General features: G+C 50.1%; 5 protein-coding genes across 7 annotated transcripts; 1 reads left to right on the top strand and 4 right to left on the bottom strand.

Annotated features, from left to right (window-relative positions):
- Positions 1-37,013: 37,013 nt before the first annotated feature.
- MYBL2 (MYB proto-oncogene like 2) lies at positions 37,014-50,504 on the bottom strand. 2 transcript variants are annotated; one of them, XM_053993306.1, is made up of 15 exons: positions 50,451-50,504; positions 49,821-49,914; positions 48,638-48,709; positions 48,163-48,255; positions 46,332-46,552; positions 46,017-46,173; positions 45,001-45,270; positions 43,416-43,802; positions 41,797-41,936; positions 41,402-41,501; positions 40,700-40,813; positions 40,073-40,189; positions 39,780-39,926; positions 39,387-39,429; positions 37,014-37,759 (listed from the first exon to the last, which is right to left on the bottom strand). In XM_053993306.1, the coding sequence occupies exons 1-15, from the start codon at positions 50,468-50,470 to the stop codon at positions 37,611-37,613; spliced, it is 2,124 nt and encodes a 707-aa protein (XP_053849281.1). In that variant the 5' UTR covers positions 50,471-50,504; the 3' UTR covers positions 37,014-37,610. The 2 variants fall into 2 exon arrangements, with proteins under 2 accessions (XP_053849281.1, XP_053849282.1); XM_053993307.1 differs by lacking the exon at positions 39,387-39,429.
- Positions 50,505-51,321: 817 nt separating this feature from the next.
- LOC128816051 (uncharacterized) lies at positions 51,322-54,157 on the top strand. Its single transcript, XM_053993308.1, has 2 exons — positions 51,322-53,776; positions 53,869-54,157. The coding sequence occupies exons 1-2, from the start codon at positions 53,140-53,142 to the stop codon at positions 53,985-53,987; spliced, it is 756 nt and encodes a 251-aa protein (XP_053849283.1). The 5' UTR covers positions 51,322-53,139; the 3' UTR covers positions 53,988-54,157.
- A 2,457-nt stretch (positions 54,158-56,614) lies between these two features.
- IFT52 (intraflagellar transport 52) lies at positions 56,615-65,517 on the bottom strand. Its single transcript, XM_053993309.1, has 13 exons — positions 65,258-65,517; positions 64,298-64,385; positions 63,902-64,031; positions 62,951-63,026; positions 62,792-62,863; positions 62,336-62,462; positions 61,669-61,755; positions 61,313-61,381; positions 60,446-60,600; positions 59,386-59,473; positions 58,135-58,243; positions 57,494-57,639; positions 56,615-56,919 (listed from the first exon to the last, which is right to left on the bottom strand). The coding sequence occupies exons 1-13, from the start codon at positions 65,374-65,376 to the stop codon at positions 56,872-56,874; spliced, it is 1,314 nt and encodes a 437-aa protein (XP_053849284.1). The 5' UTR covers positions 65,377-65,517; the 3' UTR covers positions 56,615-56,871.
- Positions 65,518-66,095: 578 nt separating this feature from the next.
- Positions 66,096-85,285, bottom strand: SGK2 (serum/glucocorticoid regulated kinase 2). Of its 2 annotated transcripts, none has more exons than XM_053993219.1 (15): positions 85,199-85,285; positions 81,377-81,528; positions 76,109-76,178; positions 74,861-74,918; positions 74,334-74,383; positions 73,694-73,751; positions 73,026-73,109; positions 72,586-72,717; positions 71,668-71,780; positions 70,572-70,608; positions 69,920-70,006; positions 68,553-68,648; positions 68,126-68,281; positions 67,675-67,764; positions 66,096-67,468 (listed from the first exon to the last, which is right to left on the bottom strand). In XM_053993219.1, the coding sequence occupies exons 2-15, from the start codon at positions 81,426-81,428 to the stop codon at positions 67,313-67,315; spliced, it is 1,239 nt and encodes a 412-aa protein (XP_053849194.1). In that variant the 5' UTR covers positions 81,429-81,528; positions 85,199-85,285; the 3' UTR covers positions 66,096-67,312. The 2 variants fall into 2 exon arrangements, with proteins under 2 accessions (XP_053849194.1, XP_053849195.1); XM_053993220.1 differs by lacking the exon at positions 85,199-85,285 and adding an exon at positions 83,986-84,008.
- A 4,029-nt stretch (positions 85,286-89,314) lies between these two features.
- Positions 89,315-93,030, bottom strand: SLC32A1 (solute carrier family 32 member 1). The gene is made up of 2 exons (XM_053992930.1): positions 92,265-93,030; positions 89,315-91,460 (listed from the first exon to the last, which is right to left on the bottom strand). The coding sequence occupies exons 1-2, from the start codon at positions 92,634-92,636 to the stop codon at positions 90,273-90,275; spliced, it is 1,560 nt and encodes a 519-aa protein (XP_053848905.1). The 5' UTR covers positions 92,637-93,030; the 3' UTR covers positions 89,315-90,272.
- Positions 93,031-123,022: the final 29,992 nt, after the last annotated feature.

Here is a 123,022-nt window from a genome sequence, read left to right on the forward strand (position 1 = left end):
CAGGGGCTGAGCGAATGCTGCTGCGGGCAGCGGTGTGAGCCTGTCCTCCTCTCCCTGCCACCCTCCCCGCTGGCCACCCGGGGTACCAGGCACCCAAAAAAACAATCAGTCACCTCAGCGATGCCAGAGGAGTCCTGTCCCAGCAGCGATGAGTTTTGCATCCCATTCCCAGTGAGGTTTTGTCCATCGTGTGGAGTGGCTCAGCTGGCACCGGCGCTTGGGCTCTGCTGGCACCAGTGACAGGAGGATTAATTGAATTTCTCACAAGCCTCCTCCAGCCCAGCGTGCTCCTGGCTGCCAGCCTGATGAACCCCGTGCTGACAGCGCTGCAGAGGCCAGCGTCACTCTGGGCATTTGTCCTGAGACATCTCAGGGCACTCTGAGACAAAAAGGGACAGAGCCACCAGCCCGGCTCGTGCAGGGACAGCAAGGGGAGGCTGGCGAGCTGGGGACAGGCTGCTCACCTGGCAGGAGGGTTGGGGAGCTCCAGGTGCCTCCAAGCACCGCCCTGGTCCCCAAAGGCAGGAGGAGGGTGGGTGGGAGGCAGCCCCGGTGCTGCCCTCACTCCTGCATCTGCCGGGAGATGCACTCCCTGTCCCGGGAATGGTAAGGCTGCCTTTGGTCAAAGCAGCCCTGTGCTCCAGCCAGCTTCTGCCCCCCAGAACGGCAGGTGCAGGAGGGAGGGGGGGGCACACAGCCATGGGAGAGAAACGCCATTGTGGGCGACACCCCTGGAAGTGACAGAGCTACAAGGCCCGTGATACTGCTCAAATTGCCTCCAACGACAGGGGAAAAACGAAATAAAAGGGGGAAAAAAGAAAGAGCAGCTTTAAGAAAAGGAAAGAGCAGCTTTATCCTGTAGTCTAAGCAGGGGAGTGGCTGCATCTGCAGGAGCAGGACCCCTCCTTAGCCAGCATCATCTCATGGAAGATGAGCTGGTGCCTACAGCACATGGAGAGTGTCACTTGTACACAGCTTTTCAATCCCTCCAGGGATGGCCACTCCACCACTTCCCTGGCAGCCTGTTCCTGACAGCCCTTTTGGTGAAGGGATTTGAACTAATCTCCAATCTAAATCACACCTGGAAAAACTGGAGGCTGTTTCCTCTTGTCCTACTGCTTGTTATCTGAGAGGAGACACTGACCCTGGCCCGGCTCCACCCTCCTGGCAGGGAGTTGGAGAGAGCAATGAGGTTCCCCCTGAGCCTCCTTTTCTCCAGGCTGAGGCCCCCCAGTTCCCTCAGTCACTCCTCATATGATGACAAGTCCTCTAGAACCTTCCCCAGTTCTGTTACTTTTCATTGAACAAAATTTTAGTTGTCTTTAACCTTTTTTTACCTTTTACCCAGCACATCCATGAAATAGGTGAAGCAGAGGAATGGTTTGAAAGTCTGAAAGAAATCATTGCTGCAGCATTTGAACCGAGTGGCACCAGGATGATCTCAGAGCACTTCATGCAGTGCTTTGGTAATTCCATCATGGGCAACTTATGAGCTGAGAAAACCACAACAAGCAGGTAACAAAAAGATAACCTGGGAGAGATACCTGCTACTTCTTCCTTGCAAATAAACGGGAGATGCCAGAAGTTCCCCCAGGCACTAGGGAGCAACAAAGGGATCAGGTCCCACGAGCCATCTCAGGGTACAGAGTTGTTGCTCTGGGGCTACCGTGGTCCCTCCAGGACTTCTGAGCGCCTCCAAAAGCAATGTCTGTAAAGAGAAAATTGCTATTGTGTGAAGCAAAAAAATGCTACATAAATTACCACCAATTTAGTATAATTTAAAGGACAGCCTTGTCCAAGGAGACAATTAAGCATTTCTCAGAACAAAAAGGGAGGTAAACAGGCTGAACAATAGATTTCTAAAGCCAGAGAGAGTGTGAAATCCCTCTTTTTATTAGTACTACCACAGCACTGCAATTAAAATTGTTGCCTGGAGGAAGGAAAGGGAAGATTTAACCCAGCCTGTTGGATGATCCCACGTCAGCGCTGGCAGGACATGGTTCCACTGCTAATACAGACCCTCAAAAAGCCATTGAGGGACACAAGTGGTGGTGATTTCCACAGTGATCACAGGCAACCGGGCCAGGGTGGGCACAGCAAACCCAGCCTGTGATGGCCAGAGGTACCTCAAGCCTTCAGGGCCTTTCATATCCAGGGACCATGGATATGAAACAGCATGAGCAAAGGGGTGCTCTGGATTCCTGAGCACCTGCTAGCTACAGCTGGTGAGAGAAGCTCATGTCCCACTCCTTTACCATTGCCTGGAGCCCTCCCATGTGAGATGATGAGCAAAAAGCTCGTTTAGATGATCAGGGCTTCTCCCTCCCTCTCCTGTCACCCTCCCAGGAAGCAAAACCTGCTTGCCATAATTGATGGACACAATTCTCTGCAATTAGTATTTCAGCAGCAGGTAGCTAACCCTCGAGGCAGAGCTGGATGTCTCTGTTTGGCTTGTTCTGCCTGGCCATGAATTCAGAGCAAGCTCTTCAGATTCCTGTTTGTTTGCTGACCCATCAGAGCAGGCAGCCCTCTGCTCCTCCATCCAAAAAAAAAGCTCACTGCTCAGGGCAGCAACGTGCTCCCTCAACTTCCCTTGGATGCAGAACCCATCCCAAAAAAAAAACCCTAGGCCATGACAGCTTCCTGCTCCAGTAACAAGGCTGAGGCCCTTTCCCTGCCAGAGTGAATGCAGACACTAATGCAAAACACCCTAATGACCCCAGAACCCAGGCTGGTATTTAGACAAAAAGAGATTTGTTTATCCTCTAAATTCCCAATAATCTGCATTTATTTTAATTGGCACTCATGGCAAGAGCATTTACAGGCAGCAGCTGAGAAGGTGTAATTATGTTACTGTCTCAGGCACATGCACAGCCTGAGGGGATTCTGCTCACAGAATAAAAATGCAAAAAACCCCAAAATCAAAGAAAAGGGACAGCCATGAAGCCATGGAACAGGTTGTCCAGAGAGGTGGTAGAGTCCTTATCCCTGGAAGTGTTCGAGGCCAGGCCCTGAGCAACTTGGTCTGGTGGAAGGTGTCCCTGCCCACAGCAAGGGGCTGGAATGAGATTGCTCTTTGGAATTTAAACCTTTTGAACCCAAAGCATTCCATAATTCTGTGACTTCTCATGATCTGGAGCAGACCCAGGCCAGCATGGAAGGTTTGAACATCCCCCAGACAGCGCAGGCAGTGCTGGCCAGAGGCTGATGTGTGCAGGGACTTCGAGGGCAGTACTGAGGGGCAGTGCCAGCCCCAGTGCTCTGCAAGGGAAATGTGGCACAGAACCTTGCAGGGTTATGAAATGCAAGAGTTTCCCTGGAAATATAAAATATCATATAATCATAAAATAGCATGGGTTGGAAGGGATCTTAAAGACCACTTTGTTTCAACCCCCTGCCATGGTCAGGATCACCTTCCACCATCCCAGGCTGCTCCCAGCCCTGTGCAGCCTGGCCTTGGACACTTGCAGGGATCCAGGGGCAGCCCCAGCTGCTCTGGGCACCCTGTGCCAGGGCCTCCCCACCCTCCCAGGGAAGAATTTCTTCTAACATCTCATCTAAGCCTATTCTCTGTCAAATCTTCAACCTTTCCAACTGGTATTTTCTAGACCGCCTGCACTGGGTGATGCCTGAAGGTGTGGAGACACATTTTGGCATTTCAGTGAGCCACTCCTCACAAGCTGAGTTCTCTTGCTCCGAACAAAAGGTGAAATGTGTTGACTTTACACTTAAAGGCAATTTAAGCCAAGACCTTGGGTTTGCAGCTGGGTTGATCCAGTAGCATGCACAAAGGCCATGGCAGCTCAACACCACCACTGGCAGCTCATGGAGATCTGTTCCCCAAACTACAGCTAACTGTGTTCATACCTCCCATATTCTAATTAAAGCTTGGCTTTCTTTTTCCTCCTCATAAAATAAATGGCCAATCTTTACTAGCTGAACCCCATCCTAGAAAACTTTTTGCTTGTGAATAGTAATTTCTTTTCAGATCATTTTTAACAATATCACAACATGCCTCAGCCTCTGTGTTAAATCCTCCCTGTCCTGGATATATTAACAAAACAGCTGACAGCCAGCCTGATCAAAATATTTAAAACTCATATGGAAAAAAACCCACCTAAGTTAACCACTAGTAAAATAACAAACAATATACTTACCCAAATAAACAAGGAAATGCCAGAACAAAAATGGGGAACTTTACCTGCACAAATTTCCTCAGCCCCAGCGTAACAGGGCCGAGGCATCCCTGAAGCTTGGGGCTGCATCAAATACTGGAGGGTCAGAGACAATGCCCCCAGTCCCAGCCTTTCCCCTTCCCCAGCACCTCTGTGTCACCATCACATTGCCAGCCAGACTCAGAGGAGCCAACTCCTCAAGTGTAATTTGTTATTCTGTTACGGTCATTTTCTATATTAATTTTATGCGGCATCAAAAGCCCTTTCATATGTTAAACTCTAATTCATATGCTAATACCCAATTTATAGCAAGTTAATTATTTTTTTGTCCAATTTATTACTTGGTGCTCGTGAGGAAGGGAGAGGTGGCCGAGGGTGGGCAGGGCTGAGCCAGGTCCGTCCCACTTCCCCTCTGTGATCCATAGGGCACATCCCTGGAGCCGCTCCGGGCTGACCCAGCCATCCCAGGGCCCTCCAGTTGTTTCCTTGCTGGTGGCTCCTCTGGCAGAGAGGCTGGGAAAGTCTGCTCCAAAGCTGTGAAGGGCACCTCTCAAACCGCCAGAGCTGCTCCTCTCAGCTCTTGGGTTTGTCCAAGTGCTCCAGAGCATGTGCCAGGAAAGCAGGGATAGGGGATTACTGGAAAAAAAAAAGGGATTTTCAAATGAGTAATGGAATGATCCAGGCAGAAATCAGAGAAAAATGGAACAGGCACCCACCTCTGCTCACAGCAGCCACATTCCATGGGTTTTGCCCCATCCTGCTCTGTACAGTGAATGTGGAGCAGTGGCTGCAGTTTCCCACAGGCTCTGGGCTGCTCAGGACAGGCAGGAGGGGATGGGGACAGTCAGGGCTGCCCCCGTCCCCGAGCTGAGTGCACAGCCCACCTGCAGCACATCATCCCACCCTCCCTCCATCCCAGGAAGGGTTTTGCACATCGGAAAGAGCATCCACCCCTCGGCCACGGGCGTGTGATCAGAGCTGGGATCAGTGGGACACTCAGGAGCTCAGAGCAGCCCCTTGGCCCCAAGTCCCCATTCCCCAGCCCGCCACCACCATGGCCTGCACGGGTGGCACTGATCATCCAGCACCACACCAGAGCCAGGCTGGGAACACAGAGGGGGAGCAGAGCAGGGATGGAGAGCATATGCTAAACATAAAAAACCCCCACCACAGCAGTTTAGCCTTCACCATTTTTTTTTTAACAGTCTATTTTCTGCTTGAGGAAGCAGGTGCATTTCCCATGCTCACAGCATCAGCAGCAGACAGGCTGTCAGAGGTGTGATGGCTCCAGGACAGTTGCGCTGCCTGGGATTTCACATTCCTGACACATCCGATAATTATGCCAAATGAGCTCACCTCATCTTCAGCCTTGTGAGCTGCACAGATTAAATTAAGTGAAAGCTGTTAGTGTCACAGACAGGAAGGCAGGAGGGAGAGGCACCAACACCCCACTGTGCAGTGCAATGGGGCTCAGGAGTGAGCAGAGGATCCACCTAGAAGAGTGAGGGGTCCCCCTCTGCCTCCTCCCAGCTCCCAACAACACCCTAGGACAGACAGACAGACAGACAGACAGCACCACTCTCCCCTTCCCCACAGCTCCTCCCATCTCCCCAACTCTCTTTTCAATTAACCCTTTTTCTCAAATCCCACGTGTAACAGCCCAGCCCATCCAGGGGATTTGGAGCATATATATTTTTGATTCTCCATCTTACACTTTTAGAATGGAAACCTCTATGATTTATTCCAACGATATGAAGGAGCTTCCACTAGGCAAAATGAAGCTGTAACTCCCTCAAGCTAAACCCCAAATTCATTTCATAATCCTTAGATAAAAGCTTAGAAGCCAGAATATTCATTACCAAGCCAGGCTCCACGAGCAGCCGGGATAGTAATGGAATGGAGCGGATTTGACACAAGGGATGTTACTACAGAAATTAGTCTGTCATAAGATTACAGGGACTAAGTGTTATTGGGCGATAAGGTGTGATGTGTTAATATTAAATTATCTCACCAGTTAAAAAAAAAAAAAAAAAGGCACTGTTGAAACTCACATTTATTAAAAGCCCTGAGTATGATATTAAAAGATCTAAGATAAACCAGTTTATTTTTGTGCTGGAGAAAAAATTGAAAGAATTCTCCAGGAGGGATTCCTTTGAATGGAGAATTACAACAATAAAACAACAAAAAAAGAGCCTTTAATATATGTTTGGACTAAAGAAGCCTTAAATATTCCAGACTAATCTCTCTTGGGAGAGTTCATTAACCCTTCATTCCCTTCCTTGTTGCATCAAAACAGGGATTAACTAGATAGTGTTTCCATAAAGCTCTGTACATCCCAAATTCTCTCCCTGTAGCAAGAGGAGAACAACAATCACATTGTGCTTTGTGTGACACAAGGCTAGGACAGGATGCTAACAAAAGATTCTGAAAAAAAAAAAACCAGTAATAAACCAAAGCACAAAGCTTAAGTGATTTGTCCAAGTCACCAGGACCAGCAAGATAACAACAGGCCCATTGAGTATGTGGAGTTTGCTTAAAAATTTGATTTGTTGCCACCAGACAGCAACAAATAACAGTGGGAACTGATGTGCATTTGTTCTGAACCCCGTGCTCATCCACTCACCAGTTTAAGTCACCATGGAGAAGCCCAGGGTGAATTCATGGCTGAATTTGTGGGGCACAGGGGCAGGAGGGATTTTTGAGGCAGGCACAGAGCAGCCAGGCCGCAGCAAAGGGATGGAGGCTCCAGGGAGCACATCAGCCCTATAGACCCACATAACCCCTACAGACCCTGGCAGTGAGAGCTGGGGGCTCTGTGGGGTGATCCTGCCCTGCAGATCATGCACAGAGCTCCCGTGGGTTCTGTGGGGCCCCAGCCTTGCATTGCCAGCGGGATTCACCTGGAGTTACACCTAGGTCAGAAATTAGAAGAGGTTCTTTAATCTCTTGGAGCACTAGAGCAAGAAATATAATTAGCTTTAAAAGGCTGGTGAGTTCATTAAAATAAAACACGAGCCACTTCCTTCAAGTAGGACCGACAGGATCCACCAGCCCACATTCCCCACAGGCATTTCCCTATCTCTCTCACCCACAACAAATTGCTGCTCCCAGGAGGATCTGAAGGATCTGTGGGAGGGGTCTATAAACGTGGTCTACAGTCCTAAGCCCCCTAGATCCCTAAAGGAACCTCTAGGAACAAAAACCACTTGTGGTGTTTTCTCAAATCCCAGCTGTTTCTCCTTTTCCCCACCCAGTGCTGTTTTCCTGCCGATGGCTGAGGAGGAAGATGATGGTGCCCAGCACAGTGAGCTCACCCTGTGAGGGGTGCAGGGAGCAGCACCTTGCCTGGGGAGGGCAGAGCTGGGCAGGCAGAGTGCAGCCCCTCTCTGCCCACCCCCAGCTGCTTTTCTGAGAGTCCAAATTACTGCACACCCTGCAGAGCCTGTGGTTTGTCCTGCTGCTCCACCACCTCTCTCTCCATCCCATCGTGTTTCCCTCTCCTTGTTTAATTCCTTGCTGTTGTACAAAGTCAAGGCACAGCCCCCTCTCTCCTGTAACATAAAACCACCTCTCTCCCTGCCCAGCTGGCAGTGGGCAGCTCCAGGAAAGCCCAGGACCCTGCCCACCCTCTGCCCTGGGATGAATGGCAGCTCTCAGGCTCCAGAGTTGCCACAAGAGGCACAATCTGCCCATGACCCAGCCGACTGAATAATTCAAATCTCTTCAAATCCGGCTGCATTGCCTCTCACTTCTCTTTGCTCTGGTGCACTTGGCACAGCTCTAGCTTCACATGAACCTGCACTACCCCCACACCAACTTCTGACCCACAGATTATTGCATCCCAGGCTGCCTGGGAGCTGCCCTGAAATCAAACTGTGAGGAAAAAGAAGACAAAATTTTCTCCCCAGTTACAGCAAATTCTACAGTGGTTGGATGCCTCTGTTCTCTCTGCACAAAGGATTACATTTTTAAAAATATTCTTTCTTTGAAATCTTTTGTGACCCTTGAGCAACATAAAAATGCAACCCGGGGACACCGAGCAAGGCTGGAGATCCACTGGGGGAACTGGGAAGCGAGCACAGTGTCGGCACTTAACCAATAATAAATAACCAGCATTAATTATTGATCACAGCCCCAGCTAATCAAGTTCCATCCCTGTGGTTACCACGCTCTCAAAGCCCCCTTTGATAGAGCCCATGAACGGCCTTGCAGCCTGTGCCCGCCCGGCGCGCGGCTCCCCGGGAGCCGGCGGATCTGAGCAGGATTTCGGGAAGATGACACCCCCACACACGCAGCCCGCCCGCCTCCAGGCTCCCCGAGGATGTCTGCACATCCAGAGCATGCCAAGCTTCCAGGGAAGCAGGGCTGGGAGAGCATCCCGGGGCGTGGGTGGGCTGGAATGGGGTGGCACAGTCTGGCATTACGGCGCAGCGAAGCGCAGAGCTGTGGCTTTGGCTGCACGGGGGTTTCAGTCGTGCAGCCTGGGAATGGGTCCAGGAGAATCCCCAGGAGAGCATCCCCGTGCAAGGATGCACAGCCCAGACCCAGTGAGGTTCTGCCTCTTGGCCAGACCCCTCCAGGCAGCCCCAGCCAAAAGCCAACATCTGAGTGTGGGTCAGGGCAATCCCCCACGGGGACTGGCCCCCCAAAGCCCACCACAGTCACCTCCTGCCCTCCACCCACCCATGGCAGTGGTTCCTGCTCTGGCCAGGAAGAGGGAAGAGATAACTCCTCTTTCTGCTACTGCCTGCCCCAATTTCACAAGTGATTTGTGGAAGTGTAATACAAGGGAACTCTGTCTCATGGTCCTGACAGGAGCTGCCTGCCTGCTCTCTTTACAGGGATGTTAAATCCTGTTATTAAATGCAAGCCATTATCAGGATGTCACTGTTGCCTCCTGATGAAGCTCTACACCTGTGAGACAGCCAGCCCCCATTAGTTTATTTACTATTCATTATGAATGCTCCACATTGGTTTGCCTCATCCTAATCTCTCTGTGGCTCGAGGATTTGTATTCTCTGTGTGAGTTCAGGGCACTGGACCTCACTTCCTCCTTCCCAGAGATGTGTAGGAATCCCCATTGCCATCCTGCCCCAAAACCTGCACAACCTGAGGGGAAGAAAAAAATAAAATATGAGGGTTTTGCTCATCATGTCTATGAGTTTTTCGTCAGGGAGGTGAAAAATCAGAGCTGGAAGTCGGGAGAGCAAACAGGATCTTACCAGGACCAGAAGAGGGACTTGAGTTCTATATTCCCTGCAACAGGAGATGCATCAGGCCCTCCCCTTCCCTCTGAGCTTCCCAAACAAGCCAACTACTTAGCAAATAAGAGTAAAAGCCAAAAATATTTGCTGAAGGAAGAGTTAAATACACACTGCAAGTCCTAAAAGCAACATTTCTGGAAGCTTTGCTAACTCTGCAAACAGAAGATTGTGCAAATGTTTTACCCACATTCATATTTCCCAGTAGATACACCCTTCCCCCAGACAATTTATGAGCCTTCATCTAAACCAAACATCCATCTTTCTTTCAAAGACATTATGACCCTTTCCAAAATCTCCTTGAAAATGTCAATTTCCGTGATTTCAGGTCTTCTCAAATTGCATGAGATGAGGTTAGAAATCAGGAGGTGTTCATGTAATCTGCACAGATCTTTCACATCAGGACACCATGGGACTGGCAGCAACCCATTCCCAAGGGAGGATTTATTTTCCAGGACAATTCTGGCTGAGAGATGGGAATGTGCTAGTCCCCAGCCTTCCCTCCTACAGGAAAGGGCAAAGGCATCTCACAAGCCATGTGTAGTTTTTAACTCTCCTCTACTGATATTTAAGCACCCACCTCTTCTTCTCACTCTGGGGAGTCCTCCAACCATGGGCATGGCCAAAAGTTTGAATTTGCTTTTTGCCAGGTGTGTTGGGAAAGCTGCTGCAGGCACCCACCCCAGCCAGGGCACAGTGACACAGAAATCTCTGAGAAACCAGGGCAGCAAGTGTGGCAGTCCCTGAGAGCAGGGCTGCCTCTGCCTTAGACAAGTTTCCTGATCACATTGTATTCCCTCCTGCTCAGGCAATATGCATTTGCTAATTTGTTCTGGAAAGGAGGGAATTCAGTATTCCCCTCCCTCGCTGCGTGGGGAATAGCCCAAATTTTCCAGAAATCTCCCCTGACTTGTCTTTTAAATAAAGCTTAAATAATGCCATACTGTCTTTTAGGCAGCTTATGTCAGATATATTAAGAAATACCAATATATATTAATATACAGAGAAATATATACACAATACCCTCTTTCAAGCTGCCCAGCAAGTACAGCAGGAAAACACACCAATTTTCAAATATCTACAGGTGAATATTGTGGGTCAGGCCATTAACCCTTCCTTATCCCCACAGGATCCCTGACAGACACTTTGGAGAGCAGCTCCACTGCAAGGCACTGGCCCTGAGCAGTGCCATCCCTGCTCTCCCTCTCTCATTATTACCCAAGGGGCCAGGCAAAGCACAGTGGAAAATGTTGTGATTATTTCCTGGGAGGGAGCAAAAGGAGCCTTTCAGCCTGAGTGATGCTGGGAGCTTTGTCTTCCATCAGATAAGGAATCAGCCCTGGCTGGAGCCATGGTCAGTCCCACAGGGAAGGGAGGCAGAGAGGGGCTGAGACCCTCCTGCTCCATGGACAGTCCCGACCGATGCCACCAGGCTCTGGTCATTGCAGCCATGACCCTCCTTTCTGGTAGCCACCACCTGCTAGAAGTCCCTGGAGCATCCCATAATCTGGGTCTCTTTTTAAAATCATCCCCAGTGTTCAACGCCGTGGTGGGTAATGCACATTCCCACCCCTGCAGGGGAGGAGGAGGGTGCTGGGGACACAGATGTCCCAGGAGGAGACAGGATGGGGCTGCTCAGGGACCAAATGCTGTTTGCACCCCATTCCCACCCAAGCTGGAGCTTTTCATCCTCCACAGCAAGCCAAACAGGGCTGGGAATTTTCCCTCTGCTCTTGTCATGCCTTTGGTCCACGGAGCATCCTAGAGCTCCACAGATCTCATGTTGCTCCAGGGTTTAAGGCAGATTCTCGCTGTCTGACTCAAGGGATGTGGAAATCAGCATAAAATGGGATTTAGAGAGCAAAGCTGTTAGCAGGGATAACCGCGGGCAGAACAGGGGATGTCTGCCGGAGCCGAGGACCCTGCCCGGCTGCACGCTGTGCTGCTGCCTTCCCACACCCGTGTGACGAGCGTTCAGGGAGGGAAGAGGCATCCAGGAAAGAAATTCTCCTTGCCCGTGGGGCCGAGCATCCCTCCTGCCCCGGTGCCCCTGCTCAGCTCTCCCCGGGGCCGCGGGGACCTGAGCCCCGGCTCCTGCCGGAGGCGAGCAGGGAAGGACCTGGCACGGACAGGCTCTTTTGTCTCAATGGCATCGATTATTTCTGTAATCAGCACCTCGTTGCCGAAACTGAACATCCATTATTACAGGATTCTAAAACAAAAATAACCCAAGGGAGGGAAAAAGATCTAAGTCAGACGCCGGTCTCGAACCGTGCGCGTTGGGTCAGTGCCATCTAGAGGCAGCAAACCGGTCCAAAACGCCCCAAAACAACCACATCCCAGAGTTCTCCCGGTGCTTGGAGACCTCGTGACCCCGGAATGTTGGCAAGGGAGCTCGGAGGGGATGCTCTGTCCCGTCCCGGTGGTACAGAGCCACAGGTCCTGCCTGCTGTCCCGCGGGCAGCGAGGCGTGAGCCACACGGCAGTCAGCAACCCTGGCGAGCCAGCAGCGCTGCATGGCACATCCCACAGCCCAGCGCGACATCCCACAGCCCAGCGCGACATCCCACACTCTAACGCGACATCCCACAGCCGGACTGGCGCCGGGGGCAGCCACACCGCCCGGGATGGAGGCACAGCCGAACGTGCTCGCCGCTCGCAGGCAGCCGCTATTAATATGCGTGGAGCTGTATTAATAGAGCTGCTAAACACCGCCGCGGGCCACAGGAACAGTTCAGCGCTTCGTTTTCATCCCAAATTAGACTGGAACAGCCAAACAGGCTTTTTTTATTATTTTTTTTTTTTTTTTTTTTTTTTTTTTTTTTTTTTTTCACTGATGGAAAGTTCAGGAAAAAAAATACCAAATGAGAAAATGAGGGATGAGCAAGTGCCACATCACTGCCGTCGGCGGGATCCAGGCTGGGGATGTAGCTGCCTGTGCTGCCCTGCCTCGTGCTCACACACACATTTTTAGGGCCCCTTACTGCAGTTTGACAAACCTGCCCACAGGACCCAGCTGGCCCCCCAGCCTGGCATCCCCAAAAATGCCTGCAGACACTCCCGGGGTTTATAGCTGGTCTGCAGATAAGGCCAGGATAAAGCTTGTACCAGCTCCCTAACTGGGGCTAAATCCTTGCCATCCTCCAGCCCAAAGAAGCCTTTGGCACAACGCAGGTGGTCCCTGCTCCCATCCCCCCAGGAGCAGCAAAGGTCTCCAAAAGCATCTCCCCTGTACAAACATTTAAATTCACTTCTGTTTACTTATTTTTCCCCCAAAAAAATAAAAATTTCTCCTCAACATATTTAAGAGCAAGGAGCCTGCACAATGAAAGATTAAAATTGCCTCCTGTGCCTGGAAACGCTGTCCTAATTTGCAATGATTAACTCCCTGTATTTGCATACTGCCCATTCCTGGCTAAAGACTCAGGGGGACAGCTCCCAAACACTTTTTAATCTCTCACGGAGCCTGCACGAAGTGTTGTCATTTCCTGACAACCCCCAGCGTGGCTGCATCTGGCAAGCTCCACTTTTGCTCCCTTTTATTGATATTATTTCTTATTTCCGCTGCTGGCTTGCCCACAGCCAGGGCCCTGCCATGCTGGGTGCTGCACTAATGAGAAGGATGATGCTTTCCTCACCATGGAACATTGCTGCATAAATCAAGTGGTGCTCACATGAGAAATGGGTTATTAAGACCCATCATGAGGGCATCATGGCTTTTGCTGAGTTTTCATTCCCTGCTCCCTGTTGGGGACTCAGGAATTGCAGTTCCTTTTCTCCCCTGAGCTTTGCAGTGAAGGTTTTCCAGGACAGAATCTCCCCAAATCACCTAAACATCCCGAGATGGTACCAATCTACTGGCACCTATTGATGAGAAGAAATGGGTCAGCCCATGCAACCCCAAATTATGAATTGTACACTCCAGGCTCTCAGGGGATGTGTAAGAACACCAGTGTCTTTGGGGCTGGGAAAGAAATTGGAAATCAAAAGGGTTGGGCACTCTCTAATCGCTATAGCAGGGTTTTATTAAGCAAATTATTACTGAGCAAGTAAATAAAGCAGCAGGAATCAAAGTGGCAATCAATAGGATGGTTTGGTCCAGGGCAGCCTGGACATGGCCTCGTGCAGACCCCACAGAGCTGCCAAGGCTGGTGCCACAGGCAGCACCGAGGGGGGACACCCCAGTGCACAGTGCTGGGAGCCAAGTGGGAATTAATAAAATAAACCCAAAAAAAGAGCTAGGCACAGGCTGGGATAGGAGTGTCTCAGGGGTCTCCACACCCTTTCACATCCCACTTGCACACTGGCCCCACTGCAGCCTTTCCCATGGGATATCCCCCATGGGGAGGCAGCAGCAGCACAGTGCATCACATGCCCCCTTTATTGCCCTTTTTCTGCTCCCTAAAGCACCAGCAGCCCCATTAGCTGTGGGCTGCTGCATCCCCCTTCAGCACAGCGCTGTCCCCTCCCGACAGAGAGGGAAAAAGCCTCACTGGGAGTCCCTGATCTCGCCTGAAAGCTCCCATGTTGCCCTTTCCCCTCTGTGCAGATGCAGGAGCCAGCACGGAGCACTTGGGAAGTGCACCCAGGGCAGAGCTCTCCATCTCCACACTGGGCCTGCCCTGCTTGCCATGCCAAACTGGAGTGCAGCAGCCTTTGTGGCCAGGCTGGGGTGGGGCACAGCCTCCCCGAGTGGCTGCCCCACCAGCACAGAGCATCCCACAGTCCCAGCACAACCCCAGCGGCCTCGGGGCTCACCCAAACCCCTCTGCTGTGCACCAGTGCAACTCCCCTTGGTGAGTATTTGTGGGACTGGAGATCAAACCCTGGATATTTGTCAATAGAGCACAGCAGAAGTGAGAGAGGGCTGGGTGCCCTGGCAGGGATAAATCCTGCCCCAGAGGCAGCAGTGATCTGTGTGCTGGGTGTGCTCAGGCTGCATCACTCACCAGGGCCAGCACAGCAGCACGGCCAGGACTGAGGACGTGGATTTACTGGCCTGGGAGTGTTGTTTGTGACTGACCATGCCCAGGGGAGCAGCCCTGGACGGGGATTTTGTCACAGCAGAGGAATGTGAGCTGGCTGTGGACGTGTTCACCCTCACAGCCACGTGCCCAGAGAGAGCAGAGCTTTTGTGCTTCCCACCTCCCTTTGTTCCTTCTTATCTCCTTTCTCCCCAGCCACCATCTCAGAGGGAAAGGGTCACTATTTGTCCCCCTCCATGCAAACAGGGAGTGGAGCCCTCCCTGCCCAACATGCATGGACAGCCCTGCACTGCTTGATGCTCCTGGGAAGTGTCAGTCCAATATGTCCCGAATTTCCTGCTGCACCAGCCCAGCTGTAATCAGCTTTGGATTACCATAGTCTCCTAAAGCACCAGATTCTGATAACATCCCTTCTGTTACTGACTCTCTAAATCTCCCCAGTCACGCAGATGGTTTCCCCCCAGCAACCAGCACCAATTACTAGGAAGGGAAAAGAACCCCAAAACAGAAAAAAAAAAAAAAGACGTTAATAATGAGGGGAAAGCCAGATGCTGTTGCAGTGAGCAACTGGGGGCTGTTTTTTTATTGCAGCACAAAGCCAAGAGGATATGAAGTGAAATCAGACAGCGGTGAATTTCAAACTGACCACTTCCCACAACATGTCATTAACCTCCAGAAGATCCTGCTGCAAATTATCTCTGAGGTCTCAGTGGTGCAGGGCTCAGGCTGATCCAAGGCTCAGATTGATGGTGAGGGGAGCCACGGCTACCTGAAGAACAAGAGAAAAAATGCCATGTGGGTCACAGGGGTTTATCCTTCAGGACAGAGTCCCAGGGTTGTCTGAGCACATAAAGAATTTCCCTTTTCTCAACCATCACAATTTTTTCCCATCCTTTTCTTGAAGCAGAAGCTGGTCCTGTCCCAGTGCTTTGAGCAGCCTGGTGGGTACTTCTCATCTCTGATTTTCCAGCAAGTCCCCAGGGGCTCCTTACCTGAGCTCCTCGTAGATCAGGATGCCCTTTGGTCTCCAGCTTCCCAGAAGGTGCCGTTTTCCAAGCAGGAACGTGCTCTGGTGAGGAGCTGCACCCACTCCAGCACAGCCCGTGCACTGCAGGGTCACAGCACACCAGGGCCAGCTCCTGTCCCATCATGGACTGGAAAGTGGAGATCCTGAAAATCAATGACTGCTGCTTCCCAACACTTCTCCTCATCCCACTTAATTCTGGGTTTGAACAAGCTTGCAGAGGGGTTTTTATCAATCTGGTTGCCTCAGTGGTAAAACTCAGGTGATGTAGGAAAGAGATGGGGCCCAAAAATAACCGCAGCAGCCAGAAAACAGATAGAGGTTAATTATCATTTTCTAAAAGTCTCTGTCCTTTGTGGTGCCTGGAGTACCCCCCACACCGCAGCTGTGAGGGGCAAACAGCCCTGGCATGGAGCAGCACAAAGAAAACTGTCTCCCACTGGCCTGGGACATGGAGAGTGACACTGGGTGCTGTCACTAGGGACCACATTTTGCAGCATTAATGTATTTAAAATCCCCGTGCAAAGAGCTGGGAGAGCAGGTGCTCATGGTGCAGGTACAGCACAGTCCCAGGGGGACACTGTGGTCCCCAGTGCTGCCCAAAAAGCCTCACCCCCCACATCACACAGCACCTGTGCAGCTCACAGTGAGCACCACAGCCCGTGGGGGGTCACACGAGGCAGGGCCACTGCTAACAGAGCGTGGCATGTCCCAGGAACCCTCCTGCAGTGACCCTGCACTGGCCACTTGTCACCCTGGCCGAGCAGCGAGGGGCAGCCAGGAACAGAGGGCTCACAGCCCAGCCAGGCACAAAGGACATAAGGGAGGGGAAAAGAGCTGACAGACAGCAGTGTGAGAAACTGTACAGGCTCTGGCTCTTATCCCTCTGCACAGCGAGGGGGGCAGGACAAAGGGAAAAGGCCAGCGCCTCTGCGGGGACACAGCGCTGCTCTCGCTGTGGCACACAGGCCTCAGCATTGCCATGCACAGCATTTTCCTCTGGGCAAGGCAGCTCTGGGGTTTAAATTCTTTAACATTTTCAAAAGACTGATAAGGTAAATCCTCCAAGCCCCAAGCAATGCTCCCCTTGGACCCCACAGGAGTTTTGCCTGAATACCGCAGGATTATTATAGCCAGAATATTTCTGTGGATTCAAATCTCAGGCTTTTCCTACACAGCCTGGAGCTGCAAGTTTTGTCAGTGAATAGTCCCGATAAAGCCTTCCTGATTTCCCCCCCATTTTAATATAATTGGTATTTTTCTCCCTGTAATCCAGGCAACTCCTTTTCTATGCCATTTCACACCAGCACTGAGGATTTACTTCTTCCCTCACAAAAGTGAAAAATCAGTTTCTCCACCCTCCAAAAGTTCCATTTCCACCTGAACAAGCCCCAGGTGGACCCTCTGAGAGTGCCACAGGAACGCCAAAGCTGAGTGGGAAGAGAACAGCAATCCGAGCCCTGTGGCATCACACCCAAGCCAGTGGGATGGGAAACACAGTCAGAAAAACAGGAGGGGCTTTTGTAGCCACCATCCACGTGTCTAACTGCTGCCCAGCAGAGTCTGACCTTGCTGATGGAGGCACAGGGCACCCCTGGATGGGTCTGTGAGGCTGGGTCACCCCTGGAGCTGTGGCACTGGGTGAAACTCCCAACCCCAAGGGGAGAGGGCAGGGCCAGCTCTGGGGACCTGCTGCAGGCAGTGGTCACACTCTGTCCCAGCTGCTGGGAGGTTTCCAGGCAGCAGAATTAAGTCTTTCCACTCAGCTTAGTGCCCTGAGCTGCTCAGCAGCTTTGCCAGCTCCTCCTGCAGGGCAAGGGGTGAGGACTGGAGGGAATGCTGCCTGGAAAGAGATGCTGAAACAGCTTCTGGAGGAAGGAATTTCTTCTTGGTGGTCTCTTTTGGGTCATCAGCATTCATGACACCTCCTCTTAGTGATGTCCTGAGACACGCCACCACCCAGCAAAGAGGTGAAGCTTGGAAGTTTCTTTAAAAATGCTGTGTCCCTGTACAACTCCAAGGTGATACTTCAGAGAGGTTTCAGAGGCTGTACCCTCTCTCCTATGGACCAGCACAGAGGAAAATTGAGCCTGAAAGGAGGAAAATAAATGTCCTTGCTGGGACAGTGCTGTGCTGCCCAGAGGTGCATAAAGGAGCTTTGTCCTGAGGGCCTGAGCTTCACCTGGAGGATCATCTGCAGCCACAGCCCAACTCCCCATTACAGGCAAGGAGGGATCAGCAGTGCCAACGTGTGCCAGCAGAGCCCTGGAGCAAATGGGAAGGAAGAGGAGCAAGGCTGCACAGCCCAGGTAATGTGTAAATCAATAGCACAGCAGCTCTACAGCGTTTCCCTACAAACCCAGGCAGCCACACCTACAAACACCTCCAGTTCATCAGCAGATTTCTCATCAGCTCAGCAAAGCACCACTCCTCAGGCACAGGTCTGCTCTGAATGGCCTCTGCCTTCCTGGGCTGGGGAGAAATAGCAGCTGCAGCCACAGAGGTGGAGTGTCAGGGCTCCCAGAAAATACCCCTAGAGCTAGGACAACCCTGATGCTCCTGCCCATCTGTGTTTCAGTGCTTGGCCCTCCCTTCTCCCACGTCACACAGGGACATCTAGAGACCACCTCCATCAGCTCTAGGAAAGAAAAAAATAGAGTATCCATAGAGGAATTAGCAGCTTTTCTAGCTGGGTGTGTCAGCCAGGCTGTGGCTCACCAGGCTGGGTTATCCCTGACCAGGAGGCTGCCCAGCAACCAGCCCCCAACTCAGTTTGGAGCTGGATGAAAGACCACTGAGTGGCACAGCACCCCAGGGAGGTGGATTAGCTCTGGGGCTGGCACACAAACCCCCTGTGTGGGTGACGAGGTGAGCTGGGGTCAGTCCTTGCTCCCAAAGATGGCTTTTCAACCCCCATCCCATCCCATCCCATCCCATCCCATCCCATCCCATCCCATCCCATCCCATCCCATCCCCCACTCTCCTTACCAGTTTTTCCCAGCTTGTTAAAACCAGATTAAGCTTCTGGGTTCAATTTATGTTCAGCCCCTCTGTGGCCAGTGGTATAAAGTAAAGTGCTGCCTTTCCACCTGTAAAAATCAGGCTCCAGCTATCCCTTGGATTCTTACATTCCTCTGTATTCCAGAAATGATGAAATGCATCACTGTGAGCCAGTCCCCACAGCTGTGGGTGCCACACCAGCATTCCTCTGCCCACAAGGAGTATTTTCCTCCACCCTACAGGGAGCCACAGCAATAAACAAAATCTCCCAGACACAGCACCACATTTCAGCCTTACACTTGCTACTCTCTGCTTTTACAGTAAAGAGATGCTATAGAAACAAAGTGCTGAGTGCTTCTGTCCTGCTCCTGTCCCCAGGTCCCATTTCCCTGGTCTTCTTCCATGTCCCACAGCACATCCCTACAGTGTCCTTTCCCCTGCTCTGCACCAGGATCCCAAAGAGAGATTGAGTAGTAGGGAAAAACCATTTGGAAGCTCAGAAATGACCAGCAGTAGGGGCTTCAAAGCACTCTGGAGGCTGTGCATGACCACAGAGTCCCTTTTCCACGGACAAGTTTTCAACTTAGAGAGTTGAGCACATAACATCTGGGAAAGCTGTTCACTGGATGTCAATTTACTCCACAGCTGTCAGAGTCCAGGACATCCCTCTGGCTGCCCTGGCTGTCTCGAGACCCTGGCAGGGCGCTCAGAGACTTTGGCATGAAGTCAAAAACACCTGTGGCTTCGATTTTAGCCTGTGGGAGAGGCTGCCAACTCTGTATGAGGAATCACATGTCACAAGGGTTTGAGTAGTGTGGTAGTTGAGTTAACACAGGGTGGAAAATTAGAATTTTGGGGTTTTTAGAATGTAATTCAGGGGGTACAAGATGGAGGATTTTGGGTGTGTCCTAGCCTTCTTCTCCTTCTTCTTGCCCTCCATGTCCTGCTGTGATGGTGACACTTTTCTGTTTGTTTAAGGTACAGACACACTGTCCAACACAGATGTTAGATATTGGCACGTTCTTGTAAACAGTCTGTACGTAACTTTTGATATGAAAGGTAAACACCGCCCTGAGGGCAGACAGAATGCCATGGCCTCCTTGCTAGGCAGAGCTCGGCAGGTCAGAGAAGGAATGTTATAGATAAGGAAAAATAAACAACCTTGAGAACACGATCTGAAGCATTCCAGACTCCTCCTTTGGCTGCGGCGGGCTGGGAAGCAAAGACTCTTTATGATCTCGGGGTCACCTCGACCTTCTGAACCCCGAGACATCGACACACAGCTTATACCAAGAATGCACACATACCTCTGATTTCCCTCAGCAGCATGGGAAAGCTGGCATAATGACACCCTGCAGCAAAAAGCCCTTCCACTGCTTCATCCAAAACCTGCCAGCTCATTCTCTCTGCTGAGGGATTGCACATGTGCCCACTGGAAGGGACCAACAGGAACAGCTGTGGAGCTGCAAAATGCTCTGGTTCCTTCCTGGCAGGTGGACAGATGCTGGTATTTGCTACACCTGCAAATGCAGCTCATGGCCACGAGATCAGGGACTCCACGGAGCCTGAGCAGCACAGCTCTGCTCTGAGGGCATCGTTGGCACATCATCAGCTGCCATCTCTGCTGAAGGGAATTCATTTTTTATTTTGTTTTATTAACCTTCACACATCTAGACCCGAGGCCTATGCTTTGCAGCTCACACAGAGGAAAAGATGAAATTGCCACATCTCCCTGTTTAAGATATTGGCAATCACAATGTGCCATCAGCCCCTTATTAAACAATGGTCCCAAACCCACTGACACAAGGGAAGCAATTTCCTAGAAGGGGGAAGAGCCCAGCTAACCCTCCACTCCTGCTCCCACCACACCACCCTAGGCTGCTCCCACGCCCTCCAGAGCTCACCCTGCTTCTCCCTCACCTGTCTGGGACAGGGTCTCATTCCTGGTACAGGAAGCCATCACATCTGATTTATTGCATTCAATCAGGAGAAGGAATTTAGAACAGAAGGTTTATCCAGAGGAATGTTTCTGCACCTCTACCTTTGTTCCCAAAAGACTGGAACTTGTTTGGAGTGGAAGAGGCAATTTGCAGCTGTCCCCGGGGCACAGCAGAAGCTGAGCTAAAGTGCACCTTAATGATGTGCCCTTGTGCATCTTCTCAAATACCTGCATCTTAATTACTTCAGAGGACAAATCTCTGATGCTGGAAATGCAGCTAACCCAGCTGGGGTGTCTTTCATGCCTTCCCATCTCATTTTGCCACTGTTTCCTTCAAAGCAAACCATTAAGCCAAAGCCACTTCCTTTAATGCAACTGATGGGGGTTTGATGTGAGTAGTGGGCTCTTTCATCTGCTGCTTCTTCAAAAAGGGATGGAGATAAAAGGATGAGAGGAGAAGGGATCCTCGTGCACGTACCTATTGCTCCCAGAGACTCACTGGCTCGGCACTCGCTCCATCAGCATGGCCCACCTGCTCCCACGTCACAGCTCCAGCTCCTGGTGGCCTTTGCTGTGGGACTGGGATGCTCTGTCACAGCCACCTTGTCTTGGTTTGAACAGACAGGTGTCTGCTAAAGGAAGGCAGGAGCCTCCCCTGAAATGGAAAATGCAAACCCCTTCCCTCTGAATTATTATAATTTTGAAATTAAAGGGCTCTCAGGCAAAGATATGGGAGTGGGAATAACAGTTATTTATTAGGGAAATTAAAAATACAAATGCAATAGTACAAAAAAAGAAACCAAACCACTGCCAGAGTGAGAGCAGGCCCTGGCAGGCTGTGGGTCAGGGAGGTGGCAGCAGTCCCATTCCCTGGGGGCTCAGCCCTCCTGCAGTGCCAGCTGTGCTTCTGCTGGAGCAGGATCCTGGACAAGGCTGGAGTTTTCCTCTGGAGCTCCAGGGCTGCTGGAGATGGGCCTGGGCTCCCTCTGGGAATGCAGTGGGGAAGAAAGCTGCTCCTCTGGGAATGCAGTGGGCAAAGGCTGCTGTGGGGTTCCAAGGTCAGATTGGATCCAGGTAGGAATGCTTGGCTCCTCCCCTGGGCACAGCATCTCCCCATGGGATGATGGAATTTTCTCAGCCATGCAGGGACACTCAGTGGCCATGGACAGCAGAGATCTCCTGGAGGGAGGATTGGTTGTGGGAGAGATAAAGAACAAAACTTCCCAGTGAACAGCAGAGAACTGCCCCAGCTCTGACAGATGGGGACAGAATAAACACCCAGTTAAACGTGAGACACACCTGGAACAGCGAAAGCACAGGAGGATGGGGACAGGGCCAGGCAGTTTGTCTTGCTGGGACCAGCTCCCAAGCACTTTTTGTTGTTTTGGCAGAGGGATCCAGGGGGTTTGGGGCACCACGATCCCACTCTAAGCCACATTTCTACAGCCCTTCAGCAGCTCAGCTCACCCACACAGGGCCAGCACAGCTGGCAGGGCAGGGACCCCAGACCCTCATTCCCTCAACCTTCCCCAGCAGCCTCTCAGGGATTGCCTCAGTTTTTCCCCACTGCTGTCCTGGAGGGCTGAAGGTTCACCTTTCCCAGCAGGAAGAGACCTGGGAGTTGAAAGGAGATTCTTCCACTCTTCTGCTGCTGCTGAGGGGCTGAGTGACCAGGGAAAAGCAGCATCAGGAGATGGGCCAGGCTGAGGCAGGGCAGCTTCTCTACACCAGTTTTGTCTCTTTTTTGCTGGTTGTGAAGGGCTCTGAGCTTCCCCTTGTCCCTCCCCGCACACCTGGGGACATCTCCCTCTCCTTGCCACCACGCACACCTCGGGCACCAGGCAGGATCCCAAGCATCCCTCCTTGCCACAGCTTGTGGACAAATCCCTGGGATGTGCCCGTGCCACCTGAGCCCAGCACGGGGCACAGGGACAGCAGCTGCTGGATTGGTCTGGCCTGGCCGAGCTGCAGGGTGGCCACTCCTCCCACTGGCCCTTGTGGGACCCCAGCTGTGCCACAAGAGCATCAGGCAGGGCCAGGAACACGGATCTCCTTCCTGGGAACCACAGGAGCAAAGGGGAGAGGAGAGATAAGGGCGAGACAAGGATGAGAGCTGACAGCACTGCCATCTATCACCTCAGGTCTCAGCCTCAGCACTCATTCCAGCCCTGAGTCTTCAAGTCATGAGATTAGAAGTGATAACAAAAAATCAAAACAGCCTCTAATGGAATGGTTTCTTGTAGAACAAAGAAACAGCACTTCTATTGAAAAGTGAAAAAAAAATCTGGTTTGACTTAAAAATCTTTTGCTATTGCAAGTGAAACAGAGAGATAAATACATTATAAATATATTTCATTTAAGTTTTATCACTGCAAGTCTGACATTTACATTGTATTAAAGTTTTAATATTAATACTGTGCTGCTACATAATATTTAATACTAAAATTAAATATATATATTTAAGTTAATACTTCATATGCCAAAGTCCAAATGGAAAAATCCTTTTTCTCCATCAAAGATAAAAGCACCCAGCACTAATTAAAAGTGATCTGATGCTACTGAGGCTCAGGACCAAGAGCAGCACCAAAAAAATCCCCTGGAAATAAATAGCAATGATGCCAGGAATGTTTGTAAGAGAGTCTCAGGGGCTCCTCACCCCTGCACTGATGTGGGGACCAGGAATAAAATGACCCCTGGTGCTCTCACACCTCTGCTCATCACACCTTGTGAAAGCAGAGCAGGAGCAGTGACCAACGTGTGGAGAGGTGGCACGAGGAGGGATGGCCACCGGTGTCCTGCAGGAAAACCATCAGCTGTGAGAACGAGTCAGGGCAGCCAAGGCTCAGCAGGACTGGGCTGGCACTGGTGGGGCAGGACCCCAGGGCAGGGAGCGCTGCCGTGGGGCAGTGGGTTGGGGCTGGATGTCATCTCTGTCCCCTCCACCTCACAGCTGAGATGTGCTCCTGAACCACTCCCGTTCATGAGGCAAGCACCCACGCAAGGAATCCAGAGGAACTGCGCAATCCCACGGGAAAAGCAGCACTGAGACCCCAGGCTGCTGCCATGGCCAGCAGGGCAGGGAGGCTCGTGCTGAGAGGGGGCTCCTCAAGCACCCAAAGCACAGACCCCAGCCATGCACAGCTCTTTTGGTGCTAGCAGACGGGTGAGTGCCCACGTTTCCATGCAGTCCGTGGCTCATTGAACACCCAGACCCTTTGGGGCTGTCCAGGGATTACCTCCCTGTGCCCCTAACACCACCTAGGGCACAGCCCTGCTCCCCTCCAGGCACAAAGAGTTCAGATGTTGCAGGCTGACACATCTCAAAATCAGAGAAGTCTGAGGGGAGCACAGGGTACCTTTTTATTCCCCTGATTTCTCAAGCTTCCAATCCAGCCAGCAATATTCCCTCAGCCCCCTGTTGTTCACCTCTGAAGCCTCAAGCCTCCATCTCCACCGGCCTGGAGACCACCCTCACTGCCTTCCTGCTGGAAAATGCATTTGGGATAATTCAGCATGGGCAGGAAGGACCAAGAGCACCCTGCCCAAGGCTGGCCAGAGGCTCCTTCCCACCAGGGAGGGACTGCAGGCACAGGGAGCAGCTCCACCTCAAGATCCCCCTCTCCCCTCAAGCTCCAGCTCCCCAACTGCCTCTGCTTAATTAGAGGCCAGCTTTGAACTGCCTGAGTACAACCAGACCTAATCTTCAAACTGAATATATTTAATGGGCTTGATCTCCATAATGGCTGTGTCTGAGGCCCTGGATTTCAAAGGAGCTCCACTTAACGGGACTTTGTCTGGAAGCTGCAGCCACATAATAGGGCCTGGTTTTAAACCAGGAGTGTTTAATAGGATCTGATGTTTAAAGTGCACATAACTAATTGGACCCTAATCTTCACAGTCCTCCTTTCCTCCCCCTCTCCTGATGTTTTTCCTCCTCCTTTGCTGCTCTCCCTGCCTCCAGCACAGAGATCCTCTGTCCTCATCACGGCAGATCCCCACCTCTTCTGAGAGCCCCACCAGGATCATGAGCTGATCTCACAAGGATCATACCAAAGTCCTGCAAAAATCTCCAGGGTTTCCCAGACAAGCTCTTAATTTCTGCTGCAGTTCCTCTGCTCTCACCAGCTCCTCCTCAGGAGTTCACCCAAGCCTGGCTTGTCCCAGGGACACAGGTACGAGCCCATCATTAAAGGCTTGTTTTAATAGGAAGGTGAAGAGTGGTCCAAAAAACCCCAAACCCCTGATCTGGGGAATGGAAAACACATGGGGAGTTTCTGTCCTTCTCTGCAACAATCACCAGCCTCAGACTGTTTTATTTCAGTATTGCCCGCTCTGGTAAAAGTTACACTCTTTGAAAGAATAGTCCTCTCCAGGAGCAGCCAAAATGTTCTGGTTTTGAGAACTGTGATTGTCTGAAACAACAAATTCCTTTGCTTCATCATTTATAAAACTGGAAAAAAAATATAAAAAGTTTTCCTACCGTCCCTGCTTCACAAATTTCAGCATCTCTTCCAAGCAAAGAAGCCACAGAATACACACACAACGTTTCTAGAGCAGTTCTGATCACTCCCCTGCCCATCTACACCTGAGTCTCAGATGAGCCCACATTGAAGGACAGCAAACCTGTGCCTCAGTTTCCCCTGCCCTCACTCCCTGCAGTGCTGTGAGAGAACAAGAACAGGAGGAATTTGTGCTTCATGGCCCATTACTGTAGGACCTGTCAGCAATGCTCCTCAGACCCAAGAGAAAAGTATTCTTGTATGGATATTCTCAGTTCAGTCAGAGAGAAAAGGAGAGAGATTCTACCAGGCTAAGCCTGGGAAAAAGTTTGAAAGGAATGTAAAGAGTTATGACCTTTCCTTCTGTTCATAGTGTTTTTAGATATGTTCTACCACCGTGTGCTATTCGTAGTGCACCATGGTGTGAGATGTTTTTACTCTAGGACCAATACAGCTGGTCCTCACGATGTTCTATAAAGAGTGATATACTTGTTAATAAATCAGTTCTTTCTTACCTTCTGATCTTAGAGTTCTTTCATTCCTGTCCTGCCTCAGCGGCGACATCCTTGACCCCAGCTGACCAAGAGAAATTAAAGCTGAGAGAAACCCGGGGTTGTTCTCAGCAGAGGAGCTGTGGCTGCCCCATCCCTACAAATGTTCAAGGTCAGGCTGGATGGGGCCCTGACCAACCTGGGCTAAGACCAATGTCCCCATATCAGTGGGACTGGAACAAGAGGATCTTTAGGGCCCCTTCCAGCCCAAACCATTCTATGGTTCAAAGGGCCAGGAAGGACGGAGTGTGCAGATCCTGAGAGTGAGGACATCTCCCATCTCCAGGCCATCAAGTGATTGATGAACCCTTTCCTGAGAACCCTCTCCTAGCTCCCTGTGCCAGCTCCAGCAGCTCCCCAGGCAGGGCAGCCCAGCTGGGGCCACGCCATGGGGTTCCACAGCCACATCTGCCCACATCTGCCCCGTGCTGCACCTCCACCATCGCTCACCACTGCCTGGAATCAATCCACCCTCTTCTGTTTGCCATTGAATCCAGCTCTGGCACTTCCCTGAGATTTATGCTCCACACAAGCAGTGACAGGCAGCAGGGTTGGGAGGTTAAGGAAGCAATATTTCCAGAATTTGCATAAAACAAGGGCATTTCATAATTTAGCTGATGCAGATTTGGATAAGATGAAATTGTTGGCCATTTTATAATTAGATGGCTAATCATAAAATAACCTTTGCGAGTCATCAAAAACCATTATTACACAAATGAATTCCTGCTTGGTACTAAACTTACTTTACCCTCGTCCTTGAGGACCAGAGACAGTAAAAGGCAACCTTTTTTTGGTAGAATTCATTCTGCACCCAGCCCCACGGTTTTACTGTGTTTTATGGATCACAAATGCTTAATCAATAATGCAGTGCTTTCGGGAATGATGTTCTTTCTCCTGTCTCCCTGTCTGGAATTGTTTGGCTGGCTGCTCACAAATCTTTTGAGTGGATTCATTGTTCTGGAGATACCCTTCCCTGCATCTCAGGGCAGATTCATCAGCTGAGCTGCAAGGAGCGGCAAGGTTTATTGGGGTAAAAAGAGACGTCATGGCAAGCAGGCAGAATCATTGCTCTGGGTTTGCTGGTCGACTTGTCAGGTTAATGAATGGCCCTAGAAAGCCATTAAGTATGCAGCTGCTGGAAGATCCCTTCCTCTGCAAATGAAAACAAAGCTGGAGCACCTCTTCCCACATGCCAGTGCTGCTCGTCTCAGAAGACAAGGATAAGAAAGGCAATTGCTGCCCCCTTCAAGCCCAGGAACCTTGTGCATCTCAGTGCCTGGGCGTGGAGATGTTTCCCAGAAAAGCAAGTTTGCCTCCCCAGGGGTTTCCCGCCTTAATTTCTGTCCAGCTATAGAGGGATGGATGTGTTGCTCCATTAGAGTTCAAGAGGGGGGTCCAGCATCCCCAGCACAGACCCCCACACTCATCTTCCCCCATATCACACTATTTCTCTGCCCTGTAGGGCTGCTTAGTTCAGAGAACTGAACTAAGCCTCACACAAAAGAGCCCTGCACCAGCACTGGGGACCAGCTCAGCTCTAGACCAGCCCTGACTCAAAACTCACACCGAGTTTCAGCAGCACCCTGGGCTCCTGTCACCACATCCATCCCAGCACCAACAACCTCTACAACTCAGACTTTGCTTCAGGATCAAAGCTTGAGGGGAAGAGGCGCTCAGAACAGGTGCAACTGTCTGGAGATGGGAAAAATTAGGAGAAAATGGCTGGATGTTTTTAAACCTGGAGTCAAAGCAACAGCCATGGTCTGCAGGGAAGCCCCTGCCCAGAAAAGGTGGAGAGAAGCTTCCCTAGGAATAGTCTCTGTTAAATAAAGCCACCTCATTCCTGTCCTCTCTGTTTAACTTTCCATGCCAATTTTAAGAGGAATTAACTGTTGTAGCTCAGCCCTAATTCGTGTGCAGTGTGTAGCAGGTACTGCCCGTGTTTGACTTGGCCACCTGAGTAAATGCTGGACCTGCTCAGATGCCGTGGACAGGCAGGAGGGAGGGCAGGCTCTGTCAGGGTCTGTCCCTTTACACAAATCCCCTGAGACTGCATTTCTCCTGATGAGCTCAAAGCACTTGGGCAAACAGCAATTACCCCAAAGCCCCCCACACCCCCACATGCAGGTGGGGTGAGCAAATCCTCAGCTCACAGCAGGGGCAGCAGGGAGGAGTCACCAAGGGCCACCAGGGGCTGCAGCTCCCTGGCCACCCCCTTGTCCCCACTAGGTCACACCTCATCACTGCTCCTCACAGCAGATGGACCATCCCACTCATCCCAGACATACCACAGACACCTTCAGACACCGTTTCAGTATAAACTAAACCAAGACCTCACCCCGAGCTCTGCTGCAGCCCCCAGGGAGAAGCAGGACACACAAGGGCCACCAGGTCAGGGAGCCTGCAGAAGTGGGGGGCCCTCAGGCTTCCATCCGTGCAGCACAGAGTAGCTGCAGGGCACTGAGTGTCTCATCAGCTGTGCAAACAGAGCGTTTCAAGGTCCATCACACAAGCCCCTTCTCACTGCAGTACACTTCTATTTTAATTAGCAGCTTATGGGCTGATTACCCTGTTGTTATCTGGCGTACTGTGTGCAGGGCTGGTGGGCTGCCAGCAGGAAGGGGGGCCCCAGGAGGGCAGGCAGGGAGCCCACACCACTGCCTGGCACTCCTCACAGGGTGCTGCTAAATGCACCCCTCATCACGCATTGCTCACTGCCCTGCGGCTGCTTCCTTGGGGATGGAGGAAAACCGAGGTGGGAGAAGCAGGAAAGGGCCTCTGCCAGTCTGTTGAGACATGAGATGTCCCCAGCTCCTCAGCTGTAATTCACCCCTGCAGCACATAAGGCAGGCAAGGCTTTGGGGGCTGGGCCATCTCACCCCAAAGCCCTCAGCTACCTGGTAACACTAAAGTCTTATTTTTATTCTAAATAAGAGGGATTGAATAAACTAGGGCAGGTGGTGAAGGAAGAGGATTAAGTCCATAAACTTTTTTTTTTTGTTAAGACAATAAAACTACTTTAATATGTGGGTCATACATCGTTTACTGCCACACACCTGCCTACATCTGCACACTGCAGCTCAGACATGCACATGATCCTCCTCTAAACCTGGTGCTAATCCTAAAATCCAAAAAACTGTTGACCCATCATTATTAATTAGCTTGCTTACCAAAGCACACAAGAAAGATGATGATGTTATTAATTCCTGTGCTACCTGCTGTGATGCCATCTTGGGCAAGGGGAGTCTGACAGAAAGGCTGTGGAAGGATTTCCCTCCCATACCCCCCAGCAGCACCCCAGGAACTGGCTGTGCCCCCAGAGCAGAATTCCAGTGCAGGATAGTGTGTCACCATAGCAAGCATGCAATAAACTTAATTATAGAAGAAACTTATGATTATTCAGAAGAGCGTGTGGGCAGCAGCAAGCAATACTTGATGCAAAAGCATTTCAGTAACTGCAGCAGAGCTTTCCAGATCTCCCAGATCCATATTTTATGAGGAGAGCAGACAGAGGCATCAGCAGAGGGTCTAACAGAGCTCCCTTTTTAACCTCAGTACTGCCACCAAAAGCTCAGCATAATCGGGGTTTGCTGACACCTCCTGCCATGGACGTGTCTGGGTGTCCCAGAGCTGATGGCACCCAGCTGTTTGCTCCCGGGTTTGTTCCAGAAATTTGCTTTCTCCTGAGAAAAGGATGCACTGGTGCCTTCCCCCTTCGCTTTGCCTCTCCCACCACCCAACAGAGACGCCCCAGTGGGGTGCAGGATGACCACTGGCAGCAGCAGATGGGAGCACACTCAGCTCATCTGGGAGGACACCAGGCTCTGTCACACAGCCCCAGCCCTGGCTGGGAGCCCACCTAGGCATGCTGGACCACTTTTTAGCCGTGGCCTGAGCTGCTTACAAGCCCAGGCAGGCTGGTGCTGTGCTGGATTCACATTATTTATGGTTGGGGCGATGGGAAGCGGTGCCAGACACACGCACAGCCCCACCAGGAGCCGACGTGAATGCCTGGGGCAGGTTTCCTACCAGAGCTATTATGGATTTAAATGATAGCATTTTCCAAGCACTTGCAGCAAGATGTTTTCAAGAGCCCCGTGTACTAAGCCTTAGCTGAATAGCTGACTGATCTCTTGCAGAGATGGGGACCCAGAAAGGAGGAATTTAGTTGATTCCTTATCAGCAATACCTAAAATGGCTTTTTTTTTTCCTTCCTAGGAGGAGGACTTATCCTTAGAAACAGCAGCTTTGCCTTCCTGTCCAATGGAGAGCTGAAGCCCTTTGTCCTTACTGCATCATCCCACTGTGCTCTCGCCACCTTCCCACCCTGACCTGGCTCCTTCTCCATCTCCCAAAGTCCATCTGATGTTCTGGAATCATCCCCAGCCCAGTGCTGTGGCCACAGGGGCAGGAGAGGAGAACAGCCAGGCCAGAGTCAGCTGGGCACCAGTAAAACCCCTCAAGTGGAATCTTAAAAAAAACATATGAGGGAGATGGGGAAGGTTTTGCATTTCAATGTGGCTTGTCCTGATAACAGAGGAAACTCAGCAGGTCTCCAGCCAGCCACAGAATGCTCAAAACACCCACGACAGACACAGCATGGCCTTTTATCAAACTGAAAAATGCTCACCTCCCTTCACTTTATCTTAAGAGACACCTCTCGAGGCCACTGACCCAGAGAAGGCAACAGGAGGAACTACACAAGTGTGTTATGCTTCAGAGTGGCTTTTCTGACATAAATACCACGTGTGAATCCCCTGCCTGACCCAAAACCAGCAAACTGCATGGGGACAGCTGACAGAGAGCACCCAGAGAGCATCTGCCAGGCATTTACAGCTCAAGAAGCCAACCTCCCTGGGGTCAGCCTCTGCCTGGGCTCAGGGAGCCAGCACAACACCAGATCAGGCCTTGGAATTTCACAGCTTGGGATGCACAAGTGTGGGGTCTGGCTGGGTTTGAGCTGGGAAATATCCACAGTGCCAGTCTGGAGGAAAGTGCTTCATAGGAATATTGTTGGTGTGATGGGAGGATGCAAGAGCCAGAAACACCAGCCTGGACAGAGGCTGAGGAGTGATCAGCCCCTGGTCTTTGGCCAGATCCTTTCCTTTTACACCAGCACCAAAAGCATCACAAGCTGTGCCTGCAGGCAGCGAGGGATTACAGCTCCTTCTCCTCCTTCTCCATTTTCCTTCCCCAGGAGCTGGAGTTCCCTGCCAGTGCCACAGCTCTGAAACCACGCCCAGCAGAGCTCACCTGTCCCTTTCCCCAGGGAGGAAGCAGCACAAACGTTTTTCACTGAGAGCTGACAGGTTTTCCAGCCTGCTGCTTCCCTGCCTTTGGACTGTGCTCCTATTTACCCTCTCCTGAGGGGGATACAGCAGCTCCTCCCTGTGCAGGTCATCCAGCATGGTGGGAAGAGCTCTTGATTTCACGGACAAGTATTTATAAGAAGCTCATGCTGGAGCCTGTGCTTCACCTCCCTGTTTTATTTTTAATCTCCATTTCATAGAGCTCAGACAATTCTTTCAAGGTTCCCATGAATGATCTTTATCCCTTCTGCAGCTCATTCCAATTCTGTGAATAAAATCCCTGGGTGGCCCTGAAAGATGAAGAGAAAAAGGATGACATTTGAAGTGAAGTAAGAAATTAAAAAGAGAACATATTTTTAAGGAAAACTCACAATTCTAACACCAGCAAGACATAAACAAGCGTGTTTGGCATCTGCAGATCCCAAAACCCTGTGCAGGGAGAGGTAAAAAAGAGAAGAAGGTGGGGTTATCTGCAGTTCATGGGCAGAGGGACTGGGGTTCTAAGGAGGGAAAGTCTGAACTGCACATACATTTTGTATCTCTCACAGGGCAGGGGAATGACCTTGAGGTCAGCTTGAGCACAGCAGTGATGACACAAGCATCAGAGCACAAGAAAGCTGCCAGAAGCAGAGATCCTGACCTGCCCTACCCCAGTGAGCCTCTAAGCCCCATTTTTAACTCTCTTCTCCAGGCAGGGAGGGACCCTTTCCACAGGCAGTTTTGGGGCATTTCTCTTCTTCTTCATCCACACCGTCCTGTAGCAGGAAAGTTCAGTTCAAGAGCTGAGGGTCCTTCCACCCTCCTGCATCCTCATCGTGCCCTCCCCACTCTTCAGCAGTTTCCTTCCTCCTGGACCAGCCAGTGCCTCAGCCCACGTCAAAGCCATGTGGCTACAAAGGATGATGTTTGATTATTGTCCAAGCTGGGGCTGAAATTGGCGCCACTCCCCACTTTGACACCGAGCAGGAAGGTGTTTGCCCTCCCCTCGGTGATGCTGTGGCCATCCCTGCTTCACTCCTGCCTTTCCCGCTGCTCCTGGAGGGAAAAGCAGCTGCGAGGAGGGGAAGGATGCGCTGCTTCGGCCTCATCCAGCTGTCCTCGGCGTGGCAACACTCCCCCTTAGCGGCAGGAGTGGAGAATAATCCTTCAAACCAGAAATAACTCTAAAGAAGTGACAAAACCATCTCCTGGCTCAACACGGCTCTCTGCCTGGGTGTTAATCCAGCTGCATTTCCACGGCGTGGGATTGGAAAAAAAGATGTCTGATATCCAGACAGGGGGGAACGATTTCCTTCCACAGAATTCACAGAATTCACAGAATCACTGGGTTGGAAGAGACCTCCAAGATCATCAAGTCCAGCCCAGTCCCAACACCTCAACTGAACCCTGGCACCCAGTGCCACATCCAGGCTTTGTTAAACACACCCAGGGATGGTGACTGCACCACCTCCCCAGGCAGCCATTCCAGGACTTTATCACTCTTTCTGTAAAACACTTTTTCCTAATATCCAACCTGAATTTCCCTTGGTGCAGTTTGAGGCTGTGTCCTCTGGTTCTGTCAGTGCTGCCTGGAGAAAGAGCCCAGCCCAGCTGAGCACAGCCACCTTTCAGGAGCTGTGAGAGTGCTGAGGTCAGCCCTGAGTCTCCTTTTCTCCAGGCTGAGCACCCCCAGCTCCCTCAGTGGTTCCTCACAGGGTTTGTGTTCCCAGCCCCTCTCCAGCCTCGTTGCCTCCTCTGGACGTGCTCGAGCGTCCCAAAGTCCTTCCCAAACTGAGGGGCCAGAACTGGACACAGCCCTCGAGGTGTGCCCTCACCAGTGCTGAGCACAGGGGCAGAATGACCTCCCTGCTCCTGCTGGTCACACAATTCCTGATCCAGGCCAGGAGCCATTGTCCTTCCTGGCCACCAGGGCACACTGCTGGCTCATGTTCAGCCGCCTGTTGACCAACAGCCCCAGGTCCCTTTCTGCCTGGGCACTGTCCAGCCACACCGTCCCCAGCCCATGGCATTGCAGGGGTTATCGTGGCCAAAATGCAGGACTGGGCACTTGGATTTATCAAACTTCACCTTGTTAGACTCTGCCCATCCATTCAACTGCTCCATGTCTCCCTGCAGAGCCCTCCTACCTTCCAACAGATGGACACACACTCCCAGCCCAGCGTCATCTGCAAACTTACTAATGAAAGACTCAATGCCCTCATCCGTTCCTTGCAGTGGAAGGGGGCTGGGTGCAGCCCTGAAGGCAGAGCACGGCAGGTTTTGCAGGAGGGGTCAGGCAGTGTCCCCATACATCCCCTTGGGATCATGGGCTGGGAGGGAGCCATGGGGCAGGACAGGAGCCATGGCAGGGAGGGCTCCAGAGAGCTGCAGCTGCAGGGATTATTAGGCAGAAATTAATCTGTAAAGAAAACTTAGCAACAGTTAGAGCAAATATTGATTTTGTGTTTGTCTGCTTGCACAGGGCCTGAGAAACGACAGATTTAGACATTAACTGGACTGTTTTGGCTTAATTCAAACCTCAATTTACACTGACCCTGGGAATAGACCACTACCTCAGCAGAATTGAATTTAAAGTTGGTTTTTTTTCTCCTCTTATCTGGTCCTTTTCTGCAGATCTGACAGCAATTTTGGCACCTGTTACCTCCTGTACAATTACAGATAACTCACTTTATTTTCACAGCCAGGCACTGGGCTCTCCCTTCCCCAGTGGACTGAATGGAGCACTTTCAGCAGCCCAGTGCCCTTGGCTGAACTCAGAACTGGGCACAGCACATTGGCACCAAAAACCCCAAAAAGAACCCTGAACCCCACCTTTAAAGACATCACTGTTGCACAAGGCATCCCATTCCCTGGGCTGGCTGCCTTGCTCAAAATCAAAGCTTTGAGTGAGCTTTCCCAAACTGAACAAATTCTGAAAAAATCTAAGGGAGATTAGGAATGCATCATCTATTTATTTTCCTACTGCATCTATTTAGTATTTTGGGAAAACAAAACCAAACATTAAGCATTTGCAAACAAAAACCTGCTATAAGGTACTAGATTTGCCTTTCACAAGCTATTCTGGCCACTGCCAGCCACACTTGTACAGGCCAAAGGCTGCCCATGGCCAGGGAAGATGACCTTGTGCTTGTCCCCTGCATAGTTTTGCTCAGTCTTTTCACAGCAGGGGTTATAACTCCCTGAAATTTCTAATTCCTAACATCTTCTCAGTGGAAACATTTATTTCCTCACCCTGGACCCTTTGGTTTCCACAGCAAAATGTTTTCCCCTGACCTAGTAGCATATTTTAATATTTGATTATTCTGCTCAGGCAGAGATGAAGAACTGCAGTTTTCTCACTCATGAAACAGGGGCAGGCAGGATTTTAAGTTTCCAAAGCACAGTTATTTTCCTGTCCAGCTGCAGCCAGCTCTTAGCACAAGTGGTCTCCATCTCTTGCAAGACCCAGGAGCTGCTCAGCTAATCCTCAGCATGTGCCTGCCCATCTAAAATCCGCCTTTTAATTTCCCAAACCTCTAAACCCACAGGTTAGAGCGTCAAAAATAGCACATGGGAAATTTTACAAGGTTATTGCTGAGCAACTACTCAATAAAAACCATAAGCAAAGGCAGGAGAGGAAGCACTTTGCTGCTGTCAGTAATCCCCAGGATCAAAGTATTTTTTGGTAAAGCAGAAGCCCTGGACTCCCCACCCCAACCTCAGCAGCCCCTTGCACTCATCACAGGGTGCTTTCCTGCGCTGAGCAGTGATAAAGCCCATGGAACATCACTGAGGTGTAACCAACTAATATTGAGCCATCAATGATCCTGTGATGGAGAATTTCCCCTGCTCTGTTACTAAGGAGCCATCAAAGGTCAGCAGGGCAAGGCTGGCTTGCAGCAGGACTTGCAGCCAGGTCAGCAGCATCTCCTGCCACAGCTGCCACCAGCTGGGGAACTCCCCATCCCAGGAACACAAACGTGGACCCCGTGCTCACAAAGCCCTTGCTTTGCCAGGGCTGGTCTTATACCCTACTCCCTATCTGAGCCTCATCATTTGTCTTTTTCTTGTATTTCCTTCAGATGCAAGAAATGCCCAAAATATGAGGAATTTCTCTGTTAACCACTTGCATTCCTCCACATCAGATGTCTCTCTCAATGGGTGTGGAATCAAGAGTCCCCTGTAAGCAACCTGCTGTTTGCACAGGCTTTAGCAGAATTCGCTGTGAAGATGAGATAAAAAAGCTGTGAAATTCCTCCAAGGAGCAGGAAGGAGCCCAGCAGCTGAGAGCCCTTGGAGGGACACACAGCAGCCCCCACACTGCTGACCATGGAGCTGTGTGAGCTCAGTGCTCCTCAGCCCCACCAGGCTCCAAACTAAGATTACCAATAAAAAAAACATGGATGTCCTTTTTTAATCACCTTACTCCATTATTTTTACTCTTCCCAACTTCTTTAATGCTTGTCCCAGCTGTAAACAATGTCCTGCTAGCAGCCAAGGCACTGCCACAACCCAGGAGCTCTAGCTATGATATTCCCTTCCCACTCCTGGTAAAAATCCTTTCAAAACCCTTTTAAAATCCTTTAAAAAAAACCTTTTTCCGTGTCTGGACTCAACCAGGGAGTCATCTGATCTGTTGTGGAATGCAAACTACCAAAAGACAAACTTTAAAGTCAAGCAGAACATGGGGTTTGTGCAAGAAGCTGGGCCATGGGAGGGGATTCCTCCCACACACAGCCAATGCTCCTGGAACACTTTCACCCTGGTTTTTCATTTAAAGCTAAATAAAACATCCAGATTTCCTTTGTGAATGAAGGTTGTGCTGCTCTGTGTCACTGCAGAGGCCTCAAGGGACATCAGCCACGGACATGGAGCCTCAGACTGAGAGAGGTCTCCAGCTCCAGTCCAGTAACTCCACAACCAGCATGAAGTTCAACTTCCGTGAGATTTTTACTGGAAAGAAAGCAGAGCATCCAAACTCAGAGGAAAACCCTTTTTTACTTCACCTGTAGAGCAATGTCCGTTCCTGGGCCCCAGGACAATCAAGCCACACTGGCAAACTCCACACTAGGAGAAGCTCCCTTTTCCAATTAAAAGCTAATTCTTTTTTACTCATCAACTATGCCAGACCTTGGTATTTTTCTGCCCCTTGAGCTTTCTCCATAGATGTTCTGCAATGCAGGACAGCCTGCACAGCCTGGATGTACAGCCTCAGAGAAGCAGTTTATTCTGTCTCATCCTCCTTTAATTTGGGGGCAGCTCTCAAACAGGGGGGCCAGGCTCACAGCCTGATTTATCCTCCAGCACACCCTGCCTGCTCAGCTCATGTCAGCTCCAGGAAGGAATTGCAATTCCAGGCTTGGGTTTCTACAGTCACCCAGTGCAGGAAGAGCCGAGCCTACCAAAGCCCAAGCAGAGAGGGATGGGTTTACAATGATTTTTCTTAAAATAACACCAGAAAGGGAGCAGCTAAAGCCAGGCTTTCAGACAAGTGGTCCCAGCTGTCTTTCCAAAGCAAACACTGCAACACCGAGAAACAGAAATAAAAATTACTTCATGGATTTGCTCTGGCCCTGAGCTTGTAAAAATGAAAAATGAGCACGGTTTCTAAACCTCCCTCATTTCCCAGGATCCAAGGTTTTACTAACAAGTTTGTCAGTAAGGATTTTTTTACTCTATTTCCAGCGTAAGGCACAACCTGACATGAGATTTGTACAGCCCAGCTCTGGTTTTCCAGAGTGGGTGGACACATCTTTGCTGTGTGCACAGCCCCAGCCAGAGGCAGAGCTGCCAGGCTGGCTTTGGCCAAGGAAAGCACATCACAGCTCACCCAAAAAGCTCTTCCTGTTCTGTCGAGCTGCTCTGCAGTTTTCCTAACACCTTTCCAATTGCAAAGTTAATGTGTTGCTAGGATCACCACATTCCATCCTTGGCTACTTCAAACCAGGCCAGTGCTACTGCTGGCACACTGGAATTGCTACATGGTGCAACTTTAGCCTCCAAAGGGCAACAGCAAGGCTCTGCTACATCACACCCTCCTGCTGCTCTTCTGCAGCCTCCATCACCCCCTGCACCTCTGCAGGGATCCCAGCCTCCCTGACTCAAACAGTGTGGCACCTGCCCACAGCCAAAACTCTGGAACAGCTGATGGAACTACTAAGAGTGTGTGTGGGGGGAACCTCCCTTCTCCCTGCTGAGAAGCCAACAGGAATTCAACAACTTGCCAGGAGAGCAAAGAGCCCACACAAAAACCAGCACTTTGCTGCCTTCCCCCAGCACTTGAGGCAGAGGCAGAGTCCAAGGGATGTGAGCACCATCATTTATTGGAAGAGGGAGCACAGTCGTGGGGAGAGGCCCCTGCTGGAGCCATGGCAGGACAAAGCAGCCCCACAGGGAGCAAGGGGCTCCAGACACAGGTCACCCCACAGCACCTCACCCTCCCCTCCTCCTTCTCCAGCCCAGGGAGACACTCCATCCCCTGGGGAAAGCCAGGAGCGAGACTCAAGGCATGCAGGAACCTTCACAAAGCCATTGCTGAGGTACCAGAGCAGCAGCAGGAATCCAGGGATGCTGTGAGGCTGGTCTCCAGCACCTGCTGCACGTGCTGCTCCAAGCTGGAACACAGCTGCTGCTTCCACTTTTCCAGAGCTCAGGTCTTGCAGAGAGAGGTCTTGCTGTCAGCTTTCCAAGCCTCCCTTGTTTGCCTTTCCATAATTATCCCAAAGCTTGCATTCCACACACTAGCCAGCAGTTAGCCCAATTTATTACAATGTAGATCTACCTGGGAACTGAAGGAAAAATAATCCACTCCCATATACTAAGGCCTGGCAGAAGATATTTTTTCCTGTGATTCCCCCTCCACTTATTAAAAAGTTTTAAAAAATAAGATTAGAAAGCAGAACAATCCTTCATGATAAGATTAAGGTCCTTGATGTGTGACTCTGTTTCAACGTGCCCAGAAACTGTCGAGCTTTCTCCTGCATGAAGAGTTGGTCCCGAGTTCCACCACAGGCCACTGCTTTCCAAGCCCTGGTCATCTGCAGAAGGAAGAGAAAGGACGTGTACCACACAGTCAAGGGCAAGGACAAACATCTTGTGACATCCTGTTCTAAAAGACTGCAAAAATAAACAAAACTAACAAGGCAAATAAAACTTCAGAACCCATCTCACAACCAGGAGGAACTTGCCCACCACCAGTTACTCCTCACAGCTGAGGTGGTAATTTCTGGGGTTTAGGGTCAGCAGTTTCCCAGGTGAGGGCTCCATTTCAAGACAGTCCCTTTCAGGGCTTTTCCATTACTTGCCTCAAGACAAAAACCCCAAAGCACAAACCTATTAAAACTCACTGGAAACTATTAAAACTCACACATTCTGAAAGATATTCCAGAATGATAGAAGGAATTCAAGCACAGCTTTGGAGTTTATTGCCAACCAGTTCAACTCCTACAGGAGCTGCTGGGGCCCAGGTCTGTTTTGATCAAATGCCATCCTTAACAGCAATCTGGTGCCTTCAGTTTCAGCAGGGTCCCACAGCACAAAGGAGGAGCCACAACCCAGGAGTGCTTCAGTCTCTGCATGCAGAAAGGGCACCCATGAGGTGTTTCTGCACTCCAGGAAAGCCCCTGAGGATCCTCTGGTAAATGCCAGGAGACAGGCAGTGCCCTGAACTGGAAATACCCACTGCAGGGAACCAGGGCTCCAGTGTTGGCCACAACAGGAACATCCCACACAGCCAAAAGCCACAGCATGGCTTTGGGCCCACTGAGGCTTAGCCCAGAGCTGGATGAGCTTCTTCAATGAAAAACTGCCTGCCAGCAGCACCAGAGCAGCACAATAAATCCCCAGAGGCCAGCAGCAGCACAGACTGCCCTGCTGGCTGTGAGCAATGGGATTTCACTGCACACCTGTACTCTGTCACCACACCAGTTGCCTCCCTGTCACCCCCAAAGTTTATTTATACAGAGCTATTAGCTCACAGAGCAACACAGCCCTGGCCAGGACAGGAGGAGAAATGGAAGTGTTTAAGAAGGGTTTAATTTGGGAAGGAGAAGGAATCACTCTGGCTGAGGGGTCTTTATTTGCCAGAAGAATCAGGTTTCACAAGCCAGCTCTAATGCAGGGACAGATCCCCCCTCAGTGCAGTTTCCTGAGGATAACCCTGCACCTTCCTGGGATGGGAAAACACTATCACAGGAGCCCCCAGTTGCAGTTTAACCCCCCAACAAGGACAGGTCATGTTTCCATCCCCACTGAAGCTATCAGAGACCTCAAGTGACTCAATCCAAGCAAATACCTACAAAATTATGGTCCAAATCCCCATGCCTAAGCTACACTTTGTCTAAGCCCAGCAAATAGGGATACCTCTTCAAGAATGCATCCTGCCTGAGAGTGGGGAAGATTGTAGAGAGATCTGTTTATGCCCCAGAGGGCATTTGTAGGCTGCTGTGACTCCAGCAGAACCCAGTTCCAACTGTGCAGAGCTGAGGAACAGAGCTACTGTAACAGCACCAACCTCAGCACAAGGTACAAGGTGCCACACTGCCAGCTGGAGCTCTGTGCCACAGGGCCAGGATAAAGCAGGATAAAGCCAGACTATGCTGCCTAAGGCACACAGCCTTCCCCACTACCCAGAAACACCCTAAAAAACACAGGGGTAGGAAATACCTTCCTGTTTAACCTTTATACAGCACTTCAGAGTTGCTCTGCCCTGAAAAGCAAAAAAAAGATGAGCTTGCTGCTGTCCACTCAAGAAGTCCCCACTGGAAAAAGGAAGGTTTACTTTACTGCCAGAATAGTCACCCAAATTCCTTTCTGGGTGAGAATTCCCATGAGGAAATCCAGGGCCAAACATGCTGAGCAGGCCACAGCTGTGGCTTTAAGGAACATAAAATGACACCTCTGGCTCAGCATCTCCCAGCCTTGGTGTAAAGACAGCCCTGACAGTGCAGGGATGCCTGTGCAGCAGTTCAGAGCTCCATCCCTCACTCCTCAAGGGACAAGGGCTGCACTGCCACATAAACTCCTCCCTGGGAGAGCAGTGGCTGCTGCAGGGCTTACCGGTGCTGGTGGCCTGAAATGGCTTGGCATTTTCCTACAGGACATTTTCTCTGGCTGTACTTGCACAAAGGCTCTGTTGAGCAGACCACTGTCATTCTTCCTGCTCGAGGAGGACAGGTTCAGGGACCTTGACAGGAAATTCACAGGCTGCACCAAGAGAAAAAGTATAAGGAAAGAAGAGATCCAGCCCTTCATGGACTGTTCAAAGGCAGCTCCAGGCTGCTACTGCTGCTTTGCAGAGTGTTTTCAGAGCAGAGCCAGCTCTGCCCCTGCTCTGAGCACACAACCCTCACCTGGGCTCTTTTGAAACACACAGTCTTTGGGAGGGCAGGCTGGTTTTGTGTCATGTCTTCATCCACAATATCCAGCGCCAGAGACTTCCGGACCTTCTTGATGGGACTCCTGCGCAGCTGGGGAATGTAGGGACACCAGTGTCACCATGAATCCACCCTGCAAAGTGCCACCCTGAGGGCCCAGGTGCACACCAGGGCCACAGCACCCCAGTTCTGCATGGCACCAGCACCTCAGGAAGATGTGTGCAGCCTTCCCCACCAAAGGGCACAGCAGCTTCCAGTGTCCCCCTCCTGGCACCTCGAGCCACCAGTTTAGAGGAGCTTTTAGTAGGAAGGGAAGGCCACCAGGAAACTGACTTTTCATGCCATCCCACAGCCTTCTGAGAGCCCAACTTGCCCCAGGTGCTCCAAGTGTGCCAACAAGCTCTGAGCTCAGCATAAACCAGGACACTCTTGGCAGTACTTTAAGCAGGCCTTAACCTCAGGCACTTCTTGATGATTAAAAGAGAGCAGCCACAGGGCTAAAAACATTTTGGCATCAATAGCAGGATGACTAAAACCATCCAAAATACTCCTTAAGAGCACAGGGCAGCTTGGCAGCTAGTACTGGATGCACAGCCAGCTCACCCCTTGTTTCCTCTTCTGTTTCTCAGGCTTCACATCATCCTCTATGATGAGTTCGATGCCAGCTTCACTTCGGAGCACCTCCTTCAAGTCTTCTTCCAGGTGAGGAGTCTGGGGCTGGGGTGGAAAGGCACAGAGAGCACAAGGCAGTCAAAATCTCCATGCTGGGCAGGCTTACAAGCATTTCCCTCTAGAGACAATGGGGTCAGGAGAGCCCACAGTGGGAGGACAAACACAAAAACCTATTTGCTTCCCAGCTGGAAAAGATATGACAAGTTTTCTGCTAGCCTGATGGATTTACAGGATCTCCAGGTGCAGGGACTTACCAGCTGAACACCAGTGTGCCATCAAGAGACTGGTGTGCATACAAGGCCTGGGAGATCCAGCTCCTCAGGGAGGCCTAGGCAGATCATTTCCCTGCTCCTCAAGGTCATTAGTAGCCAAGCACTGCAGCCTGATTCAAGGGCAGCTTTTTGGCATTTTTAGCTGGTTTACAGAGGATCTGAAATCCTGCAGCTCTTTACAATGAAATGATCACTGTGACAATGTCCCCTTCACCCCTCCCCTCTCAGCCTGGCACTACCAAACTGCCCTTTGTTCTAGCACAGATAAGAGTTTGCTCACACCCCTGCCCCAACCTCCCCCAGCCCCGTGTCTCATTTGCATTCATCAGCCCCACAAAGCACAGCCCTGCCCAATAAATACCAGAGGTCTAATTGGTCCATATTTCTCCAGGGCATTTTTGAAAGGCGTGGGAGTGTGAGGTGTGTTGTCCACCACATATGTCTGATCTGGTGTGACAAACCTGGAAGCAGAGTGGGGAAGACAAGGGATCAGACAGGCTGTAACCCACACAAGGCCACAAACCACCCAGCAGCTGAGCACAACAGAGGTCACTTGGCTGTGCCCCCAGTCAGCTTGGACACTCACTCCCTGCAGCTCAGAGAAGAGCTGGTTTTTTTGGGGGGCGGGTGGGAGGGGAAACAGTGATTTAAGGAAATGCCCAGCCTGCCTTGCCCCTCTCTCAGTAATACCATGACAAGTACTGAGAGCTATGTCTGAACTGGACCAGACTCCTGTGTGGAAAAGGGAGGACTTACGCTAAGTTCTTCTGGAGCAGAGGGGTCTTGTCCCTGTGCAGTGGGGTGGTGACAATCACCTTCTGGCTGCACACAGGCGTGGAGGTCAGGGAAGGGTTCTCCAGTTCTAGTGTATCCTGTTTGCTCCAAAAGTTCAAGAACTGCACAGCACAGGAAGGAAAAATTAAAGACACTCAGTCTCAAGCAGCCCAGCATTGCAACACAAGCCATTACTTTTCCCTAAATATGAGGGAAACCCTGAAGCTGAAACAACCCTCCCAAACTAGGGTGGGTTACAGACTCAGTTCTGTACACAGACACACACACAAAAGCTGCCAGGAGGTGCCTCACACCTATAAAGATTATTCACTTCCCATAAGGGATGAGCTGATACAACTATCAGAGCTACCAACTACAGAGTGGAAGAGAAGTCTCTCCTTGTACTGGTAATCTCAGCTCACCCAGTTTATTCCAACCTCAGGTTGGCAAACGTGAGGGAAGTCCATGTAACACAAAGTGTACAAGATAACAGGTCTTGCACTGAGCTGTCCTCAGCTTAAACTATGAGAAAACAACAAGCTGTGTTAGCTCTTCTAGGGTTTTACTTCAGAGCAGCCAGGAAGTGACAGCTCTGCTCCCATAAGGAACAGTGTACCCAAGAGCCCCTTGGAAGAGAAAAACTGTGTTTGTGACATTCACTGATGGCTGAAGCTCAGCTTGAGACAGGGCATGCACTTTTGTCTTTTCAGACTCACTCCAGACATTCCTGCCTTTTACACTCTGCAGAGCTGTACATTATGGGATATTATGGGTCCTGCTCTGATTTCTTCTTCGTGCTGAACTTTCATTCAAGTCCACCTAAACCTGCATTTTGGACTCTCCTGTGGTGCCTCTCCCACATTTTGTTCTGCAGAAACAGCAGAAATAAAGGCCTGGAAGGCACAGTTGGGGAGGGTCTGGACAACAGAGCTGCAGTGGGAACTGTGCTGGAGAATGCAGCAGCCTTTATTTTGATTTATAGACACAACTCCACCACTTCACATGAGACACTCGGGGGTCTGACCACCACAGTGCTTCAAGGTGACATGTGTCGGAGACCACATGTGAGGACACTGGGAGTCACAGCAAAGGCCGAAACATTCTGAGTCCCTTTTGCAAAAAAGACAAGGCCAGAACCATTTCCAAAGGCACAGCAGGACAGATCTGCACAAGGTGTTTGCTGCCCAGCCTGTCTGTGTGACTGAACTGCAAACAGACAGGGAAAGCAACTGGTGCCACTCTGCTGCCCACAGCTGGGGCAGCAATGCCCTGGGGACAGCAATGCCCTGGGGACAGCAGCATTCCAGTGTGCTCTCCATCACACCCTGGTATGCAGATGAGGCTCCTTCCTCACGATGTGGCCTGCCCTACACACAGGGTAGCTGGGCTTTCTTAAAACTGCACTCACTCCCAGATGGAGGCACTGGCTGCTGCTCCCACAGGAAGGGCAGTGCTGAAGAGAAGCAGGGCCAGACACCAACTCTGAGCCTTCTTTTAGTGCAGGAACATGCTCTGCACACTGGCACGGCCTCATTCAAGGCAGGAGGAGCACAGAGCTGGCAGAGCTGATGGGAATACGTGACATTAGGGCAAGAAGATACCTGAGATGGAGAGAAGGGCAGTGTCTTTACAGGAGTGCCCTTGGGGGTCATGCTGTTGCAGGAGTCCAGGAAGGACATGCTGGTGCTGGTGACGTTCTCCGTGACGGGCGAGAGGGATATCTTCCTCTTCTTCTGCCTCTTCAGCACCGAGGGCGGGGTGCCAAAGCTGCCCTCGGCGTGCGGGGAGATGGGGATGAGCTCTCCCTTGCTGCTCCTGCTCAGGTCAGAGATGGTGTGGCCGTCCAGGCGGTACTCGGTGACGCTGGGCAGCGCCGGGGCCGCCTCGCCGGGCGCTGGTCTGGCCGGGCTGGTGCTGCAGCTGCTGCTGCCAGCCAAGGGCTCCTCGGGCAGGTCAAACTGGGTCAGGTCACACCACCCATCTGGGTCCTGCACACAAGGGAAAGCGTCAGCAGCTGCCCAGGGTGGCAGCTGAGCAGACAGACTGGTGAACTGGGAGGTGAAATAAGTGGGGGTGTGAGGTGGCACCAAGCTTTGGAAGGAGCCTGGCCAGGGACAGCTCAAGTCCTGCTCTCCTCTGCCACAGGCACAGCTGGAGCCAGAGCAGGGCTGACCCAGCTGAGAGCTGTTGCTTGTGCATGGGGCAGGCTTTTCTATTTATGCAAGGCTGGTTTTCCTGTTTGGTTCACAGCACAGCTGCACAAACAGCTGCACCCCCTCAGAGAGGGGACAAAATAACCAGCTGGGCAGAGGGCTGGGGGCAAACACTGAAGGAAGCAACTATCACCCAAGAGCAGCCCACAGTCTTGGGCACACCTGTACAGCTGGGCATGGGGCTCTGGTGTAACCTGCACAGCTGAAAGCAGATTAAAACTAATCAGACCAGTTCAGAAATGAGCTGCTTCACAGCTCCACCCCAGCAACACCCAGCACCACAAAAGCAGGCCCCCAAGGGCCCACAGATGTGCTGCTCAGCCTCAGGCACACCATCTTGCTATACAGAGTGACTCCTTCATGCCTCAGGCAGGCTGGGGGCTGCAGAGGCAACTTCCCTCTGATGGCAGCAAAGTGCCCTGTTGATGTTAGCCAGCCTCCCACCCTGGCATGCCTCTGTCACCCAGGGGACCTCAGCACTGCTTGACTGGCTGAAAATAACTAATTTCAGTGAAGCTACCTCCACTGAAAGCAAATGGTGGCAATCATGCCAGCGTGAAGGGGTCTGTCCTGCATAGTACAATGGGCTTGGCTTATTTCCAGTCTGTCCTGTCCTATCCCACCCCATGACAGGACAGAAAGGACAGCCAGTGAGCATGGGCCTGAACCATTTAAAAAAGGAGAGCCAGGGACACTCTGGCTGACAAAGAAGGGCTTGAAATCAATTTGCCAGCACTTACAGCCTCCCACACAGGCAGAGCCCATGCACAAGGACATCCAGCTAGGAAAAGCTACAAGCCCACAGCAATACTGGCAGAGCTGGAAAGGTCTAATCCAGCCCTGGAAGAGAGACAGGGGGAGGCTGCAAGGCAATGACAGACCCAGTCCTCCTCAGGCTGATGATCAAGGGGATCCAGTAAGTTCACTCAAAAAGAGTGAGGATAACACAGTAGCTGGGGGGTCTGTTACTTACAGATTCAATCATGTCCAGAGCTTCACTGAGGGCTGGGGCACAAGCTGGGTACAAATAGTTGGCAGCTTCAACAACCCATTTGTATGGTGATTCGACCAACGAAGCACCATCCTCGGGCACTGCATCATCTGGGGTCCCCTCCACGTTCTGCTCTGCCACTCCTGCAGCTGGCAGCTCCAAGGGCAGCTCCTGCACACCCGTCACTTCCTCATCACTGACATCTTCTTCCTTTATTTCAGAGATATCCACTGGCCAGTTTGGCAGGACATTCTTGGCACATGCAATAAAGAAAGGCCAGGTATCAGCAGAGAGCAAGGGGACAGTGCCAGGTGCTGGGGACAAAGAGCACCTGGACACGTTCAGCTTTGCCCACTCTCCTACCTGCCACTGGGTTTGTCTCACATGCCCATTCTCCCTCGCTGCTCTGTCCCATACACTACCTAAGAAGGAGTGCATGCAACATAACAAGCACAGGACTCTTTAATTCAAGATTTCACTGAACAGTGTCCCAGGAGAAAGTTGTACTTAGGCTGAGCACGTAGCACTTGTTCTATGTGTCCTATTTACCAGGAGCCTGCCTTCAAAAACTACATGCTTTCTTCATGAAAACAATCACTGGGTGGACTTTCCTGCTTCCTTTTTTAGAGGAAAGTAACACAGTATCTCTTCACCCTGCTCCCACACACACACTGTCTGGAGCAGCCTCCTTCTCCCACCAGCAACAGCACAATGAAGCCAAAAGAATAGTCAGTGTCCAAGACAGACTTGGTGTTGGAATTGGCAAGGTAACAGCTCTAGCAGACTGCTGTCCTCTGCCTGGATAACACACTCAGGTTCCCACAACACCTCTAGCTCCTGGAGGGAGAGATCTGGGAGGCTGGGGAAGGCACAGGCTGTCTAAGCAGACATCAGGCTGTGGAAAAGGCAGCAGGAGGCAGCAGAAGGGTGGATGAAGAGCTCCAGAATGCATTAGTACAGCAGGGGACTGACCCAGCTGCCTGCTGCAAGTGCAGTACCTGGCTCTCAGCTGTCGTCTGACTTTGCCTCTCCTTGTTATCCAGCTCCACGAGGAAGTACAGAGACTTGGACTCCTTGGTTTCATTAAGGAAACCTCCCGTGTCCACTTTCCTCTTAATGGTGGAATTCCAGTGATTCTTCACAGCATTGTCAGTCCTGCAGAGGGAGCAGAAGGGAACAAACCATCACTTACAGCAGCTTTAAAGCACAGCTAGTTGCTCCAACATGCTCCCCAGCCCCATCCCAAGAGCTTAACACACGGATTTCCACGGGCCACGCAGCAGGGAAGGCAGCAGTGAGCAAAGGGGTCCTACCTCCCAGGCAGCAGCTTGGCAATCTCTGCCCAACGGTTCCCCAGGACCTTGTGGGCCTCAAATATGATGCGATCCTCCTCCTCTGTCCACGAGGACTTCTTCACCTCAGGGTTCAGGTGGTTGTGCCAGCGTTCCCGGCACTGCTTCCCTAACCGCCCTTTCAGGTGCTTGGCTATCAGGGTCCACTGTTTGGTGCCATATTTTTTAACCAGTTCAATTACCTTTGGAGAGAGTGGGAGGGAAATAAGGAAATGGAAAAAAGGAGGGGAGGGTCAGTGCAGTCATCTTCAGGCTTTGCTCTTCGCCCCTCCTGGGACCAGGTAAGTGCAAACAAAGGAAGGCCCCTTCGGAGGACAAGCTGGAGGGAGCCAGCAGGGCTATCAGGTGTTCCAACCCTCACAAGAGCAATGATTCTGCCAAATTTCTGTAAGAGGCTGTTTCCATGCAGACATTTTGCCACAGGGCACCTGTGAATGCAGATGACCCCTGACAGAAGATGGGGTGGAGACTGGCAGGTGCCCAGATGCAGAAACACATTTTCATTTCTGAGCAAGGGCCGAGTCCCACCTACTCCAAGGCTCCTCTGCCCTCCCTACTTCCAAGGACCTGGCTTTGTGACAACTGTCCCCATAAGCTCTGCACTGGCCTGCTGCTCCCTTTAACAGTTTGGTACACCCAGGACAGACAGGGCTACAGCTCCATGCCCTGACAGCACCAGGATACAGAGGGAGAGATCCAAATTCACTTCAGAACCATCCACTTTGCCTCTTACCCTCCACCCAGGGCTTTGTCACTTCTGCCAGAGCCCCAACACAAATTCTTCTGGGCACTGAATCCGTTCTGGGCTCCTAAAATATCCAGGGCACAGTCAGGATGAAAAAATCTGCAATGTTCAGCCACCAAAATCCTGGCTGAAGTGTTCTCAAAGAACATTTCTACCCTGGCCAGCTGTGCTGAGCTGAAAGGTGCAGGTAAAAGTGATGCTCGTGTAACAAATGTGCTTGCTGCAGACTCTTGCCTTTCAAGCACAGAAAAATGGACCAAAGATGCCAAACTGAGGCCAAGGAGCTGGGCCAAAGCAATGAGGAGAGAGCTGGAGCCTAGCCTGGCCAGGATGGGTAGGCTGGCAGAGTCAAGATGATGCAAAGGGAAGGGGAAAGCAGGCAACAACTGCTCTGCTGTAAGAACAGGGAAGAACATCAGGAGAAGCTTCCTTAGGGTTTGACAAAATGTAATAAGACCAAAAGGGAAAGAGTCAGGGAGCAGGAGTGTTACAGAGAATCTGCCGAATTAGGATGTTCTGTACTAGAAAACCTTGGTAAAATCTGGATTTCACTCCAACTTTTCTTAAGTACATCAAGATGATAACTCTGTCTGAGCCAGCCCCTCTTGGCTGACTCTGGAATCAGCAGAGAAACAGGCTCACAGAAGTCATGATTCACCCAGCCAACCTCAGACATGCACTCCAGCCTGCCTGCTGTGGCACAGGAAATGCCAGTTTTATTTTCTCTTAGATCCAACCTGGCCAGGCCAGGTGGAGACCTGCCAGCAGGCAGATGAATTAATTCCCTTTTCAGCTCTCTCCCTTGGCAGCCTACTGTAGCAGCACTGTGTGAAAGGGGGAAGGTGTTTACCTGGAGAGGCCTAGATCACATCCCAACCATCACTGCCTGGGCTGCTCAGGGCAGAGCAGACAGAGCTGCTCTCACAGGTACCCACCAGGGAGAACAATTACACCTGAGTTCACAACACCTGAGGATGGGTCTGACATCTCCACCCTCTCTGCAGACAGAGGCAGTCCAACACTCTGATCCTCTCAGCCCTGACTTACCTTTTGATCCTCCTCTTTGGTCCACGGGCCCTTAACCAGGTCTGGATTCAACACTCTCAGCCAGCGGTACTGACACTGCTGGTCACTGCGGTTCTGGGAACAGCAATGGGAACAGCCTTGTGTTAGGCCAGAGGCTCCTGAGGCCCAAAACCCCCCAAAACTGACAGCAGCCCCCATACACACAGTCTGTCCCACAGTACACCTGCAGAAGCACATAGAGAACACATATGGAGGTCCTGGGCCCAGGGCACTGGACAAAGAGGCAGGAACCTCAATTCCTCACCCCAACTCCAACAGACTCACCATGGAAAGCCCTCTGTGCAAGAAGGTCTCCCTGCCTTGAAGCAGTCCCATTTCACAGCTTGGAGCTATGAAGTCAGAGCAGAGTCCCACTGCACAGCCACAGGGAACCAGCACAAGGAGAAGCAGCAACATGCAAACACTGGGATTCCCAGCTGGGCATGGGGTCACTTACAGGAAAGTGGCTGGCCAGGAACTTCCAGTCGTTCTGCCCATAATGGCTCACTAACATCTTCAGCTGCTCATCCTGCAGAGGACAAAACATCCACTTTCAGATACACTGAGGCAACACACACCACAGGACTGATGATAGTAAAAGAACAAGTTAGATGTTTTGAACTGTCAAGGTTTTGTTGGCATTGTGTGCTCAGGGGAGGAAGGCAGCTCACACCAGTGTTCAGCAGCCCTCCAGTACATGGAGCCCAACTGGAGCAGACTGGTTCTGAGCTCTGCACTAAGCTCATACATTAAGTATAAAACAAGAGTTCAGCTCTGTTCCTCTACAGTCTGGTTCAAACCCTATGGCCAAGGGCCTGTTTACCCAGCCCCAGAACACTCCTGACCAGACAGTCCATCTCCCAGCCCAGCCACTGGTTTTGTCTGGCCAGGAAAGCTGACAGATTGAAGTGTATCACCACCTGCCCAGTGCTCTTCTGTCTTTCGGTGCTACAGGGCTTGTACAGCATCTCTTTTGTGATCCCTGCTGTAGCCTGGGTATGCAAACTCCTACAGCTCACAGAAAGCCTGTTGGAGACATCCTTGTCTGTGAGCTCCAGAGAGCTCAATAGCGAAATTATTCCCTGCCCAACATGAGCCCGAGGCTTTGATCCCTCCACAAAGACCACCTTACTTGATGTTCTGACCCCAGCTGTAGTTTTCACACAGCACAAAACTGATAGTGAAACTGGAAGAAAGGAGGAGACAATCCCAGTTAACTTCAGGCTCTTAGCCAGGATGACTAAGCCATGATCCCAAGTGTCAATGCTCCCTGCTTTTGCTCCAGATAAAGGAGTACATTTCCACTGCACATTTCAGCTCATTGGAGGCCTCAGCCATCATCTGAACCCCTCTGTGCTCACAGGAGTGCTGCAGGCAGTGGTGTTTCACCCCGTACTCACAGGCTTAAGTTAAAAATGTTTGAGCTCTTGCTCTTCAGGTTAGACTTCAAACTCCCCTGAACCTCATTCAGGCCTGAGCTCAGTGGAAATGACACAAGGTCCTCTCCAGCAGCAAGACAGGAGGAGGTGAGATCAGGGCCAGCAGGTGAGGACTGGGGTGGAGTCACCCAAGCCCAGGGTGCCATGTCGGAGGCACCACGCCAAAGCACCTCTCTCAGCAGATGTCAGGCTCTCACTCACCTCTTCTGGTGTCCACTTGACTTTGCACCTGCCATCCCGCTGCTCCGGCACATCCAAGTCGGTATCCTGGTAATGCGGCTCATCCTGGTCCTCACTGCGGGTGAGTAAAGGAAGATTATCCTTTCTACCCGATAAAAACGCAGGAGAGGGACCAACCTCCACCATACAGAGCAGAGCTCCAGATCTCCCCCTTCCAGCACCGAGCCCCAACCGCACCGACACCCACCCACACACCCCAGGCTGAAAGGAGATCCTCAACTTTAGGCGCCAGCTGGCAAGTTTAATTCTGCCCAGAGCAGCGGAAAGAGCGTTTCTTTCCATTCCCTTCCACTTCTGTCCCTCGGGGTGGACTTTGCATCTGGGCATCCAGGCACAGCTCAGCAGCTCCCGGATCGCTGGCGCGAAGGGGCGCGGGGAGCGGTGCGGGGAGCGGCCGCAGGGCTCCCGCTCGCCCGCCGCTCCCGAGCGGGCAGAGCCGGGGGAATGTCCCAGCGCGGGTACCGCGGGGCCGCCGCCCTGCATCCCGCATCGCGCTGTCCGGCCGGCGAGCGGGAACGGGGCCGCCGGGAGGAGTCTCCCGCGGCTGGGAGCGAGCACGGGGAGCCCCGGCACGGCGGGGCCGGCACTCACCCGCGGGCGCGGCGAGCCATGTCGGGCCGGGGCTGCGGGCCGGGGCTGCGGGCCGGGGCTGAGGGCCGGGGCTGAGGGCCGGGGCTGAGGGCCGGGGCTGAGGGCCGGGCGCGGGTCCGGAGCGGCGGCGCTGGCGGCGCTTTCCTATCTCGCGCCAACGGCGCCCCCCCGCGCGGGGCCGGGCCGCGCATGCGCGCCGCGCCTCCCGCCCGCACAAAGAGGCGCGCGCGGGAGGGCGCCCGCCCGCCCCGCCCCCGGCACCCTCAGGGAGCCCGCAGCGACCCGGGACACACCGCATCCACCCCTACACCGACCTGGGACACACCGCATCCACCCCTACAGCGACCCGGGACACACCGCATCCACCCCTACACCGACCTGGGACACACCGCATCCACCCCTACAGCGACCTGAGACACCGCATCCACCCCTACACCGACCCGGGACACACCGCATCCACCCCTACACCGACCTGGGACACACCGCATCCACCCCTACAGCGACCCGGGACACACCGCATCCACCCCTACACCGACCTGGGACACACCGCATCCACCCCTACAGCGACCTGAGACACCGCATCCACCCCTACAGCGACCCGGGACACACCGCATCCACCCCTACACCGACCTGGGACACACCGCATCCACCCCTACACCGACCCGGGACACACCGCATCCACCCCTACACCGAGCCGGGACACCGCATCCACCCCTACACCGACCTGAGACACCGCATCCACCCCTACACCGAGCCGGGACACACCGCATCCACCCTTACACCGACCTGAGACACCGCATCCACCCCTACAGCGACCCGGGACACACCGCATCCACCCCTACATCCAATCCGTCCCCACACCGGGCCGAGACACACCGCATCCACCCGGGACACCCGCATCCAGACTCCCATATACCTCGGCACATCCTGTGGGATTCCCGCATCCAGCCCCAGGAGCCCCACACCGAACTGGGACTGCCGGGACTTCCCACATCCAACACAGCACCCGATCCAGGACCCCCACCATCCACCCCTCCACCGACCCCCCGCTGATCCGAGACCCACCACATCCAGCCCCGCACCGATGCGAGCCCCCGCCAGGAACCTCCTCATCCACCCCCACACCGACCTGGGCCCCCCGCGAGCCTCCCCATCCAGCCCAGCACCGACCCCAGGATCCCTCTGCATGCACCCCTGTACCAACCCCAAACCACGGGGATCCCCCACACTGACCCAGGACACTCCCTCACCCCACCCTGCACTGACCCAGGACTACTCGTTTCTATCCTCGGCCCCTCTGCATCCACGTCCCCATGGATCCCCTCATCCATCTGAAACCACTGGGACCACCCCCCACACCAGCCCAGGATGCTCTCCATTCACACCCCCCAACCTGGGACCCCCCATTTCTACCCTCGGGCCCCCTCACACTGACCTGAGCCCCCCCAGCTGCAGTAGGCACAGGGCAGGAACATCACACATGTTACAGAATCAGAGAATATTCCAGGCTGGAAGGGACCCCCCCAAAGATCATCAAAGTCCAACTCACAGCCCTGCTCAGGACAGCCACAACAGTCCAACCCTGTGCCTGAGAGCATTGCCCAAATATTCTAACATATATTGTCTATATCATCAATGAAAGGTCTGTACATATGGATATTCCTAATCACCAGCTCACAAAACACAAGGCAAGACTTAAAAGAAAGTAAAATCTTACTAAGGTTTATTGACAGGACAAACAAAACCCAACCCTCGAAGACCTCAGAGTACCTCCATCAATCAGCCATGGCCCACCTTCACTGCCCCTGTGCTTAAAAAGAGGCAAACAGAAGCCCCTCCCTCTCCCAAACTAGTTTAATTAGGAAATCAGCCTGTTAATTGATTACCAGAACTATAAAACTGCTGTAAGAAACACTGGTAGAAAAGAGTCAGGAACATCAAAGGGTCTTCACAGGAGCTGAAGGTACTATTTATTGTTCTTGTTCCTTCCTTTATTTCTTATATGCTAAGAGAAGATTGTTTTAGTCTCTTAAAGAAGACTTTCCTTCTAGACTGACTATACAGCCCCTTTACAGTAAATTCAGATGCTATTTACCACTGTTTAACATGCATTCAGGGTAAAGCTGGGTTTGGAGTATAGCTATCCCCTTCCCTGGCCTGCCCTAGTCCCTCAGGAAGGAGCTGGAAGTCAGCTCCTGTCTCAGCTGGAAGTGAGGGTTATTGTGTATAGGACTAAAAGTAAGATGAGAGCTGCCCCTCAACCTCTCCTGTCCTACCCAGAGCCTGCTTTTAGTGTCTTCTTCTCAGAGGGACTCAATTCTAGCTGAAGTGAGTGGGCCTCTGACTGCACAAGTGAGCATAAAATGCCTCTATCCCCTGTAAAAGCTAAGACTAGTGATATACAGGCAAATAAATACAGCTTCAGGGTGATTCCACTATGACCTCTGAGCAACTAAGAGGCTGAGGTGGAGCTGTTTTACTCTAAAAGAGAGTGGCAGGCTGTATGCTCTCCTGCCTGTCCTGGAACCTGCTCAAGATCCTGCAACAATGAGACAGGATTTTACCAAGAGTGGTTCTGCTGCTGTAAATCTGTAATCCATTGGTGAATGTGATGAACAGTAACAGATTTATCCTGACAGGCTCATCCTGATCTCTCTCTGTAAGCCAGACAGCTGCTGGATTCTGCACCATGCTGTCCACCCAGAGGCACAGTACCAGCATTGTGACCAGAAAGGAAATCCTGGAAAATGGGTTCTTGGTCAGCTCCTCCAGCCATAGCTATTCTCCTGTTGTGAGCTATTACATGGACTCTAGCAGTGCTCCCAAACATGAAACCTGGGAGCTTCCCGTGGACTTGGACAACACAGCAAGCGGCAGTTCTCTGTGTGTTGTCAAGCAGGCGGAGTCTCTGAGCAGCTGTGTGAAGCCTGAGCTGCCCAGCCTGACCCAGGGCATCTCTGACCTCAGTCTTGTCTGCTTCTGCAAGGCCCACCATGGCCAGGCTGCCTCTGAGCTGTCTGGTTTGCCCTGTGAGCACCCCAGCAGAGATGGCTGCCTGATGAATGTGGCTTCGCAGAACACCTCGACACCTTGCAAGCATTCCAAACCGCTGGAGAGCCTGCTCTTCAAGAGCTCTGAGCTTGTTGGTGACATCTCAGCTCTTGGGAAAGTGCCAGCACCCAGGTGGGACATCTCAGCAATAAAATCCTTTATGGATACCAGCATGTCCCTCGATGTCAGCACTGAGGAGTTACGCTTACTGGGATGCTCCAAACCAGACACATCGTCCCTGGAGACCCCTGTGGTGATTCCTCTGGCTTGGCCAGGTGCCTTCAAGAAGCACCCCACGCTGACCCACAGGTCTGCCACCCAGGAGACCCAGCTGAGTGACCCTGACGCTGTCCCTGTGTTTCTGCAGCAGGCTCTGTGATGCTGCTGCCCTGGCTCCAGCTGGAGCTGCTGGATCCCTGCCCCTCCTGCGAAGAGCAAGGATCCCCGCTGCAGCACAGAAGACGGAGCCAGTGGCTTGAGTGGTGATGTCAGCAGCTGGTGACAAGCTAAATCTGCCCACCTGGGGTGGCCGAGTCGGCACTGGTGCTGGGGGATGTTTGGGCTGGTGATGGCACCCCTGAGAGCCGCAGCCTTGCTGGCTCCTCCTCCTCCCCGATCGCTCTCTTTTGTATTAGCACAATAAAGATATAAATGTGTCTCTGCTGGTGGTCTCTGACTCTCGCTGCCCTCCCGGCTTGAAGCTGAGCCCCCTGAACACCCAGGGCCTGCCTCCGGCGCAGCCCCCTCCGGCGCCGCCCGGGGCAGGATCCTCCGAGCTGGCCGTGCCCGGGCCCCCGCCCCGCCCGGCCCCGTTACCTGGCAGAGGGGTCGGGGCGGCTCCCGGCGGAGACGAGGCTGCGGGACGCGGCTGCAGCCCCGGGGCCATGGCTGCGGGGCCGGCGCTGCCCGCCGGGAGCGCGGGCGGAGGCGCGCCCGGGGCTGCGGATCCCTCTCCTGGCGCACCGGGAAAGCACAGCCTGGCGGCGGGGAGCGGCTCCCGGGCACGGCCGGCCTGCCTCATGCAGGCTGCCACTGCTCGTCCTGCCCGCGGGAATCCAACACCGGCCACCGCGCAGGGACGAGTTCTTTTGTCACATCTAACCCTGCTCCGAGGGAAGGAAAGGAGCCCAGGCCATCGCACCCACCCGTTAGAGATTTTTCACACTTTCCTGTTAGATCTCACTCCACCCATATGCAAGCCTGATTCTCCTCTCCTGTCTCTGCTTACAGCAAAGAAAGGGAGGAGGAACTTGTTAAAACAGCTTTTCAGGACATTTATGGTTTGCTGTACTGTCTCCCTCTTCTTTTAGGGGTAGATTAAGGGATAATGAGTCATGTTGCATGAGAGGACAGAGATAAAAAGGGAAAGCAGTAAGAGTTGCTTGTAACCAACTTTTGTGAATCACAGGAGTAATTTCATTAATATATAAATTCCCTCACTAGCTACGTGCCCAACCCGCTCCCCCTGGCCTCACATTACCTCTTGAAAGCACTCACCTACTTCTACTCCTTCGAAATTCTGTCAGTCAGCCATAAATTTTATTTGTATCACTCTCCCATGACTAAAGTGTTTCTAGTTACAAAGTAAATTTAAATACTTCCAGAGGGCCAAAGGGACAGCTTTGAAAGAGATGTGAGATATATATACATATATATGTCACACTAGTAAAGAAACATCCATTCCGTAAAAAAATTTGTTCTTCAGCTGCCAGAGAGGCCTCAGAGACACCCATAAAACAGAGAGCTGCTTGTATCCCCTGGCTGCTCACATGGCTTTTTTTAAACCATGTTACATCAGGAACAGGTGACAAAACAACTTGAAACAGGGCTGGGAAACAGAAAGTTATTTACAGTTTGAAGTATAAACACCCCAGAAGAGTACAAACCAGAGCTGTAATTAGCAAGAGGAGCACTCGGGAGGTTGGTTCAGCCGCAGTCTGTGCTGGCTGGCTGACTGCTATCGTTACTGCACAGGAGAAGAGATTAAGCTTGTTGTGTAAATCTGGAGCTGGAACGTACAAAGTGCTCTGGGTGACAAACACAACCACGGCCTTAAAGGAAAACAGAGGAAGAAATGAAACAATTCCAACATGCTGCTGTGAAAAGGGAATGGCTGCAGTGGAGGAAGAGATACAACCACTTCTGCTAACACTGTATTAGCACATCTCAACGGGGCAGGAACTTGGCAGGGGTTTTGGGGCACCTCCTTTAGAAAAACCTGTGCCAAAATGCTATGTAAAGCATGAAGAAATGTAAAATAAAAATATATTTTGGGAGGATAAAAAGATGAACAGTTTTTTTGTAAAAAGCAGCTCTGATTTAAAAAACTATAGCACAGCAAGGTAAAACACAGAAGTCATGGAAGGCCTGAGTGGGGGAAGAATTTAACAATTTGAGTGTAAGACTGACAGCCAAAAAAGACTTCATAATGCAATTTCACCACATTAATATAAAAAAATATCCTTGCAATAGAGGGGTGTTGCTGATGTTGACAAATCTTTTCTTCTCACCACTCATCTCCTTGGCTCTATTTTTGCTGTGCATTGAGTTTCAACATTTCACAGAAAATTAATTTAACCTGGATTTCCACTCCTGTGCATTACTGAACTCACTTCCTTAAGGAGTGGGCTTAGATATCAAACAAATGGAAGTAAAAATATCCACACGTTTCTGTGCAGTATCAGTTTCTTAATAATGATCCATCAAATCTTAAGGTTTTCATCCATGTCCTGTCCTCTCTTTTTAAAATTCTGCAGCTCCAGTCTGATATGAGGCAGCAATCTGCAACAATGTCATTATTGCTTAATTTCAAATCCTCCCCTCCCTTGGAAGAAATGTTTTCTTTCTACAGTAACAAACTCACCTCTCCTTAGTTCTCTTTGGCAGAGAGACAAAAAGAGGCTGCCTCAGGGTGATACATGTATTTTCAGCAGCTCCTGTTAAAATTATGGCTCTATTTTTTTGTCCTAAGTTCGCAAACCAAAATAACAACCCTTCTCACAGTGCAATTAAGGATTTCATGTACAACAGGAGAACCAACAGGTAAGACAGACTTAACTACAAGAAAATAAATGCTGGAGCCAGAAAGAAGCACCCAAAACACATTTCCTTAGTATATATTTTTTTTTAATATATAAAAATTACAGTTTCAATAAAGAAGTAGAAAAATAAGAAATTCTTTGGAAAGTGCTTGTGAAATACAAGCAGTTCCCCAGAAGGCATTAATTACCTGAACTACCACACATAAATGATCCAAGCATCCAGTGAACTATTGAGACAGTCCCAATCAATACACTGAGAAGAGAGACTTTAAAAATGGGAAAATATACTTTCCCTAAAAGGTCTACATCAAACTGGGGAAAGCCAGGTCTCAGGTACTGTTCTGGAATCCAGCTTCACTTTGGTCAGTATCATGTTCCTTAAGTAAGGGAAGAGGAAGGGAAAAAAAAGAAGAAAAAAGAGTTTTAACAACAAGGTAGAACTGTAAGACTTTTGGTTTAACTAGATTACGTGTGAAACAGGCAATTCTTGTTAGCACAAACTGCTGCTCTGCCAATATGCTCCAAACACACCTTGAAGCATTAAATTTGCTGCGAAGAATTCTTTCAGCACAGCTGCATTTCAGTGCAGCTCATGAGGAACAATGCTGGTCACCTCTGCACTGCAGCACTGGCCAGAGCTGTGAACTCCTGAGGACTCCCTGCTCTCACTCAGGCACCAAAAATGAACTGGACTTAGCTGCAATTACAAACTACACTTGCATGTACTAATCCCCCAATTAAAATAAATGAGAGACTTAATAAATTGAGCAGTTCATGTTTTATGGAGATTAACAGTCATAATACTCTGGATCACAATTCACTGGTCTCACTTATAGCACAGCTAATATCTTACATCACCTCTTGCCTGTGACAAGTGTAGCTGCTACAGTGATACACCACCCTCACTGCTGCTACTTCCAACTACTCACTTGTAATTGTTACTAAAAATACCTGATTCAGTTTCTTAAACTCAACCACTTGGAAGAAGATGTGCTCCAGGATGTATTTGGCATCTTGCCTGTCCTTTGGGAGTTCACTGGTCACTCCCAGGATATCGCCGCATTTCCGCACGTAGAACTCCAGGTCATCATCAGTGCCTAAACAAGCACCCAGGGAAGAAGGCAGGTGAGTATCACACATCTGGAGCAGCTGGCCAAAAACCTGCTCTGAATCTCCATTTACTGCTGGCATCTGGGAGGCTCAGTCCCATCACTAAGCTCAGTGGACTAGCCATGATGTATTCCTGCAGCCAGTACCTGCTCATCTTCTTTAGGTGTTTAGAATAATCTTAACAATTTAACTTCAAAGCATAAAAAGGATGTGAAATTTATCACCAAGAGTGCACAAATCAATTTATGCACAATATACGAAACATGTAGAAACATGATAAAATGTCATGTAACAGCCAAAATATAATGTCATGGTACATAAAGTCACACTATTAATTTCCACAGCCTTTCAATTCCTTAGATCAGGATAACAGCAGTAGATTTTCCCAAATGAGGTGCATTATTTAAAATGAAATATAACATTTTTCCCTCTAAAAAAACTGGACTTTTATTTTAAATGTGCAAACAATCTGCTCCACTTACATTTGTTTGTGATCTCTGCAAGACGAGCTTTCTCTGAGGAAAAAGTTTCATCCAAGTCAAACAATTCCAGAGCAGGAGGAGGCAATTCTTTGAAAGCAGGTGGAAAAACCTTGGAGAGAAAAAGCAGCATGGTTGATTGCCACACATTTTTCTTAGACTTTATAGATCTCCAAGACAACAGTTTTGAATTTATATCGGACTTGAAGAAGCCCTTTAAAAAGTCAAAAGCAACTCCAAAGCCACCAAACCAAGGGGCACCATTTGAAAATTCCATTTTTATGTTGTAAAAATAACTGAACATTCCAAAAGAATTTAGTCACATGTATGCCAGAATTATCACCCAGCATCACAACTAGACATTCTTATTTACAGTTTCAGTTTTGCTCCATGAGACCCAGGTGATGGCTGAGAGCTGAGGAACTAAATTGGCTCACCCTGAAAACATACTGACATCAGCTCTGATCAGAGTATTTTTTGTTTCATGCAGGCACCATTTATGTCACAAGCTGGACTTGGGTCTTTAAAAAGCAGTGAAGGAGACACCACTTTCAGTTGCACTCCTGAAGCTCCTAAGGATCCCAGGAATGCTTTCTCAGTGGCCAGGGTAAAGAAGGATGGAACAAAGATGGCAAAATTCAGATACTGAGATTCCTGCCTTCTGAAACGAGTTTGACACCCCCATAGCTCGTGTTGTTGCTGTCTGCCCAAACATTGCTGGTTAATGTTTGATCAGCTCCTGCTGTAAAAGACCAATGTTCCACTTTCTGCTTCCCCTGAGGATCTGAGAGATGGAGGCAGAGCAGGACAGACTGGCTCCTCCCTGGCAGCAGGCAGTGCAGTACCTTCACCACCACAGCTTTCTGAAATACCACATCCTGTTTGCACAGGGAAGGCTGAGCCAGAACCCCACAGGACTGGGAGCAGCTACTCAATCAAAGGTTCACCACACAAGGATTCTGTTTTGGTACCACACACTACATTTTGAAGCTCTTTTAATAAATTTGAAGTGTAAATGAGTGCTCTTTCCTAAAAGATGGTCCCTGCAGTGTAGTCAACTCCCAAGTGATTAGTTATTACTACAGCATTTCTCACTGCTTCTTTTACAGAACCACGGAAATGACACACAGAGGTTTTGCATGAAACAAATGAAATAGAGATTCATTAAGGTTGGAATAGATATCCAAGATTATCAAGTCCAACCTTTGTGGATAAGGGTTCTCCCTGTACTGTACAAGCAAGAAAATGACTCACAGCTGGCTGGAGGACAGGTAGTGGAGTCTCAAATTCAGGCTGAATGAGTTGGAGGGGTTCATGTTTCATATTCAGTTCTTCATAAGCTCTGCAGCACAGAAAAATTCCAAGTATGAGGGAAAAAGTGATACCACATCTATTTCCACTAGCAGGCTACAGAGATGGATTTTTGTGAACACACCAGCATCAAAGTTTTGCACTGTAACGGCACCAAAAAAAATGGGATGTCAATTTTATAAGGACCTCAGAGAACTACAGATCAGTTATAAATAACTTCTACAGTGAGAAAAGTAAAGTTGTGACAGGGGAAGATAATGATAGGTGGATATATAAGGTGACTAAAAAAAAAATCACAGCTCAATTCTACAATTGACTTTTAGCAGGATGACCAGAGATGAAGGAGGAGTGATCCAGCAAAAAACAAGCAGAACAGGAATTTCAAAAAGGTTTGTCAGGAAGTCAATAACCAAAAGGTATTTTTTAAAAGAGTATTTGTTATGGGATCAGAAGGGAGACCCTCCTGTGAATTCACAACTAGTGAAAATACAAGAAATACAGAGTAAGAAGGGTGTCCCCAGCAGAGTGGAGCGTCATGAAATCTGTGTAAAGCTGCCACTACTCAGTTCAGTTCAGACATGATCTGGGTAACAGGGGAGTTATAATGGACAAAGCTGATAGTGACACAACCTGGTAAAACTGAGCAGCTAATAAACCTCAAAACACAATTATTGCCAAGTAATTTAAAAGTGGAAAAACGAGCAGCTCTCAGTTACCGCTCCAAAAAGTGCCCAACTTCACTGTAGACAGTTCTCAAAATATCAGACCAATGAATCTCATCTAGTCAGAAAAAAAAAAAGTAAAGAAGACCAGAAACTACAGCTAAGGCAAGAAGCAAGAGAAAACATCATTGCCACACTGTACAAATCTATCTTCTGGTATATCCATATTCAAAATGCTCAGTCCTTCCTGCTCTTAAGGAGACACAGTTAAGCACAAACAGAAAATGCAGAACACTAAATGGAATAAATAAATAAGTAATAAGAAAATTACAGCTGCTGACTTGATAACTGAAGGGAGGGCAGTTGTGTCCAGCTGATAAAGGGATGTATCAAACAGCTTTGTGAAGTCTCTGGGGTTCTCATCTCCTTCCTGCAGGCACACTCGCAGCTGCTCGGAGAGCGCGGCTGTGTCTGGGAGCACGGTGTAGTCTGAAATCTGGGCACACAGATACACACCCCTGTCACCTGAAATGGCCAACCCATTCCCATTGTCTCTTTCTACCTCATATCCCACCTAAACTCTCACTTAGAAATAATTATTTCACTCTTTACCAGGTATGGCCCTTTGCAGGGCAGCTCACTAGATCAGTAAGTGTCCCAACTCTTCTCTCAGCTGTACAGCTACCCAACACGTGGGTGTTCTATTTGGATTTCTGTTAATTCTTTAAAACAGAGAGCTTACTAATCAACTGTGCAAAACTGTTGCTTTTTATGCACACAGAGTATACAACTCAATCACATAAAGATTCTAAATAAAAACAGCATTTGTATAGAACTAAAACTGACACACAAGTTGATCCCTACTCACATACAGAAAATCTGCCTTTCCTTCCTGCACATCCCTCTTGTCTCAGGGCTCAGAGGGAAGTGCAAACTCATCACACTGGAGCAGTCCATCTCATAAACATGGGCAAATTGGAAAGAGACTTTCACAAATTATATCTGATGATGAACAGCAATCTAAGGCTGAGTGGCACATTAATTTTTACACCTCAGCCATCTGTCTACTCAATCCTAGATTATGAATAAAGGTTCTGCAACAACAGCAGCACCCATCTTGCTGTTAGTCACTCTGTGCCAAACACAGGGTGTGCCAAGACCAGTGCTGATCCCACTGTTTTTACCTCCTTGTGATGGATCTCTCTTACCTCAGGGTCCTCCATATCCATCTGGTTTAAGTGGATATCTGATGTTGTGAGCCACTGGAAAAGCACATCCTGGGGAAGAGCAAAGCTCAATTATTTTCAGGAGGATCAAAATAATCTCATACTAAGCTTAAATATTCATATTAAATCTATTAAAAAACATATAATGAAAAAAGATTTTAAAAAAGATAATAAATCAAAGAATATCTCAGTATTGGCTGGGAATTCCCATACTGAATCCATTTCATAGCTGTCTTGCTCTAAAATGAAGCTGAGGCTGGAGTGCTTTGCAAATGTTGTGAAGATACAACAGGGTGTGTTTAAAGAAAAAAAAAAACTCCCAAAAAACTCCAACTTACCATGATCTTACCATTTTCTTCTTTATCTAAATACTGGTCATGGAACATGTGAGAAGATCCCAGGGCTGCCATCTTTCCACCTTTACTCTACCAACAAAGAATACAATATAGCAAAAATTCCTCCCAAATCACAGTTTTAGAGGCAATTGTTATTGCATTGCATTACTTGTCTACATTGTAAAAAATGGTGTTAACTTGTTCACATTTATTAACAATATCAATCCTGTGCTTGTAACTCCTTACTACTAAATTTCTGAATTTATTTTTATAAATTATCTGGGCTGGATGAGTAAAACAACATATGAAAAATCTACTGGATCCAAGGTGAGAACCTTGGAATTCAATATTCTGGACTTACAAAGCTAATAATAACATTGTTTAATAAATTATTACTAAACCAGCAGAAAAAACACCAAAACTTTAAAGAACTAAAGATATCCACCAGTCAACCAAAAAAATATGTAATCTTTGCTGACCACCTCATTAGTTCTCCTCTGAACCTCATGCAAAGAAGTTTACCATAAAAAAAGTCAGGAGTCACTGGGCTCATCTGGAGTTTGCAGATGCATCAAAAAGCGAGGTGGGTTTGTAAGCATCCCCAAAAGATCCACTCACAATTTTTGTGTGGGGCAGGGGGAATGCAGGGAGGGCCCCAGGCAGCTCTTACCTCATGCTGATAGAAAGCCAGGATGGGCCTGTTGAGCGGGAAGCAGACGGATCCTGTGGACAGAATCGCCACTGCTGGCTTCATCACATTCAGTGTGGCTCCAAAAGGATAAACAAAGGTGAGAGCTCTGCAGGAAATCAGGAATTTCATAAGCACCTGCATGCACCAGGCAGCCTGGACAGATTCACAGAACTCAAATTGAAACCCATGGACTAGAGACAAACAAGATCTGGTCATGAGAACAGTAATTCCTTTCCAAACCTATCCCTCCTGCTCCTTCAGAGGTTACCAAGCTCTACTAAACAGGTTCTCTTTTCCAGATATAACCTCAGAAGCACAAGAACATAAGAAATGCATTAGAAAACCTCACCATAAGCACAGTGTACTGCTGCTAATCACAAACCTGTGAGGTGTTCTATATAATTTCACATCAGTTTCCTCAGAGAAAACACTTACTGTGAGTCATGGCCCCTTCCATCTTCATCTGTTGTCTCAAGCACTGTTTTCTTTGCAGCTTCACTGATTCCCCTACGAGATATTGAAAAACAAACCTTACTGAAAACAATCCAGATTATAAGAGTTTACTGTGAAGATTCACATCCCCCAAATATTTACCTGTTCAAAACTCCATCAGAGATTAGTGCTTCTTTTGGGTGGTGGTACTTGTAATACACATTTCGTACTACAGCATCTTGAAAAAAGAAAGAAAATATAGAAATTGACATCTTAGCTGACCATTGTCTTAGATTTAGCAAAGAAAAATCAGTTTAGCTCTTGGATTCCCTGGCTGTTTGCTTCTAACACCACAAAGCTGGCATTTGGCTACCAAAAGCACTGAAATCAGCCTTCACTACTGTTTCCTTTTGGACAGAATAGATTTAGGAAAAGAAGATTTTTGCAAATACAAATAAAAATGCAAAAAGTTAAGCACATCACCATCTTCTGCAAAGCAAAAGAGGCAAAAAGATGATCCAGTTAAAACAGCCTGTATCAACTTTTACAACTCTATTTTTTTTATACATCTTCCAAACACTTGATGAATTCAGTCCTATTGATGCAAAAAAAGGCATTGTCTAGAAAAGCCACTAAAGACCCCAAATAATTTATGTACACTGACATACACTTGCCTTGGGTTGTTGGGGTTTTTTTCCACATTGGCAGCACAAAAATGATGAATTACATTTTATTGGTCTGCTAAAGAAAAGTGCCACTTCTTATTCAGGGTGAGCATTAAGTGATTCAATCCTTTAAAATGTGTGGAAAATGTTTTAAATTAATGGCTTTTAAATCAAATTTCCCTAGAATGTTTTAAAAAATAAATTAAAACTAACAACTACAGCAAAGGAATGGAAATGGCTAAGTTGCCCATGTACTCTGTCCATGGAAAGCTTTTGCTGTGCTCCAGTATTACCTTGCCATGTGCATTCAGATTTAAAGAAAAAAAATCTTTCAGATCAAAAGATACTTTGTGAGAAAGATCTGCTTGGCTTGTATCCACAAAGGCTGAACCTGCTCTTTCAGTTTTGCTGCAAATTGATGACTAAAGGTAGCAGTGAGCCCCATTACCGTTATTGAAAATGATCCCATATTCTTCTAACAAAAAGTTAATATTTGTGCCATTCCGGGACTCTCCACCTTCTCTCAGCATCACCAGGATGGCCCCACCGTCCTCCAGGAATTTCTTCAGAACGGAAAACTAGAAATCAACAAAGATCCAGGAAAATAAAACAAAAAAAAACATGAGAAGCTACACACAAAACTGCAGGAAGTTATATTGAGATGAGTGGAGGGAAATTATTTTGACTGCTTGCATTTAACTTTATCCGATAGGGAAAATGTTAAAATTCCAATTTATATGAACTCATTTAAAGCAGCATTACAACAAAGTCATCTGTCTTGTTCTTTTCTACTTAAGAAAATTTTAAAACATAATTAACTTGAAAACAGTTATTGACTTCTTACCTCATCAGCACTGAACTTCTCTCTTGGTCCTGCTGTAATCCATAATTTCACCCCAAGCAATCTCTCAGATGTGATCTCATCTTTTAAGCTATGAATAAATTAATAAAGACATGCATTATTCTTGGATATAGTCCTGAACTACAACTTTTTCCTTTTGTGTTTTTTATAAAGGACTGGCAAATGAACACAAAGCAAATCACTTCAGTCACTTTGCATCCTTTTATCTGGGTTTAAAGTTGACAACTTGAGCAAAAATAATCCTAACAAATGTCAGCCAGCTAAACAGTAACGCTCCTCTGACAAGGCACTGTGGCAGATCCAGAACTGCCGCAAGCTGTCACAGCTGCTATTAAACTTTGCACCTGAACAGCTTCCTATTATTTTTCTTTTTCTTCTTTTTGATCTGGCCACATTTCAAAGAATAAGATGAGGTGGGATGGACCCACTGGGACCATGGAGCCCAGCCCCATCCCTGCACAGACACCCCAACAGCCCCACCCTGGGCACCCCTGGCAGCGCTGTGCCAACGCTCCTGGAGCTCTGGCAGCCTCGGGGCCGTGCCCATCCCCTGGGGAGCCTGGGCACTGCCAGCACCCTCTGGGGAAGAGCCTTTCCCTGATCTCCTCCCCCAAACAGCTCCGTGCCGTGCCATTTTGCAGCGGTCAGATAAACAGTGCCATCTACAAAACCTCTGCTTTCTTTTTGTCCCAAACTCCAAATCGAGCCAGACTCACCAACCTGTATGAAGAGCTTCATCCTTACAACTTACACTCCATCTCCTCCACAGATGACCTGCAGCTCCCAAGAACCACGCACAGCGGCAGAAGATGCAACAGGGCGCAATCAACGCGAGAGAGCGACCTCAGCTCACGACACACAGCCCCAAAGGCCACTCGGGCGCCCAACGCGGCCCACACCCGCCCGCCGGGGCCTCTCCGTGCCCCGAGAGCCGCCCCTCACCTCTGCACCTTCCAGCCGCCGCGCAGCCTCTTCCGCAGGGCCTTGTAGCCGCCGGCCGGCGTGAAGCTCTCGCCCTTGGAGGCGTTGAACACTATGGCATTGCGCGGGCCGCTCTCCATAGGCTCCCCCGGGGCTGCCGGAGGGCTCTGGGGAGCAGCGGGCAAGCGCCAGCGCTCCGGCCGCCCGCGGGTCCCCAGCGAGCCCCCGCCGTGTCGCCGTCACCACGCGCGCCCTAGCAACGCTCCGACAGGACGCATGCGCGGGTGGCGTTTCCCCCCCTCGAGTGCAGAGGTCGCCGCAGTGGTTCGCTCCACTCCCCGCCAGGGAACGGGGCGGGGCGGTACCACTGCGGAGGGCGGGGGGTGTGGCACGCGGCGCGCTCCCGCCGTCGCTCAGCCCGGGCGCTTGGCCGCAGTCCGCGCCTGTCAGGGCCCGGCCCAGTCCCGCTGTGCTGAAGCCGCTCTTGACGTTTCTGGGCCTTTGATTTTGCTTGTGTCAAAAATCCCAGTCCTGACAGCTGCAGGTTCTTCCCTGTGAGGGTGGGGAGGCCGGGGCACATGTTGCCCAGAGAAGCTGTGGCTGCCCCTGGATCCCTGGATGTGTCCCAGGCCAGGCTGGATGAGGATTGGAGCAGCCTGGAAGAGCAGAAGGTGTCCCTGCCCATGGCTTTAAGATTCTCAACCCTTCCATGATGCTGTACGTGCTTAGATTAGGGAATTCCTCTCTAATTTAAACGCAGCAGTGTTAGTCACTTTCTGCATGCGGCCCTGTGCTCTCAGGCCCAGCACAAAGCAAACAGCCTCCTTCCCCTCTTATCCAGAACACCCAGAGAAGCACATCAGTGTTTGCAACTTTAATATAAACCATGTCATATTTCCAATGACTTCAGCATATACAAGATAGAGCCTGATAAAAAAAACCAAAACACACAGTTGTACCAGCACAAGGTTCCCCACAGCACGAGCATCACACAGCTTTTAGAAAGACCCTCGTTTATCCCCGTGTTGCTCTGAACCCCCTCTCCTCCCCACAGCAACAGCACAGAACAGCTTAAAAAAAAACGTGGGAAGTGACATTCAATGAATACACCAGCTTTTAAATTAAGGCAGAATAAATAACTGTTCCACATCAGTGATGGGCATTTTCAGGTGAGTGCTGGAGTCTGGAGCATGGCCACCACTCATTGTTCACTGCCCGTGCTCATTACAGTAGTGTTGGTGTGCCTGGGGCAAGTCAAGCACATACTGTGAAAGTATCTCCCACCCCCAACCAGAGTTCAGCTATAAAGGTATTTTTATTTTTCCAAGCAACTCAGTCTCTTTCCCCACCCCCCTTGATCTGGGATTTGCCTCCTACACGTTGGCTCCTCCATCACAGCCTTGTTGTTGCTGCAGTAGCATGTCAATCCTGGACCAGAAAGATCATCCACTCACTTTGAGGAGGATCACACTGGCCTGAAGGGCCACAGTGCAGTTCAGGATTCACAGATCTGCAGTTGCCTTTGGAGCAATAACTGATGAACAGTTTTTCACTCAGCCCAGGATGAGCAGCTCGAGTGACAGAGTTCATTTAAAGGAAGGAAGCCATTGTTCATAGTGATGTGAAGAGTTTCCTTTTCTGTTGAGAGCTTTGAGAAAGACATTGGACATAGCTGAGCATAACTCCACAAAAAAAAAAAAAAAAGTAAAATAAACGTGTCCAGTTAAAGGGACATGGCTGTTGATGTGAATGATGGCACATACCTCAACCATAAATATAACCACAGAGTGAATACAATTCTGCCAAGCAGCACAAGACACTCAGGGGAAATCATAGTCAGTGTCCTGCTTTCCCTGACAGGGCAACATTCATTTAGGGAGAAAATCCACCAAACAGCAAAAATTAAGAGCTCTTCCATCCCAGCTCCCAGCTAGTTACTGTGTTAGTGCCAATTGCCTTAAACCATGAGAAAAGGACAGTACCAATCCTCTCAAAAGGGAAAATAAAAAAAAACCAACAAAAAAACCACAAAAACCCATTCATTTAAAATATGGCTTGACAAAGCCTTTGTAAAACTTAAATGTCCTCTTCAGTTGGTGCATATGAAAATCCTAAAAATGCATCTGAGGCACTGGGGCTGCTGGCTGCTAGGTCAGGCGTGCGGGTGATGGAGGCAGAGATGGCTTCTTGGGTGAACTCAGGATCAAAGTGTCGCAGATCAGCTGGGCCAGCCTAAGCCAAGGAGCAGAGAGACACAATCACCGAGTGAGCAAACCCAAACCAGACCCTGTGTTCACACAGTCCAACACAGCTGCTCTTCCAAAAGAGCCATCACCACTGCATCTGCAGGTCCCAACCCACACCTCAGAACCTTCAGTGTCCACATGAGACATCTGGAGAGGATCCCTTCTGTAAAACAGACAGAATTTCCCACTTACCACATTGGGGTTGAATGGAGGAGTAATCCTCTTATGATATAAATCATCCCAGTTTATTGGGCTGAAGAATACATGGTTCTTTATCTCAAGCTGTACAGAAAGCAGGAAGGAAAAATCAATTTTCTGCCAACACTCATTTTTCAGCACCTGGTCTCACAGCTTTAAGTGGTTGACTTGAAGTTACCACTCATATCTACAAATCCTTAATACATGAGGGTCCTGGTCCAGGAATCCCCCGAAGGGAAATGACCCATCTCACACTGGTGTCCTTAGCTGGCCACCACCCCTCTCCCTTTGGAAATCCAAGTCAACCCCAGGTGTTCCTTGCAGGAGGCTGAAGGAACAGACTGTGTGGGAGGGTTTTTCCAAGGCAGTGCTGTTATGAAAGAAATGCTCAGAATAGAAGTCTTCCCATCCATCCTCCCTCCTGCTCATAGTGAAGGCCACCTACAAAGTCTGTTTTGGCACCCAGCCTCCTCTTCTGGTCCTTGTGGAGAAGTCCCTGAAGGATGTCACAAGCTGCCACAGTCTTGGTTCCTTGGATCTGTAGTGGCTTGTGCAGAATGTTGTCATACATCTGAGACACATCCCGGCTGTAAAAAGGAGGCTAATTTGAAAGAGAGGAGAAGCAGCCAGGTAAAACATGAGCTACCAGAAGGAGCCACACATTGCAGGGCAAAATGAGTCCTGCAGTGAGTAGATGAGGGAGACCTGCCACACCTCTGCTCAGAAGGGCAGTGGTAGGATTGGACCAGATCATTAACTCAGGATTTAGTTGTCTATAAAGTACCTTGTGAACACCAGACCAACCTCACACTACAGCTTTTGCAAATCAAATTTCCACTACATAAAGTAAACCAGCCCATTTCCAAACTTACCAGTCCAAAGAGCATTTCATAGAGGACAGCTCCTAAGCACCACCAGTCTACTGTCCTGTCATAGGGCTGCTTCTTTAGCACCTCAGGAGCCAGATACTGGGAAGTCAGAGGGAAATATTGGAGTCAAATTATAAAGGAAGGGCTTTGCCCTTCTTAGTCACAAACCTGGCTGCAGTTCAAGTTGAACAAATGCATTAAGAATAACACAGGTGCTTTTCCTAGTGTTATCTAATAAACTCTTGACTTGCTTTGGAGCAATGGGGTTGAGAGCCCTCAAAGTGTCCTTGCAGACTACAAGAGGTCTCTTCCTCAAGTGGACTTTACAAGAATTTGACACCTGTCACAATTCAGCCAGCAATCCTGTCCCACTGTCAGACATCACACCTCTAAAGAACTCCTATATTTTTGAGAAAGCGGCAGTTTTCAGCACCTGTAAGTCTGTCCAAAGCAGCAAAACTACCAAGAGCCACCATTGAGCAGCAACAGGCAAGAAATTGATCAGCCTGCAGAAGAGCTTCCCACAGAATTACCTCTGTGTACTATCAGGCTCTGTCTAGAACAGGAAAACACCAACACACACCAAAACTAGAAAACAAAATCCAAACATTCCTGCTTGGTTCATGCTGTTCTATTGCATAAGTGAAACCTCACTGAAAAAAGGAGGGAAATTTCTGCCCCTTTCTACTGAGCTTGAAGGATGAAAGGTGTTGAGTTTACACACCCTTTGTCAAGCTGCCTGGGGAAAGCAGCAGGACAGGTATATTATTACCTAGGCTGAAGTGCTACCAAAATCCCCAGGCTCAGTAGGAAGGTGGCAGAAAAGCCTCCAAGAAGCCAGACTGGAAATAGGTTTTTGCAAAACCCAGTTGGAGTGCACTGGGGGGAAGGCATTTCCTCCCCTCTGAGCAGTGTTTGCATTCCAGTGGGGAGCCTGGTCCCCTCCTCTGTGCAGGACATTCTGCAGCTCCTGCATGCACCAAGGACACACAGGAGAGCACAGCAAGGTCCTGTGCAGGCCAGTACCAGCAGGCTCCTTGTTCTGCACTGCTGGAGTCTCAAAGCAGGTGAACAATTAGCAATCCTGCTCCCAGGGATAAGGTTGCCTCCCCCTCCACAGCTATTTTCACAAGCCTGGCCATTTCCAAGTGCAGGAACCCCTGCCTCAACAGCTCATTCATATCCAAAAATTGCTGTGTGGAGCTGTCTCTGCTGGATAGGGAAGGCCTTATCTGAACTCCAGCTTCAGGCTGACAACCTCAGAGCCCATATTTTTTTGAGGTGGCACATAAGCCCAAGATCCAGGGCACCAAGTGCCTGAAGGTTTCCAACTCCCCCAGGTCTCAGCAAAGCCCCAGCACATGCAGTACCTCAGGAGTGCCACAAAAGGTAGAAGTTGTCTCCTCTTGCTCCATTCCTTCTTTGCAGAGTCCAAAGTCTGTCAATACTATGTGTCCCTAAAGAAAAGACAAATTTTAGCTTGTCCCACTCTTTATGGAGAGGAGACAGGTTTTCCAAGTATTTGCCTATGCATTACATCTCGTGTGAGTTTTGGTTCCCACTGCTCATCTGCCTCCCCTCCCTCCCATTATGTTCACCCTATAGTACAGGTACTGGAGCCTGTCGAAAAAATAAAGTCTACCTTTCTTTTTATTTTTATTTGTCTACAGCTAGATAGCCATGAAGAGCTCCAGCACTGCTGTGATTTTCTGCTGCTTTATCCCAGAGCCAATTTATGTAACAAGTCACCACCAGAGCTGCAGCAGTGACCTGCTCTTCACCACCCTGATCCCTCCCCATGGGTCAGGTCCCAGCTTCTGGGAATGAGCACCAAAACCATGCAGTTCTTCAGAGGGCAAGCCCACTCATCCCTCCAGGATCTGCACAGAAGTGCAGGGGGGCAGACAGACAAAATCCATGCCGTGCCATCAGCTATAGTCCAGTTTGCAAAGCCACAGCCCTCTGCTTGTGGTCCTGATGTTTTTAAAGCCAGTAGGAAGCCAGCCCAAGCTGTGAAAATACCTGGCAATCCAGGAGGATGTTCTCAGGCTTTAAGTCCCTGCAAGACAAAGTGCTGTTTGAGCAGATTTGGCCAGATATTTAGAAAACCTGGATCTGAAACAGCATCAGCTAAGAACAGGTGCTAACAAAACCTCCCAATCCAGATCACCAAGAGCTTCCCAAATTGCAGGCTCCAATCAGTATACATACATGCAAACATAAACAGTCTGCTTTCACACAGGATCAGGTGTCAGCCTGCATTTCCATGCATAAATTGTTACTGAGAGATCACTTCTTACTTACTGAGACAGGCTTATTTTATGTTTTTAAACTTATTACTCTCAGGCTGATACTGGGAAGGGGAAATATTGATTTCTCAAGGTCGGGATTGAAGGCACTTGAGATGGTATTTCATGTTTAGACTCAGGTGTTTCTTATTTCTTATCTCTGTTGCAGTCTCACTACCATGAGTTCGGCAGCTTTTTCATTAGCAAGGCACAAAATGCCTAACTAACTCTTGTTACAAGGTCTTTTAAAACTAAACTGTCCAATTAATAAAGGACACCTGGATTATTTTCCCTTTTAACCCAATAACTGATCCCTCAAAGCCTGCAATGCGGACTTTTCTGTCCAATTACAAAACATCACCCAAACCCATGAAGAAGGAAGAAGGTGAAGAACAACCTGCCTCCGCCCTAAAACTTCCATCTTGCTTAATATTATTTCTATATTCTAAAATCCCAAGCTCTAAGTTTTCCACCCTGTGATATTACAGACTTCTAACCAACTCCACATCCGTAATCACAGTGCTATTATTCCATTTTAAAAGCCTGTTCCATGACCTCAGGTCAAATGCAGTGTTCTCTTGTGGGTCTGTGCCTTTAAGCACAGAAAGTTTAAAATTCTCAGCATCCAGGATTCCAACAGGGAAAGAACAGTTTATTGCCTGTCAGGTCCTGTGCAGGCCCTCTTGCAGGGGAAAATGCCAGCAGCACAGTCTTGTCTGGGGTAAGACGTTCTCCAGCTACTCCAGTCCTGCATTTCACTTCCCCAGTGAATCCTTTTCCCTCCCAACACTGCACCCTCTGCCTGGGCAGGCTTGCTGCCCCTGCCTTACCTGTAGATGATGTTTAGGGAATGCAGGTAGCCAACGGCACTGGCCACTTCTGCAGCGTAGAATCGGGCCCGGGGCTCACGGAAACAGCGCTCCCTTTGCAGGTGGAAGAAGAGCTACAGGAAGGTGAGAGGGTTAATCATGTCTCTAAAAAAATGAAGGCTAGTCTGGAGCAAGGCTGAAAGCCAGCTACATAAGTCAGAAGTGATTTGCAGCAGGTAGCACATTAACAGCATGAAATGAGCCCAAGCCAAGTGAATTTAAGCAATCCAAACACTTTTCTAAAAATTGTTTCATTTCTCCTCCTCATTCACAAAAAATAATAATTAATTCTCAAACCCCCCATCATCCTCTGACCTGGTTAAGCTCCTAGCTTACTACAACCCACAGGGTGATTACAGTGGTAGTATGGCCATGAGAAGTAATATATGCAGAGAGCTGAACATGCAAAAATCCCCAGCATGAACTCAATTTGGGCAAGGTATCCACCTTAACAATATCTTCCAGCCAGTTTCAGATAGCACAGAAAGACAGCTGAGAAAACTAAGCTTCTATAGGACAGAAAAATAATCTAGAAATTTGCAATGGCATCACCCCCAGACATGGATCCAGAGCTGGCACACAAAGGGGCTTCCCTAAAGCTCACCAACACCAATGTTTCCCATATTCCCCATAGGATTTTAAAATCTGCTTTTCTCAGAATCCTTACTTTGGGAATTATCTGACTCAGGTCATAGCCAGCAAGATCTTTACTCAATTTACAAGTGATATATCCTGCCAGGTATTCCTGGCTGCTCCTTGCCAGCAGTCAAAACATTATCCCTCAACATCATTATCTTCTGACAAGAAATAGTTTTAAATAAAGCAGCATGTTTGTGAAGGACCAAAAAGGATTAAAACAAAGCCTGTAAGTGCACTTGCCTCTCCTCCATTTACATAGTCAAGCACAAAATAAAGCTTCTCCGAGGTCTGGAAGGAGTAGTGGAGTCCCACAAGGAAGGGGTGCTTGACATTTTTCAGGAGCACGTTGCGTTCTGCCATGATGTGGTTTTGCTATCAAAAAGCAGATAAGACATTTAAGGTTTCAGGCAAAGATCCAGCCCAGCCTGTCCTAAGGGCTCACTGATGCTTTCAAAGCAGGTAGAAGCTGGGAGCCCATGAGGGTCATTTCCAGTCCCAAAAAGAGAACCACTCCCTCCTATCTGACCTAATTAATCTCAGTTCTTTTGTTCTCATGGCTCAGGCAAATCCATGTTTAACATGTGAATTGCCTGCCTGAATACCAGGTACCCCAACTGCATTACCAGGAGAGCCCATACACTGACCACAATTTCCAGAATAGCCCAGGAGAGCAGACATACCTCCTTTTTCTTGAGGATGGTTTTCTTATGCAAGACCTTCACTGCATAAAAAGTCCCATCACACTTGCGTTTGGCCAGGAGAACCTGCAACAGAAAGTTCTCTGTCACAGCTGTCTCACCTTGGTCAGGGTTTCCTCATTAGCTCAACCCTCTTGTGAGTGATTATACACAGAAAACTACTTCAGAGGGCCTGTACAGCTACAGGGTTTTAAAGACCAAGCTCCAGCCCTCTCAATTTCCAGCACTTTTTCATTGCCAGAAGAAAAGCACTCAGTATCTCCACATATATCCCCTAGAACACCCAATAGAAAATAGTTTTGGCGCATTTGGGGCCAGTCCCATTTAAAGTGAATCCTGCCTGTCTCCAAGGTTTTTCTGAAGATCTTTTGCTGAACAAGTTTGAAACTTATTTTGAATCAAGCACTGCTCTTTACCACCACCCTGAGCATAAAACACCTCACTCCTCAATCCTTGGAGAGGTTGAATGTCCTTAAAGTTAGAATGGACTATTAATAACCATATCTGAGGTTTTATTTAATCTCAGTCCCACTCAGGCCAAACACCTCAGGAGAGGTGCAAGCAGCAGACACAGTCAGAAACTTCAGCAACACATTTTCCTTCCAAGCTGCCTCCAACCACCTAGAGCCCACCTGTACAAGCCCACTTACTTTTCCAAAGCTTCCTTTGCCAATAACCTTCAGGAAGTCAAAGTCTGTTGGCTTGGCACTGTTGGGCAAGAATGAAACAAGTTAATGTTTCTGGGAGAGAAACACGCAACAGTAACACCACCATCAAAGCAGAGTTCCTGCTTGGAAAAACGAGTGTTTGTGAAAGGGATTAAAGGGCACTGGTGGGTGACCCTCACTCCCCGGCAGCTCAGGATTCACACTGTGTGTGCCAGAGCACCCTGCAGAGCGCGAGCAACCCCTCAGCAGCCCAGGGGCTGAAGGCGGCAGCAGTGACAGCGCCTGTAAGGACTAAGTGATGTCTTTACAGGGGACACAGTTTATCCGTGTTTCTAGACAAAGATAGCCAGGAAGGCAGCAGTGACAAAGAAGACCTTCCCTTACTACCTCTCAAAAGAAAAGGGACAAGGGGCTACAGATGTGGCCAGGACAGGATGATTATAATGAGTACTGGCTAGAACTTAGTCTTGGAAGCTTTGGTGGCACATGTGGTGTTAAAGGCCAAGAAGTGTAATTGTCCTGACTCCTGCAGACACCACTCTGTGACACACAGGGACCATCTGCATCCCCCTACTAAATCTCTTCACACTCCACACCCTACCTGGCTCTGCAGGGAGCTTACTTGGGGTTAGCAGAAGGTCCGAGGTTGATGTTTTCGGTTGGTGTTGAAGGCTAGAGAAGATAACAAGAATTTTAGTCACAATATCTATGCCACAGGTTGGATTTTCCCTTCCTCAACACAACATCCCTCCCACAGAGCCATTGATAAACACCCAGCAGCAAGAGACCCAGTGGATACTTCAGCAAACATTTAAGGTCTCTTTAGATGGCCTTATGCACACCCAGCACCACAGAGCTGCAGCCTCTCTCTTCCCAAAGACAAGGAGATACACACACACACACACACACACACACACTCTCTCTCTTCCTCCTGTTCCCTAGGAATCTTACTGTCCCCAGACTCTGGGAGCACCATGCCTTGCCCAAAAGGACCTCCCTGCTGTTTTTCCCTACCCAGAATCACCCACAGGACAGGGCACCTGCTCTCCCAGCAGGCTAACACAGGCTCTCTCCTTGTTTTTCATCTAAAGGCACCAGCCCCCTTTGTCCCAAAGGTGAGGATTTGCTTGTTCAGAGCAATGATCTCACCTGGGTGCTTTTGTCTGGGCTCCGGGAACGATCCATTAAAAAAACAACTCGCTCAGCACTTGGGAAAAGAAGAGGAAGTCAGTGTTGGATACAAAATCTGAGAGAGAAGCAGCTTCACACCATTAACTTGCCGGGGAGTAGTACAAACCCCAGTGTGTGCACCCCTTCCATCATAGGAGGGCTCAGCTGAGCTCCCCAGCACTGCTACCCCCAAAGGATGGGGTACCTGCACTCTGGGGGAGGCAGGGAATGGTGTGTGCTGACAGGAGATTAGGGAAGCAGGGCTCCTGGGTGAACAAGCTTATCTAATATTGGCCCCTGACTCAGAAACTGCACAAGCACAGGAGGGCCAGCACAGCCCCAGCAGCAACGCAGCACCAGGCCAGGTGCAGTCAGACCCCTGTCCAGGCAGGTGCAGCCCCCTCCCCACTGCACAGGGGTGCTGCAGTGCAGTGAGTATCCCCACAGGGCAGCCAGGAGAGTCCAGCTAGGTCCAGCCACCACGGTCCATGGGGCTGGCAGCAGCCAGAGGCCACTCCCCAGGCCAGGTCAGACCAGGACAGCTCAGGGATGTTGACATTGCAGGGAAGAGGAGCTGCCATGGCAGCCAGGGCAGGGTTGGTGAGCAGAGACATTAAAGACTTCTTGTCTGCCTGGAGCAGCTTTTGCTGGGGCTGGAGAAGCCAGACTTGAACACTCATTGGTTCAGATCCATCCTGCCTGAGCATCACTGGGGATGGGTGAGCCATACCTCAGGGATTCCTCCCTTATGGTTTCAAGGTTTCCCCTATGCTCTTTGCAAAGGCCAGAATTAAGAAGATAACATGAATAAAACAGCTCTGCTCCCTTCTCCCCTACCCCAGAGAGCTTAGACCCCCCCCCAGCCCCACCGCACTATGTCGAGGCTCTGAAGGCTCTCATCCCCACAGCCACCCTCTGCCCCACCCCTCCCAAAAAGGGGACCCAAAGACCCCAGCAGCCTCTCCACATCTCACCTGTGGGTGCTCCCACTCTCTGCCCCCACACACCACGAGGCACAGACCCCCAGCCATCCCAAAGAAACCCCTCCTGCACAGCCGGGCTGGGCATGGCAGGAGCTGCCAGGCAGCAGCGGATGCTGGCAGCTGTATCAGGGACTGCCCACATCTGCCCCGTGCCAGCCAGCTCCATCCACCAGCCAGCCAGCACAGGGGTTATCAGCTGAGCTGTTAAAGGGCTCCCATCCCACTGGGAGGGGTTCATACTCACTATGAGCAGAGCCTGGAGCCAGAGGCCTTGATGGTTTGTTCTATCCTCTCCCGGCCGTGCTTGATGAGTTCTGTGAGCAAAGTTGGAGCACCGAAGCCGATTAGCTGGCAGCGTGATCACAAGTGCACAGAGGCACATTTGTTCTTCACTGACCTTGCTCTTCTCTCCACAGCCGGCCTCCTCCCCCTTCCACTCACATACCAAAATAACCAGGAAATTATAGGAACCAGGACATCTTCCCTCCCAGCCTCACCAGGAGCCCTCAATAGCTCACAGGAGAGGGATGAGTGCCACAAAACAGACACCCTCTCTGGTGGCCAAGGGGACTCAGGCTGAAGCACCACTGTCAAACTTTCCTGAGCCACCCCTGTGTCCCCAGGGGGGACAAGGAGGGTGCTTACAAGGACGAGGTTGTACTGGGATGCGTCACACACTTGGCACATCCACTGTCCCTTCCATTCAGGACTCTGTGAGTAATTAGGGATGTGAATGAAACCTTTCAGGCCCTGCAGGAGGTAAGCCAGCACACACATCACAGCAGTGACTTGCCCAAGGACACATAGCCAGTGCCAGAAGCTGGAATTCCCACCATGGAGCATCTCTGCTGCTCAGCTGTGCAGGCAGTTGCCACCACTCATCATCATCATCATCACCTCTCTCTTCACAGAGAGGAAGCTCTGAGCCTGCTCCCTGCTGCACAGGCTGAGCCAGAGGGAAGCCCAAGGAGTGCAGCCGGTACAGAGGAGTTCCTTGTTTTACTTAGGGGAAGATAGCAAAATTATTTCAAGACTCAGTTTTACTCCTCAGTTCTGGCACTGAAAGAAAAGCAAGAATCAAAGCATTCACAGAAATAGGTGTTTCCTTCTCCATCTAAAAAGAAGGGGCTTTATAGACACAAGCAAGCTGTCATCCTGGACTAGCTCTTCTACAGACCAAGGAATGGACAGCACCAACTGCCAGAGCCCACCTCCCTGGGCAAGGATTTCGTCGGACAATGAGTGTTGAGGCAAACAAGCCCATAACAGAGCCCTTCCTGCATGGATCTTTGGACCTGCCAGGCAGGAGGTCCTGTGAGCTCCTGAGAGCCCCTGAACTGGTCACATCAGCAGATCTGGGATCTGGGGGCAGCTCTGATGAGCAGCCAAAATAATAAACTGTGAATTTAGAGTGTCTGAATGGGTAAGAAAGGCAAAGCAGGAATTTAAATCAAAGCCCATGAACCATGCAGAGGAGAACTTACAACATCAGGCTGGTCTGAGCCTCTGACCTTGTCCACACCTTCCCCTGCAGCAAGTCCAAGATCCTGTCCCAGCTGGCAGCCACCAGCAGGGACAGCACCCAGACAGATCAAGCCCCATCTCCTCCCACTGGGCATAGTCCTTTCCCTGACAGCCTGGCTCGCCCAGGTCTGCTGAAGGTCATCCAACACCTGCCTCAGGGCTGTGTCTGCCTCACAGGCTGGGCAGATTCACGGCCACAGCAGAAGGACATCACTGCTGCTGTCTCTGGGCAGACAACGCTCCCTGAAGGATCCAGGCCTGGAAGGAGGCTGGCACAGGGCACACAGGTGTGTGTGGACAAGCTCCAAGCTGCACATAGCAGCAGTGGGGAGAGGAGTGAAGGTTCCCACCCCTGCTCAGGAGCCTCTTGCCAGGGCAACCCATCCAAACACCTCACTTCTGCAGCTGCATTGGGTGATACAGCCCATTTTCTCCAAATCTGAAGCCCCACAAGCATGGGTTTGGCTTCAGGGCCAGCTTGCTGCCTCTGTTCTGATCCCAGACTCAGGGGAAATAGTGACTCAGGCACAGAGGGAGATATCACAGCTTGGGCATCTCGGAGAGCACATGGGCAAGCCATGGAAACACATCCACGTGCCTTGGAGGTATTTACAGGGTGCAGGACAAGTTTCTGACTTGCTCCAAGGGGCTTGAACAAGCCTATTTTAGCAACCTGCAGGTAGCTAAAAGCTCCGAGCCCCTTCCTGCCTGGCAGCCCATTCATGCCTCCCTCCACCAGCCCTGTTCTGCTCCACTGCCTCTTCGCTGGAAGTGAAGCCACTCAACAAGTCCCTGCTGACCAAGGGCAGCCTTTTCCAACACAGCTTTTTCATTAAAGGGACTTGTTCTGAGGTTAAAGTCTCTGGCACTGAAGTACCATACCCATTTGTAGGATGCGTATATCTCCATCCCACATCACTTTCTATTCAAGTTCCAAGCCACCTTCCCCAGCCCAAGTCCACCTTCAAAATCAGGTTAGTTTGTGGTTTAAATCTCACAAACAGCCAAGCAGGCTTTTCCTTATCACTAACAAACCCTACTCCCCCTAAAGCACAAAGATTTCCTGAGCGCACACACTGAACAACAGAACCAGAAATAGGTCATGAAGACACGCTGGAATCTTGGTTATCCATGCCCGGCTGCATCCCTCCTTGTGCCTGCTGGTGCAGCACAGATGCTCCAGGCACGGCCAGGGCCACACAGAGCATTGGCAAGCAAGTCTAGGAACTCCCCAATATCATGGGAGCATCAGGAACACAGACCCCTGCTCCCCACTCCCCCCTCCTCAAACACCATTTCACCCCAGCTCCCAGCCACAGGCACCCCCCAGGCAGGAAGCACCTGCTCACACAACAGAAAGCTGCTACTTCCAAGTTGGAGCAGTTACTGCAGCTAAACGTCCCCCCACCACACCTCCCTCAGTAACATACGTTTGCTTCCAAGCACAGCACGAGCAGCTCCCTGTTCCTCGCACAGTTCTGGCAGTGGTGACCCACATTCCCATGCCAGCCCAGCGTTATTTGCTACAAACACATTACTAATGCAACGCGTACCTCGCACGGAGACACAACCTCACAGACTCGTCATCTGCGGGCTGCTCCCACCTCCTCCCTGATGTCACCGCTCTCGGCAGCCTTCCCTGCCTAACCTACATTGCAAACCCCTCCGAGCCAGTCCCTCGTCCCCTCCTGCTCTGGGAAGGGCTGGCTGCCAGCCTGGAGAGACCTGGCAGGGCAGTGGCTGGGACAGCAGGTGATGCTGTGGAGGAAGCTCAGAGTTTGGAGGGGCAGGGGTGAGGAAAAGGCATCAAAGGCAGCCCACAGCTTTCACCTGGCACAGGGGCTGCTCACAGCTTAAGGGGGAGATGCCCCAGTTTCAGCTCAGAGAGGAGCAGGGAGGGAGGTGGGAAGGAGGATTCCTGCAAACACGTGCTTTTACTGGGGAGAGAAGAAAAGGCTCAAGTTTTCCCCTGCTACAGATCTAAGAGATAGCTGCAAGCTAGTACTGAACTCCACTTTCATCCCCATTGAGACACTACAGCAAGTCCAGGAAGAGGTTAGGAAAGACTTTAAAGAACTTCTGCATTTCAGGAAGCTTTCTTAGCCACCCTCTAGAGAGCTCCTGGCTTGTCAAATTTTCTCCTGCAGACCTGTTCCCTACACCCCAGGGACACTGCAAAACAGAGCAGAAACCCAGCCAAGCAGCCCTGGCTCAGGGCAAGCTGGAGACAGCCAATCCTCAAAATTTTAGAGAAAAGCTACATTGCAGAACTTAAAGAAAACAGCAGGTGGCTAAAGTTTGAAGCACTTTGCAAAAAAAAAAAAAAAAAAAAAAAAAAAATCTATGAAAACAAGTCATCAAACATACCTGGGAGCACATCCCCCAGAGGCTGAGTCCTGAAGCATGGGAAGCAGTCCACAACCACCGAGCACAGAGACCTCTCATTGCCCACACTTCCCATCCCTGCACCAGCCCACCCTGCCTGCCCTGTTAGGCCAGGAGCCCAGAGCTCCTTCCTAAAACCCAGAGGAGAAGAGCTTTGTTTCCTGCAGCAGCTCATTTAACCCCTAAACACAACCAACTCCTCAGAGTGATCACACCACTGCTGGTGCCTCACTGCAGCACTTTAAAGAGAGCAGGAAAAGCTGACCAGCTGCAAAAGATGAAGAAACACCTACTAGCTGTACCCAAGGAGTGAGAATTTAGGTGGGGAGGAGGAGGTGCAGGTGGTGTGTAGAAGTAAATTACAGCCTGGCAGGCAGCTCAGGTGTTCTGAATAATTTTTTACAAGTCAGCTGGAAATTCGTCTGCTGTCCAGGGGTTTGGAGGAAGGTCAAAACTGGCATTTGGTTCAGGTCAAACCCTGAAGAAGCTGATTTTTACAGTGTCCTGGGGACCCTGGAGGGCTGCAGCCAGGGCAGCCAGGCTGGTGCTTTGCAGCACTACTAACTGCAAACATAAACACATGGGGAGCCTGGTGATTTGAGAGACCAGAGACTGAGCTCTGAGCAAAAGGAGACCTGGGAGAAGGGCTGATGTCTTTTCTCTCTTCATTAAATATAAAGCAGTTGCTTTTTGCTTCCATTGTAGTTTCCTATTAAAATCTCCCTGTGTGCAGCTGCAGCAGCAGGAAAGCAGCTTCTGGAGCAATTTCAGTGCTGGGTGCAAGGAGGTAAAAGCCAGGCTGTGGCAGCATTCCCTGTGGGAAGCAGAAAGGCTGGCCACCGTGGGATGGGTCCCTCACCCAGACTGCAGGGGGAAATCATCGGGAACATCTGATGTGCTTGGTGCCATGTGTAATGAGGGAGGGGGAGCAGCATTTTGCTTGAAATATTACCTTCTTTCAGGTCAAAAGCTGATGTTTTGCTCAGCAAATATTCTCAAACTATCAGCATTAACATCTTTTAAGAATATCCCTTGTTTTTATTTTCTCCAGCTTTGCCTCCACTTGCATTGAAATGGTCAAATTTCAGAATAATTTTATCAGCTAACTTACATTTTCTAATCAGTGCCTTCTACTTTTGTTTCTTTAATGAAAATCTCAGTGTTATCAACAAAATATACTTGATTTTAATTTCCATGGAAAAAGGCATCTTTAATTAAAAACCCACTTTCTATCTAAAGAAGAGAAAGTAGGAGGATCTGTAAGGAAAATTGTAACAGGTAAAATGCATAAAACACCTAATCTGATGACAGCTAGTGATGGATAAAGTGATGTTTTGTCCATCCTACCTCCTCTGTGAGGATCACTGACCCTCCAGGGCTGGGTGTCACTCAGGGCCAGGTGTGCCAGGCAAAGCTGCCACCTCTGTGTGTGTCCCACGGGAGCCAGGCTCCCTGCAGCCCTTGCTGGGCAGGCTGAGCCCGGCTGGAGCCTGCCAGGAAGGCTCTGGAGCCCATCACTAGTGGGAGACCTCCACGGGGAAGCCTTCTCCATGCCCTCACCATGCCCAGGGCTCAGTGGCACCGTGCCACCCAGCAGCATTACCCTTTGTTTTGCCCAGGGCAGTGGAAGAGGGCTCCATCCAGGCCACGAACATAAGCCAGCCAGAATAATCTCCTCTCCTTGCAGCTGGGGCAGGAATTCAGCTGCTGGCTCCGGCTGTCCTCGGGAAGCAGAGCACGCAGATGTTCCTCCGCCTGCAAAGGTGAAGGGCACAGGAGTAAGAGCAGAGACGAGTCCTTGGGTGCAGCACTGGCTGCCTGTCAGCCAGGCATGGCTCTGGGACACGGGGACAGCACCCACCCAGCATTCAGTCTGCTGGAGATTACTGGGGGGCTCTGCCATCACCCCAGTGACAAAGCACTTTGGGACTGGCAGACAGAGGGAATGGAAGAGAGCTGAGAGGTTTGGCTCCTGTAACAGAAGAAATTTACCCAAAACCTGTTAAATGCATGTATTTCTGCTGTCAAAAAAGGATTTGGGATTTAGATGCTTTTGAGGAGCTGAAACCCAGTTCACCCTACTGTACCCAGGGTGACTGCCCTGACACCAGTGGCTCCCTGGCACAGGAGCAAACATTCCCTGGAAGCACAGGGAGACATGGCCCACTGCTGAATCCCCAGTGTAGGGCAGGTCCTCATCAGAAATTCAACATCAGACACCACCAGACACCTGGGGCAGCTGCAAGGGGCTCTGCCTGCCTGTGGAGCCCTGTGACTGTCCAGGGTGAGCAGTTGTCACCATGATGGCATGAGTGGGACAGGCAGGTGTGAGCAGGGTTGCCCTCCTGCCCTCCCCACGTGTAAGAGGTGAGGCTTTGCCCTTGCCCTGTCCTGTGTGCCCACAGCCAGTGCCCCCTGCAGCAGCTCTTGTCCCTCACCCATCACTGCCCGTGCCCATGGCAGGGCACGGCAGCGCCACACTGAAGGGACTCCTGGGTGTGGGAGCTCTTGCAGGGCACACACATCACACAGGCATGTGTCCCTGCAGCTGCCAGCAGGGGAACCATGCCCCCCAGCAGCAGCACTGACCTTGGCCCATTCCCCTGCCCAGAACTCACACGCTCCTGAACAAAATTAAACAATTCTGGTGGAGCTGGAGAGCTGCTGATGTCAGGGCTGGCTTTTGCCAGCATTGCTGTTCTTCTGTGCCTGGCTGCTGTTTTCCTGCCCTCCAGAGAACACATCTGTGCCCGGAAAACCTCTGCCTGGACCTGAGTTCAAAGGTGAGGAGCAGATCTTGGGCAATTTAACCCCTTCTGTGCACACCTCGTGCCTGGCCCTGGCCAGACCATGGGGGGAACAAACTCTGGCCACAGAGAGGGATTTTTTTCAGCTGGATTGGCACAGCTCAGAGCCTCCAGACATTGCCTATTCTTTCACAAAGAAACATTTTCTTTCCTCCCAAGGGAGGGAAGCTGCCTTTCTCTTCCCCAAGCCTTATAAGGGGTCAAGGGCTTCATGGTCCTTCCGTGGCTGAGTTGGATCCCTCCAGGAAGGACCACCCCAGCAAAGCCACGTTTGCAGCTTCACCAGGACAGGGCACATCCACTGGAGACAACAGGTCCAGCCCATTGTCTCTACACACAGAAAAGTACCCTCTCTCTCTCTCTTACAATATTTTATATGCTGTTTTACAGGGGAAGATAATCCTAATCTCCCTGTCTAGCAATATCCATAACCATAATCCTAAAAGTGTCACTGAAGCAGAACCACACAATCCTGAGCAATTGGAATTGCAGGGAAAGTCCAGATAAGGCTAAAGCAAATACTTCTCCAGAGAGCACAAAGCAAGAAGCCATGGATCTGCAGTGAAAGGTGACCTAAAATATTTGGCTACTCAGTTATCTCTGCTGGGTAAGAGCTAAAATGGGACAGGATTAGGATAGGATAGGATAGGATAGGATAGGATAGGATAGGATAGGATAGGATGGGATAGGATGTTCTTTAAAAGTTCAGAGGCTATTTGTTCCTTTTAGGAGGATTCATGAAAGAATAAATAGATTATTGGTGACCATTTCAGCACTTTAAAATATTTTTTCCCCTCTACATTTTTCTTTTAGCTTCAAAAAATCAGGCCTCTGCCTGAGGCTTTGCCTTTGATTTTGCCAAGCAATCCCACATAAGTGCTGGGATATTTTCCCATGTTTTGGAAAAAGGAGACAAGAGGAGGCCACTGGGGATCAGGTTTTTTATTCCAAAGGACAGCTAAGGTAAGATAGAGCAATTCTTGCCACTTTTTGTGCCTCTGTTTCTGTAAATATGAATGTGGCAGAATCTTACTGATCTCTTGTAAAGCCTTTACATTTTCTGTGGAATAAATTCCTCAGGTTATTATTGCCATTAAATTAAGTGGCTGGGACCTTTTTTGCTCCCAAGTTCTTTTCAAGTGTAGGCACAGTCTCAGTGAATAAATAACACACCACTGGGAGCAGTCTGACTGTAAGTGACCCTTCCTGGCCAGCCTTGTCCTTGCAAAAGGCTCAACTGTCCTTGCTGCTTGTTGTCCCCTCTTCTCCTTCCCAGCAGCACCTCAGGAGACATTACAGCCTGTGCCTGAGGGTCTTTAAAAAAAAAAAAAACAACAAAACAAAACAAACAAACACAAACCCAAAAAAACCACAAACCCCAAACCCTGTTTTTTGGGTTGAATACCTCTTTTCTCCTGTAGCACAGGTCAGTGTGACACAGGGCACCACCCCTAGGTCAAGCCCCAGATGTGCTCAGCCTGGTGGGGACAAGGGCAGAGAGGCAGTTTCCTGGCTGGATTGAGCAGGGCTTAGCAGCTCAGAAGTGGCTCTGAGGGCTGCACTGCCCAAACCCAGGCCCCTGGCTGCTGGCACAGCACTGGCTTCAGCAGGAGCAGCTGTGGGTGCAGTGTCCCTGGGAATGCCTCTCCTCTGTCTGCTCCAGCCCTGAGAGCTGCCAGCTCCAGCTCCACTGCATGGGATCCATGTTTTCAACCCTTTGCATCCATGTGCAAATCCTGGGAAGCAACTGGAGCTGGCACAGGCAGAGATTGTCTCCAGCAGAGTTCTGCATCCAGTGAGCGGCCCAGCCCAAGCTGGGCTCAAGGCATTGCCAGGACCTGTGAGCCCTTGTGCAAGAGCACCAGAGCCATCCTAAAATCTGCCAAGCCCAGCTCTGTTCCCCTGCTCTGGAACTGAGCAGGAACAGCCTCCCCCAGCCAGAGAGGGGTTTGGGAATGCTCTGTTAGAAGGCTGCTGGACACCTCTGAGCTTTACCAGGCCCAGCCTCAGAGACTCTCACAGCCCAGGAGACCACAGCCAACACAACCTGAAATTTCTGGTGTAAACTTCACCCTTCTGGTGCTGGCTGCAAATCCCAGTGGGGCCCAAGGCACCTTTCCTTGTGTGGGTGGCCCAGGACCACGGGGACACACAGTTAATCTCTGCTGATCTGCCAGCTCCTGAAATTACCAGGATCAGGAGCACTCATGGGTGCTGCCCACCCAGCTGAGTTGCTGTGGGGCTGCAGGGACAAGCAGGATGATGGAAGTTCCTTTGATGGAAGTTTCCTGGGGGAGGCAGAGCTAATGCCAGAAAATTTCCCAGCTAGTTTGCAGGGGCAGCAAGGAGGCTGCTCATCTCCTCTCTGGACTTCTCCACATCTGGGAAACAACCCTGCTGCTGGAACTCAACTTCCACTTCCACTCAACTTCCACTTCCACTCAACCCTCCACTTCCAGCTGCTGGCCCTGGGGAGCAGCTCTTCCACAGGCCAGCCAGGTTCCTGGCAGCAAGGGATGAATCCTTCACAAAACCCTCTGCTGCTCCCAAAGGGCTTCAGGAAGTCATTAACAGAAGGGAAAGTCTCAATCATCCCAAAGAAAGCAAAGGGCCATTACCTGCAGACAGGGCTCCTGGGATCCGGCAGCAGGGCTGGCAGGCACTGCCACACTCTCACCGTGGGAAGCAGCTTGTGCCTCTCTCCCTCCCGTTGTTTTTATTTTGGCAATGCAGTCTGAAGGTCGAAGAAGAAGTCCGAAGGAGTGGCTTGTGGCAGGCAGTAAATTATTACCCTGGACCGCTCTCCGAGGGGACCAAGGCACAGGGAGCTGGGGTGGGAGAGGAAAATCCCTCCTTGGGGGGATTAGAGGGCAGCTCGCTGGCAGGGAAGTGCAAAGGGTCAGAACAAAGTGCTCTGTTTGCCGGAGGCTGTGCTGGGTCACATGCCGGGTCCCAGCAGAGGTAATGAGGCATGGGTCACCTCCCAAACTCCAGCAAGACCTCCTGGCTGTGGACATGACCTATTGCCAACCCCCCAGCAACCCACAGACCTTGCCAGAGAGGAAGGAGCTGGTGAGATGGAGTCTTGCCCTCTGGCTACACTGAGGGGCAAGAAATCCAGGGACTTTTACATGCCTGATCTCTGCAGGTGCAACAGTCCTACAACCTCCCTGTGTGTGCCCTGCTCTGTAGATCCTGGGCCATTCATACAGAGGAAGATCCATCTGAGAATCCAAGGAGGACCTGTGGGCACATCAGAACTGAGCCCAGAGGAGCACTCTTAGAGCCCAAATCTGCTGCCCTCCATGCTCTCCCCAATTTGCCCCATTCCTCTCACTTCCCCTCTGCAGGAGCCCAGGACCAGTGGTCACACATTCCTGTGTGGGGGCCCAAAAAGAGTCTGACAGGTGAGTGTGTTGGTAGAGTCACTGGTGGAGCCTCCACCTCCTCACCTGAAACACAAATGCCAAAAATGTACAAAATCAGTTGATGGAGAACGTTCATGCCACCGTCAAAAAAAGTATTTTCTGAACTAGCCTGGAATATGTGATACGGAGTATCCAAACATGAGGCCAAGATATCCAGCTGCCACCACAGGCAAGGTCTCTGGTTCCACGTGTGGGGAGAAGGCAGAGACATACCTGCACACAGGGCGGAGTGAGCTCAGCCCTCACCTCCCTGCAGCTCCCACCAATGGTCCCATTGCGTGGCACAACTGTGTGGGTGCATGAGGGCAACAGAGATTTGGTATTACCCTCATGTCTCAGGAAACGAGCCCAAATAGAGGTCCCCATTGTGTCTGAGGAACTGTAAAGACACAGAGAGAAATAAATCCGTTCCCTGGTAGTGCAGAGAGGGCCTTTGTTTGCCTGGTTTTCAGAGTGAGAAGGTTTAGAGGATTGTTGCAGCACATGACCAGAAGCTACCAAGCACAGACAAAAGCCATTGGGAACACAGATCAGACTTTGACATCGCACTGGGTTTTCAGAAGATTTCTGCCTTGTTCAAGTTAAACCTGCTGCTATTTTGGGGGTTATTTTCCTCACTCTGCTGCGTCCCTTGCTGTCGGGGCTGCACATGTCCCACAGCACTGGGCGCACGATGGCTGCCACAGGCACCGGCACAGCATCAAAATGTCTGCTGCGACGGGCTGGAGGGGCTGCCCGTGTTCCAAGCCCAAGGCACAAGTGTTGCACCAACAGCCACGTCCGCTCCAGCCACGGACAGGTTTAGAGGACAAAGCCTGTGCTTATCGCTGGGCTTGCAGAGCCGGCTCGTTTCGCAAGCGGGTCGCGCGTCAGCCACCAGCGAGCGCCGGCTCCCGGCAGGAGCACGGAGGGAAGCGCCTGAGCCGAGCTGACAGCGAGACAAAGCCCTTTGGGGCTCGCTGGGAAATCTCTGGCTTCGCCACAGCTGAAAGGTGCAGCGAGGCAGACGCTGAGGTGCCCTGTCACCCCCGGGAGCCGCGCCGCCTGCTGCTGCCGGGCGGCAGAGGGAGGCACCAGTGCTCCTCCAGCCGGGGCTGTCTCCCTGCATGCAGGAGCTTGGGGAGCTCGGGGATTTGAGGTGCCCTTGCAGGGGCTGAGGGAACCCTCTGGTCAAGCTTCCCTGTTCTTCACCCTGAGGGATAGGAGAGAGGATCCCTGACCTTCCCCTCACTGTCACAAAAAGGGCACAAATCTTCTTACAGCCCCAAGTACAGCAGGAGCCACTTCTGCTCGCAAGGGGAAGGCGGGGGGGGGGGGGGGGGGGGGGGAAGTGCTGAATTAGGTTTAAAACCTCTGCAAAATTAAAGCTTCATAAAAAGGTTTCCATTATCATGTACTCTGAACCAGAGAACTTTTGGCCCCTGTAAAACACAAAGACCAAGACACGTTAGTCTGTGAGCATCCTGTGTCGAGACTCAAGCAGCTGCCTGCAGGAGAGGAGAGCCAGCTGCCGTGCTGCTGAGGCATGGCATAGCATGGCATGGCATGGCATGGCATGGCATGGCGTGGCGTGGCATGGCATGTGTCCCTTTGCTTGTGGGGAGCACAGAGACAGAAACATCCTGAAAGCACCGAGTGCAAACCAGAAACGTGCAGAGCACTGTATTAACCTGCCAGGCAGCCTCAGCTCCCCACTTATTCCCAGGATCCGAGGGGTTATCCAGCCCTGCTCAGGGCAGGGAGATGGGCTGGATCTCCTCCCACGCTGGCCCCTTACCATCGCCCTGGGGAGATGGAACAGAGAGTTCAGGGGTGAAGCAAGAGCAGTGAGCACCCCTGAAGAGAAGCCCCCTGTCCGGGCTGGCTCCCCTCATCTCGGGCGGGTGGATGCGGTGGCTCCGGGCCGGGCACAGCCCGTCTCCCGGCGGTGGGTGGATGCGGTGGCTCCGGGCCGGGCACAGCCCGTCTCCCGGCGGTGGGTGGATGCGGTGGCTCCGGGCCGGGCACAGCCCGTCTCCCGGCGGTGGGTGGATGCGGTGGCTCCGGGCCGGGCGCGCCGTCGGGCGAGGGCGCTACGCCGCCGTGGCGGCTCCGGGCCGGCTGCGGGCGGGGAGCGCACGGGGCGGAGGGGCGGATCGGGCTGTCGGTGCCTGCGGCAGGGCGGCAATCACGGGTCACCTGCACCGGGGTGGGAGCAGGGGTGATGAGGATGAAAGTGGTGAGGACGGAGGTGGGGGTGAGCATGAAGATGATGGGGATGAGCTTGAGAATGGAGTAGGACGCTGCTGGATATCCCCAGGCAAGGGCGCCAGCATGGAGGGAAATGTGGCTAATCTGGGGACAGGCGCCTCACCACGATGCCCCCACACTCACCGAGCCCCGGCGCCACACCACCCTGTCCCCACACGGCATAGACCCCACAGCTCCCCTGTTCTTTTCTTTCGGAGGCTGCCCTAAAAATCGCCCGAAATGCGTTTTTCCCCGGGCAGGGACATCCCCCTCTCCCGCCCGCAGCCCCTTTCCCAGCTTGTGCCAACACCCCCCTCCCGCCCCCGGTACCGCATTGCGGAGCTGCCCGCTAACCCCGGACCAGACCGGACCGGGCGGGGGAGATGGGGGGACATCCCAGCCCTACCGGGGCTCGACGTGTTTTGGGGGCAATAATAGGAGTCCCACGGGGACCTCAGCTGTGTCTGTGCTGCGGGAGCGCTGCCGGTGGGTCCCCCCATCCTCATCCTCGCTGTGTAGCGGCAGCGGATGGACAATTAGTTGTCGTGGCTTTTAAAACGGCGTAAATTGAGGTGTTTTCGGTCACAGGATTGGAGTGTGGGGCGGACCTCCCCCGCGGTGGCGGCTTTGCCCGCAGCGGGGATCAGCCCGACGCTCCACACCCGTGGGCAGGGTTTGGTGAATTTGGATCAAGCCAGGGGTACACCCAGCCTTTTATTTCGTTTATTTTTCCCCCTTTGTTTGTTTGTGAGGGGATTTTTCCCCCCCTCTTTCACAAGAACAAAAACCTCGGGGTGCATCTGCAAACTCCCGTGCCTGGAGTTTGAGTTCTACGGGGGAAAGCAAAACTGTGAGGAGGGGGTGAAAGCAGCCCCATCACCCCCAGCTGTAAGACGACCTCTTCCCAGAAAATATCTCCTACCTCTTGCAAACAGCTGAATGCCACCTTCTCTGGAAACTCGGCACTGCCTCCCCTTAGCCCGAGGATGTGTTGTAGCTCCGACTCGGGGTGGATGAACCTCCCTCTGCCCCTGCCCTGCTCCTCCAAGCCCCCCACGAACCAGGCCAGCCTCATCGTCTATGTTTTCTCTTTATTATTCCATATATTTATGTACCACATTATATGTTAAAGATAGATTTTTTTTTTTCTGATATACATTTTTCATCTTATTTACCACAATGACACCACACGTACATTGGAAACAGCTCCACGGATCTGGTAGATTGCACAGAATGAATTGTGTCGTAGTTTTGTTCCTGTAATCCTGAATGACATCAAATCCAACCATATATATTTTTTTTTTAGCTTTTCGTAATTGAGAAATAACAATTGTTAAAACGAAACAAAACATAAGTCACCAAGAAGTGGACTCCAGGGCTGCGATTTCAACCAGAGGCAACGCATTTGTATTTGATGGGAAGCACCGTTCCTCGGTGTGGATTCGGATGGAAGAATCGAGCAGTCCTGACATCTGTGTGACTACGGTGTAAACATTGCAGGTAAGCGGCATCACCGGTCGTCAGACGCTGCTTGGGCTTGTTGGGCCGGTCGTACAATCTGGGTCTCGTCTACATCCATCTCTCAAAGTGTTCAAACAAAGGTCCCTGCTCCCAGCGCCCACAGCGGGTTTGCTCCCCAATCCCATGGGATTGGCACCTGTGTTTCAGCTCCTGAAACACTGATTTGCATATCTGTGAGGAGTGTTGAAAACTGCGACTGTTTCCCAACAGGCCATTTGTGGGGGGCCAAGCTTCAGGCAACGAGTGAGGAGATAGGGGTGGGGCACCAGATAATTTTCTTCCAAAAAAATCTAAATAACAAAAAAATAGATTTTAATCTGAGCTTATTTAAAAAGACATCAGGGCAAGCACTTTCATCTCTTCTTATTTTCCTTAGTTTGCAGATTCTATGACATAGAATTTGTTGGATGCATGTAACGAAAATAATGACTCTTTCCATTAAAGGGATGCAGAATTATTTGGCTATGCGGATGTTCGATGCAATTCTCTTCCTGCACCCGACTCTGGCCCCTCCTTAGTCTTCAGCATTGGTTCTGAAAGCCTCTATGAGGCCTTCTAAAGAGTGGATGAACCCAGAGATGCTGCAGATACCACCTATAACGAAAATGGCAACATCGAAGAAGACATGATGCCACAAGAGCTTCCTCCACAAGAGTTTGAGGTGGAAGAGACTGGGGAGCAGGAAACAGAGCCCTGCGCCTGTCAGGCTCCCAGTAAGACCCATCAAGAGGGCAAAATGGGGGACATAAATAGCCATGAGCAGGGTGAAAACTACCAGGGCACATCTGAGGGTGAGTCCCCAGGATTTGAGCCGCCCGTCACCCCCGTAGCAGTTGGGGAAGAAAGCCCTGTTTCCATCTTGGAAAAGGGACCGCTCCAGGACTTCTACAGCTGCAAAGAACGGCAAGGGGTACGAGAGCAAGGCTTTGGCCACCAAGAAAATGTTGACTACTGCCCTAATGGTGGATGGCAAGTTGTCTGTAATGACCTCCTTGGTCTCATCAGCCCAGGTCAGGTAGGCGACCAAGGCAAAGAGTCCCTTAAGGATGCAAGCTGCTATGTGAGTCCAGTTCATCATGCAATGAAACTCCTTGGGGTTCTGCATGTTCCCCTCCAAGGAAGGCAGAAAGATCTGGGAGGTGTAGCTGAAGACAATGATGCCAATAGAGATGGGAAACTTCTTGACATCAATGTAAAACTTGACTTTGTCCCAGGCCCAGTCGCGTGCCCTGGAGAGGCAGTAGGCGATCACCAGGATGTTGATGACAAAGTGGGCTAATGTGCAGAGCAAGCTGAACTTGGAGACTGCCTTGAGGTTCTTCAAGAACGCACAAGGCAGGAGCACTGCCGTGGCAATGATGGACCACGACTTCTGGGAGACGGGCAGGTTGGGGAAGCTGTTGTACATCAGGTTCCCACTGACCACCACATAGAGGATGCAGGTCATGACCAGTTCAATGATCTGAGCCACGTTCACAATTCTGCCCCCGAGGGTGGGGAAGCGGGGCGCGCAGCACGCGTTCGCGATGTCCACGTAGGAGTCTCTCACCCTGACTATCTCCCCATCCTCATTCTCTTCGTAAAGACAGGCAATAAGGATTTTCCCAGTGTAGCAGCAAACCACTGCAGCGAAAATTATTAAAAAGAGTCCTAGGTATCCACCGTGAAGGATGGCATAGGGCAGGCCCAGAACAAACATCCCCTAGAAAGAGACAAAATGGAAACCGTGTTGCTGGATCTCTGAGGGGCCCGGGCCCGCGCCCGCGGCCGAGCACACGCAGCCGCACCATGGCGTCACGTGCGTGCTCTGTGTGCCCACGCACCGTGGCACCCGCGCAGGCGGTCACACAGTCACGCCACGCGGCCGCGGCCACGCGCGGTGACGCACCCCCTGTCCCTGTGACGTGCCACCCCCACAGTCACGCCCGCGTCATCGCACCCCCGAGCACCCACAACAGGCGAGCAAGGTTTGGGTGCCCGGGCTTTGCTTCAGTCTCTGCCCTCTCTGTCCCCAACCCCTCTCAGTGCACCAAGACCTCCATAGCTGGGGACATCCCGAGAAGCCAGACTGGGCCCACTCCAGTGCAGCCCCACCACCAGCCCAGTCACCCCTGGGCCCTCTGTCCCTCCTTGCCCGTGACCCCTGATGGGGTCAGAATCTGCAGTGTGACAGAGCTGGGCCCTGGGCCCCTCCCTGGCGCTGTGCCCGGCTGTGCCAGGGAGCGGGGGGGCAAAGCAGAAAGCTGGGCTGAGGGCTTTTAGTTTCCTTTTTTTTAAAATCTGTTTTTCCTTTTCATTCCTTCCTCCCGCCCTATTATTCGCCTCTGTGTTTCACCTATTTTTATTTCTGGTTTTCCCCCCTTTTTTTCCCTTTTCCCCCTTTTCCTCGAAGCCGGTTTGCAATCAGCCCACGGCTTCTGGCCGAGATACAGAGCACGTAACAGGAACGGGATCAGGGAGCGCTGCCCGGTGCCCCGCGGCGGTGGCGGGGCGGCGGCGGCCGTACCTGGATGGCGTTGGTGACGTTCCATCCCGCCTCCCATGCCGTGATCTTGGGCTTGCCCTGCCCAGAGAGCTCGGAGCAGGCCTCCTTGGAGGCGGAGGGCGGCAGGGGCCCTGTGCCGTCCCGCTGGTAGTGGATGTCCCCCTCCAGGGGCGGCTCCCCGCCCTCCTCGCTGCCCTCGGACTTGAGGATGTCCATCTGCAGCCCTTGCCGATGCTCCATGTCCAGGTCGTCGCAGTGGGCGAAGCCCACCGCCTCCTCGTCGGTGGCCGCCTGGAAGCCCATCCTGGCGAACATGCCGCTCATCTTCGCCTGGGATTTGTGCGACACCGAGGTGGCCACGTTGGAGAGCTTGCTGCGGAGGAGGGTGGCCATGGCGGCGGCTCTGGTGACTCCGCTGCTCGCGGAACCTCGGGGATGCAGAGACCCGACGGGGCGGGCGGGCGGCGGGGCGGTGGACGGGACTTGGTCGCCCGGCGAGGGGCGGCTGCGGGGAGCTGCTCCGAGCCGCTACCTCCGTGTCCCGGCGCAGTGCGGGCGGCTCCCGGCCGGGGTGCCCAGGGGCATGACACCGCTGCGGGGGGAGCGGGCCCGCACGCCCCGCCGCCCGCTCCGCGCTGCTCCGCGCCGCTCCGCCGAGCCCCGCGGCGGGATCGGGGGGCGAGTCGGGCGGGATGGGGGCTGTCAGCAGCCGGCCGATGTCACCAGACGGGCAGAGCAAGCCCCTGGCAGAGCGCGCCGCGTCTCCATCGCAGTGCGCCCACCTCGCGGAGAGAAGAGGAGAGGGGAGAGAATTGCTGCATTTCTGGGGGAGGTACCAGCCTCCCCGGCCAAGCCCAGCCCCCCGCACTCCCCCCCGCCCCACCCACGCCCGCCGGGCCCCGCCAGCAGCGCCGCAGCCCGGGACCCCCCCACCACCACCCGCCCGGCTCCGCATCCCTTGCGCTGCCCGCCCTGCCCCGCACCTGCCCCGCACCCGCCCGCAGACCCCCGGCCGCCAGCCCCTTCCCCACGGAGAAACAAAAGAGCTCCGCTGAAGGGGCGGACAGGCGGCTTTCGACAGGCTCTTAACGGGATTTTCCTCCTCGCACCCCCTTCTTTTTCTTTTCTCTGTCCCCCAAAACGCGCGGCCCCTTGGGAGGCGGGGGGCGGCCTGGGCAGAGGCCCCTGCCCAGGGGACACCGCGGTGCGAGGCCACCCGCGCACAGGGAGCGAGGGCTCAGCCCTCTGTAACGATTCCTGGGATCAGTGAGCTCCAAAACCGGCGGGACCGGGGGCGCAGATCTCGTTTGGGGCCCGCAGCCGAGTGGCACCGCAGCGGCACCGCAGCGGTACCGCCCGGCCGCGGGGGGCACCGGCGCCGGGGGATGCTCCGTGCAGAGCTCTCGGTCCTCACCAGCCAGTACCGAGGTTCTCCTTTCTTTAAACAAAATACCGATATTTTCGGTTTGCTTCCAAACGCTTATGTTCGTTTGTAAATTAAAAGCCTTACGATTTTTATTTTATTTAATTTTTTTTTCCGAGGTGAGCGGTCAACATAGCCGACAACGGCAAGGGGAAATCCCGGTCCTGTGCTGTGGCAGGGGGAGCGATGGCATTCGGGGGCGGTGTGTGGGAAAGCACGTCCCCTCTGCGGCGGGAGAGTCTTTGAATCGTTGTTAGAACAATTATATTCATATATATATATATATATATATATATATATATGTATGTATGTATGTTCTTTGAAAGCTGGGGGAAGGGAGGAATTTCTGTTTTCTTTGCTGTTTTGGAAGACGAAAAAAGAACATTACTTTACTACAGATGGGAGGAAAAGCCACCACTAAATTATTTCCTAGTATCGTTGTTGAGGGAATAGGGAGGGAGCGCTCAGGCTGAGGTTGCAGGTGGGATGCAGTACTGAGCAGAGATGGGGAAAAAAAAAAAAAAAAACAATTCCTAGGAAAAACCCCCTTAAATCCCCTCCTTAAAAACCTTTTAATTTTTTTCCCCAGCCACAATCCAAAAGCAAATAGGGTGCAAATAGGCGGAAGGGCGCAAAAAACCAGAATAAAACTAAAATATCCGCGGTGAGGGCTGTACCCCTAAGGGGTCTCTCGGCCACTGCTCCCGGCGCGGGGATGAGGGAGCTGCTTCTAGAGCAGGCCCCCCAAAAATGGGGGTTTTTTTGATGGCAGCAGAGGAGGAGGGCGACTGAGCGTGGCGCATCCTTGGCTTTGCGTGGGAATTATTACATGTGAGTGCACAGATAGGTCGCGAAAGCCGAGCGGGGCACGGCTTCGCCCCGGGTTTAGCAGCGTCTTGGCGGGCTGGGATTTAACGGGCGAAATTGAAAAGCTCGGGCCGTCACCGCTGCCCTCGGCTGCCGCAGCCGCCGTTTCGCCTCTTCACAGCCCGGGAAAACCAGTGCTACGACGGACACCGTGAGGGATTCATCCAACGATTTGTTTTTCTTTTTTATTAACATTATTATTTTTAATTCATCCTAAGACGAGTTCATTATGAAAGAAGGCGTGAAGGAGCTCTGTTTCTGGAGGCTGCAGGGGGCATCAGGGAAGAAGGAACGAAAATGCATCCAAACCTCTGTCTGGTGCATGATTATCTCCTCAAATAGCCCTGGCGCATCCGAGCCCCTGCCCCGGCACCCCTGAACGTCGGCTGAGAGACCCAAAATGGTCCCACCGGGCATCACGCCGCAGCCCCGGGCAGCAGCCCTCGATGTCGGGGAGTGGAGGGGGTTCCACTGGGAGCCACCCAGCTGACCTTCAAGGTCCCTTCCAACCCAAGCCTTTCTATGATCACGCCAAGGCTGAAGGAAATGAGTTTTTGGCTCTTCGTTGAGCATCCAGAATGTCATGGATGTGTCGGGCTCGGGAGACATCTCTTAGAGAGAAAAAAAAAACAAAACCAAAAAAAAACCAAAAAAAAAACCAAAAAAAAACCCCAAAAAAACCTAATCAAAATAAATAATAATATTTTAAAAAAATAATGAACAACAAACAAAAAGGAAAAAAAAAAAAAAAAAAGACAGAAAACGAACCAAACAAGCAAAAAATACCAAAACAAAACCCCAGCACAAAACCAGAAAACCAAAACCTAGCAAAATCCCCCCAAAACAACCAATAAAGCAAAAACTCCAACCAAGGAAAGGAAGAAAAAAAATCCACAGGGAGCTTGAAAATATGTCCAAGACCTCGGGGCCGGTGCGGAGAGAATGCCCTGGGGCAGGGCTGCCTCTCGAGTGCCGTGGGACCCTCCGTCCCCTCGGCGGGCTCGGGCCGTTCCTCCGGCCGGGGATGCCCTGGGCTCGGGGGTCTCTTTTCCCAGCGCTGCGCGGGGCTGTGCCCCCTCCTTGCCCGGGGGACCCTTCAAACTGAGAGCCCGCAGAGCGCCGGAGCTGCTGAGCCTCGTCGGACCCCGAGGTCAGTGAGAAACTGTGGGGGATGCTGAGGAGGTCAGGGTCTGGGGCTCCGAGGGGTACAGGAGCGGGGGTGCCGCTGTGCCCCCCCGGTTTTACCGCCGGGAGCTGAGCCCGCACCCGCACCTCGGAGCCGCCCCCGCACCCGCTGCCCGGCTGGGAACACCCACCCGGGTCCCTCTGCCTCCGGGACGCCGGCTCGCTCCTGCCCCGTTTCCAGGAGAGGGAGATGAAGCTTTTCTGTAGCAGCGGCTGGAAAAATAAAAAGACTTTCTCCCCTCTCCCCCCAAACTACTACCGGCGGCTGAAATCGGGTAGAAAGCACAAAAAATAGGAGCGGGGGCGGGGGTGCGGGGAAGGGCTACAGGACACAGAAAGAGGGAGAGGAAGAGAGGAAAACCCGGAGAGGTGGAGAGGGGGGTCGCGGTATTTACCTCTGCTTCTCTCTCCGTCGCTGCCGGCAGCGCACCGGGGAAGGCTGGAGGGGCGGGTGGACGGACGGACGGACGGACTGACGGATGGAAGCAGCCGCGTCACTCCTGGGCTCTCCCTAACTCCCAATTAACCCAAGCAGGATAATGGTCCAAAGGTTAGCGGCTCTCAGGGGGGCGTTTGAGCTGCAAATCGTTTCAGCCGAAGCTGAAAGGCGAGAGCGAGCCCGCGAACGAGCCGCAGCCAGCGCTGAAGCCGGGGGGCTCTGGCACTCTCTGCTTTCTCTGAGCCGCTCCCCGGGGCGGGCAGAGGGTCTCTTGTACCCTCCCCAGCAGCCCTAGGGGTGTGCAACCCTGCTCCTGCGGGGAGCAGCTCGTCCACACCCCACCATCCTCCCCAGGCACATCCAAGCCGGAGGAGCAACTCTGCCTTATCTCTGCAGACCAGGCTTGCTAGGCTTGTGGCTGGGTCTTCTGATTGTTAAGCTGAGGTAAAAGAGCAATTTGTGCTCAAGAATCATTTAAAGCAAGTCAGAAGTCCAATCCTGGGTGTGTTGTCTTTCTAAATCCCTCACCAGCAGCCCCTCTCCAGGCTGCTGGGCAGCACAGAGCAGTGCCAGTTGCACGAAGGTGCAGATATTTGGGAGCAGGATGGCCATCACTCCAAGTTCACTGCTCAGTCAGGCTCCCAACTGCAAAGGATTTGGTTCTCACGGGCTTTGGGGGGCTGTGAGATGCTACAAACACACTACACTGCAAATTGTGACCATATAAAAAAGGGGGTGTGCAAGTCCTGGATGTTCACCTTCATCCTCTCCTGTAACACTCAGGAAAAGAGTGAATGTCCAAATGCAGGTGTGCAAGCCCCTGATTCCTGCTCAGACTCCTGGCCTGTGCCACAATCTTTCCCCACACCCCTCTAACCTGCTGCAGAGCACCTCCAGCACAGCTGCCAGCTGCAGAGACAAGAAGGCTGAGGGGCACCTTCTGCCCAAACAGCCAAGAAAATGCCACGGTCACATCTGCCCGAAGAACAGAACCCTTACAGGTCAGCCCAGGCATTCCTGGAGCAGCAGCCACCCCTCTGCACAGGTACATGTGCACCTAGGGAGGTGATCCCAGCACAGGGAAGCTGTTCCCCCTTCCTGCAGCCGTGTCCAAAAGCAGCTCCTGTGTTTATGGCCAGGCCGATGGCACCCCTGCAGCCCCAGCAGTGCACAAGAGAGGCTGCACAGCAGTGCCCTTCATCCCGGCTCTGCCTCCTCATCCCCCCGCCGCCACCGCGCCGGGCAGCTCTGACAGGATAATGAAGAGTTGCACGATATACTCTAAAAAGGCAATTAGATAAACTGCTGGATTGGGACCAGCTCCCGTGACCTAGTTAATAGCTCTGGGAATTTCGGGTAGGGAAGGAGAAGGCGTCGGAGTCAGGACGTGGTGCACGGTGAGAAGGCTTTGGAGGGGAGGGAGGGCGTCTGTGGGCTGCAGCACAGGCTGCTGGAATGTCCCAAGCCTTGGGTTCTCTCTCTTGAGTGTGTTTAGAGCTCGCCAGCAGCAAAGAGCATGAAGTGAAAACTCTGCATGTAGAATCACACGATCTGCTGCTGGGTTTGTGCTCTGGCTGTTGTGGCTGGTCCACAGTCCGGTGCTCAAGACAAAGACAGCAGCAGCCACGCTGGCAGATAAAATAACCATAACAGACTGAGATCCAAAGGCAGAGTCTCCAAGAGAAAGCCTGCAGTGGATGTCCCCTCTTTATTTCTTTTTTTTTTTCTTTTTTTCTTTTTTTTTTTTTTTACTGAACACACAAAATGGCTGCCTAAATTACAGGCTCATTAAAAAAAAAAAAAAAAAAAGACCACACATACTAAGGATTGGGAATATCAAAATTTTAGATTAATGTGTATTATGATAAGAAAATTTTACCATATGTAAAAAAAAAGGTTTCTTGATTTAACCTCACTATTTGCAAAATAAATAATTTTTGATCTGTAATTTGGGATAAAATTTTTACATGAATTGCTGTGATTTCCATTTCCCAGAGGGAAGAGCCCTGATAAAACATTATCACATATAAACTAGGAATTAATTTGCAATTTGAGCACAACACATTCCCAAAAACACTTTCCATAGGTTGGAACTAAATTTACCCCATTGTTTGTCTCCATGCTTCACATCAAAATTAAGTGGTAGCCACTGGGTACCAAATTCCCAACTCACTACTCTGTAGTATTGTTCCCACGAGCCTAACAGCATTTTCATTGATTTAATATATAAACCTTCATCACTGTCAAATTAAATATTCATATATGTACACGCTCCTGTATTTCACAGGAAATGACAATGGACTAGGAAAGGAAAGTGCACACTTCATAGGTGCCAAGCTTTTTAATATCAACTTGCAAATAAAAATCTCTTCTGCTGCACTTGTAGAGGCTGTAACAAACAGCAACTGGTCTGTACAGGGAAGTTCTCCCTGTGGTCAGATGATGCCCCAGTACTGGAGACTTTTTATATAATCTATATTTTTTCTTTAATCTATATTTTTTTCTTTAATCTATATTTTTCTTTAATCTATATTTTTTCTTTAATGCTGTTTTTTCTTATTTGTGTTTAATCTGTGTGTGCTGTGGGAAGGGCCTCTCATGCAGAGGGCCGGCCAGCAGCCAGCTTGCCTTGGGGTGTTTCTTGTCAGGAGGGCTCAATCTCAGCCTGCTCCATCCCCCATCTGTCCATGTGCCTTCTCCTTTTTGTGTCCCTTTCTGATAAAAGCAGGTCAGCAACACACAGTCACTCACAGCTCCTGCAAACATTTTCCAGCTCTATCCAAAAGCCAAGAGGAGCAATTTGGGAAGCCCCGATCCTGCTTTGAGATGCTCCTGACAGCTCAGCCAAGGCTAACAAGGCAAGGCAGCAGGCACAGGTTTGTGCATCTCCCTTTAACAGGACCTCTCTCAGTGTTTTGGAGTGACAGAAACCAGGTTCACCTAAGCCAAGCACTGAAGCTACTGGCAAAATTGCAGTTGGGTCTCTGAACCTGACTCCACATCAATTTGTGGAGCCTCACACGTGGAGGGTGCTGTTTCCAGCAGCAGGATTTGGATGTGCAGCCTCTGCACACAGATATCATCTGTTAGTCTGTTTTTTTTTTTCCTAGAGACAAAAAATAAACTCCATGTAAAGGTTACAGTCAAAACCTGAGCCCAGAAAACACCACGTGAAGCTGCTGCTGTGTCCTAAGGAAAGCCAAAGGGAAAGTGAGGTACTTCACAGCTTGATCCAAAGGAGAGCTCAGCCCACAGCAAACTTCCCGTGCTGCTGGAGAGGAGGAGACAGAGAACCTCACCTCGTGCTGCTGCCTGTGCCCCCTGCATGCCCACTGCCAGCTGAGGGGATGCTGCTGCTCGTGGGCAAGGACTGGATGCTGCACTCACCTTGGCTGCCTCTGCTCTGCACTGCGGGCAGAGCCCTGCTTCTGGCAAAGAAAGACAAAAAAAAAAAAAAAAAAAGAAAAAAGAGAGAAGAAGGCAAAAAAGAAAAGAACTCTTTTTGCAGGAAGGCTCCACACACATCATTCCCTTTCATCCCACAATGCCAGTGTGAGCAGTGCAGTGCACAGTGCTGGGAAAACTCACGGTGGCACAGGAAGGGTGTGAGTGCCTGGCTGTCTGCGGCCAGAGGGGCACTTGGCATGGGGCAGAACCAGCCCTGCTGGTGCTGCACTAGCAGGGAGCAGGAAATGCAGTTACCTGTGCCCAGCACAAGCAGTGGAGAACCTGCCTATTTCTTACATGGCTCAGGAGGTCAGCTCATCACAGTGTCTTTGTCTGCTCTTGCAGGGGTGCCTGTCATAACCCTTGATACCTCACACTGCAGGCAGTGCTGACTCCAGAGCCAGTCACGGGGACAGCACTCAGTAATTACAGCCTAAATGTAGCATTCCTACAGAGTTTCTCAAATATTCTGACCTGAAAAGCTTTCCTGTCAGCACTTCAGATTAGCAAAGCTGGGACAGGGTAATATTTATTGTTCTCACAGGCAAGCAAGCAGCGAGTTTCTTGTCCAGAGGCACCAGAGGAGTCCAGCCAGCCCTGGGGGTCTCAGCATCAATCCCACAGGCAGAAGACCAGACCTTTGCAGAGGAGTCTTTCTTCTTTCATCTAGGATAAAGTACAGAAAGAGAACAGGTACCAGGACAAGATTGAAATTATCCCTTGCCAGGAGACAATAAGGAGGGAACAGACCATGAGCTGGAAACCACAGCTGCAGCAGAGGATGTATTTTTGGTGATGCAGCAGCACAGGGCCCAGCTGTGCAGCTCACACTGACACACAGCAAATATTTCAGCAAAATAGAAATTTCACCTGTTACGACTGCAGCAAACCTCCTGTGGTCACTTGGTCACTTCCTGGTGGGATGCTCTGCTCCATAAGAGGCAGAAATGGGCCCAGGACTAGACCAGGTGCAGGCAGGGTGGTTCTCACCCAGGCTCTGCTCTGAGCTGCCAGGAGCCCGAGGGTCTCTGCTGCATGGGTATTACAGGGACAGATTCTGTGCCTTTCCATGAATTTAGCTTAAGCCTTTGAATTAAGAGATGAAGGAAAACAAGATTTAAAAATATTTGCAAATAAGTACTTTCTGGGCACTAAAGCAGCATTCCTGCCCTCTGCTTCCATCCTTGCAGAGAGCTGAGGGCAGCAGCTCAGGGTGGTTGCTGGGGCTCAGGGTGGTTGCTGGGGCTCAGAGGTGCTCATGGTTCCCTGCACTGAACTCCAGGAGCCCAGCCCAGTGTGGTGCATTCCTCTGGGACACCCTGCAGGTTATGGAGGGGCCTCACCCTCCCCTGCTGCTGCTTTTCCAGCGGGAAGGAAGCTCAAGCCCTGGGGAGCCTTGCTGTGCTGGTTTGCTGCCCCCCCCACCCACTTTCCTCCTGGGACAGCTCCTAATAAAGGGGACAGGCTGTTGATGAAGTGCATCACTGCATCCCATGAAAGAGTCCATGAGTGCACCAGCTGGGCTCACTCTTTGTGGCTCAGGAGCTTCCCAAACCCACTCAGGACCACCAAGACTTCAGGCACCTCTACAGCTTTGTGTGGGGATCCAGGGAACTTCAGCAAGTAAAATAATCAATATTTTAACCACATTTATAGCTTTTCATCTATTTGTACCATGTTGTAGGTCTCTGTAAATGCATACCAGAATATTTATTTCACAGGGGAATGTTAATCAGTCTTTAAACTTTGAAACTCTGAAAGTCCGAACTGTGGAAACCCAGGGCACTGGGAATATTTCTCTGTCTGCTCTGGGGTGCCCTGACTGACTTTGACCCTTATTCATAGAGAAAACTTCCCAAGCCTCAAGGTAAGCTAGAAACCACAAAAGTGTGAAATAGATTATAGAGATTGTAGAGAGTAGTGTAGTGTGTCACATGGGTGAGAAATTTAGGTTTTAGGATTTTTAGTATGTTATAGATGTGTTCAAGATGGAGGATATAGGGTATTGTCTTGAGTTCCCTTCTTTCTTCTTCTTCCTATTTCTTCTTGGGTTTGGGTGGTATCTTTTAGTTGGGTAGAGAAATCTGCATTGCGGGTCTTTGGGGTCAGTTATTGGGTTAGAAAGGAAAATAATTTAGGTGTCACTTCTTAATTGGACAGCTTAGTTTTTGATTAGACTTAAAAGGCCTTGTAACAAGAGATTGTTGGCCATTTTTGTGCTGTTTTCCTGCACGCAGAGTCTGGTGCAGACAGTGCTGAAGTTTTGATAAAATAACAATAAACAGAAGCTGAAGACCGAAAATGTCCAATGCTCTCTTATTCCTGACACAGAACTGCTCCAGGAGGGTCTCCCCTGCCAGGGGAGCCCCCAGGGAGCTGCCCAACTTGGGGCCTGCAAACTCACACTGAACTTAGCAGCCTGTAATCCCAAAGTATTACTATTAAAAACACCATTCTCATAATAAACTTTTGGCATCACAACACTATTTGCTTTTAATAGAACAGTACTTCTTAAGCAATTTAGTTAATTTGATTTATGACAAAAAGAAATTTGGAGAGTATAAAACCTCAGGAAGAGAACAGCAGGGAAGGCAGCTCTGTGATTACCTCCCCCTGCACGCATGTAAACTGCAGATGAGGTAAATTAATAATGAGACTTAAAGTTACTTCTTCTCCACGTTAGAAAGTTGAGTGAGAGGAGACTGCCGGGCTGGGAAAGGAGAGGGCTGTGCTGCCCCGCAGCAGAACTGTGATTGAGGAGCTCTCTTCCCATACTGAAACACCTCACCTTAGGACCAGCTATCAAATAGACTTTTGGTGGTGCATCAGGAGATTCTCAAGATTGTTTCCTAAGGCTTGCAAATGTCATTGAACTCACCAAGCTGGGCACAGCAGCCTCTCAGTTTTTCCAGGAGGAGCTGATATCCGTCCTGCCACATCAAAGGTCTTTGGCTGTTAAAGCTGGACTCTTGGTTTTGCCAAAAACTTCTATACACAGCACAAACCCCTGATGGGGAAAGGGCAGCCTAGGATTCCAAATTTCCAATTTGTGCAGGAAGGCAGAGATTAAACTTCCTTGTTCCAGTTCAGTCGCTGGAGCTCTGTCACTGTAGATAAATCACTGGAGCCTGGTTCAGCTCACATCCCAACTGACAATGGGACAGAAGTGCCCAGAGGGAAAGTTAAACTAGAGGGTCTCACATTCCTTGGTTTCTCTAGGTTTGATCCTTTCTACAAACCAGGATTTCTTCCTGGCACCCGATGTCAAATTTCTCCCTGACATTCCCTCTGTCACCTCTCTGGCTGTCATTGCAGCAGAGCCCTGCACAGAGACCTCCTCACCCCATGGCTCAACCACTAGCCATGCTGGAGGCTCCTGCACATCCCAGTTCATGCTCCTCCCTCCCACTGTCCCTTCTTTCCTTCCCCAGGAAGTCTCAGTCCTGATGTCCCCTCTCCCAGCTCCTGCGAGGTGACCTGAGTGACACAGCTGAACTAGAGGGGCCAGAGGTAACATTTATTTGCTCTCATTAACAGACAATTACCGAGGGCTCTGAAGCTGTCAGATCTGATAAAGGGACATTCAAATAGTCCTTATCTTCCTTCACTTTTCCAGTTTCCCTCAGAACAGTGGTCACGGAGTCCTGTCTGGGAGGACTGAGGGTGACTTTATAAGCCCCTGTCTCCAGAGAAGCTGTTAAAAGCAGCATGTCCTCCTGCTGAGTCAAACCCAGTAGCTGTTCAGAGCCCCGCCCCTGCCTTCTCAGTTTGTTTGTACCCATCAGTCCAATCTTTCCAAGGAAATTCAATCTTTAGAATGATTTTCCCCTTAGCCTTCACCACAGAAAGCCACCAGGAAGAGCAGTGAAACAGCCACATTCAAAACCAGCTCTAAACAGCTGCTGGCTGGAAACTCTCTGGGGCAATGTGAGAGGCTACAACAGCCCAAAAGGGACCATTACCCAGAGAAACAGCAGCCAAAAAGGGACTATTACCCAAATAAGCTTCTTGAAAGCCCAGTTCTGAAGCAGGGACAGTGTTAGAGCAGATAATCCCATGTCTCCAGGAGCTCAGGTGGTGCCCTGCAACAACACAGGGTGTCTGCAGAACCATCATCAGGGCTGAAAGCAGGGGAATAAGTCAATAATTGTGTAATCAGTAGCATCTTACTTTTTTTTAATGAACCTATGGGATGAGGGTTTCCCCCAGCACCCTTCCTCTCCTCTTTTTACCAGAGCTCATCTTTCACTTTGTCATGCAATTCCCAGCTGGCCAGCTGCAGCCTGCCTCGATCTCTTTTCCATTACACACTCGGCTGAGCCGAGGACGAAAGGGCCCCTGGATTCCAGAGAGAAGGTAATTAATTGACTTTCTGCTCTCGTTGCTATGCGGCAAAGGTGGAAGCTGCAGCAGCTACAGTTCATTTTTAATCCTGGAAGATTAGTCACAAACGGCATCATTACCGAGGTGATCAGCTGCCCCAATAGAGACACGGGCTCGGGGAAGGGTGTCCTCGGCAGGAGGAGGGCTGTGAGGAGGAGACCTGAAGCCAGGAGCAGCACACCCACCCCACTCCCTGTTAACCCATCAGCCAGGGGTTAATTTTGTAGCTCATCTCCTGGGTATTCTTTACCTTTGTATCTTAAACCTGTCCTAACCTCCAGGCTGGGCAGAGAGCAGAGCCACCACTGCTCTGCTGGCTGGTGTCAGCCCCAAAGGCTCAGACTCCAGGTAGGAGCAAAAACATCACTTTTTGGAGCTGAAACAAGAGGCTGGTTGGATATCCTGTCCCTGGCAGTGTCCAAGGCCAGGTTAGGCTGGGCTTGGAGCAACCTGGTCTGGTGGAAGGTGTCCCATGGCAGGGGGTGGAATGAGACGGTCTCCAAGGTCCTTCCCGACCCAAACCAGTCTGGTTCTGTGACTGTGCCATATGCCCAGCTCAGATGAGCACCTTTCCTTGTTGTGACAGCAGTGCTGTGCCCTTGAAGGCACAGCCATCACCAAAATCAGCTTCTTAGTGTGATGGAATGCAAAACTCCACCAAAAGTTTTTAGAAGATCATTTTTCAGATCAAAATACTAAAAACTATTCTCCAGCTGAGATGGCAGGACAAATTACATGCAGAAAATTATACATATGCTGAAAATATGTTTGAATTTCAACTCCAGACATACACTGGAAATTAATTCCTCTTTCTTCAGCAGCAAAAAATAATGGCAAAAATATGTCTGTTATTTGGACACTTTCATCCAGGTAAGGGCTTCTCACTGTGCTGGAATTCGACTCCCCTGAGTAATCAGCTGGTTCTCTACATCCCACTCTGGCTTTTGGTGATTTCTCACTTCCCCAGCAGCACGATGCCTCCAGCCCCACAGGGCCTGATGTGCTATTTGCCTGAGAAGGTCAGCAGCAGAACAAATATTTGCCCTTCCTGTGTCTCGTTTAGGGCTTTATAAGAACTGAAGTTTTATTTTATGATAAAAGTCTGTATCTCTCTCTCTCTGTTTTATCCCAGGTTTCTTGTCACTCTGGGATTGTTTCCTTTGATTTTCAGGTAGTACCAATGCCATTTTGCCAACACACACACACATAGAACCTTGCCAGGATCCTAATCTTAGTGATAGTACAGAAAATATTGTTTTCATAGAATCACAGGATGGTTTGGGTGTGAAGGAACCTGAAAACCATCTCATTGTAACCCCTTGTCATGGGCAGGGACACCTTCCACTATTCCAGTTTGCTCCAAGCCCTGTCCAACCTGGCCTTGGACACTTCCAGGGATGGGGGGCTTTGCAGGAGTGCCCTGACGTGGGGCCAGACTAAACACCTGTAACAACAGAAGGGATTTTTCTGCCTGTGTGCCTTGTCTCCACTCAGCAGTGGAAGTTCAGCCTTTTCCACTCACTCGTGTCCCAGGACAGACTCACCCTGGGACTGAGGGCTTGGTTTTGGTCAGACCCCAAGCACTGCATGAGGAGCACACATGGGGATGTGCTGAGGGTGGAAGGAGGGTTACTGCCCCTGAAGTGAAACCTGTCACTGGAAACAAGGCAGGGATCCTCTTCTCATCCCTGGCCAAAGCCATCATCAAATTCACAGCACCTGCAAAAGCACAAGGCTCCCTCCCCTGCCAGCAATCCCAGCAGAGCTGTTTCATTTGCTGAGGTGGCAACTGCTCTCCCACGTAGACCTGAGTGCAGACATCACACCAGGGAGAGGTGGAGGGGACTCAGCTGCAGCAGCACCAGGAGTAAAAGCACATTGTTAAAGGTGTCAGTTTATAGCACGGGGCTGGGGCTAGGCACAGATTCATTTTCACCTTTCTGAAACTGTTACAAAGCCTGAAAGATATTTTCTTTCACGATTCTTTGAGCATTGTGAACTGTTTCCTTCATCCCTGCGAGGTGTCTGCTCTGAAACTCGACCAAGGTGACCCATGTTCCTGTGCTGCTTGCAAACAGCTGTTCTGTGATCCTCACAACCCCTGTGGCTGTGCAAGCAGTGGCACAGCAGCAGCATCCCAAGGAGCTGATTCCAGAAGTTCCCATCCCCCCTTCCCATCGCTGCATCCCAGGGATTTCTGCTGCCGTCACTGATGGCATTCAAGCCCTCACCTGCATAAGAGCCGTGCTTCCCGCTCCTCCTCCCAGCCGCCTGCTCTCAGGAACTGGGACACACCTGTGACGTGCTTTCTAGAGTGAATCTGAAGAAAATCGAGAGCTAAAATGTGTTTTACCGTTTGAACATTTAACACCTCACACAGATTTCGTCAGCTTGGCATTTACAACCCACTGTGCTTCTCCCGTGCCTGATGAGGCATGCCTTGAGCTGTGCTTTGTACAGCTGGAGCACTTCCCTGTGCCCACAGTGAGGCTGCAGAGCTGCTGCACCGTGCCTCTGACGTGGGATTTGCATCAGCAAAAAAGCAATGCCTGAGGTTGTAAAGAAGAATTTCTGAATGGGCACACCCCCCTCAGCAGAGTACTGCCTTATGAAAGGAGCAAGTTTATTTCCTGAGATGTAATAAAGTTAACTGTCTTCAAACGTGGAGGTTGAGAAATGTGTGAATATGCCCTGTATGTAGAATCAAGAATCTCCTGAGCTGGAAGGGGCCCACAAGGATTGAGTCCAAGTGCTGTCCTGCACAGGGAACCCCAAGAATCCCACCCTGAGAGCAGTGTCCAAGCAATCCTTGAGCCCTGGCAGCCCTGATCCTGACATAGATTCATCTATTTTATACAGAATACTGTGGCTACAGGAGATATTTTTTTTCCTATGGAGTTACAGCAGACTGTGATTTGATTCAGGTTTTATGTCCTTAGATTCTCCCTAGGGCAGATTCTGTAGGTTCCTGGGCAGATACTGGAGGTACAGCCACTCACCAACACCCATCCATCCATCCATCCATCCATCCATCCATCCCCCATCCATCCATCCATCCATCCATCCATCCATCATCCATCCATCCATCCATCCATCATCCATCCATCCATCCATCCATCCATCCATCCATCCATCTATCCATCATCCATCCATCCATCATCCATCCATCCATCCCTCATCCATCCATCCATCCATCCATCCATCCATCCATCCATCATCCATCCATCCATCCATCCATCCATTCATCCATCCATCCATCCATCCATCCCTCATCCATCCATCATCCATCCATCTATCCATCATCCATCCATCCATCATCCATCCATCCCTCATCCATCCATCCATCCATCCATCATCCATCCATCCCTCATCCATCCATCCATCCATCCATCCATCCATCCATCCATCCATCCATCATCCATCCATCCATCCATCCATCCATCCATCCATCCATCCATCCACCCATCCATCCATCCATCCATCCATCCATCCATCCATCCATCCATCCATCCATCCCTCATCCATCCCTCCCTCCCTCCATGCTAATTCCAGCTGCCCCTTTGCCCAGGAAGTCCCTTTGCTCTCAGGGGTCAGTCCCAGAGGAGCAGCCAGCACGGACTCCGGGCTCTGGGAAGGGTGGAGCCGGGCCGATTCGGAGCTCTGACTTTGGAACATTTTGTTGTGCTGCTGATACGCTGGGCAGGTATTGTTGGGCCGAGCGCCAAACGCTCAGCGACACGGAGCGAGGGGCTGTGATTGTGTAGATAGGGGGCCTCAGACAGTGTGAGGCAACGGGGAATTATTCCTTGCCTTATCTCCTCTGCTCAGTGCACGTCATCATCCCTGATCTCACAGGTCCCAGAGGACGTGGCCGCCAGTGCAGCTCACCTGATAAGGGAAGCTCCATCACGTGTGTTTGTACAGTTCCTTTCCTTACATATTTTGCAGAGCCATGACTGTTATTCTGCATTTCTTATACAAGACACACGGAAGACAGCAATGCAATGAACTCTGATTACAATGCATGTGTAGGCTGCTGCTGTCACAGCATCCACAGTGGGGACCAGGCCTGCAGGCCTGACATTACAGCATAACATGCAAATTGAGGTTTGATGGGAAGCAATATGATAATTGCCTCAGAAAAAAAAATTGTCTGCATAAGAAGATGTGGTGAACACTCACCTCTCTGCCTCTCTCTTCCCCACATTTAGCAGCAGAGGTGAGGCTCAGTGGGAGTTTGAAATTCTCCATAGAGAGCAGCTCATCCCCAAGGACACCATTTCCCTGCACATCCCATGTGAGCGGGAGCCTCTGCTTTCTCCTCCATTTGCATTATGCTGTAAATAAAATATATAATATTGTAAATAAAATAAAAATATTTTAAGGTACTGTCACCTCTCTTCCTGCACATTCCCGTGGCCAAGGTGATCTCCATCGCCTCTGACTCACACAATGAAACCAAAAAAAGCAAGCTAAGAAAAGGGAGATCATAGCTATGGCCATGTGGGAAGTTTATCCTCTACACATCCTGCATGGAATATTTGTGTAGCTTACCCAGGGATATTTCTTGCCTACAGCCATGCAAATAGTTCCTGGTACAGGGGATCTGCTGTGCCCATGCAGGGACACACTCAGCTACTGCAAATTGTGCCTGTGCCCAGCAGAGACAGGGGCTGGCTTCTGCAATTCCCTGCTGCAATTCCCTGCTGCAGAGTCCCTGGTTAGCATTTAGACTGTCCAGGGGAAGCAGGGTCAGCCTGTGCTATCTCCTCAGCTGGAAAAGAGGGGGGCTGGCTGAGGAGTGTCCATCACTCATTCAGTGCCCAATGTCTGATTCTCAAGTGTGGCTCTCTTTCCCAATCAGCAAACATTTTGTGTATCATGTCTGCAGCGCCAGGTGAGATCCCTCAGCTTTTGTGCTTTTAGCCAAGGTGAAAACACCACGATATTCAGGAAAGCTGGAGGTCCAGGTCTCATCTAAACAAGAGCTGATATCTGGGAAAATGCACACCATGTAACAGAGGGGTATTTTCTGCCTTTCAGAACTCCACTCTTTGTTGGAAAGAGGCTAAAGGCAAATTCTAGACAAGAAGTTAGGGAAGGAGATGCTCTGGGCAAGTGAGATGTGCCTATTTATTCATAGATAGAAAATCGTTTTATTCATCCACTTTAAAAACAAGGCAAAATACCCCAAATCTTTTTCCATGTCTCAGCATGCCTGTTCAAAAACTGGCAGTGCTAAGCCTACTTTTGTTCACAGCTTTTGGGGAAGTTAAATATTTTGATCTCTACCTTTAGATCACTGTGCCCTTGGTATTTCTTTCCAGGCACCCTACTCTGATCCCTTTGCCAGAGGTGGGGGAAATTCTATTGCTTTCATGGGCAGATGGATCAGGCTCATTGGGAATTTCAGGCCTTGCCTCTTTGTTGTGTTTCATGCTTGTGTGTTTAAGAATTGGCTTATTGTCCAGCCTGCTAATGTTTTCAATTATGTGGAGCCCAATTCAATATCCCTACCTGACTGAGAGGCAGCAGGAGTTGGCTTTTTGTGTTCTCTGACCTAGAGCTGACTCCATTTGCTGCCTATCTGACTAACTAGTGAAGCAGAAAATGCTCACAATACAGCACAATTAATGACAGACTCTGAAAAACACACCAGATCCCAGCGGAGAGGAAGAAATTAGGCTCTTGCACAGTGAAGGAGTTTGTTGATGATGTTCTTCTATTTATAACATTTTAAAGGGCAGGCATGAGTTAGGCTTACTAGAAAATCCTGATCCTTATTTTTTTCCCTAAAATTGTATTAATTTTTTTTTTTTTAATTGTAGACAATAATATTCAAATTCACTCCAGCTGTGTGGCCCTGTGGAGTGCCAAGAGAGGGACAGGGTTTTTCTGGCCTTTAACAATCTGTCTCCCTTGGCAAATATGGCAATGTATTTAAATCTACATATAATGAGAAATACCCTTTAAAAATTGCTGGCAGTGCTGATATACTACCATTAAACAGGATTTTACAGCAAAGAGACATAGGAAAAGATACATCTGGAGTGCTGTGTCCAGTTCTGGGCTCCTCAGAACATGAAAGAGCTACTAGAGAGGTGCAGTAGAAGTCACAAAGTTCATTTGGGATCTGGAGCATCTCCCTTATGAGGGGAGACTCCAGGAGCTGGGGCTGTTTGTTCTGGAGAAGACTGAGATGAGATCTCATCAATCCATGTAAACATCTCCAAGGGATGTCAGAGAATGGTGCCCAGTGACAGGATGAGGAGCAGTGGCCAAAATTCAAGAAATTTCACCTCAACACGAGGAAGAACTTTACACTGAGGGAGGAGAGCACTGGAATGGCTCAGGCTGTGAACCCCTCAGTTTGTAGGAAAACACAACACTGTGTCAGCAATCACTGATTTCATGAAGTTCACCAAGGGGATGGTTGCTGTAAGCTCCTGGTCTTTAGCTCAGGTGTATGAGGTGCCTTTGGACACTGTAAAAGAACCTACAGGAGCAGCATGAGCTCATTAATGTGATGGTAATACAGGGAACAGGATCCACGGCATCACAGTGAGGTGTAACAAGGGGAAAATACAGACACGTGGAGCTATCCCAAGGCATGATCTCTATAAATCAGGAATATATTCACTCATTTACAATACCCTTCTCTTCAGGCTACTTTAGGAGGAGCAAATGCTACTTTGGCAGATGGTCTTCACTAATATTTTTAAACGCTTCCTGCCACATTTAAATACTCAATTGAAATTTTAACTTCATTTCATCTCTACCTTGGAAATTTTCCCCATGCCCTGTGTTCTCCCATGGCAGGGTTTCCAGCCAACACACAAGTCCTGCTTTATATCACACATGGGAAGGCCACTGCTCCAGGAGGGAATAAAGAGCAGCAGCACCATCTATTTCTGCTGTTCACTCTGTAGCCACAAGCTCTGTTCATTGCACAGAGGTAGACACTGTTCTCAGTGATGACTTTGTGTTTCCCCACAGGCTGCTTTTCATGGCCAATAGAGCAACCAGATTTTTCAAGCACTGATAAATACATCTGCCCATGACTCAGTAGGACACAGCAGCATCAGTCCCATCTCACCTTGGCAGCAGAGTGCTAGGCTTGAAACACACAACATCTCCTGGTTTTCCAAAGGACTTTCATGTTCTCCCACCTCTGGTATCTTCAAAATCCAAACCACTTGGCTTTAATTGCAGACTGGAGGAGTTGGACTGCTCAAAAATCAGGTCTCAGAGTATCAGGTTGTGAAATGCTGATGTAGATCTACCTTTATCCTTTAGTGAGCAATTTTTGGAAAGCAAATATTTTTTAACTTAATAACATTAACTTAAATGCCAATATCTTTCTTTAACCCCCTCTGCAAGCACTGAGCGCTGTGCCAGGCCAGGGCTATGGCAAACAGGAATATGGCATTTGGCCTCTTTGAACTTTACATCATTTGCATCTTTTGGCAGTGAGTTTCTAATTCTCTCCTCTTTACAACAGTTTGTGGGGGTGGTTTTTTGCTTGGTTTGGGGATTTTTTTTGCTTTTGGTTTTTTGTGGGTTTTTTGTTTTGTTTTTTTGTTTTGTTTTTAATGGTAATTTAGCATCTGAACATTTATTTTCATTAAAAAAGGAAACATTTCAGAAATTCCAGTTCCCCAACTGCTTTTCCACACTTCCCAGTATTTTATTAGAGAGACATAACCCTGGATCCACGTGGTAACAGAGAGCCTTGAGAGAGCCTGTAAATGGATTCTAAATTGATGCTCAAAAGCCTTTTTTTTCCCTAGATGGTGGAGGCTAATGAGTTTTAATTCCTTGAAAAGCCAGCTACTGCAATAAAAAAATTTTTTTCTATTACCAGCAAATCATCTGCTTTGGAAACTGGTTTACTTATTTATGCAATACCTGGCCAAAAACGTATTTGATTAAGGCTGTGTTTGGTCTTCCAATGAATTCTAAGGGATTCTGCTGAAGCAGGTTGTAAGCATTCATAAGGAAGGAGAGGTGGAATGGAATAAACATGTTAGCCAAAGGGAAAAATCTGAGCATTCCTACCAGCAGCCTGGTATATACATAATTTCATGTGCTGAGAGCACTAAAACACCCACAGGGTGCTTTAGGCCCCACAGGAAGAACAGCAGCAGCCAGATCACTCTCAAGACAAGAACAACATTTCAGATCTTAATTCACAATCTGGGCTCTTCACCTGAGGGTTGTCAGCCCATGGCAGGAGAAATCCTTCCAGTTTCAAGAACAGAAAAGACAACACTTCTGCCTCTCACCATCTTCACTGGGAGAGAACCTGGAATGTCAGATAAATGAGGATGAGACAAAAAACCTGCTGTCTCTTAAAAAACAAGGTGTTAAGGAACACTGGGATACAGTTTGGAGGTCTGGACAGCTCCCAGCTGCTGGTGGGGCAGAGGAGAGCCATGAAAAGCACCATGAGAGGGGGACTGAAGCCCTTGATCACACAGCAGCAGAAGCAAAAAAAAAGGGATGGAGTCAAGGGAAGGACAGCCTGTGCTGGAGCCCATGAACCCCTGAACTGCCCCCCAGCAGAATTCCCTCTGGAATCCAGGGGTGCCTGGGGAGAACCCTCCATGCAGGGACAAAGGGGTCCTGGGTGCCATCCCTTGCCTTGCATCACGGAGGGGCTGCAGGGGAGAAAACCAAAACTGGAAGCCTCAGGAATGAGATTTATTGCTTGGTTAATGACATCCTTCCCTTCCCAATGACCCCAGTGAAGCAAGAAAAGGCTGAGTGGCTTTATCTTTATTCAGTGCCCTGGTCCTTCTGGGACACTTGAAGCTGATTGCATCACTTTCGGTGTCAGCCTCGATAAGATGCTGATTGTGTTTCCCGGTTTTTTCCGTGGCAGAGGAGTCCCCCAGCAGCCTGGGTGGTTAATGGGAGCTGACTGGCTCTCCAGTTTGTCAGAGCAGCTCCCTTTGGCTTCCTGCTGTAGCACATTAGCACAACAAATTAACATTGTAATTGCGTTTTAACTATTTATCACTGTGGAAAAGGGAGGGGGAAAAATCTAGAAAAAAAGGAAGATCACAGGCAAGGGCCCAAGAGACAGGTTAGTAAAGCAAGTCTCTGTCTGCACCTCCCTTCATTTCTATTTATAGCCAGCCATTAAGTTATGCTAATAAACAGCCAGCCACAGGCTATGGCAAATCCCCTGCTCAGACACAGGAAAAGCTGAGTTAAATATATTCAGCTTACTCAACTCCCAGGACCCGTGTGACTGCCACCAAATCCAAAACTACAGGGATCTAAGGGCAGCTCCAGCACCTCTCACTGACACCCATCCATGCAGCACAGCCATGGCAAGGCACGCACATTTGGCATTTTTATACATACATATGTAAATCAGGCACGGGATAAATAAAACATGGAAATTCCAACAAAATACCCCATATCAATGGCTCTGACTTAATCAATTATTTTGGCAAAGACCAATTCACTTCATAAACTGATTCGTTTGGGAGAAAACAGCCCTTTTAACCAAATAGCAGCATGATGCATCTGCACCAATTTCTCCAGAGCAATTGCATCCAAAATAGCATTTATTGTAGCTCTCCCTCACATGCAATTGGTTGTTATTTTATTTCTGTCTGTATGCAGCAGTTTCTAAAGGGGATAGCATCAGGTCCTCACATAACCTATATATTTAATCAGATTATCAAATTAAATAATACAGCCTTAAATGAAAAAGTCTGCAATTCCCTCGAGCAGTTCTGGGAAGGCTTTCATTGCTCATTCTTGTGCTTAAAATGTACTAGCAGCACTGTCTTCTGCAGCTATTTTTGGGTATCCAGACATTTGTAAAGCACCCATCGCTAATTTTTAGATGCCAATACCTTGTTTTCCTCATCAAACCATGGCAGTCAGAAATGTCACATTCATCTGTAAAGTCACAGCACATAAAAATAATGAGTGCCTTTATCTTTTCTGACTGAGCAAACGCAGGATGAAAAAGTGATGGAGTTTTTATTGAGGAAAGAGGGGAATCCCAGCAGGGTGATGTGATTGTTGTCCCCTACAGGGCTGCTGCTTGTGCTGAGCTGCACCTTTTGGGATTTTGCCAGCATGTACCTGGCAGAGGAGCAGCCAGGGAGGCTGGAAAACCCCCGGGATTCCCTCTGACTTTCCCAGCAACCAGCACAGTGAGGTGCTGTGGGACTGATTCAGCTCCTGGGGTGCCCCATCCTGGCTGCAGGACTGCAGCAGCTCTGATGCTTCAGCTTTGAGGTTTTCTGTGCCCCTCTGAACAAGGATGTACAGGCAGGGAAAGGTTTTTATCGACTCTGAGCAGAAAGTGCTGGGGTTTGCAAATCCCCGGAGGAGGATTTCACATGAGGAAGATCATCATAATGCTGTGCCACTGGGAATGCTTTTTCCTGCAGGAAACCATGTGAGGATCGTAGCACCTATGGTTGTTTTCCCTCCCAGCCCCATCCTGGTAAAACACGTTGCCTTACTAATGATTTACAGGGGAATCCAGTGTCTCCATATAATTCTTAGATAGGTTACAAGTACTGCCAGGAGAGAGGCAGGGAGGTGTTGGTCTCAGGGAAGTGGAGGAAGGCTCAGCAATGTGGATAAGTGAACACAAACACCAAGTGTTACAACACTTTTCCCATGGGAAAAGCTGGGGGACAGTGATGGATTCAACCTGGACTGAGCAGACTCTGCTGGCCACTGCAGCACTGAGCTCTCTCTGAGAACCAGTCACAAGGTCCAGGGGTGCCAATGGGACTCCACCATGAGGCTCTGGCTTGGTGCCCAGGAGTTTCTGCCAGTCTGGCTCTCCCAGAGTGCCCAAGCTTGGGCAGGTTTGGAGGTGCTGGTCAGAGCCCAGAGCACGTTCTGTGCTCAGTAGTGGTTACATTGCAGCTGTATGAACAGAACCATGAGTCTGTGTATGCCACTTCCGAGTCAAACAACTGATTCCCAGCAAATTCTCTTCACCCACAACACCACAAGGTAATAAAATAAATTTTAAAAATTATTAATTAAAGAATCTATTCTGTTTCTTTACTCCTCCCTACCACTCCAGTAAAGCAGGTGAGAGGCATCAGCCCCTGCACCAACTCCTGGGCATTCCCCAACCTCCCAGCCCACCCCTTTCCTCCAGAGAGCAATTGGGTGGAGAGGGGGATATTTTGCAGTCATTGAAATTTCATTTTATTTTTAGCCAGACATGCTGCCATTTAAAAAGCTCCCTGGTGAGCAGGGGATTGGCAGTGTGGGGAAGAGGGAACAGAGGCAGCAGGGGCTGGGCAGGAAGCAGGAGGTGTCGAATGCAGCGGTTGCAGGAGCAGTAGAGATGCTGCCGGCTCAGGGAAGGTTTGGCTTCCTGCCAGCCTGCTCTGTGCTCTGAAAAATAGCAAAACTAATAACCTCAATTACAGCCCAGCCTCTCTGGGGGCTGCTGCTGATGCCTTTGTTTATCTGAGTCCCAACGTGAAAGCAAAGATTGTTTTTTTGTCTGCAGGGGCATAGAGACACTGGAGAAATGAACAGCCCATGTCAGGGAAGGAAAGGTCAGAGAATCACAGGCTGGTTGTGGTTGGAAAGGATCTTTAGAAACCATCTAGCTCCAACCCCTCTGACATGGGCAAGCAGAGCTTCCACTAGAAGAGTTTGCTCAAAGTGCCATCCAACCTATCATTGAGCCAGTACAGATCAGCTACACTTTCTTCCAAAATCCACTTTAAACACTGACAGCTTTAATGCCTTACCTTCTGACTCTTCTGGGCTTGTAGGTATTTTTATTTGGCACCAGAGTGCAGAAAATCACATGGAAGCTCCCCATCAATGTCTCAATCTCAGCTGAAGCAGGGATGGCCTTTCACCCTGACCTGCTGTGGCTGTACCACTGTCCACATTTCCACTGCAACACTCATAACACATTTCCACTCGTAACAGTCATAAAAATGGGTCTGCTGCCTTTTAAAAGAAGTCTGGAGCTATTCCGTAACAGCAATTGGGAGGTGATTACCAAAATATTGATTTTATAAGTATATTAGTTAGAGAGGGATGCCTGGAAGAACCAGGCAGAAAGAAAACCACCCAATGTCTGTTGTATACTTGACACTGATGTAATGTTGCTGGACTTCTTGCAATTTTTCCTGCTTGATTCTACTCCATATTCAGGAAATCTGGAATGATGGGCTAAAGAAACCACTGCCTTCATAATGAGATGAGGGACTTGAAAATGGAGCATGGCAACATCTATGCTGGGTCAAGAGATATCCAGCCTGTGGTAGAGGTGAGCTCTGCCTTCCTCACTGGGAAGAATTAACTAGAATAGATTTCACAGAAATGGCTGTCACTACAAAATCCTCCTTGTGTTTAAGCTCTGTTCCTGCTGATGAAATGAGCAGTGCTTTTGTTCATGCATGGCTGCCCTCTGTGTGTCACAGGACCCCGAGCCTGCAGGCTCAGCCACTCTTGGCTCTGCCAGATGGTCCAGACAGACAGGCCCCCACCGCAGCTGCAATGCAGCTTTAACTGCACTGAAACTTCATTTTCTCTATAAGAAAAGACACATAAAGGCTTGTCAGGACCAGCAAAATCTGGTGTTGTCAAGTTACAGGTTCCCCCTCAGCAGCTCCTTGCAGCAATACACCTCCAGGTTGTATTTGCATAAATTTCAATGAGGGTGAACTTATGCAATGGGAGTTAAATTTTCTCAATTCTCTGACAAAGCAGAGACAATCAGCCAGCACTCACAGCCATGCCATGAGTAACTCTGTGTCCTGTGCACAGACACAAGAAACACAAGCCTTGTTCATCTGTAGCAGCATAAATCTGAAAATACATCTAATAATCCCCAGTCCCCACTCACCAGATACTGGATGCAGAGAAATAAAACACTTCTTCCTGGCATGAGCCAACAAAACTGCAATGCCAGCCAGCTTAGCAGCCTGCTGCTGGATGAGTTCTGGGTCAGGTTACCAGGGAGTGTTAGACCAGGTTTACACACACTGATCAAACCCAGCACCCCTCACAGCCAGCAGGGCTAGTGGGGCTGTGCTGTTGATGTGTTTTGGCTATGAAAAAGCAAGATCTAACAAGCAATGTAACACTCAGGGTAGATAACCCTGCCTCAGGCTAGGAGTCAAACCTCTCCTTGGCTAAGAGAGCCTGACAATTTAACCTTTGCCTGATCTCACACATGGCTGGCTCTTAAAAAATTACAGTAGGATTGGGAAAGGGGGAGGGGGAGTTATTTTATCTTTGACCTTGCTTGCTCACATTAAATAACCAGACACGGGAGGGTGTGACACAGCCAGGCTGAACCTCTCTGTGGGCACACACTGGCTTTTCCATCAGCCACAAAGAGCTGTTGGGAAATGCACATGAACCAGTCATACAGGAGCCACAGAACAAGGCAGGAGCCATTGCCTTGTCCTCACCACACACTGAACATCACCTGAGCCAGCTGGACCAGTGCTGCACTACCAGTGACCAGAGCCTTTACACCCTGGAACCTCCAGCTGCACCTTCCTCTTCAGATCCCTTTTCCTCCTTTAAGGACAGTAAAGATTGCACAGAACTTAGAGCTGGAGGCTTGCCTTGCAGACATGATGTGATTTTTGAGTAAAACCGCAGAAACACCAAACACACATTTAAGTTCTTCAGCCAAACCCTCCCTAGATGCCTCCAGACCCCAGGACCCTGAGTCCTCTCCTGCAGAAACACTTGCTGTTCCTGCCATGTTTTGGTGCACTGATGACAACTGGGATATTAATGTTCCAGGCAATGACAGCCAGAGCAGCAGGAGAAATAGGAGTGGTGACAGGAATACAAAAAGAAAAAATGGATTTTGTTTGTATGGCCTTTTTTAAAATGAAATAATCAAAGAAACGCCAAGGTCAGAAAACCAGTCAGCTCCAAGATACCTGTGTGGGTGACAGACCAAATCCCAGTTGGCCTGTCCTGCTGCAGAGGATGTAGATCTCACTGGAGCATCTTTCCTCTTGTCCTTTGCTGAGGAGCAGTTTGTCACACGAGCCCCTTGGCACCTGCAGTGGCGCTGACTGGGTTCTGTGGGTCACCAAAAAAGCACTTGGCACTAACAGAGAGAGTGACCCAGAGGTGACACCAACCAGCCACCAACCAGGCTGGAGCTCCAAGGAAACAAGATTTGCAGCAGGTCCCCAAAAGTAAAGGGGCTGGAAGCAGAGCTACACCACCCAGCACCAGTACAAACACTGCTGCTACTGGTGCCAGAGGGAGACCTGACCTTGGTGTTAAAAACTACGTGGGTAACATAAAACTCCAAATTCAAATTGCTCTGATCTTCAAATTAAGGTTCAGCCAAATGTAGATGCAGCAACTCAATAAGCATAATTAACTGGGCTCCAATTTTTAAGCTTAGGAGATTGCAGACAGCAAAGGATGCTCCCCCCTCCAGTAAGATGAGAAGGAAATAAAGAAGAGGGAGCAGTGCAGATGCTGTTGATGTTTCAGGGAGATCTATGTGCTCGAGGTTGATTAGCAGTTGTCAGTGTCCTTTCTGTGCCAGGAGCAGATAAGCCAGGAGCAGAGCACTGCAGGCAGCTGATAGCAGCAATTCCCAGATCAAGGCTTGTGGGGGCTGAGGATGCAGAGCAGGAAAGATTTCCTGGAGAAAACAACTTGTGATGCTGAATGGTTCTGAAGTTTGTGAAAAGTGCCTTGAGCTTACTAAATACAAACATGTCACTGAAATCTTCTTCTCATCCTAGAGAACAGTTTTGTTTTAAACAGAAAGCAGTATCTCCCAAGTTCAAGCCCAAATTAATTTCAAATGTAATTAAGCTTGCCAAATACAAATCTTCCACCGTTGCTTACAACATCAACTACTTACAAACATGCAAGTTCATTCTGGAAATTCACAAATTTTGTGCTGTCACTCCATATATCACCCTCATCAGCAAAGGACATCAACTTCATTAAAATAAACAAGAAAAATCCCCAGCTTTAAAACAAAGCAGTCCCTCATGAGTTCTTTGGAGGTTTACATGGGAATGTAGGTGACTGGAAGGACCTATCCATATTTAATTTCTTAAGCCTCTTAAACAACCCCAAAACTGTTATGCAAAGAACTACAAACCCTTAGTTGCCAAGGAAAATAGAAAGACAGAGTTTCCAAACCCCAAGCAGGACGAGTGCCCCCAGCCAGCTGGGCTTTGGAGGGGCTCTGCCTTTTACACAGGGCATCAAAACCATTTCTGGGTAATAGCCCTATAATTTAGATATCAAACCCAGGCCAATGAGGGCCCAGCAGCCACAATCACCATGTTTTTAGCCATCCAGCCTAGCACAGAAACCCTTCCGTAGCACATTATCTTTAATCACAGGCATAATAGAGATTCAATTTGAGCCTTCAGCTGCATTTTCTTCCTTGTTATTCACAGTGCTGCATTTTCCTCAGCAATAAGCAATTTTCCTCCATTTCATTTTGCATTGATCTGCCTCAAAGAGAGTCTTTTAAGGTTTTAATAGCCCTATGTGGAAGCCCCTGGCCAGTAATGAAGACAGAAACTCAGGGTTTTTACCCAGGAAATCAAATTGCACAAAGCAACTGCCAAGAGAGCACCCACTTCCCTTGTTCTCCTGCAGAAAACATCCCTAGAAGTTTGACAGGTTGTTGCAGACATTTGCCAACATTCAAGAGCCCAAATCCCACCATCAAGAGTTGCTCCAGCACAGGCGGGGGCTGCTCAATCTGATGCTCTCTCAGGGTGCTGTGACCACCCAAATGCTTTGTTACCAGAGGGCTTCATCTCCTTGCTCTGGAACCTCTTCCAGCCCTTTCTCAACAAGCAACCTCTTTGAGCAGCATCTCTAGTCCCAACTGTTTAAAAAGAAAGTTGCAAAACATGAAATGAATCCAGGCTGTGTAAATACACAGCTTCCCCCTAATTGACTCTTTAAATGCACCTGTGTCAATGCAGGCACCCAGTGATGTATCAGCTTGCAGGGCTGAAAGGTCTGTTCCCCCCCAGAGGCAGCTGGGCTAACATTTCCTAAATTACAATCATGTTTTCCTTTTCTGTTAATATTTTCATTCCAAAGGTCATTTACCACACACACACACTCTCACAAAGCAGGGGAAGGTGAAGGAAGCTGCTTGATTCCCAGGCACAGGAGTCAGTCACTCCATTAATGAAGCAAATCTGCAATCTTACTACAAAGATATTTCTATCTGCACCTGGCTGGAAAAGGCTTCATGCTATGGACCAGCTTGTGTCTAACAGCCAGGCTCTGAGACCAAGTCCAAGACACCTCTCTGCACAAACCTTGGGCTGCTGAGGGTGTCAGATCATCATCAGGGCTTGGAGCAACCTGCTCCAGGGGAAGGTGTCCCTGCCCATGCCAGGGGTTGGGTGGACATGAGCTTTTAGGGTCCTTTCCAACCCAAACCGTTCTGGGATCTCTTCTGAAGCTCAGTGCTTCCCTTGGGCACCCTCAGCCCACACTGAGGCAACCAAGCCTCAGCCAGCAGGAGCTGCTGCAGCCAGCCTTGCTCAGCGAGGTCTCACAGGGCATCTCTCTTTTTTCCTGGGAGGCAAAAAGGATCAGGCTACACAGCAGCCACGGGGCAACAGCAAAAGAGGGACCCCAAAGGTGATGGGAGTGCTGAGCCCACCCCAGCCCGAGCTGGGGTCTCTCACAAGGGGTGCTTGATCCCAGGAAACCTGGGCAGTGCTTGGGTGCAGAGAACATGGTTTATACACACAGATCTGAGAGCCTCCCATGGTTAACACCCTTCCTGACATTTCTAAGGAACATAATATTTTCTCTGTTATCATATTAGCCTGAGAAGGCTTGTGTGCCCCGTCCTAGAGGGTGTCAGGAGCTTAATATTAATTAAATAGCAGATTTAAGGTTATTTCTCATAATCACAGCTGTGATTTGAATTATTGCTTGATCATATTGTGCTTTGGCCCGCTCGCCGCTTTTGATTAATTATTTGCATTTGCTGGTTTATAACATCCATGCATTGCTTCAGACAGAGGCATCTTTTTTGATTTTAACTGCATTATATTCTCTGGTCAGATGATGGATTGGAGTTCCCAGCATACCATAAACAGCAGCCCATCCATGATATGTATCTATAACCCATATTCACTTCTCAGCATATCCTGTATTCAATCATCCTTATATTCATTTCTCCTGATATTATTATTATTATTAGCCTTAGGGAACTTGTTTTATAGGCTATTTAGTTTGAATTAAGCATGTATGCCAGTCACTTCTTGTTTCCAGAAGAACACAGATGATAAATGGTAGGATTTATGCCCGGACTCTGCTTTGGACTAGTTCCCATCTTTACTTATATTTAAGTATTATTACTATTAGGAAAACAACATTGTCAGGACCTTCAATGCACACATTTCACAAGCTTGTTAGTGGGTTCACGAGGCACAAATGGAAAATGCATTTTCTTTCTACCAGCTTTCTGATTTAACTTAAATATGCTCTCCAGACAAGAAGGACTTTTGTCATTTTCCCCTCATACAGCTCACCGCTACTTCCCAAAACAAAATTCCTTGATGGATCAAGATATTGATAATATTTCAGCCATGTTTCATCTTCATATTAAATTGTCTACACATTGAGACTTACTGAAATTTTAATTATTTTTTAAATTAAACACACGTGGTTATTTAGGAACAATTGAATGTCTAGACTCTTACTTGGGACAAGTCTTTCTCTCAGCTTTAATGAGACCAAATCAGATAAGCACACACAGTCAAATGGCCACGTGTGCAAGTGATGGTGGAATATTCAGCCCTGTAACCCACTGTTCCCCCACGCTCAGCGCAGCTCCGTTAGGTTTTAGTGCTTTATCCCCTTCCCACAAGCAGAGCTCACTTCAGATGACACAATGCTCAAATTGTCCCCCATTATCCCCAACTTCCTCATCCCACAAGTGACTCATAGAAATGTCCCTGGGGATGTTCGGGGTTGCTGGCATTGCCTGCTCTGCACCCCTTTGAAGCAGCAGGGAGTCACCAGTCTCTGGTTTTGGCCTGGAGCCCACGTTTCCCTCTAGCTGCAATGGGCCAGGCTGCAGAGGGACAGCACAGGGGATGTCACTCTGCTCTGCCCCGGTGACTGCACAGACACAGTGACTTCTGTGAGTCACAATTCAGGGTTCTCTCCAGCCTTTGTGTGATGTCTTTGCTTCGAATTTCTAACTGATACTAAAAAATCTCTGCACTTATCCCCTTTCTGGAGGCATTTGCTGCACTGTGACAGCCTTTGGCACAGCAGTGTCACACACCATCAGCCAGAGCTGTACATTAGTCAGCCCTGCTCTCCCAAAATAGAAGTGAGCAGCCTGATGCACGCAAGCGGATTATGAAACTATTTTGTCACATCTGCACTGGGAGATTAAAAGCTGACAAATGATTATCATCATGGAAATGGGTTCTCCAGCAAGGTGAAGATTGGAAACAGCTGGGACGCCACCACCAGAGCTGAAGATTGTCAAGACTGGCAGATTATCTCCTGTCTCCATCATTTTTACATACAATTCCACCTACCTGACCAGAGATTAGGGCAGGGAAGCCTAAAGTAAGGTATGACTATTTTTCAGACAGAAGTTTTCCTACAGTATGCAGCTAACAGGATATTTGGGAAGGAAAATCAAACAAAGAAATTATATCCCTCCAAACCCAGATAGAAAGCAAATCCTCTGTGAGCCAAAACATGAACAGACAAAAAAAAAAAAAAGCACCCACAATCTTTGCCTGGAAATATTGCTATGAATTAAGATGATAATTCTTGCTCTTTGCAAATCTTACAAATGTAAGTAGCACATCTGAGCAAAATGAATGCCCAGATGCTGCAGGATGGCTTTAAACCAAGGGAATACAAAGGCAGCCAAGCAGCAGGCAGCAGTGCAGGCTCTGGTCAGCTATGCAGCAGCAGGCATCCCTCCTCCCCACACTGAGACACCCTGGCAGCCCCTGGTCAGTGCCCTGCAGCTGAACCATCAAGAGATGACTCAGAAATGGC

The sequence above is a fragment of the Vidua macroura genome, chromosome 17 (assembly GCF_024509145.1).
Source record: "Vidua macroura isolate BioBank_ID:100142 chromosome 17, ASM2450914v1, whole genome shotgun sequence".
NCBI classification, from domain to species: Eukaryota; Metazoa; Chordata; class Aves; order Passeriformes; family Viduidae; genus Vidua; species Vidua macroura.

Coding starts and splice junctions, on each gene's coding strand:
- MYBL2 (XM_053993306.1), bottom strand. CDS start 50,470: ATGGCTCGCCGCGCCCGCGG. Junction 48,256..48,637: donor TCCTGGCCAGCCACTTTCCT/GTAAGTGACCCC, acceptor TGCTGTTCCCAG/AACCGCAGTGACCAGCAGTG. Junction 43,803..45,000: donor CTCTGGACATGATTGAATCT/GTAAGTAACAGA, acceptor CCTTGTGTGCAG/GACCCAGATGGGTGGTGTGA.
- LOC128816051 (XM_053993308.1), top strand. CDS start 53,140: ATGCTGTCCACCCAGAGGCACAGTACCAGCATTGTGACCAGAAAGGAA. Junction 53,777..53,868: donor GATTCCTCTGGCTTGGCCAG/GTGCCTTCAAGA, acceptor GTGTTTCTGCAG/CAGGCTCTGTGATGCTGCTG.
- IFT52 (XM_053993309.1), bottom strand. CDS start 65,376: ATGGAGAGCGGCCCGCGCAATGCCATAGTGTTCAACGCCTCCAAGGGC. Junction 64,386..65,257: donor GGCGGCTGGAAGGTGCAGAG/GTGAGGGGCGGC, acceptor ATTTATTCATAG/CTTAAAAGATGAGATCACAT. Junction 60,601..61,312: donor TGGATATGGAGGACCCTGAG/GTAAGAGAGATC, acceptor CTGTGTGCCCAG/ATTTCAGACTACACCGTGCT.
- SGK2 (XM_053993219.1), bottom strand. CDS start 81,428: ATGTTCGTGGCCTGGATGGAGCCCTCTTCCACTGCCCTGGGCAAAACA. Junction 73,752..74,333: donor GGACCTTCTGCTAACCCCAA/GTAAGCTCCCTG, acceptor CTTGCCCAACAG/TGCCAAGCCAACAGACTTTG. Junction 67,469..67,674: donor CTCCATTCAACCCCAATGTG/GTAAGTGGGAAA, acceptor TCCTTGGCTTAG/GCTGGCCCAGCTGATCTGCG.
- SLC32A1 (XM_053992930.1), bottom strand. CDS start 92,636: ATGGCCACCCTCCTCCGCAGCAAGCTCTCCAACGTGGCCACCTCGGTG. Junction 91,461..92,264: donor ACGTCACCAACGCCATCCAG/GTACGGCCGCCG, acceptor GTCTCTTTCTAG/GGGATGTTTGTTCTGGGCCT.